At 40.0% G+C, this 144,179-nt stretch overlaps 2 protein-coding genes across 4 annotated transcripts; both read right to left on the bottom strand.

Moving 5' to 3' along the window:
- Positions 1 to 62,682: 62,682 nt before the first annotated feature.
- On the bottom strand, positions 62,683 to 64,476 carry His2Av (Histone H2A variant). The gene is made up of 5 exons (XM_071599222.1): positions 64,389 to 64,476; positions 64,168 to 64,245; positions 63,844 to 63,957; positions 63,333 to 63,462; positions 62,683 to 63,248 (listed from the first exon to the last, which is right to left on the bottom strand). Exons 1-5 carry the CDS (start codon positions 64,389 to 64,391, stop codon positions 63,187 to 63,189), a joined length of 387 nt encoding a protein of 128 aa, XP_071455323.1. The 5' UTR covers positions 64,392 to 64,476; the 3' UTR covers positions 62,683 to 63,186.
- Positions 64,477 to 64,840: 364 nt separating this feature from the next.
- Positions 64,841 to 139,605, bottom strand: SPARC (secreted protein, acidic, cysteine-rich). Of its 3 annotated transcripts, none has more exons than XM_071599416.1 (8): positions 139,453 to 139,605; positions 77,090 to 77,174; positions 76,353 to 76,530; positions 73,536 to 73,651; positions 71,860 to 72,006; positions 70,153 to 70,355; positions 66,877 to 67,024; positions 64,841 to 65,174 (listed from the first exon to the last, which is right to left on the bottom strand). In XM_071599416.1, the coding sequence occupies exons 2-8, from the start codon at positions 77,159 to 77,161 to the stop codon at positions 65,133 to 65,135; spliced, it is 906 nt and encodes a 301-aa protein (XP_071455517.1). In that variant the 5' UTR covers positions 77,162 to 77,174; positions 139,453 to 139,605; the 3' UTR covers positions 64,841 to 65,132. The 3 variants fall into 3 exon arrangements, with proteins under 3 accessions (XP_071455517.1, XP_071455519.1, XP_071455518.1); XM_071599418.1 differs by lacking the exon at positions 139,453 to 139,605 and adding an exon at positions 79,508 to 79,527; XM_071599417.1 differs by lacking the exon at positions 139,453 to 139,605 and adding an exon at positions 77,333 to 77,354.
- Between the last annotated feature and the right edge of the window lie 4,574 nt (positions 139,606 to 144,179).

The raw sequence follows: 144,179 nt of genomic DNA, 5'->3' as shown, positions 1-144,179 counted from the left end.
CAGTACATACCTGTATATTCTTCCCGTGAATCTGGTGAATTGAAAGCGAGACAACATTTACTTATAGATATAATGGAAAATAAGAGATTTTTATTATTATTAGGAATTACTCCCATGTACAAATCACTCGTAAAGTTTAAATTCCAAAGGTTATACTTTGATTTCCCGAGGTAAATGTTTAATTATATAGCACTGAATTCTGCTCACTCCTCACAGGATATATGAAATATAGAATTTTGAAGGTGAACTTTTGGAGACCAATATCTATATTTCTTGATCAAGGTCAATCCACGCATATGGTACACCGGCACCGGTACTTATGTTAACGGAATCTGCACTCCACGTGATTAATATATTCCGCCATTGTATTGTAATGAGGCCATTCGCACTTCACGCTTCCATGCTTAATTCCACTCAACGCTTTATCTCCGCAATCATTTCCTCATACGTGTGGCGCAATTTTCATTCGGTGAGAGCCTTTCTTCCACGCAAACACAACGTAATTAATTAGTAAATGAATGAAATAGACGGCGGATATTAGCCGTGAACCATACGTATTTAAATCCAAGTCATAAGAAGTGCTCTACACGGTTGGGATAGGTTATTCATTGGCTTAGACAGCACACTACTCTAATCCAAACCCATAATAGGACACAAACCCTCCTTAGATCCGTTACCAAATATTTAAAAAGTACGTTTCTTATCCTTGCTTACTTTCTTCTGCCGTTTCTTCTATTCAAAATACGAGGGTAATCCGGAAAGTAGTACCCGTTCGTGCCGCATGAAGTGCTGACGACGCGAGTAGCCGCTGGACGAGGTCAGATAGCTTCAGTGGCTTGTCTGCCTTCTCTGAGCCAAGTTGCGTGACGCTAGCATTGCCTGTGTTGTTTCTTTGATTGTTTACAATGTTTAAAAAAATTGAGAACGCCGCCAGTTGTGAAGTGAGGGCAGTGATTAAATTCCTCGATGCAAGAAACGTTCGCCCATGTGATATTCATCGCCAATTAAAGGAGGTGTATGGAGACAATGTAATGGACGAGTCGTCTGTTCGGCGGTGGTGTCGCAACTTCAACATGGGGAGGGGGAACACACACGACGATGAGCGTTCGGGGAGACCGTCTGTCATTACAGACCAACTGGTGAGCTCAGTTGACGAATTCGTGAGGAACGATCGGCGCGTCACAATTGATGACATCTGTGAGCATTTTCCCAATGTTTCTCGAACAATTGTTCATGAAATTGTTAAACACCATCTGCATTATGCAAAAATTTGTGCAAGATGGGTCCCTCGCGTATCTCAATGAGCTGGCGGCGAAGGACTATGCAGCAGGAATACAGAAACTTGTCACACGTTATGACAAATGCCTTAATTTGCTTGGAGATTATGTTGAGAAGTAGTTTAAAGTATCCTCTTTCAAATAAAATTTTTTATGTTTGTTAATATTTACTTTTGTGTCTTTATTTCACGAACGGGTACTACTTTCCGGATGACCCTCGTATCTATTATTTTCCCTCTTCTACTTCGTTTCCCCAGAATTCTGTCCCCGCATATTACCATCTTTCCTGAAGGGGTCAGGTGGAAGAAGCAACTATAAAGTCTCAATCTGGCGACAATAAAGTTGTTAAATTAATAAATCTTCATATACAATTGCTTCCCTCACTATCTGCTGAATCCAATTGCTCTGCCTTCCAATTTATCCCAACGGCCATCCCTCTCTCTTTTAACCATACCAAAACTTCATCATTAGTTTGCCTTTCCGTCCAGTTTATTTTTTCTATCTTCTGCACGGCCAAATCTAAAAGGCCTCCATCTTTTGCTTGTCCTTCAGCCTCAAAAAGCAAGTTTCCCAGGCACAATAAAGTACACAATTACTCCATATTAAAGTTCTTATTTATATTTTCTTTGCATCTTAACTTACGGCGCCACCCCTACGCAAAGTACTCTTTACCTAACTAAATCTTTCTTTCAATGTTCACAGCACAGCATTCAATAATATATGAGTGTGTGTGTGTGTATATATATATATATATATATATATATATATATATATATATATTATATATATTTTTATTGATACATTCGTAGGCATACATCTACTTCGCAATCCATTCCTGCAAGATTTCTACTTCCACCGCCCGGCCTACGAATATCTCAGTGTAATGGGCGCAGAGGGTTGATGGCAAAGATGCACCACCGTGCACGCGATGCACCAAAACAAACTGACTAATCACCGATTCCGATAGATGAGAGGTGTCGGAGGGATTTGAAATGAAAGCGTTAAATTACAATTACTGTCACGACAGATTAAGTCCTACATCGGGACGCAAACGACAAATCGAACAAGGGCGGCACGTGGCAGAAGCGTGTGTATCGATTAAACGCGGGCGGGCACTAAAACCCCTTAACGAATTGACCCTGCCACCTCCCTCCGTTTTGAAAGAAGGGGAGTTAGGGGGATCATGGGTAATGGAGGTATGCGTGCGGACCGCTATAATGCATTGAAATTCATCAGATTGCGCGGGTGCGGTTGTGTGTCGTTACATCGGTGCTGATCAGTAGCGAGGGAGGTTTACGGCAGTCATTCCAAGAACTAAATTTCACCTGATAGGGTGCAGGGATTCTCCAAACGTTAGCCCCTAAAGATTTACCTTCGAGATGCCTAGGACTACCTTGGTATAGAGAGGATGCCTAGGGAATTTTTTATCGAGTTTTTCGCAGTTACGAACAAGACTGGTTCCAATAAAGCACTCATTTTATATGCTCTGATTTCCGACATTTTCCCGAATAATTCATATGCCGTCATATTATTTCATTTTTCTCGACGTTTCAATTCGAAACCTAGCGACCAATAACGGTAATGGGAATGCCAATACACTGCTGTGTAATTAATTTTGGTCGAAGCATGATATAAAGGTTTACATCGCAAGTCTAATGCTAAAAAAATGCCGCCGTTTTCATCATCTCCAAAGGTAATGTTACCTATTAAAGGTAGCTTTTGGATGGTTCTAAACGTCTATTATGCATTCCTCTGTTTCTATATATATTAATCTTCAGTTCAGTCCTTCTTCAGTTCTTCATACTCGCTACCAGACATCATGCCGATCTGAAAGGTCTCCCTAAGGTTATTGTTTAATCAATTTAGAGGACCGCATGACCAATTGCCGAACTCAAACCGATATTTTCCCAAGTAAAGTGGGAAATTCGAACGCAAAGAAACTTGAAACCTTTATACATAAAGCCCGAGGTTACGTTGCAAGGCGAATATGTATATTTAAAATGCAAAACGAAAATAGGATACTAATTTGTTAAATATTAGTTTTTAAAAAACACTGGGGCATGGCTTTATACTTAAAATAATGTGTTTTTATGCTTTACAATAACAGAGAATATCACATAACTGCGAGCCCGGAGCGAAAGTAAATACGTCATTGATGGAATATATTTCGCGAATACGCGAAACTATTTTAAGTTTCAAACCTAGGGGCATGAGTGAATAGTGTTAGCAGGCAAAATGACCGGTCATCTGGAAGAATAACAAAGCATGCATACCCGTTTGAATTCCTCCAGACAAATTATTGTATCACAAATAAAAGCATGATACAAAAAACAAAAGCTCTGACTCAATGCTTAATTAATTCATAGAGGAAGTTCATATTTGGCGAAATTTTCTGTTGCAAATATTGCTTCATGATAATTTTAATGCCGAGGGCAATGTATTGTAGATGATAGTAGATTTCTAATATCCTTCATGAAAAAAATTACGAGAAATATTTTCTTTTCCCTGAAAATTTTATTTAACCTGAAACAACACAGAAAATTATATTATTATTTCCGGACAATCCATATTTTCGAAGTTACTTTAGAAGTAATTAAATTATCAAACACATGAACAGCCGTGGGTCATTGCATATTACTGAATTAAAGCTATCAATACAACGCAATAATTAGAAAATACCTGGCAGCCAATACGTCAAAAATAAACGCCATAACGATAAATGATCGACATTGTTGTTGTTACTGTTTCATTTCACTCGACCTGACGACCGATTATTCGTTTGTTTTCCCCGAAATAAATTACCAACCCGACAAAAATTTAAAGACATTATGGTCCGGGGAATAATTTTAATTGTTTTCTATGCTTAAATTTGCTGGGATGATAAATTTCCATCCCCTGAGTTTTCGAAAATGCCGAGGATAGAGGAGAAAGTAGCGCCTGTTGGCGTTGATTTCAATCGCCTTGAGCTCCATTTTAATTCTCTTGACTCTTCTGTTTAAATAACGTTTTTGAATGAAATGAGAAATTGAGGGAAACGTTAAATTAACCAAATTTATTATTAGTGGGAAGCGAGTACAGAGATGAATTAAATGACACCGGTAAGTCTTCCGTGGAAAGTAATCACTACACAATGATGAATCCGCCTAAAAAAATATTAACGAAAGCAATGATTAGAGCAAAAAAAATGAATTGTTCCTTTGTACGTTAAATTTACAACTCGGTGATGAAATGCGAAAAGTAAAAAATAAAACTCTCGACACAAATATGAATTTCATGACACGCAAAATATTGAGCGAAATCTTTTCGCACGAAACGTACAGATCGATAAGTTCAGCAATAGTGAATATTAAGCAACTTTGAATATGTAATGTTAAAAAAAAAGATGGCGAACGTGTAAATTTTATGTTCCCATTATAGTCAGCAATTACTACCGCCTTGTGATAGCTTATTTTCTTAAAGCCATTCTTCTGCTTGCGTCCCGATTACTTCAAAAATTTTGATCCAAAACACTTCCGAGACGCTATGCAAAAAATTTTTAAATGAAAAAATCATTTTACTTGACCGGGATTCGAACCCGGATCCTTCGATGTCCGACAGAGATCTTTAGCCAGTTAAGCTACCTCTGACACTCCGATTTTTTTTCTTTCATTTTATTTACTCCTCAATTTTTAAGAGGACGATTTGGTAGCTTAACTGGCTAAAGCACTCGGCCAGGAATCGAGGGATGATTCGGGTTCGAATCCCGGTCAAGGCGAATGATGTTTTGCATTATGAAAATTTTGCAGCGTAATTGGCGGTAGCGAGTGACTCCATTGTAACTTACTGTTGCGGTATCTACCGAATTTTCTCTGAACTCCCGAGATAGATGAACTGTTCATCTATTTTCTATTTTTATTAAATGTTCATAATCGATAGAACATAGAAAACAACGGCGAATTGACAAAATTTCAAAACTTCAAACAGTCAGCTGTCAGTAATCTTACACTCTTCCATGACCATATTTCATTTCTGGTCACATGGTGACACCCGTTCTGCTTTAACGTGTACCAAGTGGCGACAGATTCAATTACGCGTACAATGAACACGATCAATTGCTAATCTCAGTTAAAATATTTGACGTTTCCAAACATTGATAAGGAATCATTAATGCGTTCACTTAAGGAAGGATTTCCATGGCCGTGTTCGTTATTCTATAACTAATTTGGTGGGTGGGTATGACGTAGTTATCTCGTTCAAAATCTCGAATTTTGTGAGAAATTGAGAACGCAGGAATTTTGGCCTTTTTCGCAGTTCTAGAGAAATCCGTCATATAGCGCCAATCGCACGACAATGGTGGGAAAGAGGTTGCAGATTTGGAAATAACGACGGAAAACAATGGAATTACTTTCATACTATTGAAGTGGCGGTGAAAAATCGTCGATAAATAAACGAGAATGTTGACATTATCGCCGAGTTTAAATAATCTTTGGCGGGAAGAAGTAGTCCCTATTTTGGCACGGTGATGATATACTAGGTCATACTTAAAATCTTTTTAAAGTGAAAAGGTCACATGATTATTGAGACCGAAATCATGGCATCCCTTCGCATTTTTCAAGTTTTTTCCCGCAAATTTTAAAAAATTTGCGAGAACATATATAAGGTAAACAAGGTTATTTCCAAACATGAACAAGTTCTTTAAAACTAAATAGACTTCCTTCATCATAAATATAGCGTTTACCCATAGGTCTTCAATATTAATATGACATCCACACCTACATAATACCCCGCAAGCCAGGTGTTAGGTCACCAACCGTAAAAAGGAACAATACCACATGCAAAATCAACATATACACGCAAAACTACACCCAGAGCAGCGCACACACTCATGCAAAAATCCCTTCATCCAACACTCATTCAAACACACATGCCATGAATCAACAAAAAACTGCACCCCAGGATGCAGCACGAAAGCCATCCAAGAACACACAAGCCAGGACGCAACAAGCAAGAATGCGAAACACCACCACCACATGAACATGCACCACAAAAACACTCTACCTCCCGAGGAGACTGTAAAAGGTAGGGAATGCGACCCAACGTTGCAGGTAGCAGGAATTTCCCCAATGAATTACCAATTCAGTACCAACATCATCTCGGAAATTCTAACATGTAACCAAGAAAAACGAAGAAATAGAGAAATAAATGCTTTAGTTCTACGACGGAGGAAGTTTTCACAATACTTGTGAGTATATAGTACTCGTAGTTATGGAGCGCCCGAAACCTACTTTCAAATGAAGTATAGGAATTAATCAAAACGTTCGTTTTCTAAGTCTACACAATAACCAAGAAGCTGATTCAAGAGACATGTGGCAGTTGGTGTTATGGCATCAACCGTTTATGCATAAATATGATCTTACACGAAAATTTTAACGCAAACACACTCTTTATCTCTTCACAAGGAAATACAACTAATCAAACACACATAAAAACCAGGAAAAAATATGAGCAAAAACAAAAAAGGGAGTCAAAGCCGGGAAAGTCGACACAAAATAAACAAAAGAGAGACGACAATGAGCGGAAGAAAAAGGAAGTAAGAATAAATGAAAGGTTTAAAAAAAAAGACGCGTTTCGGAAAGGTGCCATGATGATGAGGGTATAACGGCGGGAAATATCTCCGTGGAAACAGATTACACCTCAATTTCCTGAATTTTTCTTTTCATTTCGAGGACAAAATCAAATAAAAATAATATAAATTTTGGCAATATTATCCACACGCTACTCGTCTGAAATTCAATGCTGCATTTAAAAATTCGCATTTCCCGCATATTACGATAAAATATATATTTACATCCAAACAGCCATATTCAATACATAGGTACTTAGGGATGGTAAATGCTACCGAAATTTTCCATTCCACAGATGACGAGGATCGTAAAATTAGTCCGTATAACATTTCGCTTAACGACTAACGTTAAGATACGTATGAGGCAAAATAACGCGCATAAGGCGAAATAACTTGTTATCTTCAAAAAAATATTTCCTCTTACTCATTACCTTCATCTCCCAAGCACGAAAGACATTTTTTAAGCTTGATTCCCTCCTAGACTGCACGTAATTTCTAGTTTTTAATGCCAGCGGTCATAAAGTTTTCCAGGTAATTAATAATGCCATTTGGACAGATAAATTCTAAGGTTGAGTAAAACGAAAATACGCCTGGAAGCGTTCCACTTCCAACAGTATGGCATTGTGACTCATTCTTGTTTTATATAAAAATATATATGTACCAAACGTCCTCCATTTTATCAACCGTTTAATTCCCCTTGCGCCATTTTATTCAATTAATACTACCAAGCTCATTGTCGCCACGCGTCATTCCCAACAATCTATTGATATTCAAACATAACAAACACAGCTCATATTTCGATCAAAGGTTTCTAAAATGACTTATGCTCGCATGAAATGGTGAAGGAATAAAGAATTGCCGATTTCATGCCCAATGGCACGTAGGGCAAAAAATGTCGACTGACCTTCAAAAATGTGACAAAAATTACCCAAAAAGAGCAGGAGTGCGCACTCGAGCTTGGAAAAAAGACGGACATTTGAAACTAAATGTACTCTTTATTCTTTATCCCAGCCGTTAATTAATATGAGACTCCAAGCTCAGCGCTGCGGATGGAACGAACGCTAATTGCCCGGGGAGATTTTTTTTAAGATTGTCCCCTCTACCTCTGTAAACTGAACTCTCCTCTCATTTCATTTTTTTAAGAAAAAACGGTTGCGAAATTCATTCGCTTTCTAGTTAATATAATATGATAAATTCCTCGAAATTAAGTGCCTTAACGTATTTTTAGCAAAAACAGAGAAGACGTTTTACACTGTCGTATCTTTGTAAATTTCCATTGTCAACATACTATTACGCTGAGGGGAATTAGGATAAAATCTTTACAGATACCTTTTTTGGTATCAACGGTTTCATCACATACCCATGTGACATCTTCAGGTAATTCACGCATGAGATGAAATCGGTCGTATCGCTAATGAATTTGCCGAAATCTACGAGTTTTTTTCTTTCCAATTCCTCAATTTTTGGTAAAACAAAATTGAACCTGATGCCATTAGACGGAAGGTTTAGCTCACCTCAGAAAAATGATAATTTCATGGTGATCTATAATAGAAATAGGGTAAGAGACTGGTTCCATTTGTTTCACTCTATGAGTGAGTTTTAAAATTCTCAATATGGCTACCAGAACCAAAGCTATATGAGGTAACCTGCCTCAAATTTACGCAGTAAATTTGACCTGTATTTAAGCCTACGGTCAACTAGTTGCTTCCATCCTAATTCTTTCAATAGTTTCGGGGACATTGCTACCTTGTTCATAAAAGCTTTTCACAAGCCTAGCCGCGTTACATTCCACTCTTTCTAGTTTCAAAATAAAGTCTACCTCACTGGGATCTCATACACTTGCAGCGTACTATAAAGGTGGGGCCTAACTCACGTGGAATAACAAATCCCCTCGGCCCTTTTATTACAATTCCCAAGTATTCTCTTCAAGAAGTTCAGTTGCAACGAAAATATCCACGATAATAAATTAGTTGATTGGTTGAGCATTGTAAAACCGTCCGAACCCCATGATCAAATTTCCGTCTCATGACAAATAATTCCAGATAGAATGAAAATACATCTAAGGATATCTTTAAGAGAGTTTTAAACCCATTGGAAGTTTTAATGACTCTTCTCGGCTATTAATTTTCTAAGTGATCTTTACCAAAAAAGAGTATACTCACTGGCAAAGAAATAAAACATCCATATCACTCGTACACGTTAATTAGCAAGAATAAATATCCACGTACCCTTCGCACCATTTCCCTGCCGAGGTTGGGAAAGTATAATTAGGCTCAACTTTGGTTAACCCAGGGAATAAGGGAACCAAAATGGATTGAGATAGAGAGGTTAATAAATGAAGAAGTACTTTTACTTCGAAGAGAGGATGAGGATAGAATCTTATAGAGGACATTTATAAGAAGAAGGAAACTGATTGGATACAAACTGAGGCAGAATGGCTTATTTGAAGACATTATTTGACGTAAGCGTGAAGGGGACAGTTAGAGAGAAAGACTTTGAATAAACTAAGAAATATATGCAACGGAAGATATAGTGTTAGAAGCTATGAAGGTTTGAAGAGATTAGCAGGAGACAGATGCACTATATTAATACAGGTGTAAAAGTATGGAGAGATACTGCAAACCAATTATCGGATTCGGAATGGTGAATGGACAACGGGGAGAGAGAGGTTGGCGGCTATTGGATGATTTAAGTGGGTTGAGTTCAATCCGGGAGGTCTGAACGGTTTAAGTACCCAGATGGAAAATGATGTGGTGCATTCATCCATATATGGCAAGGACAGAAGTTAAAGCAGAGGAGGTACATAATATTTTTTTTAATAGCAAGTGGCAACAAAATTTTTCTTTGGCTAGAATGGGAGGGAATTAAGCACGGAAAAGGGTTGGTTAATTGGAATGGGACTTTGGACCAGACCTAAGACAAAGAACTGGAACGGAGTGGGCAGGCGATCGAAAGGAGAAACTCACGCGCAAACCGTATGAATGAAGTCCGACCGAAATAAAAAAAACAAAAGGAGAGAGAAATCCAGACTTGGGACAGGGCGGGAGTCAGATCTGATTAGCGAAAATTTCTACGCGGAGCATTTGAGGGCAAGGAAAAGGAAGCGAGCGAGGGATCTAAAAAAAACCCTTTTAAATAATAAAAATACATAGTAGCGGGTGCCCTTTTACGCACACCGGAAATGAGTTTGAAGGGAAGAAAAAAAAGGATGGAAGTCTTAAAAAAGATCCGGTGAAGAGAGTGATTAGGGAAACCATTTATTTAAAAAGGTCTAAAACCAAAAGAAAAAGAAAAATGCTTTTTTTTAAGGATTAAGACTTCAAAAAAGACAAGGACGACATTATTAAAATTTATATGGGACAAAGGATATGGATGTAAGAGACCGGAAAATTTAGAATTTAACATTTGGTCTGGGTTGTCATCGTAAAGATAAATGTATTCAAAAAAGAATATATTCGATATGTTCTGACTGGGATGTAGAGTGGGGCGATTCGCCTTTGTTAGCTTTTTAACAGAAGAGAAGTGGAAAGCGATGTGGAATAAATCATAAAATTTCAAAAAAAAAGACATATTTTAAAAAATTAAAAAGTACAAATGTGCCGAACATAGAACTAAATTAACATAAACGCTTTCGATTTTTTCAGTACATAAGTTCTTCTGCTGATGAAGGAGGCGTCTCCTGTTCCCGAAACGTCCACTGTCCGTGAGAAACACGACAATTCTTTTCCTAATTCTTTTAGTGCCAATTTAAATAAACTAATAAATCTAATTTCAATACTAAATTATTGTTTCATAAACCAAAACAGGTGGGATATTTAACTATCTTCGAAGTGAATTGGACCAAAATGGTCGAAGTAGTAGGACCATAAGAAGAAAAAGGCGAAGTAGTTTTCACAAGGAGGGAATTGATGAAAGGGACGTTAAGTTAGGAGTTGAAGAAAAGGCTTGTCAAAAATTTGATGCAAAGGATAGCTATGTACGGCGCGGAAACATGGTCAAGATGATAGGCGTAGATTGTAGGTGCTTGAAATTGGAGAATGATGAAAAAGGTGAAAAGAACAGAAAGGAAAACAAACGATAAAGTGCTGGCTATGGTGGGGGAGGAGAGATGATTATTGGGAGAAATCATTAGAGGCAGGAAAAATGGATGCAGCGCATTTTGATTGGCAATGGGATGCTGGAGACTGCGATATAGAGGGGAGAGGCAAATAACTGTATTGCTGTACCATTCTGTAGTCTTTACCCATCCAAAACATACCTTAAACGATAAAATAACAACATCATCCGTTTGACTGTTAAAATACACACATGCATACATCATGGTAAGCATGAAAGCCACCACTGCTAGGGTGTGTGGCAGGAGGTGATTACATACAAGAATGCTTTTGACCCAAAATACCATAGCGCGATCGAACAACGTTATTCTCAACCCTTATCGTTCGTGGGAATAATGACATCCTAAATCCATCTGTTCTGCACTTAATCCATCAACTTCTATTGACACGATCTCTCCTACCGCAGTATGATGGCGAGTCAAATACATTTCCAACATCATCGCTAATGAGACATCCTTCCAATTTATTTAACCTTCGTTCCATTGAATGATTCCCGGCCTATCTACTCTAACATTTTGGATACTCTACTCAGTTTATCATAACAACGTTTTTGAAATCCAGATCCTCTAAGCCGCACGCGATCCAATTCGGCAATCAATTAAACTTCAGGAGGAACTTTTTAAAAATAATAAATCAAATCTCCTACAGGGATAAAGAATACATTTCACTTCTTTATGGGAAACAATTCATAAAGTGCGAAGGGTACGCGTCTAAATAAAATAAAGACATAATTGAGAGAAATATTTGTAGGAATTCTCCGAAAATGGAGAGGTGATGGTTTCTAAAAAATAAATTGAAATGATAAAAATTGAAAACCATTAAAACAAACAAACAATATATATTAAACGGCAAATATTTTCAAAACAATACGACCCAACACCAAACCCCATCTCATGTCGAAAGGATCGACGTCATTAAATCACATTAAAGGATATAAACAAACCTTTAAAAAAATATTTCAACATAAAATTGCTCAAAAAACACTATTGCGAGAGAAAGAGGATCTTGAAAATAAATGAACGACGAAACAGAAAAAAAATGACAATCAAGGAAAATCTCCCGATTTTTTATCGTATTTCATTTTTTTCTGGAGAGCCATTGTCAATCCTTGCGATTGGAAGTGAGTTAATAATTTCCCTTCGTCGTTTTTTTTTAACGTTGAGGATTTGATCGGGATAGTCCCATACATGTCGAAAATTAAGAGAAAGGGAGGATAAAATTCAGTATCGACAGCTGACAGTCAAGACGCGCCGACGCGAAAAACAGATCAATTCGAGAGAAAATAAACAACGGCTTACACACACACGTAAAATATAAACTGCCTCCGTCAAGTTTATGAATGGAATTAAAAACGACGCGTAAATTTTAAACTATGAAATAAATCGTTTTAGAAGCGCAAAGCGTACCTGCGAATCGCTTTCCCTCGACCAAAATGAATTCGAGAGAAATAGCGATTTCTCAACAATGCAAACAAAGTAACATGAATACAAACCTAGAGAAGCTGGTAACCGGGCGAGTGAAACGTCACATATAACACCAATAAAATACTATAATGACAACACCTGAATCTTACTGAGTTGTGACGAGAATTTCTTACCCTAACATACCCTTATGGGCATTCATTAAAAAAGTTTCCTTAAGCTTAGAGAGCGATATTAGCGACAACGCTCCCAAAAAAACAAAAATTGTTTTAGGAACCACTTTCCAAGTTTTCGCAAAATACGCATTTGTTTTTTTATACCATTGCAACATTTTTTACAGTTTAAATGTTTACACCATAGGTCAATATTTAAATATACCTGGATGGATTTAATAGTGAAAACTTTGATGGAAAGTGTATTTTCGTTTTGATCCGAAACGTGGTGTTATTTACGAAATGATAAGCCTAGAATTGAGGATTTGAAGAAGTGGGTTCGGAAAAGAATGGTTAAAATACAATTGTTGTCAATTAATGCTCTAAGCCAAGTTACGGAAAGGTAAATAATTCTTAGGAGTGTTCCAAAGAAGGTTAGCGGAAAAGCGGATTCGGGAAATTTGTATTGGACATGGAATGTTAGAAAAACTGCGACATTGGAGAGAGAATGTTGGGTAAGCGAGATGGGCGGAGAAAAAATATCAGAATGTTGGACGAAATGATAAGTGATTGCGAATAAAGGAACGACAAATAAAATAAGGAAGTGATTGGGGATTTATTTATTTTTTCAATTTAATTAAAATGATTTATTTCGTGCTATGCTATTCTAAAAATAGTATCTTGATCCATCGCAAAACCTAGTATACTATATGAACCATAGACCAGGCCTTATAAAAGAAATCAGAACTCCTATGAGACAATTCATCACAGCACGTGAAGAATAAAGTTACTTTTGCGCCATTATCTTTTTGGATACGACGTCGTAAACACCGTCACTCGATATAAAAAAAAAGAATACGGAGTGAAATCAAAATCGATAAAAGTCACCATTGGAGAGAGTTAAAAAATAGCGCTTCATTTTTTTTCCTCCGGAGGGGCACCAGCTGCAACAAACGGTGCAAGGGATTAAAAAAAAAAAATGAATGAATGAAACATCCCAAATACGCGTATACCGCAATTCTTACGACGCCATCCCATACTCGATTCATCCGCCCTTTACGTCAAAATTGCCAACAAATGTCAGAAAAAAAAGAAGCAATTTATGAAAGCGGGCCCGACTGGATTTTTTCCCTCTCGTGAAAAGCATTAAAGTCATGCATGGAAGTTGGTGGAAGAGGTATAATAGAATTTTCGTCCTATTTTTTGCCCGTTGTTACCAAACGAAAGCATTTTTTGACTCCTCGCAAACACCGGTCAACATTTATGTTTGAAATAATCCGTGTAGCAATGTAGTCCAAAAGTTAATATGCAGAAAGGCTATGTCCCCTTTTTAAAAAAAAAGAACAATAATAGATGAGCAGAGGTATACAGGTTCATATTTTCACAATAAAATAGACATCGGGAAAATCGTAAATTTATGAGAAACCCTGAGGTACCACAGATTAATATAGACAAAAGTAAATACGAGAACGTATAGTAAGGGGAAAAAGAGAGAAAGGCCAAGAATCTACTAAGAGAAGAAGTTAACAAGTTCAATGGTACGGGTCATGAGGTAATGAAGAGATCGTCACGTAAAAACTATGATTAATACCAGGTTGCAATCAAACATTAAGTACGCACCAACATATGACCAGCTGAGGCGTAAGAGTTCTATGTTTAACGCGTGCATTAAGCACAGTAGGGGTGGAGAGGGGCTTGTTGGTAGAAATACAAAGTAGGAAGGAACGACGTTGGTAATCGTGATGGTACGATGGCTTCCCATCGAGAGGACCAGGGTTCGAATCCTGGAGGCGGCAGATAATTTTCAAAGATATCCCGACCCCTACTTAAAGCGCTTTGTGGAGAGCGAGTACGCCATCCGTCGGATGGGACGTAAATTTGTGAACCTTAGGCGCCTTCCGTTAATGCTAATGCCGACGCCAGGTTTCTACTAACTGCGCAAATTAGCTCAGCTGTCGGTCACCTCCCCTTATAACTCCTACCATTACAAATGATTGATACAGTGCGAGCCGACTAGACGAGACGCTTAAGACTATGGTATAGAGGAGAGAAAGTCAGGTTAGTAAAGCAGAGATAAAAAAATTGTAAAGGAAAAAGATAAGCATATTGTACATTATAAAGGGAGAAAGGTAAGTAGGTGGAATTGTACAGAATGTGGTTTAATGTAATATGGACTGCGACGTTTTGTCTCCGATTAGTGTAAGAAATGTAGATATATGCAAATCTTGCATCGAGCAAAACTTAAGGTTAAAAAATGGACGACCGCATTTAAATCAGGCACTCATTATTATTAGGAATATTTTTTACAAATTTATTAAATATTATAATTATATTATTATTTTTTATAAAATACTGTTTATAAATGTTTTGAAAGGACACAACGATGATACAAAGGTACATATCTTTTATGTCCCACCTAAAAAAACATACAACCTACAACACAAAACAAGCCAAAAGACAATAAGTTTACATGGCGTAAACACACACACACAGTTTTTTTTCTTTCGCTGGAAAAGGCGGTAGATTGCCTCCTAACAACATTTCCAAGAGCCAAGCTTTCGCGACCAAATATTTCTTCTTTTGGACTCAAAAATCCATACTTCCTTGTTTATTTACCTCGACTGAAAACTCTCCAAGGCGCGCACACTGGGATGATTCGATATCGAATTAGTTCAAGTTTGGAGCTTTCTTTCCATGACGGCGAGCAGGTTTCGCACTCATTCGTAGATTCGATACGAGATGAACCCATTCGGTGGATTTTCCGAATCGTTGAACTATCGAAATAAAGTTCGGAAGGGATTGCCTAAAGGTCATCCTCTTCCAGTCTCTACACGTCAATATTTACTTGATGGATATGTGCAAATTTTTTATTGATTTGCGTGACTTATACTGGATCGATTAGGTTTGAATTAGACTTAGGTTTAACCATCTTAACAAGCGACACCGATCACATGATGGTTCACCTATTTCCTATCTGGTATTAAAATTCAAATTTTCATCATCAAATACATCTTTACAGTTAAACAGATGGACCTACAAGAAATCTTATTCCGTCACCACTTAAATAACCAGAATGTTTATGCCAAATCTAAACGTTGATGACGTATCTCGTTTCAACAATCAAATGATGGGATTTTGAAACACTCATTTACGCCCTCTTTCAACGAATTACTCAACTATTACGACCATTCAAGCAACAAAGAACGCCACAAACGTCAGAAAAAGGAAACAATTTCCGTAAACAATGCGAAACTCGCATCTATGTTATTTTCATAGATATATCACGATTAACGACGCAAAACTCCATTAGGTTGCAGTCGTTGTAACTAACTCCATTTCCATTAGCTTCTAGGACGATTTTGAAATCTTTACCGGTTTTTCTCGTGTTCAAGAGTAATTTTGCCGCAAACCAACCTAGCAGAAACCATTAATTTTTGAAATGCACATTACATGCAAATTTCTTTTATCGCAATCTCTAGTTTGGTTCGCTTCGTGTTCCTCATTTGGGTGTGCCCGTGAATCGGATACCAGCGGAGCACGTAATGTGCAGGAACGAAGTGAAAGTTATGGGAGCAATTTGAAAGAAATAATTTTAATCCACATTGAAGTGCTTTTATTGACCTTATCAGGTTTTCAAAATATCTCGCGTTACGACAAAGCTAGGGTCGCAAACTAAAACGCACTTAAGTAGGAATCTACGAATACATTTTTTATCCTATTCATGATCAAGCGATATTTCAATTGCCCCCAGGAAACTGCTACCTTAAAAGTTAAGAACAAATAAGGACGAAAAAACTATTAACAATAAACTCAGCATACAAACTTATAGGGAAAGTAACATTAAATCCATGGGGTATGGCAAGACAATGAGTGAGGAACTGGAAATAGGCTAGTAATAGACAAATGAAACTTCGCGATTGATAGCTATCGGACGAAATGTTGCCAATTTTTATGTAATTCCTGTTTCAAAACTTGAACCAATATACCAGCCATTAGTAACAGGAGGTTAAATTTGACAACGATGTGCCCTTTTTACCTCTAGGAATGGTGAGGTTATACTTCAATAATTTTCACTCGAAAAATGCAATGATTATAAAAATCTAACCATTGATTTTTTTTTAATTTTAGGAAATAAATAATCTTAAGAAGAAGAATAAGTATTTGAAAAGGAAATAGATAACGAATGTTGCAAGTGAATGAAGAACAGATTAAAAGAACCATTACATAAGGAAAGCAGGAAGAAGAAGTGTAATACTCAAAAGCATCTAATCATCATTAATGGCGCATTAAGTGTGAACGAACGGTTATAAAAATTAGCTGCAAATCTTAAAGAGCATAGGAGACAAAGAGATTCTTGGTCACTACATCATGTAGCACCTAATGACATTCTGTTCTGATATACAAAGCGAAGAGTTTTTTTAATTTTTTTATAGTTCCGTCCTTCACCATGTGAATAGTTTACACGTAAAAATACATGCAAATTCGATTCATTTAAATGCGGTGTTATTTCCAGCAATGATTCCAAACAGAATTCATCAAAATTAAATATTCACTTATTTTTAAACATTATTTCGTACGGAAGATGCTTAAATAAGATATTTCATTCCATATTTTATCATTTTTTTATTATTAACGCACACACCGAATTTAATCGACAAATTTCCTTTTTTTTAAGAATTTGAAGAAAATACTGAATGGCAGTGCATAAAATATGATCAAGACCGGGAGAGAGGGAAATTCTCCGAGGTAAACAGGGTATAGGAGGAAAGCGAATGAACTTTCTAGAGAGCCTGACGACAGGAAAACATTGAAAAGAAATAATATAGGGCTAATAAAAAGTTCTCATTGCTGAGTGACTTGGAAATTCAGTGCGACAGATATAGGATGGGAATCAATATTAATAAAACAAAGGTTATGCGATTTTCCAGGAAGAAAAAGGATAAGCTTAACATTAAAATAGGAGGGCAAAAAATAGAGTAGGTAGAACAGTTTACGTATATCGGTAGTATTTTGGGCCAACACGGTCAAAGTAGTAGGGGCGTAAGGAGAAGAATTGCGCTAGGCAAAGAGGCTTTCACAAGGAGGAGGGAGTTGATGACAGGGACGTTGAGTAAGGATGTTAAGAAAAGACTCGTAAAAACTTTGATATGGAGCGTAGCTATGTACGGCGCGGAAACGTGGTCATTGCAGCAAGAGGATAGACGTAGACTGGAGGCTTTTGAAATGTGGGTGTGGAGAAGAATAGACAAGGTGAAATGGACAGAGAAGAAGACAAACGAGGAAGTACTTAGTATGGTGGGCGAAGAGAGGGGTTTGTTGGGAGAAATCCTATGGAGGCAGGAAAGGTGGATGAAGGGGGTATTGACCGGCAGCGGGATGTTGAAGACTGTAATTGAGGGGAGAATGTTAGGCAAACGAGGAAAGGGAAGGAATAGGATAGGGATGTTGGTCGGGATGAAGGGAGGAAGGAAGAACAAAGACATGAAGAGGGGCCGGATGCTGGGTTTTGTTTTGTCAGGAGAAACAAAATATTAATTTGGTAGCAGTACCCATTCAAAACCTACCTTGATCGATGGATTACCAAATAATAATCCAAACATGGGGATTATGCGAGCCACAAGATGACCTTAAAAGTTTGCGGGCCTTAGTAAAACAAATGTACTGCAAGCCTTTCGCTTTCTGGAAGCTATTTTCGACTACATATAGAGGCGTACCACGATAGTCAAGAAATTGCTCTAAAACCTCAATCAAATAAATAAATATCCACCGAATATAATGTTCTAATTCTCTCACGACCACGCATGCGCACGGTATTCATTGATTGGTAACCGGATGACCAGGCGCATTGGAATTCGACGATCTAAAAAAATTATTTTAAATTGGGATTTTAAATAAAATGACGAACAATTGAAAGTGGTCGGAAATGAGACTGCGAGACTGAGGCAATTTTTTCGCGCCATTTCAGCCTCCGTTCATCTGAAAATGGTGGACGTGGCGTGTTTCCCACTTCAAGATCAGAGGTAAAGGGACGGCATTTCAATGTGTGTGCGTACACCCCTTTGGTGTGTGTGTGTGTCTGTCTAGGCAATTATCGAGAATAGTAGCCAAGAGAAACCAGCCAGGCAATGCACGGTCGAGACGACCGACAATGCGAAGTCCTCCATTCGGCTAATTTATTGCTCGACAATCGCGCCGATCAACCAGCTAAGGGAAAATGCCGCGTCGAATTGGGTCGCCACGCCGAAACTGCCTCATTTGACCCTCACGTCAATTTAACCTTCTGAAATTACCATGCCCCAAATATAGCACATACATTTAATCGTCCTGTTGTCAAAAACCGCCTATTCCACCCAAAGGCAAAAGCTGCTTCGCATTACTTTTAGCCGATTTGGAAGCTTGAAATATTCAACGTAGCTTCGGAATGTATTAAAACGGGTTCCAACCCCTCTCCCAAAGTTTAAGGGTTTTTCCTTCCCTTTGAAATATCGGACTCACCCCAATGTAGATATTTTTACATAGTTTAGTTGTTTTTGAACGAATGGTAAACTATTTAATAAAATTAATGTAAATTTTACCATGAAGTAGTATTTTGCTAACAGTTTTATCGCATTAAAAGCTACGAAAGCAACTGAAATTATTACTATTAATAGCAATCTGGAAAATAAGATAAATGATAAATATTATCATTCGACTACTTCACATCGACATTACGGTATTCTTTTTACCAAACTGTCCTAATTCGTCAAATTTTTTAATCAAAATATTTTTATGCTACCTTCCTTTCCCGAAATTTTAATGACGCAGCCTGGGTAATCAACCCCCGACCCGTATTCGGGCACCCTTCTTTAAAAGATTAACATTATTTTTAAAAAGTAATATACACGGTGCAGCGCTTTAATCCAGACAAGCACGCGTTTTCTCGAATGAGATTTCCTCGCCGGGTAAGCAGAACCTTCCCCAGGCTCCTTCGAAGCATTATACTTAGCCGCAATATCTTAAGCAGTTGATCTAGGGTACCTGAAGAATTGAACTATTTCTAAATACAATAACGCCTAACGCGAACACTTTCGATTAATAGCGGCTCTTCGATTGTACTCCGCACTTGTACGTAACATCTCGGCCATTTTGAGGTTATAACTATTTACTAGATGCCTATAGCTTTCAAGAACGTCATTCGCGACCTCCAGTGGAACTACGAAATGGCGGGAAATTCAAATTGAAATTTGTCCGGTGACTACCGCCGCACTCTGTATAGTACAAGAATAAAGTAATCCCAAGAGCAAACCATACCGAACGAAAATCTGAATCAGTCAGAAATTAGTCATTTTCCCCTGGCCATATTCACATCACAGCATAAACCTTGATTTTATTGAACAGAAAATTTAATTTTTAAAACAATTTTCTAAGTAGAAACATAATGTGATGTAAAAGCGTCTCTTGATCGGAGAAAATCTGGAACCAACTCCCTGATCTCATCCCTCGTAGGAAGTACACCAATCCCTCTGAATCTAACAAGCCCCGAAACTTTGTTAGTTCCTTCTCCTTTCGTAATTCTGGTTAAGTTCACAGTGAGACACTCATCTTTCTCGTTCATGCATGTGGGAAAACAGAATTTATTTTTGCCCTTACAACTGTCTCCTGAATAAACTCATGTTACTAACTAACTCTTTGCTGCATGTAATTAATCCCTGGTGTTAGTCGCCCGCGAATAATAAACTCCTCCTCCGTATTTCCATGGAGACGCCGTCCTTTGAGAAGTCTAGTTCCGACGAAAAAAAAACAACTGAACCAATTTCCTATCCCAAGCATCCCTTGATTGCTACTCCGGCGATCAAGTGTAAGTACTCGAAGAGGCAAGGGTTGCAGGCGAGCACGGAAACGCTTACTTTAACGGATTCCGACGACGGAAAAGAAAACAAAAGAAGCCCCTTAATTGCGTGCGGTCGGGAAACAAATTGGAAGCCGCGTATCGAAAGTTTCTTTCGAATGAGAAATTTTGAGAAGGACCGACTCGTTTGAGTCGAGGGAAAACTTTTAGCGCCAATTTATCAACTTTAACGAGATCCTCGAGAAATTTCAGAAGTGGTAAGGCATAAATAAAAACGTATGGAACGATATACGTATCTGGGAAAATACTTCACACGGACGAAATGAGGTCAGCGTTGAGGATGTTGGCATGAAGGAATGGAATCACATAAAAGGAAAATTTACAAGTGTGTAGGGAAGGATTTTTTGAATGGTAAAAAGGAAAGGTCAGAGGGGACTTGGTATATGGATGGCAGTTTTGTACTAGGGAGACTCTAGTTCAAAGGTCTACTAGCATTAACGCACTTCGATAGGTGTTCGAATTCATCTTTACTTCAAGGTAATGCATAAAATGGAAACTAATCACCTCGCCCGGACCAAATTGTCGTCATAAGTTTTGCCTTTAATTACCATCACTATTGCAGGAGGACCTGCAAGTAACTCAATATTATAGGCCAAAGACTAGATGTAATCCCATAAAAAAGGTCTCAGATTTTTTAGAAAAGGAAATAAACGTTTATTTGCAATAATTAATACATCATTTTCAAGTTTGATTATTCTTCTATTTTTCTATATAATTACCATTTTGGTGGAATCATTTTTGTAAGAACTAGAGCTGTTTTTTCATGTGACATCAAGGTGCTTTCAGCAAAGAGATGGTATTTCAAAATCTGCCCCAGCACCTGCAAAAATGCATCAACCGAAATGGCGACTTTGTAGAAAAATAGTAGAATATATAAAGTTTTAAAATGAAGCGCAAATCTTTGAAAGTAAACTTTTATTTCTATTTCTAAAGAAATTGGAGACCTTTCTCTTCGGGATACCCTCGTGCTTTCGGAATATAATACGAGCATCAACAAGAAGAAAACTAAAAACCACGTTTGTAGAAAAGAGAGACGCTGAAGACAAACATTACAATCCGAAGAGTGAACCCTTCACCTGTCTGGGATGCAGTTTAACTCGAAGAAGTTAGACCGAAATCAGGCGAAAAATAGTTCATGTTAGGAAGGTGTGATTGAAGATGAGGAAACCAATATATGTACTATAACTACCTGTATGTTCTATATGAACTTCTGAGGTTGCCATTAAGGAGGCAGTTCGTCAAACCCTTCGCATGGAGCATGTAACCCTACGGATCAAATACATGGAACATTTGAAAAGTGGACCAGCGAAGACAAAAAGCCTTTTAAAAGGGGCCTGATTCCATCAGAAACCCACCCCAATCCGGTAGACTACTGAATACATACAATAAATACAAAAAAGTTTCCTTTGGCAAGAAAAATTATTTTTTTATTTAAATTTACCAACCTCTAATTATCGTTTAGTTACTGTAAGATTTTTTATCAAGGGAAAGTTGAGTATCTCTGGGTATTATTAATAGAGTAATTGTGGGGTTTTCTATACACACATCACCGAGTTGGCACCGACACTGGACCAGAGCCGTGGCCCATAATGCTACCAGCTTGCGATAGGTACGATATCAACAGACTGGGCCGTCACTTTGTGTAAATTACGAATATAGGCTAAATATATATATATAAACACAAAGGGGATCGAGATGGTGCGGGGGCTAACGTACTGGCTTCCCACCCTGAGGGCGCGGGTTCAAATCCCGGCGGTGTTGAATATTTTTCAGAGGTATCTCGATCCCTACTTGAGGTGCTTTGTGGAGGGCACTTTGAGTGAGTACGCCGTCCGTCGGATGGGACGTTAAGCCGCGGACCCCTTGGCGCCTTTCGTAAAGAGTAGGCTAATGCCGACGCCGGGTTTCTCTCCACCCTTCATCCTTTCCTGTCCTTCCCCTATGGCGCAAATGACCTTAGCTGCCGGTCGCCTCCCCTCAAAACTACTACTATAAACACAAAACACATTGTGTGCAAGGTGCGAACTGAAAATGCTTGCCGACTAACTCAAAGAGTAAAGAATGTTAAGTGGACCAGCGTTTTTGGACCGCTATCTATGTAAAAAGGTTTGGAGACTACGAGGAACTCAAGAGCGCCGTTGACAGCCGGTTCAATTGCCAGGCGACGAACGTCTAATGCTAAGGGATTTACAGGAACCTGGCGGAGTGTTACCAAAATGGTTCAGAAGTAAAAATTCAGTAAAAATGTGAAGTAGGTTTGTACAAAAACCAAAACCGTCAACAAAAACTTTTTCTGGAGAATACATTTTTTACGACCAAACGGCACTAACTTTAAAAAATAATCCTACTATACTGAAGATTTCACAATTCAAATAAGTTAACTAATAAGCCGTGGTCTTCTTAATATTTCGCTAGCGCCTTTGATTTCAATTCAATTCGGGTTTCTCAAGGAATGGTTCAGGTATGTCCCCACCAATATTGCCCAGTTTCCTTCCGAGAGATTTTATTTGATGCGTCCGGTCGACAGAAGTCGGCATACGATAAACCACCACAAGCAACCTAAGGGGGAACCGAAACATCCCGTCTCCCTGCCGGCCCCGGGCGACAAACATCCACAGAGTCGTCATAATACGTGGATCAATGTGGAGGCCGTATTCAACACGATAAGCGGTTTATCACCCTCACCTCTTAATTTCCAACCTAAGTCCCGGTCCGTAATGTCACCACCCTCCGCATCGGCCCTGTCCAGGGACCAAACGTCGGGGACCGTGAGCAGGATTTGGATGGGGGAAGAGGGTGGGGTTGCGTTGCAGGTGTATGGGATGGATCGGCGAATTTGAAGGGAGACCTCTCTCAGGGATGGGGGAGTATAGGAGGACAGGGTGATACCCCTTTTTAACCCCCCCCCACACACCCCCCTCTGCCACCCCTCTTATCCCGTCCTTACCCACTAAACGATCACCGCCATTGTTATGGTCGTCAGCCGCAGAGTTGACCGAAGGGGTCGAAGTAATTTGCGGCCTCTCTCGCGCCAAATTGACCGTCCGAAAACGAGGTGGGGGGGAGGGGAGGGGAGGGCACTCATACGCCTAATAAGGGCCGTGGCGCGGTTTATGGGAGAAGGAATGGGAAGAGGGCTAAGGGAAGAGGAAGAGAAGAAACACACCCCTTTTGTGTGTGCGCCCGCTTGTTTTTGTACACACCCGAGTATTGAATTTGGTCTCCGTGCCCACCAGCAACAATACGCGGAAAATAAAAAAAACACCATTGTTCCCCCGTACACGGTGACGAAAGTGCGCACATTCAACAAAAACGCACGGCTTTCGTGACCCGAAGCGGAATGGGTCCACGAAATGGGGGTTGACAGGTTACACGAATCCAATGGAAATGGTGCGGAAGAAAAGGGATGGACACACGAGGGGTGTACACAAGAACACAAAAGGTTAAAAAATCTATCATGCTCAAACACACACGCACATTCGCACACAAGAAAAAAATTAAAGGCATAAACCTTGATCTTCACGGTGAAGCACACTGATAACACTACACCCCATCATCAACAATGACTTCACTTGCCTCCGCCCGTCTTGATGGACTCATCAAATGATTGTTGTCTCGCTATTCTCGCGCGCGTAATAAATCTCCGTCAACAATGAATGAAGAACAAAGGAAACCAACAAAGACGCCGAACCAATTAACGGAAACGTACATGACGACGGCGCGTTCATTGTCGGCATTCTCAATTTGGGTCACTCGACTAATAAAGACGTCAATTGTACGTTGGCCGGGATTGTCGTTAGCAGCGGGCGCGTCACGATGTCATCATTTTTGCATTCGCTCACGCCATAGTAGTATAATCAATCCATCAAGAAATGGTCACGTCCAGAAACGGGGGTACGAGGGTGTAGGGATTTACGTACGCGGTCGGAGGCTTTGGGATAAATACAAACTGCAGGTCGTAACAACCAGTGCCCGGTTGTACGATATCCCTTGGTTTGGCTACCAACGGTTCCCTATTATGGTGCAATAATCAATCACCACCGTCCACCCTTCAGTCGCCCGAAAATGAAAGAAACTATTACACCTTCTGCTTCATGATATAGTACCCATGCAGGTTATACTTATTTTTTATATTTGATACTTCAGTACCATGCAAGCCACCTCCAAGGGTGTGTGGCAGAGGGTGAATACGCAACAGACTAATTTTGACCCGAACATTCTCACCCCTACCGCGGTCGGACAATGTTATTCTGATCCCTTATCGTTCGTGGAAAAATAGATATCTTAAATCTATCTAATCTACACTTGATCTGTCTAATTTCATTGACATGATCTCTCATACCGTAGTGCGATGGGGTTAATACTACATTTTCAACATGGTTCAAATCCCGCTCAAAGAAATTTTTTTACGCCTGTCATTGGCTCCATTCCACCTTCACTACCATTCCCGTGCTTGACTTTAGCGTGTTTTCCTATCCATTTCCCAAGGATATGTGAAATCAAAATAAACCACATATCTTTGGTGATGATGCTCCCTTAAGTTTTTTAAATATTTGATGCTTAAGTCTCCAGGCATCGAACTCAGAGCCTTCAGTCAGTAGACCAGCACTTTAATCTCTGGACAATCATACACAACCCATATTAGTGCCATACACAAATCTTTAATTCGAAAAAAGACATTCCCGTTAATTATTATTGCTAACCTACCGTAAAGGGAAAGTAAACAATAATAATAAACAATAATATAAACATTCCTTAGAGCAACATGTTTATTTATCTCTCCTAACGAAACAATCTGAAATCCGATACGAAGTTAACCTCGTGTGACCGACCCAGTGACGTCAGACGACCAAGGGGAAAGGGTATTGTTGCATGCGGTTCGCACACTAATACCTAGCACCCTTCGTAGTCGACTTCAATTGACTTCATTGTTATACAATAGGACTAACGTTTCCATCGCAACGCCCCCCTACGGACGATATCCATAGCTTCAGTTGTCCAATTAAGAGAATATTTCGCCTCCTTCCGCCTTCTTAACTCAATATAGAGAAATAATGACCGCGCAAAGATCACGCCAACTTACAAGGATGAAGTTGTCTAGCTCTAAAAGCGACACCTCCAACCGAATTTCGAAATCAAACCTAACTTTTTTTCGTTTCCCGAGCGAAGAAATACTTCCCAATTCAATTCATTTCTCGGCGGAAAAAGTTATTTCGCCGAGGCTGAAGGGTGCGAAATCGTGCGAAAAAATTGGAAGGAAAAAAAACGGAGAGGCGAAACTTCTTTGGGTCGTTTCGTGAGATCCGCCCTTTCCGTGAGAGGCTTCCATAGGATCTATGGTAGAAACGAAGACGAAGAGACGTATGCTCTTTAACGTTACTCCTCAAAATATTATTTCACCATTTACGCCGGCTGGGAAAAAAATAATAGTCGAACCTAGCCGGAGTACAAGAAATAATCACAGGAGAAGGATTTTTACTTGCTTTATTTTTGTCCTTTATAAAGGTCTAAATAGAATTGGCAGAAAAAACGAAATTCATATTACTACTTGGTAGTCTAAAGTTAACGGGAAGATTTTGTATGGCCACATAGTAGTAGTAGTATTTAGAGGAGGTGACCGACAGCTAAGGTCATTTGCGCCATTGGGGATGGCCAGGAAAGGATGAAGGGTGGAGAGAAACCTGGCGTCGGCATTAGCCTACTCTTTACGAAAGGCGCCAAGGGGTCCCCAGTTTAACGTCCCATCCGACGGACAGCGTACTCACTCAAAGTGCCCTCCACAAAGCACCTCAAGTAGGGATCGAGATACCTCTGATGAATATTCAACACCGCCGGGATTTGAACCCACGCCCTCTGTGTGGGAAGCCAGTACGTTAGCCACCGCAACAATCCCGATCCCTATGGACACATACTTAGCACATATACATTTCTCAGCTTCGTCTAAGAATTCACAACGTCATATCCGACACTAACCAATCTTCAATTCCGGATACCTCCTTCATAATCCCTTCATTCCATCCAACATCCCTATCCTATTCCTGCCCCTTTATCGTTTGTTTAGCATTCTCCCCTCTATCACAGTCTTCAACATCCCATTGTCAATCAAAATCTTCTGAACCAATCTTTCCTCCCTCTTTTTGATTTCTCCCACAAATCCCCTCTCTTCTCCCCTTACACCATGACTAGAACGTCCTCATTTCTTTCCCTTTCAGTCCACTTTCTCCATCTTTTCTCCACACCAACATTTCACAAGCCTACAATCTACGCTTATGATACTGTTTCAATGTTTTGACGAAACTTCTCTTAACATTCTCACTCGAAGTCCATGTCATAAACTCCCTCTTTCCTGTGAAGGCTTCTTTGCCAAACGCAATTCTTCGTCTTAACCCTACCACTTTGACCATTTTAACACCAAACACGTCCGAGTACACTGTTCCATCTGCTCTAATTTGTTGCCTCCTACCCCAATATTTCACTTAGTTCTATCTCACCCGAAAATCTCATAGCCTTTGTTTGGTTTGAATAGACCTTTTAACAACAGGAAGATGAAGGATCCGCTACTTTTAGATATAATCTCTCTGTACCACTATACATTTTTCATGAAGTCAACGCCGTGACCGATCATGAAGTTTCCGTAAAGTGATTCCTTTTTGGACACTGGAAAAACCAGCTGGTCCGTGGACAAGGTTTCTCGCGTTCGTTGTCACGCTACGACTTTCGGCCTGCTTTAAACTGCCACGTACACAAGAATGCAGATTACACCCATAATGCCATGTCAACGCATGTCCGATAGACAATTGACGATGAATTTAGGCATTGGCGTGACACAATACAGGTGGAGGGAACGGATTACAATACCCTATTATTGTACTCTAAACAGCGCAATTTTAAATATTGAAACCGCTATTAATCTATCATTTTCATTGGCGATGAGACACTGAAGACTATTTTATACTCTATATATATGTATGTATGTATATATATATATATATATATATATATATATATATATATATGTATATTTATTTATTTATTATATATATAATTTATTTATTTAGACATAACGCTTCTGTGAAAGTGTCTCAGATGGGAAGAATGATGTATTTGTAAGTTAGCACAAGAGGAGGAAGACAAAAACACAGAAACAGACAAAAAAGAAGAGGAGTTTTCAAATTTTCGGGGGTCCAAGCCCCCCGGCTAGGTAGTAGGTGATGGTAGAGATCACCCAGTACTAAGCTCTATACGGCGTGTGAAAATTCACACATCAAGGTAGGGGGGCCAGTTTCTTTCCCTGGGCCGGTTATGGTTTCCCAGGAAGATCTGGTACCCGAAAAATCACTTTAGCTTGGGTGGAGCTGCTGGGCCCAGAGTGCCTTGACCGGGAATCGAACCCGAGACCCTTCGGTCAGCAGTCCAACAGATATATATATATATATATATATATATATATATGTAATATTTATGTATACGTTAAGCAAACGAGGAAGGTATAGGCATGTTTGACAGAAGTATGCGGCATTGAAGAATATACTGTAGTGTCGGATGTCAGGTTGTGTTTTATTATTAGATGAGTATATGCACCATTGTCGTCAATGCTGTTTTCATCTAAACCCTTTCTCAAACAGAACACCAAGAGTAATAACGGCGTACGTGTATCCAGTGATCTTCCACAGTATCCCCCTCAAGACTCGGCGAATGACGGAATCCAACAGGTGGCACGGAGATCGTGGAAAATTGGACACTGTCGGAATAAAAAATAAACATAACGGCCGGGCGAATCTTGTCATGCGTCCACTAAACTGTACTCTTTTTTTTCTTCCAGTTTTCCCGAATCAATAACGTATTAGGTTCAGAACTCTGATCAGGCATAATTCCAAAAATCTGTTAAGCTTGGTGATGATAAAGCTTTAGTTTTAGACAATCAGCCTGGGGTTTGCAAACATTGCTGAGGACACAGGAGAGCCTGGGCGATAGGTAGGGGATGGGAATCATAGAAACCAAAAGAAATATTATGCAGGTTTCCAAAATGAGAACGGCTAACCGTAACATTAAAATAGGAGGGCAAAAACTGGAGCAGGTAGAACAGGTTACGTATCTCGAAAGTGTTTTGGACCAACACGGTCAAAGTAGAAGGGACATAAGGAGAAGAATTGCTCTAGGCAAAGAGGCTTTCACAAGGAGGAGGGAGTTGATGACAGGGACGTTGAGTAAGGATGTTAAGAAAAGACTCGGAAAAACTTTGATATGGAGCGTAGCTATGTACCGAGCGGAAACGTGGTCATTGAAGCAGGAAGATAGACGTAGACGGGAGGCTTTTGAAATGTGGGTGTGGAAGAATGTGAAGAATGAAGAAGTAAAAATGTGAAGAGTGAAGAAGGTAAAATGTACAGAGAGGAAAACAAAAGAGGAAGTACTTTGTATGGTGGGCGAAAAGAGGTGATGGCTTGGATAAATCCAAAAAAAGCAGGAAAGATGGATTCTGACCGTCAGTGGGGTGTTGGAGACGGTTTTAGAGATGAGAATGTTAGGCAAGCGAGAAAAGGGCAGGAGTAGGATCGGGATGTTGAACTGAATGAAGGGAGGAAGTATACAGGGATGAAATGGAGTTTGTTTTTTTGAGTAGGATGTTGGCTTCTGCTTTCTTATGAGAAACAATAGAACTATTTGCTAGTTTGCGTCTATCCAAAACCTACCGTATTCTATTATATTAAAACTAATAATATACATATATAGTTATCATTACTATTGGTCGTCATGTATGTATTTGCATTTTTAGTTATTATATATATATATATATATATATATAAACACACACTATAAACACAGTAATCAACCCGATATTCGGTTTGGTAGGTGATGGTAGAGTTCACCCAGTACTAAGCCAGACGGCGTGTGAAATTCACACATCAGGGTAGGGGGGGCAGTTCCTTTCCCTATGTATATATATATATATATATATATATATATATATATATATATATACATACCGATGGTACGGAAAAACTCACAAGAGAATAATGGGACGGCGTAATAGAACACAAATAGAATAGCAACATTTAAAAGGACACTCACACGGTAAACAGTTCGAGCTTTCGGCCCTCTCAGAGGCCTTCTTCAAGTTATATATATATATTACTTTAAATACATATATATATTACTAGTTTTATATATATATATATATATATATATATATATATATATATATACATATATATCTGCATGTATATACATGTACAATAAGGTTTACAGTAAACTTTTAAATTGATTTTAATTCCTCACTTTAATTTACGTGAAAAATACGAAAAAATGGCGTATTTTCGAATTCTTTAATGGATTCCACCCAATTTCTTCCTTTTTTCATTTTAACGAGGCCAAAAATATAAAAAAAACACGATATCCATGTCTCATTAATAAAATAGAATACGGGACTTAATCTAGTCGATTTAAAGGATCTGAAATTGAGGAAAGAAGAGAAATTGTTAATATTTTCGTTCTTACAAGAAAACTAATTTTCAATCGTCCGTACTAAACGGGCATTCGCCATCTTAAAAAAATAATATATCAGCAAACAAAATACATTCACACAACGAGATGGAGTAACCTCTTTAAAAGACATTACCCTCTAGGATATTTTATGGAAAGTAAACGTAATTCACTGAACGTTTCAAAAATACCTTTGACCTGTCCTTTATTTTGAAAATATCATGAATAAATCCTTTCAATAATGAAATAACACGTGTCAAGTGCATGATAAATTGATAACTTTTGATATTTTCGGCCATTTTGACACTCATAAAAACAGAAAAAACCTTCAGGTAGTCGTTGTCAAGATGACCGCAAAAAACACGGTTGAATTGAAAAAAAATCAACAAATGTCCCGTTATGGTGACGACCAGTGTTAAAGGTGTCAAATGGGAAGTCGGGGCGTGGGAGAATATATATCTTCCCACTGGCCTACACTGGTTTCCGCAACGAAAGCTCGAATAGATACAACAAAAGGGGAAATGGGCCGTTAAACAAAAGAAGGACTCGATTGCGCTCGTAAATGCCCTCGTGTGTCTTCCATAAAGGATACCGCCTGGGAGTAAAAGATTATTAATTGGCTGCGACAGATCATTCGGCTTCATTAGGGGCAGCGGCTATTACAGAGAGGAGGGGAGTAGGGAACGCTAAAGCTATTAGCGTAAGCCCCCACTCTCCCGGACTTAAGCCTTCAGGGGGCGAAAGGAAGTTCGCAGGTGGCTGAGAGTGGAAATAAAGAGTTTAAAGGAATGCGTCCTTAACTACTTTGTTTGTGCGTGCAGATGAATACGAGGTGCGTGCACATATACACACACAAACATATACATCTATAATTATATATAAATGTATTAATATTTAGGTAGACATATATTTATATACACCAAGATAGCACTAAAGAACAAAAACACGTGTTCATATATATAATGTGCGTGCATGTGTATATATATACACACACATATATATATATAGAAATATATACACACACATATATTTGTAGGGGGCCGGGTTCGATTTCCTGGCAAGCCTCTCTGGGCACCCGCAGCTCCACCAAAGCTATGTGATTTTTCGGGTACCAGATCTTCCTGGGAAACCATAACCGGCACAGGGAAAGGAACTGGCCCCCCTACCCTGATGTGTGAATTTCACACGCCGTCGGGCTTAGTACTGGGTGAACTCTACCATCATCTACCAAATAGACCTTCGGGTGGATGGTATATATATATATATATATATATATATATATATATATATATATATATATATATATATATATATATATATAGAGAGAGAGAGAGAGAGAGAGAGAGAGAGATGGGATTATGGTATGCCATGTCCCTTGGCTAGAGAGGGTCGCAGAGACCACAGAAAATTATAATGGACGCGAGACCCTTAAATGGTTGTTTTTTTTGTTGCATATGCTTAAAGATATTCCACAACATTTTGCAAGGGATGTCCATAGATTTATTTGCGCGTAGGTATGCATGAAAAGGGGACAACGGTCAGATTTAATGGCGGTGTCCAGGGTTTATGAGAAGATAAATGTTTATGTGGCCATTGAGAGAGAGAGAGAGAGAAAGAGTTAGAAGATGCTCATTCTGGAGATAAACCGCGTGGTCTTAAATTTCAACGGCAAATTACGAAGAGAGGGGAAGATATAAATTTTGGCAAAAAACAACCACCGTATTCCAAAAAAAAAAGAATGAAAAAGCAGGACCCCAAAACCACTGTTTGTTAGAACCAGGTTGATCCTGCTCCGTGCGCGTAATCGCAGGACGTGTGGGAAGAAAAAAGAAGAACAAATGAAGGGCGCAATTCATATGGCTTCAGTACTCGCTGCAAATAAACAAAATGACGGTCGGTATTGTTTGGGGTGCGCTCTGTATTACGTTCCGCGTAGACGTTCGGGAGCATTCGGCGACGGTCGAATGCATTCGTGATCGAGGATCCGAAACGAATCGAAGCCACGATATCGCTCGACTCGAAAATTAAACGAAGCGACTCGCATCTCGACCTCCGTGACGTGTCGCGGTCGAAACAAAAGAAGAGAGGAAGAGCGCTGGGATGCTCGATGAATATTCAAGAAGGATTGGAATTTCAGCCGTTTCGGAGATTTAAAATATAGTACGTACCTTCCTAAACTGGTGTGTCCCCTCCTCTTCCCCCATCAACTCCTGCCCCCACCCCCTTTCACTCCCTCCCTCCCTTGCAGCTACGTCACGCGCATAGATAACGAGCAATTCAACGCAAACGGCTGTGATCTATAATTCGAGGGCCCGATAAGGACAAACTGACATTTCCGCAAGAACGACGAATATCCTCTCTCCTCCACCAAGTACGCAAAAGAAATTTATTCGCCTATTTAATACTGCATACCAACTGCGCGGAAATAAATATGGATATTTACACATTGTTTAAACAAAGTTAGATAGACATATAATGGAGAAACATTTAATCCAAGCATGTACTAGTAATTATAAAAGTTTTACAGCACCAAAATTTTATTTATTCCTTAACCCTGGGAATAAAAAATAAATATATTATGTCTTTTTCGACTCACAAAGCAAAGTTATGTAATTATCCGAAAGAGACCTGTTTTCACCTCGCAAAAGGAAATTATGAACGATTCATATTTTTTTAATACTGTAGTAAAAGATCCTATAGTCTTTTTTATGAAGACCCATGCTCAATAGATATTATTTCAATCATACATCTATCAGCGCATATCTCCTTTAATAACTTCGCTGGCAGCAATTCATAAAGCGTAAGTATATTAACTTTAAGAAACAAAATGGAAAGCAGTTAAAAATGTTTGTCATCAATAAAAAAATCGTGGTATATCATTAAATGGAGTGAATAATGTAACAAGAAAAACAAAAGCTATTCTCACTTCATTGTAGTTCAATAAATAGTAGATATTTCTTTATTGTTTAGGCTAGCAAAATGTTTTGGACATTGTTGGATTACGTGCATGAGGGGCATATTGTTGTATTTTGTGCACATCATATATGACAGTTGTTGCATAATTATTGTCAACAATCAAACAACAATAAGAAATAGCTTTGATGGGTAGATTAGCTTTAATGGCAGATAAGTTGTAGGTGTACACATATATATGTACATTAACATGTAAGCTAAATAATGACTTCTTGACACTGATTAGTGGTAATTTCTAAAGAAGATACATACTTTTAAGACGTTTAAGGATTAAGGGAAGCTAAAGAGACTCTTTAAATGTACAACAAAATCATCTTTGAGCATGGGTAATCGCATAGGGTAAGAAAGAAGTTGGGATCCGGAGTTAGAACCCGGAAAGATTCATCCATTTCTTTAGAAATATATATAATAAACTCCCACGTAGAAAATTACAATTGAATTATAAAAAAATGAAAAAAATAACTATAATCTTGATACCGCACCGCATGTAGGCAGACAAATACGTCCCAAACGCAAAATATCTCCAGTAACGGTAAGGGAAGTCATTCAATATGATCAAATTCCATAAATTACCTTTATTAACAGTTTTTTAAAGAGCCAGCACCTAGGTGTTGTTACATATATAATCTACTAGTGGAACGAACCGTAAATAAATACTACAGAAATATTTTATGTATTTATATACGTATACCCTGCAAGCCACCGCCAGGTGTGTTGCAGGGGGTGAATATACACCAGAATAATTTTACCAGAATATCGCTCTAATTCGCGCTGAATATATAAAATTTCAGATCAATATTAGGACCCACTTTTTTCGCCGTAACCACGGGCAGTGCTTTCTCGCAGTTGAGTTTAAAAAGTGAAAATTTACCTCCATTTCCATTGGAGAAAACGTCAATTCCAATTAGACATCATCATACTCGTATAAATACCCAGGAAGAAATAGTACCCCGATAAAAAAGTGACGATTTTATGGATATATAAACTTGTTTAAAAAGATTGAGACACCAAATTTTTATAAAAACATAAATATCGATATAAATTTTTATCTCCGCCATCTTGAACGGAAAACGGCGGAAATAGTCTGACTAGACGAGATAATAAAATCCTCTCGATCCCTCCAAACAAGGTCATACCCATCGAATCCTTCATAAAATATATGCATAAAGGCAGAGATGTATTTCGGAAATCAACGTCTAGGCAGAACGAAATCGGAGAAAAGTAAACAGGAAACGGTAACCAGGCAACGCAAGAGACCGGAAACGCAAAGCGTCATGCGACCGTGGTGTCTTTCCTCATATGATTTTTTCTCTTTTCCCAACGACAAATGTAAGATATCTTCCGGAGTTTAATCCAATTCCGCTTACCCGAAATTTTCTCCATTGTCACAGAGAAAGAAATGGACTCCAGAGCAGGAATTATTTATTTATTTGTGTACCCAGCAAGCCACCGCTAGGGTGTGTGGCAGGGAGTGAATACACACCAGAATAATTCTACCTGAACATGATCCCACCGGGGTCGAACAATGTTATCATCATCCCCTATCGTTCGTGGAAAAAATGATATTTTAAATCTACCACTGCGAAAGAGACATCCTTCCCATTAATGCAAGAGCTTCAATCTGTAATTTAACCTTCGCCCCGACAGTGATTCCTAGCCTAGCTGCCCTAAGATTTTTAGTATACGACTAAGTTTATCATTACAACGTTTTACAAATCTAGCTCCTCTACGCTGCACGCGATCCTATTCGGTAATTAATCCAACTTCGTGAGGATCCCATTTACTTGCAACATATTCTAAATGCCTAATCAACGAAAGATAACATTTTTCTTTGATCTTTTCATCACATTTACGAATTACTCCTCAAATAAATCCTAATTTTTGTTAGCTTGTCCACATATTCCCCGTATGTGTTTCACCCAGGAGAGATCGTGAGTGAGGGTAACGCCTAGGTATTTAATTGAGTCTAAATATTCCATTTCGGTGTTCCCAATGCAGTAGGCGTTCGGGACGGTATTCCTCTTTTACCAAAAATTTACCACTACGAACTTTTTTAAGTTTAATTCTAATTACCAAGTGTCGCACCCGCATTGTATAGCATTAAGGTCATCTGACAAAGCTACTGTGTCCTCAGGATCACGGATATTACGCTAAATTACTGCATCGTCTGTAAATAAACGTATCTAACTAGTGACTACGGAGTCAATGTCGTTAACGTAAATTAGGAATAAAAGAGGTTCGATGACACTTCCCTGGGGAACACCTGGTTAGCCTTTATAAGGAAAAAATTTATTAGGAGCAGCATGGAAAATTTCCCATAGTTACCTCAACCGTGGATACGGATTGGGGAATATGGAATACAGTGATATATTCATTTACTGCTGGAAGGAACGTTGAGTCACGAGTAAGGTGACACTGCGTAATCAATCCACAATCACGATCCCCAATATAGCCACGGTGAAGAAAAACGTGCATCGAAAATACATTTAAATCAGCCTTTTCAACACGCACTGCACTTGGTTTACCCTATGGCACTCCTGAGGGTGCGTCCACGCGATCAGGGTTGAAACGAGTCCCTTAATCCAGGGCCGGATTGGGCACTCGTCCTGAACACGAGAATAACACGCTCCATTCGGAACAAGGGATCTAAGGGCAACTCGCAATTATTACAATTATAAGAAAGGGCTAACTAAGCACTATTACAAATGGACAATGCATATGAAATAAGCTCCTTATCATTCCACAGCAGAACAAAGCAGAATTCGCTCGCAAAGGGCACAGATTACCGCGTACAAATTTCATAAATGGACCTGGGACCCACATGTCCCGTATCCTGGTTGAGTCTACGGTAGGGACTAACCAGGATACGGAAATTTTTTTAAGTCCCACATCGGCCACGATACTTCATTCCGTGACCCAATTTTCAAATCTTAATGAATCATTCACGAAATCATTCCACCTTTGGTCGTTTTTGAAAGGGCCTCCATTTGCATACCAATTGCATTACAAATGAATTTAACGTACGGATCAATGTACCTAGCCCAACGCATAGGTTTTTTAAAGTTACATGAACCTACGCTTAAGAAATTGGTGGCGTGGTAGTCTTGGTATTTTATTTTCAAGATACGTTACACTGTTAATTAGCTGGTAGAGCGCTATCAGCATTTAAGAGTATTCTAATTCTTATGGAGTCACGGATGAGTCCCAGGTTCGAACCCAAGGTGATGTCCTTGGACATCCCTCTCTAAAAATCAATTATGGGCGATATATTCTGGTTACTATGACAACTAGAACCTTCGTGTAAAAAAGAATGGTGATACAGAGAAAGGAATTGATTCCCTTATTTCTTGAATTTCAAATAATCTTAATACTCTTATTTCATCTACTTAAGGGTCCCCAAGATATAGACATCAAACAATATTAAAATCAACTTCCTGGATAGATTGTTAAGGTATAACAATATACGTACTCTGAAATTCACTAATACGCGTACAACAATGATTTATAACAAAAACTGAGAGGGGGGCTTTTAAAGGGGAAAACTTAAAAAAGGAAACATTTTAACGACTGATTTAAAAAAAAGGGGATCTACGACGAAAAAAGATCCAAAAAAACACAGAAAATTAAAAAAACACAAGACCCACATCTTTCCGATCCGCAATACATCAATTTGATCACTCGTGTACATTATATCATTGACCAGGTCAGCGAAATGACGTGAAAGACGAAAAACTAAACACATTCATCAAATAAATAATTGTCTAATGGCATGGGAAGAACTGGAGGTAGGAATGAAAGTAGGCGGGGAATACGTAAAATCATTCAGGTTTGCTGATGACCAAGCTTTAGTTTGTCAGTCAGCCAAGGGGCTGCAAGCATTTCTGAGTGAATTGGAAATGCAGGACAGGTATGGGATGAGAATCAATATTAATAAAACAAAGGTTATGCGATTTTCTATAAAGAAAAAGGCCAAGCTAAACATTAAAGTAGGAGGGCAAAAACTAGAGCAGGTTGAACAGTTTACGTATCTCGGTAGTGTTTTGGACCAACAGGGTCAATGTAGTAGGGACGTAAGGAGAAGAATTGCGCTAGGTAAAGAGGCTTTCACAAGGAGGAGGGAGTTCATGACGGGGACGTAGAGTAAGGATGTTAAGAAAAGTCTCGTCAAAACTTTCAGCTGGAGCGCGTTTTGGTACGGCGCTGAAACATTGTCAATGAAGCAGGATGATACCCTAGATTGGATGTTTCTGAGATATGGGGGTGGAGAAGGATGGAGAAGGTAAAATGGATTGAAAGGAAAATAAACGAGGAAGTGCTGGGCATGAAAAAACAGGAAAGAGATGGAATTGTTAGGAGAAATACTAAGGAGGCAGCAAAGATGGATGCAGAGTGTTTTTGTTGGAAGATGGAATTTTGTAGACTGTAATTTAAAGAGAAGAAGGTTAGGCAACCGAGGAAGGGGTCGGAGTATGATAGGAATGTTGGACGAGATGAAGGGAGGAAATAGGTACTCATAGATGAACTTGTCGAGATTGGGGACTTGTTGTAGAGTAGGATATTAGGTTATATTTTGTTAGGAGATACAGGAAAATCTATCGTTGTTCATTCAGTGCCCATCCAAATCCTTAATCTTAAACGTTAAAGTACCATATGATAATAATAAATAATAAGGCTGCCTAACTTTGAATCCCGTCAATTTCACAAACTAATCAAGTTCCTCACTGTTTACCATTGTTGTCCATGCATTCGACACTCGACTCGAAGATGGATAGATCGATAGAAAAACGTGAAATTCGATACAAATTGGAGTCGGGAAACTACGAACAGTATGCGCACACGGCCATGACAGTAATGGAATGGCCTTTCTTCCAACAAGGCTGGCGGAGGACGTGTAGGGCATTCAATTCTGCAAGGGGAGTAGCAGAAGGATCATGGTTGCACAGAATATGCCAAGTACCTACGCTTAGACCGCTTGGCAGCGTGCTGGCGACAGTGTACCAAAGCACTACAGCCGCCTTCCCCACCCCCCACAGCTTCGTGTCAAGGGCGCCGTGGCCCCTCTGAGTAGATCCCGACCGCCAATAGCCATACGCACATGCCACTCCTAGGCCACGCTAATGCATCTCCGACGGTTGAAGGGATGGCCGCGGGTGGAAGGGTAGGGATTTGGCAGGGTTAAGGGTAGGGTGAGGCGGCGAATACACCTCTCCCCTCTCCCAAGGGGGGGGGTGATGAATAAATCCATGGGATGAGGGGGATTACAGTGAAAAAAAGCCATAGATTCAAATCCCCCCTTCCCTAAAATAACTGACCCGAAAACTCATAAATCATAAGAATTCGGTCAGTAATTAGACTAACCCGGAGAACTCGAAAATGTCCGACTTTGACAATACGCAAGTAATGACGTCAACGCTCCGGTATTGTCGAGCGTCGACAATGGCTAGGTTGGTGACGCCGATACCACGAGAAAACCGTGGAAAGCGAAACTAAAAAGAAAAAAAATCCAACCATTAATAGAAGTCTAAGCATTATTATTTTTAGGCAATCAACCGTTTGGGAAAAATACACGAAAATGGATCCTTCTTCAAATTCCACTCACTTCCTTCCAAAGGAAAAAAAACAGTTATACTAATTAAGTACCCTTGATTACGATTTCAATTCTTGGAGGAAGAATTGAAATCGTACTCCGTCGACAATACCAAAGTAGGGACTCCGATTCTCCAAATTCAGATATTAGAACCCGTTTTTGTTGTGTCATAATTTCTTTGCTCTATTGAGGATAGGTATTGTCGTGCTTTCACTGAGAACTGTCGAATTTTGCCTATAAAAGATCTGGATTAAAATAATGTAACAATGAATTAATGAAAATGGAAAGGGTACTAATATCAGTGTGTGTATATATGTATATACAGGTATCTGTATATACACTTACCATCACTAATTAGTATATATCCTCAGTTTAGATTTTAATTACTGCAAATGTTTCCTTTCCGAGTCTTACTAGGAAAGGTCATCTGCACGATGCATGACGTAGACCCAGTCCCGGTCGACCAACGGTTACAGCATGCCGAAAACCCGCAATCATCGAAAAATCGAAAATGAATTTAAATTTGAACTTCGCAACAATCACAAACGCTAAACATCTATTGTTGTGAACATGATCCAACTGTTCGCTTTTCGTTCATTGTCAGACCAGACCTCCTAGGGGCTCCAAAGCTGAAAACAAAGGGCCCGAGGGGACAATAATTCTCCCCCGTAAAGGTTTAGCGAAGCTATGACAGCCGACAGCAAAAATTCCACCGACGGAAAACTTTATTCGAACATGGGACAATAAGAAAAAAAGATGGATTTCCCTTTCAGGAAGGAGCCGGCCCCACAGCAATCCATTCCCATGGATTTATTATGCGTTCCCGCCAAATTCGACGGCAAAAGTAACTTACCAGAATCCAGAAGGCAAACATTGGGCGTGCGTGGGAATAATACGAGAACATATGTTGGTTGACATTGGGAGGGAAGCATTCGGCATAAATTTTCAGGTAACTGTAGCAAAGTAACGGGTCAGATTTCCTTCCACTACATCAAATATTACTAGCAACAGCCTACGGCTCAAGCAGATTTTCCATGGATCCTTGGTTCAAGCATTGAGGAAACTCCTAAGCTACGCCTGACGATATTACAACTATAGAATTTCCAATTCCAATTGAAAATTTTTCAGCATTTCCTAAGTTCTAGCACCAATAATACAAGCATGCGCACATTATATTTTATTCCCCTCTGCCTTGTTTGCCCCAGCAATATAATCCTATCTCTATCACAATCTTCTAACATTCAATTGCCCTCCCAATATGCACTGCTGCCAACTTTTCCCGAATTTTGAGAATTTCTCCAACAAGCCATTGTCCTTTAGTCAATACTTTCACATTTGTCGATAAATTAATGAGAGTGATTTTTTTCTCGCCCTGATAATGGAAGCCTCAGCCGAAACTCAGCCGGAACTCAACAGTTTCGATTCCTTGGCTAGAGTGCCAGTAAATACCAAATGTCAACGCCAATTTCTCGATTAGAGACTGAAGTTCACGAACAAGAATCTGGAATCATCCAGGCGATGACACCACAACCTCGATATATGTAGCCGATATACTCAACAATCCCGACAGACTTTACAAATGGATACCAAAGACATCCGATTTCAAGGCCTTGTAACATTTCAAATAACACCGGTTTAGAAGAAGAATGGTATGGACAACCCTGAAGTAACATTTACTGCCACTGTTGGACCAATTAAAGGCTTGGTTTACCCCATGCAATTGTTGTCACCTAGGTCGCGAATATTCAATCATTTTCAAGGTGAATTTTAATGACCTTGACAATGCTGATTCGTCGAAAATTTCACAGGAAAAATTAATATATTCGTTTGGGTAAGTCGTAATTAAGTACCAAAGTCTCTTCCGGCAATGTACAAAATGAAGTTTCAAGAAGTGCATGGGAATTTTAATTGAAAGGAAAATATTGGGCAGAAAGTATGCAGACAGAAATCGAGAGGCAACTCGTACGGAAAGCACTAGATTCCAAAGCGGACGCACACACACACCTTACCACCATGAGGGAGTACGGCAGGGGGTGTGAGAACACCTATTCAATTAGACAATCCTTATGGCAACAGGAAATATGCAAATACTTTAATCGCTTCTCCCGAAAAACCATACATTTGTGGAATGTCTTCTTCTTTCGAGCCGTCAGCATTCAGGGCGTGGATGTGCGGTAAAGCGAGCACCAGTTGTTATCCCCGCGGTTGAAGACCACAAGCCACCGGCGGCGGCCTACGTGGTGGGCTTAATGCGACTGCCATGAGGGTGGAAGAGAAACAAGGGGAATTCGGAACTCACTTCCATCGCTTTCCTACTCTCTCTTATTCGAGCCGTTAGTAAATCATACGCGGGGGAAAATCCCAGCGGACCAGAAGGCCGATCTGTTTAGCCTTCCATCGGCCGCAATCCAATCGAATCCATCGAAACGATTGCGCCCGGAGAGATAGTAAACCCTCACGGCCCCGTAAAATAATTAACACAATTATATAAATATATATATTTTTTTTTGTGTATATATGTGTGTTTATATATTATATATATATATATATATATATATATATATATATATAAAATAAAATAGAAAACACATAAAAGGACATCTAATCTCATCGTAGATTGTTTAAGATTTCGGCCTTCTCTGAGGCCTTCTTCAGGTCAGAATATATATATATATATATATATATATATATATATATTTATTTATTTATTTATCCTGAGCAATACTTGAAACCCCTTGGCTGACTGACAAACTAAAGCTTAGTCATCAGCAAATCTAACTGATTTTACGAATTCCCCGCCCACTTTCATTCCTATCTCCAAGTCTTCCCATGCCTCTTTACTCATTTCCTCCATATATACGTTGAACCGGTGATAATAGACAATCCTTATACACATCTACATATATATTTATACAAACACGTCCATACACATATATACATATATATATTTGTAAAGCATCAAGTCGGATTAATTTTTCTCGCTTCCCGAACTCAAATGTGATTGGAGCTCACCCACCACCCTCCCGCCCACAATCCTCGATTTGCCCCAAAGCGTATATTAAAAAAAAAGAGATGAAAAAATGGCGGTCGACGCCATTGCAAGCGCGCGAAAGGGAGACACGGCTCTTGATTGTTGTCATTCCATTTCGGAATCGGGATGTCCGCATTGTTGCCGGGCGTATTACGGCCCATTTTAAATTTCGAAATCGGAGTTTAGAATTGTTTTCCCGCAGGAAAACGGCCGACCTAAATTCCGAGCATGCACTAACTGGTAAACCAAAGTCAACAACATCTCGGTCCGATATTCGCGTGCAATGGATGCACGCATACATAGATAACACCTTCAATTACAAACGTAATCCGAATTCGTTTAAGGATTTCATCTGCGCCGCAAAGAACTACGGGCTATGATTCTCATTAATATAGGAAACCTGCTGTAAATCAATACTGTGATTGCTAAACTCATAATGCACGACTAACTATTTCCTATGCCCACAACCTTGTTCCATCTGCGATTTCCTCACACAACCTAAGTCATTAGATTCCTATTTTGTTTTGAAAATAGTAAAATATTTCAAAATCTCACGTAGAGAGGGCCACTAGAATGACTTTTGTGTTGTTTAAACAGAACAATTTCCGTATGTTTTGCTTTTATAATCATTTTTATCTACAGACTAGATTGCACGAAGGATACATTTATTTATATCTCAGGCCGTAATTACAATTATACGGCGAAAAACATGGTAACTTTGCCGATGGTTGTATAGTAATTGCAATGAGCAGGGAGAAGGTTCGGAGATGGAGGAGATTAAGACGGGAGAAGACGTCTCTATCTAGAAGAAAGAAAAAACCCATCCATGAAGATTGGCACACAAACCGGGGTTTACATAAATGAACCTACCAACGACTACTACTAGCCCCGGAGCCTTGCGCAATTCGAATTTTACAATAATTACGTCATCTTCGAGTTTCTCCGGGTAAAATATAAGGGCCTTCAACGAAATTTCAAATGAATCACAATTTGACATCGTATCGTCAGTGATATGGATAATAAGAGTCAATCAATATGGTGGGATCATAAAGCACCACTTTAACAAAATACAGTGCGCGGCAGCATAACATCCTTTTTTATGAAGCAAAACCCCTTTAAAAAAGGAAGTTAATTTGCCGCACCTAGTACATGGGGAAATAGAAACAGAAAAATCTTTCCTAAACCGCCATTCGAACCACAGGCCTCCAACTTGTCGGTCTGATACCAAACCAATTAAGCAATCCGGGTAACTAGGGGTGTGTGGGTATCGCGATTGGCGTTCTTGAAAGCTACAGGTATCTAGTAAACAGTCATTACCTAAAAATGACCGAGATGTTACTACGTACAAGTGCGGAGTACAATCGAAGAGCCGCTAAAAATCCAAAGTGATCGCGCTGGGCGTTATATTTCGAAATAGTTCGATTCTTCTCGTACCCTAGATCAACTTATTACGATATGGTGACTAATTATAATGCTTCGGAGAAGTCTGGGGAAGGTTTCGCGCTATATACTCGTATATATATATATATATATATATATATATATATATATATATATATATATATATACTTATCTAACTAGTATGCGACCTTGAAAATGTTTCCTCCATTAAGTCAAACTTTTTCATAAAGTCATTGATCGACAAAACTTCGCAAAATATGGGTTCTAAAGACAAATTAGGAAAATCACAAGGAATCCGCGCATTAGACTAGAGCGCAACTTAAGAACAGAACTCGACTGGTCGCGGGTATAGTTTGAATCCGCAAATTAACCAGCAGAAAGCAAAACACCGACCACTTCTCACTAATGGCCAAGATTTCTCAGTCGCCGGCGGAATGCGATCCGAAGTGCGCGTTTCTCCATCGGATGACCTCACCGCGGTTAGCACGTAACGGAGCCCATCCCACCAGGTTCGCAGAAGTGAAACCCATCTGGTGGAAAATTTTCCCAAGTACTCAAAATTCATCATACGCGAAGCTGTTCTCGTACTCATAGTCTCCTCTAAACTCTAGAATACTCTGAGGAGGTAACCGACGACAAAATATAACACGATTTAATCACGAAGGGGGCACTACTCAGGCAAAACCTGCGGAGATGAGGGAACTAAAATCATGAGGCGTTAGGAGGTAAGGAGATGTACACGAATGTGGATATGCAGAGAATATTGATTGGCAATGGAATATTGAAGACTGTGATGAAGGAGAGACCGTTGCACAAACGAGGAAGGGGCAGGAAAAAGAGATGTTAGACGGAATGATAGAAGCATACGGAATTGAAGAGGGGTTTATTTTAGAGTCAGATTACAGATAGTGTTGTTCAAAGAATTAATGGTATGCAGTAGTGTTGAGTTTGCGCCCTTCCGAAACTTACAAAGGTTTGCTGATGACCAAGCTCTGGTTTGTAGTCAGCCAAAGGGTTGCAAGCATTGCTGAGTGAATTATAAACTCAGTGTGACAGATATGGGATGAGAATCAATATTAATAAATTAAAGGTTATGCGATTTTCCAGAAAGAAAAAGGCTAAGCTGAACGTTAAAATAGGAGGGCAAAAACTAGAGCAGGTAGAACAGTTTACGTATCTCGGTAGTGCTTTGTATCAACACGGTCAAAGTAGTAGGGACGTAAGGAGAAGAATTGCGCTAGGAAAAGAGGCTTTCCCGAGCAGGAGGGAGTTGATGAGTTGGACGTTGAGTAAGGATATTAAGAAAAGACTCGTAAAAACTTTGATATGGAGCGTAGCTATGCACCGCGCGGAAACGTGGTCATTGAAGCGGGAGGATAGACGTAGACTGGAGGCTTTTGAAATGTGGGTGTGGAGAAGAATGGAGAAGGTGAAATGGACAGAGATGAAAACAAACGAGGAAGTACTTGGTATGGCGGGCGAAGAGAGGGGTTTGTAGGGAGAAATCCTATGGAGGCAGGAAAATTGGAAGAAGGGGGTATTGACCGGCAGTGGGATGTTGAAGACTGTAATAGAGGGGAGAATGTTAGGCAAACGAGGAAAGGGCAGGAATAAGATAGGGATGTTAGATGGGATGAAGGGAGGAATGTAGTAAGGAAGGATGAAGTACACAGAGATGAAGAGGGACTTTTAGAGTAGAATGCCGTATTGTGTTTTGTTAGAAGATAGTTATTTGGTAATTGGGTCCATCCAAAACCTCCCTTAACCGGTAGATTGCCTAATAAAAATAATATTGTCCCCAGGTCTTTCTTTACGGCCTCTTCCCTTCAATTTTCCCAAATAATGTGTTTATTACCAATCGATTTTGCCTCAAATTGTGCCCAATCCATCTAGTTCTTATACTTCGCAAAATTCTCTCCTTATGGTACACCTTCCCCTTCTGCTCTCCTTTATACTTTCTTGGTCATCACTGAGCCCATTGAATTGGGAGCCCACTCCTTTACGGTGAGAAGACCTAATCAAAAAATCGTTCCCCAAAACAAGAGTGAAAATGCATAAAGAACTATTTTCATCCATCACCTAGCCCAATTCTTCCAAGGTACAGAGAAGAATTTCACGCTACTAATTCTGACTTCTAGAGAGAAGTTTCTTTGAAAAGCAGTCGACGGTTGGTTGTCGACTCGCCTGACCCCTCTTGACCCAGTTGTGCACTCGAACAAGGTGCATTAACGCCTTAGCGACCCCCCCCCCTCCGCCCGCCCGTTCACCATCCGGGATGGGGGCATTAGAGTCAGCAGGCTTGGGCGCCATCTGCCGTGTGTGCTGGCCAATAATCGGGTTGCACTCCCGGAGGGGGGGGCATTAGTTAATATCCTGCGCCCCATTCGCAAAATCTTGGATGACGGGAAGCACGCAGGGGCACTAGTCGATGCCCTGAACAGAGAGAGAGAGACCTAAGGGTTCAATATTGACCACCACCCACACATCACTGCTGCCTGCCAGTTTGAAACACCCGCCAATAATGATGAACTCTCATCGAATGACGGAACACACTCGAGTGCGTTCGGAGTTGACATTACTACCGGAGAAAACGAACAGAATTTTTGGTAAAAAATTAAGGAAAACGTCAGCTCGTATTCCGCCGATAGTTCTTTTCAAAACGTGTAAAGGTAAATCCATAAAGTGCGGTGATGTTCTAGAATAAAATCGTTTTCTTTTTTATGGAATACCCCTGTCCCTTTGTTATATTAATATTTTAGGGAAAGTTATCCAATTCTCGTTTTTTGCGAAAAAAAGGTGCAAAACTTACAGTCGCGCATAACTTATCTATTGTTAACCTATCGACATAATACATTAGCCGCAATAATTTGGGAGGTATAAGTGTTTAAGAGCCCTGACTTTCACTGACTAATTTTACGCTGGAGATAGAAATGGACGCGGCATTTTCCTTTATGTAAATGAACAATTGTTTATACGTTTCTAAGTTTACAGTTCAGGCGTCCTGCTGGTTTATATATATATATATATATATATATATATATATATATATATATATATATATATATGCACGTAGTCAATCCTCAACCAATTTAATTAACACCCTATGGCAACCTTTTTAGCATAAAAGAGGATATATAATACCGTTTATAAATGCATGTTTTGAACAGATTATGTGACAAAAAAGAAACGAATCCTAGGACAGTTCGAACTGAGAAATATTAAAGTAATACTTGCATAAGAAGTAATCACCGATTTCTCAAATATTTGGTCGTCTTACACCCCCTGCCTTACACCCTGGCGTTAGGTCGAAAGGTCAAATTGCCGGGAACCATCATAAATAGGTATTTGACGCTCGTTAAATAAGAATGGAAAAAACTATCCACCTTTCCTAACCTTAATTATAGACCACAATCTTTACTAATCCGACCTATTGCCACGCAGAAATCTAAAATAAAAATGAACAACAGAACTCGTACCTATCCTAAATGCCCAATTGACCTCAATCTCCGCACTACTGCCCTAATAAATGTTTCAGGCGAGAAAATAGAGGTCACCAGAAAGGACTAAGCGGAGCGCGCACACAAAACCGTCGCCAGGGACGCTGCCATCGCTTAATAAGTGAATTATTTAGCGTCAAATTCGCATTTCCCGCGCCCCGAAGGGAGACCAAGCGAACTAACGAACCCAAAATAGCCGATTCACGAGAGAGATACGTACGTGAGCGTTCGGAAAACAATCCAATATCAACGCGACCACTCCCCGCCTGCCGCACACCCTCCCCCCACACAACCCATCCCTCTCCAACGGTCGCCATAGGAACGCGAGAGCAGCGCGCTAAAAGGGGTCCGCCGAGATAATTCGCGCCAACACGTGGCCCGCATGCCCAAAACAAAAGCCACTTAAAAGGGCGGAACGATAGTACCGCGAGAGCTTTTATGCGAGCAAATTTAGAGCGAAACGTCGGGCATTGTTGACGAATTTCCGGTTTACGCAGTGTGCGCGGATTGTGTGAACGCCGCCGTCTCCAGGGCGAAATCACGTAACAATGAAGAAGCCCTTTGAGAATGGATGAATTTTGGTCACTTTAAGTTCAGGGGTACGGAAATTGAGACCAACTGGAGACATAAAAAAAAATTACGCGAGCCGAAGGTTAAAAAAGAAAAAAACTCTTTAGAATGTTTCGGCGCGAGGTAAATGTCGTAAAATTAAATATCGATATTAAGTAAAATATCGAAAGAATTTTCGATCGATCATTAAGCATTTGGAAATGCAAGTCAAAAGCTGCATATTTATATTTCGATAGAATTAAAATATAATTAACATTCATCTGCTGATAGGACACTTTGAATGATGGAAAAACATAGAATACTAACTTTTTTTAAATTTTCAGAAACCCATATTCGACAGATTTCAGGGCATTTCAAGAGGCTAAACTAAAATTTTTTAAATATCAATTGGAAAAAAATGAAATTAGCAATTGGCTTATTTTAAAACAATATTATAGAAGGAAAAAATAAACATCATATTATAAGAAATATGTCAACATCAAAACACTAAGCAAACTAAAATGGATACACTTTCAAAAAATTCCATAGACGGAATATGTTTCGATTTTAAAAAACTCGATAGCCAAAAAAATCAAATAGGCAATCGATAGCTTCTACAACAACCTCTTTTAAAATCAAAGATTATTCAATTTAAAATTTCAGCATTTAAAAATCGGTTTTATTATACATTTATAATTTTTCTATCAACATTTATAATCGGTTTTAGTTTATCACGTGGAAGGAAGAACTTTCAATTTTAATTCTTGATCGGAAAACAAAATCAAATCAATATTAAACTGCTTTTATAACATTTCTAAATAAGAAAAACGTTGTAATTTGAAATCTACATATTATTAAAAATATTATGATAGTAATAAGGTATTCTTCACAAGAGAATGGCGAACTCTAATGAAATAAATTCAAGTTGTGTTTCTTAGCAAAGAGGCCCATCAAGTCTCGATCAAGGAGATTATTCATCCGGAGAAGAAGAACACCGCTGTTGCAAGACGGATAACTTTCGCTCGTTTCCGACGAATGTCGCGGACTAGCACCACGAATGAAAACGAAGAGAAAACAAGTGAGAAAAGAAAGGCGGGCTGGAACGAAATGACGTAAACGACAACTCCCGTCGAAACCGACCAATCACACTCAGTCACGTGATCCATTAATAAAATCCGAGGCCGTCTTCGACGGTTATTCGACCAAGAGAGCGAATTTCAAAATCGGAAACGGAACGAAAAAAAAATATGAAGTCAGGTGCGCACCTATTCGAACGTATCAATTTCGATGATGGAATGATCGAGAGGAAAGCCAAAACAGTTTCGCAATTTGGGGGCAAAATGAAATCCGTAAGAATATTTAATTTGTACAGTATCGTAAGCAACCTAATTTTGCAGAAGGTAAAAACCAACAACCAAATTTTTTTCTCTCAACTGTCGCTCAAATGAATGTAATCATTTCACTGTACCAGAACTTACTGGGAACCACAGTCGGCACAGTCACAAGGGGAAGGAACTGGCTAACTGGCATGATAGGGGAATTTCACGCGTCGTCGGGCTCAGTGCTGGGTGAACTCTATGTACCACCACCTACGAAACGGACCTTAGGGTTGATAAAGCTAACAGTATCAGGCTTAACTTGGTGGAATTCTTTCATGGTGAGGGTGAAAGAAAGAGAAAAAACAACTTTGCACTTCCACACACTTTTTAATATAACACGACCATGGTTTCGATGATGCGCAGCATCGAAACCATGGTCGTGTTATATTAAAAAGTGTGTGGAAGTGCAAAGTTGTTTTTTCTCTTTCTTTCGCCCTCACCCTTAGGGTTGATTACTGTGTTTTTTAATATGTATGTGAAATATGCATAAGGTACATGGAGTTAGCACTAGTACACATAGACAAAAACACAGAAACACACAAAAAAGGAAAAGACACTCACTTGGTTTCTATTCCGGTTTGTGTGTTTCTGTATTTTTGTCTTTGTCCACTATTGCTAACTTCATAAACATTATTATTCACGTCCGAGAGAAAAAGTGTTATATATATATATACGAGGGTCATCCGGAAAGTAGTACCCGTTCGTGCCGCATGAAGTGCTGACGACGCGAGTAGCCGCTGGACGAGGTCAGATAGCTTCAGTGGCTTGTCTGCCTTCTCTGAGCCAAGTTGCGTGACGCTAGCATTGCCTGTGTTGTTTCTGTGATTGTTTACAATGTTTAAAAAAATTGAGAACGCCGCCAGTTGTGAAGTGAGGGCAGTGATTAAATTCCTCAATGCAAGAAACGTTCGCCCATGTGATATTCATCGCCAATTAAAGGAGGTGTATGGAGACAATGTAATGGACGAGTCGTCTGTTCGGCGGTGGTGTCGCAACTTCAACATGGGGAGGGGGAACACACACGACGATGAGCGTTCGGAGAGACCGTCTGTCATTACAGACCAACTGGTGAGCTCAGTTGACGAATTCGTGAGGAACGATCGGCGCGTCACAATTGATGACATCTGTGAGCATTTTCCCAATGTTTCTCGAACAATTGTTCATGAAATTGTTAAACACCATCTGCATTATGCAAAAATTTGTGCAAGATGGGTCCCTCGCGTATCTCAATGAGCTGGCGGCGAAGGACTATGCAGCAGGAATACAGAAACTTGTCACACGTTATGACAAATGCCTTAATTTGCTTGGAGATTATGTTGAGAAGTAGTTTAAAGTATCCTCTTTCAAATAAAATTTTTTATGTTTGTTAATATTTACTTTTGTGTCTTTATTTCACGAACGGGTACTACTTTCCGGATGACCCTCGTGTGTGTGTGTGTGTGTGTGTATATATATATATTTTTTTTAAAGGTAATCTACCGGTTAAGGTAGGTTTTTTTGATGGACACAACTACCAAACAAATATTTTGTGACTACTAACAAAACACAACCCTAAATTCTACTCTACACCAGGTCCCTCTTCATCTCTGAGTACTTTCTTCCTCCCTTCATCCCGTCCAACATCCCTATCCTGTTCCTTCCCTTTCCTCTTTTGCCCAACATTCTACCCTCTATCACAGTCTTCAACATCCCACTGCCGGTCAACACCCCCTTCATCCACTTTTCCTGCCTCCATAGGATTGCTCCCAACAAACCCCTCTCTTCGCCCACCATACCAAGTACTTCCTCATTTGTTTTCTTCTCTGTCCATTTCACCTTCTCCATTCTTCTCCACACCCACATTTCAAAAGCCTCCAATCTACGTCTATCCTCCTGCTTCAATGACCACGTTTCCGCACCGTACATAGCTACGCTCCATATCAAAGTTTTTACGAGTCTTTTCTTAACATCCTTACTCAGAGTCCCCGTCATCAACTCCCTCCTCCTTGTGAAAGCCTCTTTGCCTAGCGCAATTCTTCTCCTTACGTCCCTACTACTTTGACCGTGTTGGTCCAAAACACTACCGAGATACGTAAACTGTTCTACCTGCTCTAGTTTTTGCCCTCTTACTTTAATGTTAAGATTAGCCTTTCTCTTTCTAGAAAATCGCATAACCTTTGTTTTATTAATGTTGATTCTCATCCCATACCTGTCGCACTGAATTTCCAATTCACTAAGCAATGCTTGCAGCCCCTTGGCTGACTGACAAACTAAAGCTTGGTCATCAGCAAACCTAACTGATTTTACGAATCCCCCGCCCACTTTCATTCCTACCTCGAGTTCTTCCCATGCCTCTTTGATCATTTCCTCTGCATACAGGTTGAACAGCAACGGTGATAATGGGCAACCCTGCCTTACACCCCTTCCTAACACTGCCCATCCTGACTCCCCGTTTCCCACCCGCACCTGAGCAGTCTGAGACATGTACAGGTTGCGGATTAGCCTCCTTTCCCTCCAATCTATTCCTATTTTCTGCAATATACTCATTAGTTTTTCCCAATTCACTCTATCAAACGCTTTTTCGAAATCTACGAAACAGGCAAATACCTCCTGGTTGTGTTCTATATTCCTCTCGATTAATAATCTCATTACTGCAATGGCATCACGCGTACCTCTCCCCTTCCTAAACCCAAACTGATCATCCCCTAAGTAATCATTTGCCCTACTCTCTATCCGTTTGTTTATGATCCTGAGAACAACTTTAGCTGCGTGGGATATCAAACTAATTGTCCTATAGTCCTCACATGACGTGGCCTTTACCTTTTTCGGAATCGGAACTAAAACTGCTCTCACAAAGTCTTCCGGCCAGATTCCCTCCTCATAAATGCTACGGATCAGCCCATATAGCCTCTTCCTCCCACATTTTCCTAAACATTTTAAAAGTTCCACGGGAATGTTATCTACCCCCATGGCCTTATTTAGTTTCATCTCCCTTAATGCCCTTTCTATCTCATTGTCTAGTATGCCTGGACCTAAGCTGTCTTCCTCTACGTCATTTTCTTTTTCAATGTCTAACTGTGTTGGTCTGAGTTCTTTACTATACAGTTCTTCTATATACTCCTTCCATCTCTCTTGGATCTTTCCTGCGTCAACTATTACCTTACCCGCTTTATCTCTAACTATTAGCATAGCTCTTCCTTTCTTACTTCCCGATAACGATTTAACTTTGCTGTACAGCGCACCGATTTCGCCCTTCCTCTGGAGACTTTCCATATCCTCGCACTGCGTCTTCCACCATGCGTCTTTTGCCTTATTTGTTGCCCGCCTCAATTTATTGTTCAATTCTTTGTACTTCATTTTGCCTAATTCTGTATTTATATTCTTCCATTTTCGCCGCTCATCCATCTTTGTAATCATCTCATCCGTGATCCATGGTTTCCTAGTCCTTTTAGCGTTAACGGTTCCAATAGTGTCTTTTGCGGCTTTAGACAACCCTTTTTTGATCATTTCCCATTTTTCTTCGATAGTAATAAGCCCTTTACCATCCTCCATTATTTTCTCTACCGCCTGTTTGTATTCCTTCCTTTTCAACCCATTTAATGCTTCTACATTCCATTTTCTAACTCGCCGCCCCTGCCTTATCTTTTTGAAACGTACGCTACATTTCATAACAACTAAATTGTGGTCTGAGTCCGCATCCGCTCCCGGAAAGCTGTGGGAATTTATCACACTATTCCTAAACCTGTGTCTAACCAGGATATAATCTAGCTGATATCTTCCTGAGTCACCTGGCATTTTCCATGTATACCTGCGTCTTTTGTGGTGTCTAAACCAAGTGTTGGTGATGACTAACCCCTGTCTCCTGCAGAACTCAACTGCTTTCTCCCCGCGGTCATTCCTCGTGCCTAAACCGTAGTCGCCCACCTCATCACCATCTCTTCCTTCGCCTACCGTCGCATTCATGTCCCCCATCACTATCAAATGTTTCCCTGCTGGAACACACGCGATCATGTCCTCTAACTGATCGTATATCTTATCGACCTCTTCTTCCTTATGGTTGCTCGGTGGCATGTATACCTGAATAATAACTAAGTTCGTCGGTTCTGCTTTTATCTCCACTAGTAGTATTCTATCCGTTACCTGCTCTATGTTGACTACGCTTCTTCCTACCTCTTCATTTAATACTATGGCAACCCCTCGTTGGCTCTCGTCCCCACCGCTGTATATTATTCTATACTTATCACTCCAGTAATCCCCGCTATCTTTCCATCTCACCTCGCATAGACCTAAAATATCTATATTTCCCCTTTCCATCTCTCGCTTAACATTCTCCAATTTCCCCGTCCTCATCATTGTCCTAACATTCCACGTTCCTATTCTAACTAATTTGGTCTTCTTCTCCTGCGTCTTCTGTCCTGCTGCTGCTGGTTTTCCCCTGCAAGGGTTTCGTGGGATGACGACCGCGGAAGCCTAGCCTCCCCCGCTGCCGGGCACGACACACGGCCGATTGGGCCGAGCCCCGTGGTTGCCAGGACTCAAAATATCTCTATTGTCCATCATATTTTTCTAGGGAATGATAATTGAGGTGGTTTCCCGTTGCCTTCCTCAATAGTGTTTTTAACGTGACACCATCACTTACTGGCCGCCCCACTGGGGTCAGACGCCATTGCAGCCGCCTCACTGAGGAACAGACGCTGCGTGGACTACCTTTCGTCTGGCTCCTAACCTTCGACCTATCTGGCATGGGTGACCCTACCAGGAGCAATTTTTATTACTCCCGCCAGTACAGCTCTAGGGGTCATCGGAACGCACAAGCCCTTCCACCACGTCAAGGTTGTAGTCCGGGGAGGGATATATATATATATATATATATATATATATATATATATATATATATATATATATATGCAAACTTTCAAACAATATAAGAACACATAAAAAGAATACTTCTATTTCTTCCGATGAAGACGAAGCTGAATTCCGTCGAAATGATCAAGAAATAACGTGTGAGTGATTTTTTATGTGTTCTTATATTGTTTGTTGATGCCAAAGTTTGTTATTCAACACTTCCGCGTTACTTCGACGAAATCATATATATATATATATATATATATATATATATATATATATATATATATATATATATATATATATATATATATATATATATACACATTCGAAATATATAATATAATATATTATATATATTCTCTTTATATTATATTATATATAATATATATATTATATTTTTAATATATATGAAATATATATAGCGAGAGAGAGTGTGGGTTTGTTTTAATATTAAAATAACTCGCATCAATATTTCGATGGTCTCAACCACCTTCATCAGAGTAACAGGAGAACATAGCCAATTTAAATTTTCCTTTTCCTACAAACGAACTACCACAAAACAATTTAACCAAGCTTTTGAAACCCTGTACCTCTTACACTTATGCGATCCATTTCGCATCAGAAAGCTGAAGCAACGTTCTCTCCTAACTTACTACACCCCGGGCAAGAGTACGCTTTTCAGGACCGAGAGTAACGTCGGCATAACTCGACATTACGGCAGAGTGAGAGCAAGCAAAAATGTCTTTAATAAATAAATGAACAGTTGTTAAAGGAAGTCATTTGCAAAAAAAGGAATCAAACCTACCGTTTAATAAATAGAATTACTGAAATATGCAAAAGCAACATTAACAAGAGATTGAAATGAGTGAAAAACAACATCGATATGAAAAATGTGTTTTGTCACAGCTGTTTTCGAAGACTTCTTACAGTCGACAGTACGACACATTAAACGCCCACACGGGAGAACACGACCATCGAATGATAATACTGGCTTTGGCCAATCAGGGGGGGGATTACGCAACAATGCGCCGAGGACAACAATCGGAAACGGAACGAAAACAAAACTCTTACCCCGCGGCGCTTTATGCATATCCAAATAAAAAGACTCTTCGGCTAGCTTACTGATGCACGCTGGAGCCGAAATCGAAAGGGGGGTGGAACACTACTCTTTGTCCCCCCCTCCTCCTTTGGCATGGACCTCAAAAGGGGAATGCAAGACCACGCCCACAGAATCCATTCAGAATAGAGGTAGGGCTGTTCGTTAGCATGACCAGACGAATGATACTAGAAGTGACGGAACACGTGAGGACAAGACCGCGCCAAAGTTGGAAGCTAAGTACCCAGAGAACTTCAACCGCACCCATACGGCTTTGAGTCGCAAGTACATAAACCACTTCCCTTCCCCAAAATCCACATATTTTAATGTGAAATAAAATCAAAATATCCGAAGGCACGTATACTAGGAGGAAACAAAGCCATGAACCAAAAAAAACTCTCTTTGCAGTATTGTTTGCTCTGCCTTTTCTGTTTTTAAGATTCCCTCGCCTCTCTCTGTGTGGCTACCTCCTCTACCTGCAGTGTTTGGGCACATTCCTTACCTGTTTCCTTGGGGAGGAGACCGTTGCATGTCCATATGATAGTGGAATTTCGCCTTCTTCCTTTTCAAATGTAGGATTGCACGTTATTGGATAAATTTCTTACGCAATCTTAAGGTGCAATTATTTGTCGGATGATGGTACTCGTATATGTAATTGTATGCGTGTAGAATGAAGGGATTTTTATAAGAATATATACGCCACGGTGGCTATAGTTTTGCATGTATGTGTTGATTTTCCATGTGGTTTTATTCTTTTTACGGGTGGTTACCTAACACCCGTAAAAACCTGCCACACGCTCTTGCGGAGGCTTGCGGGGTATTATGTAGATGAATGTGATTATACCGCCGTCAGTCAACAAATGGACGTTCACGGAGAATCTTAGCAACGCGGGATGGGATTTTCAGTTTTCAAAAGGAATGCTTAAAAAAAATATTCCCTTGACCCCGTGATTACCATTAAAAAATGTGTAATTTTAGGAAAAAAATGTATATCCATAAAAAATTTACCGTGCAAAAATTCACATCAAGAAAAGGGGTAATGTATGCACTAAACTAGGAAGAGTGATAAGGGTCAATAGGCTGGGCATGTTGGACGAAATGAAGATAGGAAGGAAGTATGCGGAATTGAATAGGGGCCTATTTCAGGGTTGAATGTATGTGGTTCATTTACATACCCTGAGTAATACCCTGCAAGCCACCGGGAAGGTGTGTGGCAGGGGGTCTATCCACACCAACCATGCACAGTACACGAATAGACGACGTTACGCTCTATGCATGAGCCTTACTACAGAAAAAAAAACTCATTAAACTATTAAACACTTATCCGAAACAAGAACAGCACTGAGTGTTCTTTCAGGAGAGGCGGGGGAATATATCTTTGCATACTTGTAAAGGATGTGTCCATTCGAAGTATCAACAATCACACACATCTAAATAATACCCCGCAAGCCGCCGCGGGGGAGTATGGCGGGGGGTGGTAGGCCGTAAAATAGAATAAAACCAAATCATGTTACCTCTACGTAAATATTAGTTTGTCCATGCACTCGATAAATGTAAATCACACGAAATAAAGTACAATCATGAAACAATATTCAATAGAAGGATCCGTACATTGATATAATGCTGTAGAAAGTTTAAAAAGACGAGTCTATTAAATAAAAAGAATAAAATGCAAGAAGAAACAAAATGCAAGATATCGACGAATGTATACACTACCAATTCAAACTATCTCCTACACGATTACCATAATATCTATTTTGATCTACATCTAACATCTATTATAAGAATTAATTTTCTATAACATACAGACCGACTACACGTTTTCATATTTTTGAGTGACATATTGTAATTCTACCACTAGAAGAAGAACAGTAGACTCTACATCTCAATTAAAACTAACAGTTCTATTAAGTAGATATCAATTATCAACAGCCATTCTTTATTCCATTGTCTCTCTCAATTTTTTCCGCCATTTGTTCGAATGACTACGGTTGTTAAATAAACTAAGCAGTGTTCATTTCAGTTGACCATTTTCTAAAAATTACAGGAACGACCGTTAGAACACCAGTATGTGGTCTACAGGAAATTCTTCGCAATTCTCAAACAACTGAAATGCGACGGCGTTCATATAAACATTTGTGTATTGTTGCGTTGTTTATAGATACGAGCCAAAATATGGTCTACTCTGATTGGCATGTAGTGAATAGATCCATACGTAATTAACGCGTCTTTATAAGGTGTGCTAAGCGAGGTTACCCGAAGACTTAATCCATAAGGAGAAGATACACTTCCTGTCTTCAAATATGGTATCTTTAAGAAGATGAGTATGTCAATAGTAGCTTGAAGTTTAAGTAACATTTTTGGGATTGAGTCATCCCCTGTTCGTATTAAAACTTTTTGATTTGGTGCTCATCTGCATCTACATATTACCCCGCAAGCCGCTGCAAGGGCGTGTGGCAGGGGGTGCTAGGTCACCACCCGTAAATAGGAGCAAACCACATTAAAAAATCAACGACATGCAAAACTACACCCACAGCGGCGTACACACTCATGCAAAAATCCCTTCATCCTACATTCAACGCTCTGCAACGAACATGCAACACAAAACCCTCCCCCCCCCCCCAAAGGAGACTGTGAAAAGTAGGGAATGGGTAGTAGGGTCCCCCCTACTGGTCAATTCTTCACGTTAATAAAAAAGTATTTTTGTCATCGCACTCACTTTCTTTCTGCAAATTATTATGTACTATTATGGACTGAATAGGACATAAATAAAGAGATTCTATGGACACATTTTCCACCTAGTTCACCTTTTCACGAAACAACTCGGTGTAACGTGAAATGTCAACCCAACGAAGGCAACAAATAAACTTCAAATGGCAATGACGACGACAAAGAAAGTACGGCGGGAAAATCTTATAATACAACCCGGAGAAAGAAATATTTTAATCTTATTGGAATTGATCTTATTTTTCATAAAATAAGACGTCTCCATCCTTCATACTGCAGAGCTCTCAAGGAGGATGACAGGGGCTGATAGATAAACAGTCATCAGGATAATTAGTGACTATTCGTGTTGAATATCATGTAATATTTTTCGATTCGATACGTCGACCGCAGTCCTTCCTACCGTTGAGGAGTGAATGTGACCTATTACGTCAAAACAGCTGCATCGGGGAAACAAATTACCATGGAAAAAACTTGCACTACTAACCCCAGGCAGGACAACGTAATAATAAAAAACCAATATTATGAGAGAACAGTTTTTTCTCGCATATGCTAGCTCCGCATTCAACACATTCCGTTGGTAATAGCACAACAATTTACAAGCGCATATCATTTGGGATCCCCCCGTAGGGACCTTGATTATTCAAATCTAACCAGAAATAATTGAGTAGAGTCAGGCGTGATGTTATGGAATTCCAACATAATAAAGAAAAAATAGCAACGATTTCCGATGTAATACATCGAATAATTTTAGCTCTAAATGGTATTCTATAGAGATACCACACCTTTAAGTTTCGGAAAATTATTTGACAGCCAAAGAGTCTTAGGTAAGGAATATTTAAGAAATTACTGCAGAAAATGCAAAACTCCAAGTAGACAAAACGACACAGAACATTAATTATCTACCTAGCACCATCTGCCACACACCCTTGTGGCGCCTTGTAAGATATTATTTAACCGTTTCAAGTATGTTTTCCATGGACACGGTCTGAACAACGACATACTTATTTGCCTCTCCTGACAACGCAAACTAAAAACCTAAAATTCTTCTCCATATGTCCCTCTTATTTTGGCTAATTTTGGTCCAAAACACTTCGGATATAGGTTAACCGTTCCACCTGCCCTAGGTTTTCACCTCCTATTTTAACGATTTTCTTTTCCATTTCTTAAAAACCTCAGAATCTTTATTTTGTTTACATTGATTCTCACCCAAAACATATTTCACTAATTTTCTAATTCTGTCGGGAATACTGTAAACCATTGGCTGACTGGCTAAATTAAGTTAAATCATCTGGCACCAGACAATTATTAGACATCTTATTTACAACTACGTTCGTCAAAACGCGTGAGCCGCGAAGGGAGGTGTATGGCAGGGAATGTTCCCACGCCGGACTTTTTAAGACGTGGTTGAATAAATAATTTGTCTCGACAGAACTGTACCTTTCTAAAAACCTTTAAACACTTGCTTCCCTCGCATTTGATGAAACATCCACAATAGCTTATCGTATTACATCTACATAATACCCTGCAAGGACGTGTGCTAGGGGGGCAGTAGGTCACCAGTCACCATTTAACCCTTCTACTTCCTCATACACCTGACAACCCGCGATCCGCCCAAAAACCGCGTGGAAAGGAGACGACCGAACACCATTCTTGCAACGCACGAGATGGGTTAGCAGCTATTCTTATGCCTACACAAAGAGGACACGAAAAAACATCAAAAGAGGGCAGGTACAGATGAATTTCGGACACTTATTACCGGGTAGTATTCTACACTTTCGTGTATTACGCCGAAACAAGTAACACGATTATTACCCACCATTACATTAAATACGAAGATTTTTGAACTTAATATATAATTGCTTAATTGACGACATCCACAACGTCACAATGTCTGCTAAATGCGACTCCGTTTGTGATACCATGTTCTTCTACCAGTCTTCGTGTCGACATAACCCTTTCTTTCCACCCTTTTTCAGCTCGCCCCGATTTACACAATAGTCTTTTTGAGTTCCACACCGACAACTAGAGAGTTAAACTTAGCCTTGCATTAAACTGGTATATACTATCACTGCAATTGGTCACAGATAAATATACATATACTTCAAAAGAGGGTCCAGACACGTAGGGAATCCTTTTTCTATTTCTCTCTCACAATCCTAGACCAGGGCTTAACATTAAAGTGCGACAATTCGACCATGCCGTAAGTAAAGAAAGTATAATTTAATTAGCCCAAAAACAGCATAAAGCCAAATACATCTACGTAAATAGGTCACCACACGTAAAAAGGAACAATATACAACATGCAAAATCAACACATATATGCAAAACTATATCCACAGTGGAGTATACACTCATGCAAAAATCCCTTCATCCCACACGCATACAAATACACACACTGTCATCCAACAAACAATTTATACACTGTTTAATTACACTGAACGAGTAACAAAAATACCGAATGATATCAATATAAACTAAACGGATAACAAATAACAATACCCAGCTCCATTAACACTAATAATCACCGATTAAACTAATGGCAGGTGACTTAACACCCCCTGCCAATTTCCCTCTCTGGAACTTTCAGAGTAATACGGGGGTGTCGATTTTGGCCCATACTCCCTGTTTTATGGATATTCAAAATCTCCCTACCACACCAGTGCAGTCTAGTCAAACAATTTCATTCTGTAGCCTTCACTCGCGAACTAAGCGGCTATTCATTTTCCTCGAAGAAGACAACCATATAGTTATCCATTTATGTCCCAAGCCACCCACGTCACTGATAAATGCCGCGGTTGGCGAGGCATGTGTCGCGAAGATAAGCACATTATAAGACTGAAATATGAAATGCAGTCTACGGAGTCTTCAAATCAGTTTATTTACAGAAGTAATTAGTTGAGACGGTTCACATAACTGGCAATGGTTTTCGATGCACGAATGCGAGAGTATTTTTTCTGTATTTTGTAAAGATTACCGTTTGTAAATTTCGTTAATTGTAAAATGTGTTTGTAAATATTACCGCGTTTTACAATACTGAGATCTAAACGCGACCACAGAGGCAAAGTGAAATGAAACTGAAAATTTCGTATTGCATATCAAGTGCAATGGTTCGTTAATTTTAGCTTCACGGCAACGGATTTCTTGCATGTCGACTCTCCGCATGGGCCAACGTAATCTTAAAAGAGAATGAAGTCAAAACACCTCGCCCTGCTAGAAACAAGCTCTCCTCCAAGACGACGAAAGGATCAGAGTGGATGGGAAGGGGGTGGGGATCCATTGTGGAATAACCTTGGAAACTGGGGTCGTAGATCTTCCCCTCCCACAAACTTTTCCGCCTCTCGTAATTTTCCCCAAAATAATTTCAAGAGGTTGGACAGGGTCAAAAGAAATTAGTCCCACGGACGCGCTGGGTTCGCGCGAAGAAGTGCCTTAACCCTCTCACTTTACGAGGAAATATTAAAGTTCGTGGCAAGCGCGTGCATGCGTCAAATGCAAATTTTAACACACTTGGACGGGAAGAGCATATCGACAACCACATGAAATCCGGTAACCTGCCCACATATGACACGAATCGTCATGGAACAGCAAACAATTCTCTTATCAAAGTTTTCACAGTCGAGATGTGATCAATTAAATGAAATTGAAATGCCCCAGGAGGTCCCACCGATCCATAATTAATTAATTACTATCCTGCCGTTACAGAACAGACAGGACAAAGAACACAACCAAAACGACGCCTCGCGCTGTTCTCTTATATTGTTGTTGTTATTTACGTTGCTAAGGGAGAAAAGTGTTGACGGTACGGATCAAAAGGGAAGCTCTTGTTGCAGGAAAGGAATTAAAACGATTATGGAAAATAAATCCTAGAGCACAGCGAAAGATTAATCAACTTTTTCTGTTGCTGGAATTTCCGAAGATTTAAGAATTCCGAAGTTTCTCACGTCCCAACGGTATCCGAAAGGGAAACGCTAGAAGAGGTCATTACTTCGGGATCGGAACGGTTGGGCTATAAGGTCACTCACTTCACTCTCGGCCCGACAAATGAGGGAGGGAGGTCTCTAAAAACACCTTGCGAGGAATTTCCGCCTTTCCAAGACATCCGGTTCCTTAGCCTTGAGAACGATTCACACCCTCACGCACCGACATTGAAGTGGCTTTGACTCGGGCCATTAACCGTTTCTCGAGAAGGCAGAAGTTTCAATCCAACCACGAAGAAGGTAGAACCATGGAATATGATTGCGAGGTAATGGACAAAAGGGGGACACCCGAGGAGAAAAGGCGATGGAATTCCTTTCGCCGCACTACATCTCCACGGAACTATAACGGAGAAAGCATACGACTGAGCGGAAAAGACACCGAAGGAGAGAGGCCGCTGTCACCGGCAAGACTGGTCTCCTCTTCGCCTCCCTCACGCGAGGATTAACAGGTAGACAGGCACAGATTGACTATTATGGCGTAGGGGAGAAAGCCCTATCTCCGAGAATAAATGAAAGTAATACCCATTTAAGGATGGCATAATGAAAAATCTGGCCGACGGAACGGTAACCATCGCCCGTGCGAATGAAGCGGAGCGAAAGAAAGGCCTTGCAACTAGAAAGTAAGAGTCTCACTGCGCGGATTTCACTTCGTGTGACCGCCAAGGTTTCGTAGGCCCTCGGGAAGGATAAAGATATAAAGTGACGTGGCGGGAGTAGAAGCGAAGAAAAACGAAAATACAAAACTTGGAGAGTTTGACCCCAAGCATGTTCACAGAGCATTACGGGATGCTCAAAGAAACACGAAACTTTCATGAAGCATCCCGGCGAAGTGAAAAGTCACTCACCACCCACGCGAAGACATAAACAATTTCACGTGTCATATCCAATCCCGAAAGTTTGAACATAAAATTAGAACTAAAAACAACTTTCGCCGTATAGCATCAAAGGAAAGTTTGAAGTTCTTAGCGGACAATGCTACAGATCAACAACCAAAAAAATTAGTGTCTGAGGAGTTTTTAAAAAAAAAGTTGAAACTCACCTGTTGAGATGACAACGCACCCTCCCCCCGGAGACACGGGAGCAGAGAAGGTTGGATCAACTGTTGAGTGATTTAATTACCATGGACCCGGTTACAAGTTCCGAAGTATTCCTGTGATTAAGGTAACACACTAGGCGCAAGTTTGCGCGAAACCAAAACAAGTAATTTCCCCCACAACACGATTCCTCAGCACAAGACACACGATAATGTAACCAGTGTATGTATATCCCAATGCGCGCAGGACGTCTTTGGCACGAGGCTTCTCCGGAACTTCCGAAGAAGAAACTACCCTCTCGTCTGGCCGCGGGATTCCACCTTGCCCTCCCCTTTCCCCTTCCACCTGACTACTCGCCTTGCACGTTGCCAGTTGAGTTCAGGACGTAGTTCCCCGGCAAGTGCCCCAGAGGACGCAGCGGGTTGAATTCGGAACCAAACAACATTCCTACATCTGATTCTCACAACCGCCGCGCTGGAGTCTTCCGTGAATTTAAGCTAGCCCCCGCCATCTACCGCACAAAGCCAGAAACATTACAGACCCAAGTGTGATACTTACCCACCAGCTGGCGTTATAACCCCACCCCCGTAAGCGTCCTGCCACATTGACAAATTTTAATCGAAATAATTAACGCAAATTCACGGATAACTTAAAACAATCAAATAAACTCAATTACACAAATTATGTTTATTATATCAATGTACGTCCTACATCTAATACTTAAAGACATTTTTCGTGAAATGCATCTAAAATCTAATGTATTTCCAAAACAGAATTAGTCATTCATGCTCTGCAACAATTTGTACTGCATTCATATTGGTCAATACCTTAATATATTAAGTCATACAACACATGCATTCTTTAAAATGAGAACAATCATGAACAAATATTTAGCCAAATATGGTGTGAACAGTAGAAAAAAATAAACACTGGTTACAATGAAAAATTATTTACCGCGAGTAAATGTTTCAATATGAATTGTAATAGAGTCCATTACTTGAGTTTAACAACGAACTATGTCACAACAACACAGCGCCGGATAAAACCCAACAGGACAATAGTCATTGGCATTTGGATGAAACACACCATACTTTGCAGTCTTCACAGCAACTTCAGTGGCAATCAAGAAAATCACAACTGCTCTGATTAAAAACTGTGATCGAAACTTTATGCAGGCTTCTGAGATCCCTTCTTTCCGATGAGAGACTTGTGGATATGAGGGATAACACCTTAAAATGAAATAGTGCTGTTAGTTACCGTTCAAAATAAAATCTCAATATTTGACCAAAATATTAACTTCTTAAAACACTTGCCTCCTCCAGCAATGGTTGCCTTTATAAGGCTGTCCAATTCTTCATCTCCTCTGATTGCAAGCTGAAGATGACGAGGCGTAATACGTTTTACTTTGAGATCTTTGGAAGCATTGCCTGCCAATTCCAGCACCTGTAATAGTAAGGAAATGCTGCATATTAACACTCAATGTCACCAAAAAATACAATGAATATTTACGTAAGTGTTCGATAATTTGTCACAATGCACAACAACCACCGGAAATTTATTAATATCACAAACTCGTACAAATAAAATTGATAAATAGTTCGCGCCATTTTTGAACCAAGGCAAGCCAAGCGGGCTACAACTTCGCCTTATCCTGACGTATTTCATATTGACATCATCGAATATTACACTACAAGCACAAAACTAAACCAACAGTATCCTAGAAAACACTTTGGAAGCAGGAAACTATACCGATAACACCTTATTTCCCCAATAGGCCGGGTAATGTTTCACGAATATCAGCCATTTTGAATACAGTTAACTCACCTCAGCAGTTAAATATTCCAAGATCGCAGCGCTATAAACTGCAGCAGTAGCACCAACTCGTCCGTGACTTGTTGTTCGATTTTTTAGATGTCTGTGTATTCTTCCCACGGGAAACTAGAAACGAATAAAAATACAGTTGATGGTGATCCCACAAGACAAACAAACCAACTACCGTTCTTCGGCAACGAACCAGTTGACAGAGTTAATTTCAAAAAACCCACGATGAACAGCGAAAGAAAATTAATTCACGTAATGCATAAGCTTAGAGCTCAACATACACACAATTTGAAAATAAATTATACGTTATAATCACAGAAAACCAACCTGCAAACCCGCCCTCGCTGAACGGGATACAGCTTTCGCCTTGGCCTTTCCAGAGTCCTTACCCGCTTTTCCTCCTGCCTAAAATTGTCAAAATATAGGGTTAATTTTCGAGCTAGAATCTCCAAACTTCAGGAGTCGACAGATAAGAGACCAAAGTTTAAGATTATGACAAACTTAAGAACCGATGGACATTATTAACCATAATAACTTTGGATTCTTACCATTGTGCAACGACTATCTTGACCAAACAGCTACCAACGCTCTGCGTGCCCGCCAAACAAAACGATTTGATGAAAGTATGAAAGTGATCACGTGACCGCTCTAAGCCAATGAGATTGCACTCCTTTTGAAATGACTAGCGCGGGACGCGCTCCATCTATTGATCAAGCTTACCGTTACTGAGTCACACAAAATGGCGTCTGTGAGGTTCCGTATATAATAGAAAAATATTTTTATAATTTATGTTCTCTTTGATTTTCTATTGTAGGTGCTAGTATTACAAGGGCAACTTCCTAAATTAATTTTCTATTGCTTCAGTTACTGATGATGTTATATGGCCTATAATTACAGTAGTATACTGACTTTTGTTTCCGTTAAACTACACTTTTCTAGCGAACACTCGGGGTCAAAGGAATTTGAAAAAGGTATCCATAGTTTTAATAAGAAAATTCAATTTCATTGGCAGTGTTTATTTCGAATACAAGTACAATTACTGTGAATAGAAAAATTCTACATCACTAATTCATCTCAATCTCGCACATAAGTAGTTAACATCAATTGTTTGAACATTGTGAGTTGGTTAAATACATGAACGCTTGATGGTTGATCACAAAATGATGAGTGCTTTGGCACACATGGAAAATTTCAGATAGCACCAATAAAATTAAAAACATTCATTCAGCTGGACAATGTTAGTGAGCATATACGAAGTACAAGTCAGCGTTGGAATGCTCAGCAACAGTTGCTCAGTCTCCCCGTACGTCGTCACACTTTTCTTCCAAGTCATCCTGGAAAAGAACAAAAATAAGTATTGCAGTCCCAAAACTCCCTATCCTAAGACTATCTTGGAAATCTACCACTGATCCAATATTATTTGACAGTATGCACTTAACTTCTCTTAATATTTTTCAATTATTTTTCCTTTCTGTGAATTAATGCTAAAAGAGTTGTAAAAACTGCGAAGTTACTTATATTCATGAAAACTCACTATAATTTCCCCTGACAATAAGGCATGCAATACACTGACATGAATCTCTTATTCGAATTTTTTTTTTAAATTCACCGACACTCCGCAGTTACAACAGTGTAAGACTCGGATGCTTTGCGTGAGAATAAATTAAGAGTATGACATGGTACCAATGCCTAATGAAATGGTACCAATATCTAAAGCTATAAAATACCTACTTTATGGTACTCAGCCACATATGCAGAGGCATGCGGAAATACATTACCCATAATCGAATGCATACACATATATATGTATTACAAAGGACTTCTGTTCACTCCAAATAAATATGCATAAATAATTGTGACTATAAGTACTGAGGTTCACAGCTTCAACTTCTCAAGCATAACACTACAGACACGTCAATACCCTGACATTTAGCTGCTCAATAACAACAAACCACTGGGGTAGAAATAAACATAGCTTACCTCTAACTAGCATCACAATAGGAACAAGGAAATAATTCTATTCTTTTTAATGGTTACCAATGTTTGTGGATCAGCAGGCATTTCCGAGTCTGAAAATTTAAATTGCATGATTTTTGTTTTCCAAAATTAGTTGCTTAGTCACTCCTGTGACAATTCCCTTTCCAGACACTTATACACATCAATATAATAAACAGGTCAACCTAAGAGTAATTAAAATGTCATAATTTGACAGCAACTGTGAGTTGACAAAATTTGTGAATGAATGGTTTTTAACTACATATCATTGAGAATTATTATGGTGGGATATTATCCTGGTAGATTCAACCACAGGGATGAGAGAGAGATGGACACAGCCAGATTAAATTACTCATTCTTCCCTTGTATGATAGGCAAACATGACAAAATAAATCCCAAGCACCCAAACATATCAACTTGAAGACTTTAAGACCATAATGTAATGATTTAGTCAAACACCAATAATAGCATGAACAGAGGAATGCATGCCCGTAAGTGTTTTCGTATGTTAGCTAAAATATACATTCATATGGGCATATGAACTTAAATTTCCATGGATGTCTGTTGCCCTAGCACTGACTCCCCTGCAACATACCCTTGCGGCATCTTGCAGGGTATGAACGCAGACGATACATACTCACCAGTGAATATTTAAGGTGCAGTCTCCGCAAATATCAACCAAAACCATTTTCCAGACCTGACATTGACTTTTTTTACTATTGTTCTGCAATGCATAATGCTATGCAGCTCTTGAATTCAGACACTACTTCCAGAAAACATTTTATGGATACCCAAGACCTTATCTACAATGCCAGTATCCCAATTATTTTTTTTACAATATTAATTTAAAAAGTAAATTATTTCAAAATTGAATGAAAGTTTCATTTGATATCACAATTCTTGTGTTACCAGCTTATAAAAACACTGGTTAAATTTCTAATCAGATTTGAATTGATTTAATATTGAACGAAAATGGTTTAAATTTGGTCAAATAGCTTCAACATATGGATAAATATAATGAAAATTTGGAACTCTAGTAACCTCTTCCAATTCAAGGCATGACCCCCACTCCTTCAGGGAGATTTTGTGGTTATCATCTGCATCACAAGAATTCAGGAATGGTGCTATGCAGTGTTCCAGCGCCATTAGTGGTGCCCTTATTGGGAAGAGCTCGTGGCGAGAGACAGCCCTGAAAATAAATCACAGGAGAATGTTTCATCCTTGAATTTTAAATACTCTTGTCAATTCATTATTGTTTTCTGTTAATTATCACATTTTTCTTTCAACCATGGTGCTCAAGAGAGCACACTACAATCTTAAAAAAGGAACAAGCTATAAAATTACAACAATTTTTACTGTTGAAATCATATGGGTAACTTAAATCTTGAGAACATGAAGGTCAGCCCTGTCCAATATCTTGAACTTATCAAAAATTAGTCAGAACAGTGATAATTAAAATGACAATTTCTCTGCACTTGATTTCTTCAAACAAACTTCAGCAATTCATTCTTTTAACTCTTTATTATATGCAGCATTTAGCTCTACTGAGATAATCACTTTTTAAGCACAATCCTTTGTTGAACAAGCATTTTCTTAAAATATGTTTTAGACATTTTTTTACTAAAAATTTTATTTCATAGGATACCATCATATAATACTTTCATTCAAACTCAACAAGAAAGACAATGCTATTCTTGGAAATCTTTAATGCAATATGACCAGGGATAAAATTAAGCCTAAGAGTAGGGCTTCTTTATTTCCAGCGATATTATTAATTTCCTTCACCATGGACTCAACTGTACCAGATTGAAGGGTTTTCTCTTCATCATGGCACATAGTACGGTCCTACAAGAAGTAATTTAGTTGAAAATCATCTAAAGAAAAACTTTTGTAGGGTATTTAAGAAGGTGAAGAAGTCGATACTGAGGACCTTAAGTTGAAGACAAAGAAAAGAGAGGTTAAAACTATGACAGGCCTCTCTGAATGTTTAAGACTTACAAAATTGGTCATTGAGTAAAGAAGTTAAATATATAGAGAAGGAGCCTAAAGGATTTGGATGTCTAGAAGAATGAAGAAATTAAAATGTAGCGGAAAGGAAAATGTATGGAAAAGTTCTGGACCATGGCAGGGGAAAAGAACTGGGAGAAATTTTAAGGATCTAAAATTGGATGCCGGTCATAACGAATGGCAGTGTCATAGAGAGGAGAATGTTGGGAAAATGAGGTAGAGGAAGGAAAAGTGCAGTAATTTCAGATGGAATGTTAAGAGTTTATGCAGAGCTGAAACAAGGTGCTATAACATTAGATGCTGTATAAGGTAGGACTAAAAGAGAAAAGTTGCAGCCCCAGAATCCATTATAAACCTACCTTAGACCAGTAGTCTGCTGCTTATAATAATGTGTTGTTCCAATAAAAAAAATTGCTGAATGGGAAGTTTGAGAAATCAAGGAGTTCACTTTCAACTTGCCAACATTTAATATCACCATTAATTTAAATTACAAAAAAAAACTATGAATGGTGGTGCAACCTTCACGTTTGCCATTAATTAAAGGAAAGCCCCAAGAAAATGATAAAAATGGATACAATGGTTAAATGAGTACCAAAACATGAACCATGATACCAGGAAATTCATTTAGTATATTAATTACATCCTTCATAGTTTTTTTAAATTAACTAAAGGCAATCGCGTCTATCAATAGATATGTTTCATCTTTTTCACGGTCACCCAAGTATCTCATTTAAAAAAGTCACCCCAATGTATTTGAATAAATGACAGTTTCCTGTATTTTCAGGACAAATTATGGCAAATCTTTGAAACTTAAAAATATATGTACACCTGATGTCCAGTGATTCAGTAATATATCACCAGTCTTCCTACTCAACAGAAGAACCTTTCTGTTTAATATATTCTTCTTACATTTTTATGATTTGAGCTAATTTGGAGAGGTTAATACTAACTTTCATAGAAGTAAGTGATTGGTCGTTACTCAAATCCAACTATGCTTTCACAAAATGTATTCGTTCCTGTAAATGGTCCACACCCATAGTGAGGATTAGCAAATGCCATAAATAAGTAAATATTTCTGAATCTCTAACATAAATGATCTAAAAATAACCAGAAATCAATACTTAACATCACATCATTACATAGTTCAGCTCTGCAAATTTACCAATTGTTAATAACTAACAATTAGCCTATTGTTATTAACTACAGATTTACCTATTGCTATTGATTAACAGTCAAAATTAGGCTTTTGAGTTAAGACTTCTGACAGAGCAAAAATAAAACCTTACCAAAACCAACTTTCACACTTCATTAAATCCCATTTTGCTTATTTTCATGAAAATATCACTTATATGAGCGCACATACCACTCTTTGGATTTAATGTCACCATCTTCACTAACACGGTCAAATATGAACTACAAAGGAACCCAATTATTATTCCCTCAATTATACCAGTGTCCCAGGCATAATGAAGTCAAAATTTGCTAACATCAAACTGGAGACATGTTACTGCTGAATTTCTGTACCTGCCTCATTGACAATCTTGTCATGTGAACCCTTTTTGAAAGAGATTACATACAGGTACCTTTCTCCCAGATCACCTTAATGCAGTTTACCTTTGCATTTATTGACAACCATGTTTTTCTCTTTTTACATTTTTATTGGTGTGTGCTCAGAGAAAACTGTTGGTTTACACAATTTAGCAGCCTTCATACACTGGGGTATTATTACCATGCCTAATTTTTGAAAAGAGAAGGCAATTATAAGGATATTGCCCTTTGTATCCAGTCATTTATCTTAGCCATTCACTTTGAAGAACCCACCAAAACATAACCAGAAACATAACCTCTTGACATCCTCAACCCGGGTGAAACAGACCATTAATGATGACGTAACCTTTGGGTATGCTTACAGGAAAAGATAAATTGGCCAAAATTCTTCAGGGGAATGGAGGGGGACTCAAATATTGACCTAACAAAAGATCTGATACTTCATAAAGCTTTATCTCAAAGGCATGTCCATAATAAAACCTGAAAATTAGAGTATCCATAATCTCCCTTACTAAAAAGAAGCCCTCCAGTTATGTGCAAGACAAGAACTCTTCAGTACAAGTGTGCACTGAAGGGGGCTATCATCCATCCCATAAGTAGGTACTCAACAGAAATCCATTAATTTAAGCAGAATGGCTGAGAGAACCAGTGCAGAAAATCTTCAGCTTTTTATTTCACTGACGTTGCGTGCTCATTACAATTTCACTGCACTTGGGATGGCACACAGTTTGAAATTACCAGGTAACTCTTTTCAAAACAAACCTGTCATGAGGATGGCCATCCAAGTCACACCATTTCCAGATGGCAGCATTCGTCCAACGTCTTGTGAGGTTTGTCTCTGCCTCACGTTCCATCTTGAAGTAGTACGGGGTGAGTTCCTGCCTATCAGCCAAATCCCTCATGATGTTGAACAGCCAGTCACGCATTCTGCGTGGGAAATCTGCCATCTCCTCAGGTTTGCAAGGCTAACAAATGGATGCACAAGAAGTTGGATTAAGTGCAGAACTAGAAAACTCCACTTATATAGAGATAGATGTGTGTCCAAGAAGAATGACGTATCCTAGGTAGGGGTCAAGGCCCTTCACCTGATCCTACTTTCGAATACATGTGGTCTTTTTATCACAAAATTATCCAATCCAAAATGCATTTGCCTCTGAGTTAGTGTGATTATTTTAAAATTTAGCATGCTTTTCAACATTTCTGCAGGTTAAAAGTAATGAAATGTAATTTTCTGCAGGTTAAAAGTAATGTAATGTATATGTAATTTTCGTTGTAGAGTTATCTTTGACCTAACCTGACCGTTGCCACCAGGAAATTTGCCTAATTGCAACGTAATTGTGTAAATAAATAAATAGAAATCATTTTTGTTCAGTAATAAAAATTTCCCACACCCAGTTTTTGAAGATCCACGACTGAGCCATAAGTTCTTGTTGTTCACCTGATAATGGTCTCTAACCTTGTGAGGACCTTTTTAAGGTGCAAATGAGGGATTTTCAAAGTTTATATAGAAATTGATAAAGGCCGATGGATGCTGCCGATGGTTAAGACCTGCTAAGGATAGCTTAAATCAGGGTATCCTGAAGGTTCAGCATTAAAACCAATTAAGAAAATGAAATGATGGGGCAAAAACAATGATTTTAGAACAAATTTCTGAATAATCACAGGTAATTAGAAGAATTAAAGCAGCATTGTTTTGGATTCCACAGCATAAGGCTTCATTTCATGGAAGTTTGGAATTTATATTTATTATACTTTTACATGGAATGATTCAAGGCACCACATCTAAGAATCAAGTTGTCATAACGAAGAATCAGAATCAATAAGAGTTTCGATTGGTGATTTAAGTCTCAAATATAATTACTTTTACTTAACTTGAAGATGTCACAACATAATGAAGCATATTACAGCAGAAATTATTCATTGAAAAAGTATGATTGCTTCAACAAGAGTGATTACACTCTTGGTACTGAACAAATTTAATTGGATCCAGTCATATTTCCACCAAATCCTTTTCCACTAGCAACATAATATACTGATCCCAACGTTCTACCCAAACCATCACAAGGGGGACATATAATTTGATGTAACATCCATAATACATAATACCATAACTCAAATATGATGTCTCATAATTTAACCATAAAATATGTATTATTAAATTCATAAGTAATATCATATGTGTATATGTATTACATTAGGTGTCATGTATATATATACATTATAAGTTATAACTTTTATGAAAATCTCATATGCACAGGGAGCAGCAACATAATTCCTTTTTTAAAATATATGCCATTATTTAACCCAAAAAAATTTTTTAATGTCTTGTATCGACTTTACTTATTTCATCCTCTTAATTGTACTTTGATTAGGTTATATTCTCTCCTTGTGTTATATTCTCAACCAAACTCCAATAGCAGGTTTTCTGCTGAAAGTTAAGCAAGAAAGAAAGCACCCTGGAAAACTTACCGGCATTTCCCTACACTCGCCGTAATATTCAATGTGGATATGCTTGAATTTCTCTCCCAAGCACCTCTCATCATCTTTGGTACACCAGCAACGCATCTGATAAATTTGGCAGTCAGATCCCCAGGTCTCATTGTGGTTGGAACAAACCTGAAAATAAAACAAAGGAAAAACAAATTTAGTGCGTACAGTTTTGCGTTCTTCATAATAAAATTCCAAATTTAAAAACCAAAAACTCCACATCCCCAGCAACTCAAATCAGTTTCTAGTGGATCTTGCAAGCCTATTAAGCTAATTAATAGATATTAAGCTTGATATAAACATAAGCCTTTTTCCCAAAAGCCTCAGGACCACCCAGAAAAACATTGGATATGCGCACCCAAGTGAAGCATGATTAAAAATAATTCACACCCTCAATGCATAGCTTATGTATTTTATGTGATGTTATTTTTCAACGATGAATTTAATAAGAATTATACTATGTTTTTACGATATGGCCACTGCAATGCTTCTCAAAATATATATTATCTCATCATGAACTTCTTTGCCAAAATAAAGAGCATGAACTTTTGAAAAAGTAACGTCTATCATTTAACAAAACAATCATAAAATGCAACTGTAATTGACTGCATGGCTCATGACAACCACATCTTCAATTAACGATTTCATTCAGCTGTATGAAGTCCTTTTCACACCATCTAAGATAATCTCTCATTTACCTTTGATTCTAATTGTCAATTTGATTTCAAATTGTTACTGAGGGCAAGACTTAGTGGCAGTTCAGACTTTCAATGATAGCCCTTACCCTAGGTTATTTCAAAAGTCACCTGTGTCCAATTAGTGTCATGAAAAGTACATGCTTTTAATAATAAATGGGAATAACCTCGTAAAAACTTCTCTGTTCTATCATCATGCACCATTCTTTGGTTGTTTCAGCACTTCCCAAAATCCCTGTTTAACTACCACAAAAACAAGCACCCAGTTTATGACTACCTTTTAATTTATAATATTTTTAACTAGCATCACCATCTAACTCAATAACAAAATGCTGATCATTATTGCAAAGAAAACATATAACCATATTCACATCACGAGAGGAATGTAAAAGGATGGAACTTCCATTAGCACCTAAATTCTTTTAATTATCAAGTATATGAGTCAATACTTAAAATCTATTTCCATCATAGGTACCAAACGGTAAATATTTGTTGATCATTTAAATTTTACTTAAAACTGCCATATTAATGCAAAGCTGGCTGATTACCAAGCTGTAGAAAGAACCATGCTTAAATGGGATTTGAATTGAAGAATTTAATGTACTTGAATTATATGTTTCTCGTCACAAAGAGACATGAAGCATTTAAAGAGAAATTCTCATATTGATCGCAAAGCAAAATAAACCACTATAGTTTGATATAACTTCTGAAATTCCATTTTATCACAGTAATATTTTAATAAAATAACTTAGTCAACATTTTTCTGTGAAAGTTACCTTCATTAAGAACATCTGTCACATACAGTAAAACTTTTTCTATGGACCAAAAAGTCAGTTTGACTTAAGCATTTCTAAAAAAAATAACCTTTTTAAATGTTTAGAAATATTTTTAATAGAAATTTATTACATTGAGCTGTTATTTTTTTAATACGATTACGTATTTTGTGGTAGAAATAATTTTTACCTTCCTCCTAGGTTCAGTTTCAACTGGGCAATCTGGAATGCAGACGCACTGGGCTTCTCCATTGTCATCCAAATCGCAGATTTGTCCAGCACCACAATGTTTTGTCGAGCAAGGATCTAAATTAATAATATAATAATCAAAATTAGTATAGTCATTGCAAACTTAATTGGGCTTAGATACATTTACATAGACAGCACAAAATATCAAATCAGCATTTACAATACATACATTCAATGAATTCTACTTAACAAAGGTAATGTAATAGTTACTTATGGCTATTAACTTCTTTGTATTATAAGAACTTCCTCCTGTTTACCCCTTACATCATATATTTCTTTTTTTGTTGTAACTTCTGTCTTTTGTAAGCTTCAAAAACTCCATTTTATTTTCCCTCTTAACCAAAATTCTCCCATCTATCACAGTATTCAAGAGACCATCACCTTTCAGCATTTCCTCCATCCATTTTCTCTGTCTCTTTCAGATTTTCCCTTGAAAATCCCACTCCTTGCCACCATATTTCATTATTAACCAACTTATTCCCTCCATTCTCCTACATGCCACGTATGAAAAGTCTCTAAATCTATGCTCATCTTCTTCCCTAACAGTCCAGGATTCAGATCCATGAAGTAGTAAAGGCTTCATATTAAAGTCTTAACTAATATATTCTTTGCATTTTTACTCAACATACATGTCATCAATACTCTTCTGGTAAATACCTCTTTGGCTAACACAATCCTAATATCTCCACCACATTTCCCTCTATAATATATCCCAAATAAATGAATTCCTCCACTTTCTCTGGTTTATTCCATCCTAATTTAATGTTCAACTTAGCTTGATTACTTCTCAATAATAACAACTTTTGTTTTCTTGTGATTAACCCTCATCTGCATATTTCCTATTAAGCAGTGAACAATAACTGCAATCCCTAGGATGTTTGACTCACCATTGCTGGATCAACAGCAAACCTGCCTCAAATCATCCTGTCAACCACATTTATTAATGACTAAAGCCCTTCCCATGACAACATTAACATTTCCAGATCATTTTCGCCTACCCCTATGTCACATGTTAAGTGATGGTCATGTTTAAAAGTAAGTAGGTAATAAGTCAGCCACTATATAAACTCTTTATTCTGTCATGAATATGGGCTACCTAATTTCAAATATGAATTTTTGCTTCCACACTTACTCTGCGTCCTACTTTCCAAATAACTCTCTATTGCCCACCTATCTCTAGTCCTACAAATGACCTAGACTGTCAGTCCAGTTCATCTATAGCCAGTCACTATATCACCACTCGAGACAAAACGTTTCATTTAAGAATGCTTTCATCGACTGAATATCATATGGCATCGTTACTATATCTAGCTACATCAAAGGAAAGACTTCTTGAAAAGGTCATCCTTCCATTTTTGACGGCTAAAAAAATTTACAGCCTGTGAAGAAAAAACTTATCAAACCTAAATTTTCATGAGCCAAGACCCCAGAATTAAGTGATCCCTTAAATGTCAGAGTTCATTTTTTGTGGTCAATGATGTTTGCTCAAATATCTGAAGAAGTCATTATGCCAAGGGGATGAATGAAAAGAAATTTTAATCACTGGATGCACAAACTTGAAAAATAGAGAGATAATATCATCAACAGCATACTCAAAAAAGTAAATCTTTACAAGGTATACAATATTGACTTGATGCTCCTGCTATGAACAAACTAAGTCAACCAAACAACTCCAATCGCCAAAATTGAACATTTTCACTGAATTAAATCCATAGATCAGTTTTCTAGTAATCTAAAACTTCAAGAATAACAGATCCCTCAAATTTTAAATTCTAATAGTATTGATGTTTCACATAGGAACTCAAACCACATATTAGACTAAGGTGATTCTAAGGATAATATTAATTTGACATACTAAGCTTATAAATGTTTCCATGATCTTAAATAATGCATGAATACAATGAGTTTCTAAAAAAAAACCTTTGTCAAATTATAAAAGTTTAATTTGTAATATAATTTTGGAAGAAATCCAAGGATGAGACTTAAGTGTGATTAAGAGAATTGACATAAATAAACTCATAAACAAGAGATCAATGATTCAAACTGCTTAAAAAAACTTGATGAAAACCCTATGATGCAATACAAGTTGGGTGAGCAACAAATTTTGAAGCTCCCATAGCTGTCTATCCAAAGTGATATCTCAGATGGATTACCTCAGATTAAGAGTTGTCCCCACTGATGAAAAAAATTTCCCCTACAACTTTTACCTTATTTTGATGATCTAATTTCAACAGTATAAATTACTTGTGTATTTTCTATTTAATGTTATTTTGGGTACCCAATCGTACGTTTTCTCCAAAATTTTAGGATTGAAATCAAAATGTCATCACTTTTTATTTCTAATCTCTTTCAGAATATGTTATCACCTCCTAATGTAACACACTAGGACTTAAGTATGTAGATATTACAAATTTCATTCAAAAAATATGCTAGTAAGTCAATCTCGATTAGAAATCACTAAAGACTTCATTTATGATTACATTTCATCAAAATTGATAGTTATGCTCCAACCTCACTCAAATCGTTAATGTCACAAGCCCTTACCAAGGAGGAAAATTTTCTTTTCCCCGTTTTATTCTGTCAATTGAAAACATAAGTAGTTACTAAAGTCCAGCCATTTACCATGCAAATAGTTGTATTTATCTCGATTACACCATGGGGAACAAACTTCATTTGAGGTAAGGTAAAAAAAATATGACATCATCCCTTTGAAGGCTGCTAAGAACATAGCCTATGACGTGTTACTTCATAATCGTACCAAGCAAAAGGGCTGGTTCCTCGGGTTCATCTATTTTATGCATCTCTTTGCTTTCCTCTTCACTTGTCTTAGATGCTTTCTCGTCCTCCTCCATAATGGAGTACACATCTTGATCTTCTGCCGAGGATTCAGTGGTGGTGGTGGTCTTATGCTTGTGTCTGAATTTCTTCAGTTTCCTCTGAAACATTTAGAAAACACATTTATAACACCTTATGCGCCATAATTCATTAGTTAGAGAAACTTACGAGAACGCAACCTATATTTTCAAACAGTAACAACAATGGACATTAAAAATAACATTCAACTCATAACTCTGGCCATTACGAAAATAGCCGAACATAATGACGGAAATATGTCTACAACTATCTTATTTTACGAAAACAATTGGCATTCTTATTAATGTTGGGCATATTCAATATATTCATTGAGATTCGTAATCGTTGTTACGCTGACTATATAACCCAAAAGCAACCACACTAAAATAATTACCCACTTAAAGTAATTAATTTGCCCCAGTACACTTAAAATTGAAACAATGTCCCCGTTATTTCACAAAATATCACCAAACAACACCACAGTCTTGGCCCTTAACGTTGTGATTACGAACACGTTCGATATCAACTTTGGCCGTCGTGACCTATACAGTAAGATTAATCCATATATTGTTTCCAAAAGTGTTTTTCTCAATCGGTAAGGCATACCATTTCTACTGTGTTGGAGGCAGATTCCTAACTTACCGGTTTGTCTGCATTGGCGTCAGCCAGCAGGAGGAACAGCAATGCCGCCAAAAGAACCAGATGGACTTTCATTGTGGATGCAGTCCTGAAATTCAGATGAAATATTTCGATTTAGTCATTACAAGGCAATATTTTGTCTTAAATGCGCAAAATGTGCTTTTAGTTTCGTAGATTTCGTTAAGTAAATTCTGTAACACCATCTTCTCCCCCACGAAAGAGAAGTTAACCATTGCTTGACCTCACCTTTTGGTGGCAAAGGAGACGATTGGCGATTACCATTGCTAGAAATCTAGTTTAATTACTCAATCCCCAAAGGCGTGAAAAAGGTAATAGAAATAGCCTCCAGGAACAGCAATTTTCAAACACCACTTGTGCAACCCATCACACATAATGCGACAATCGGACACTCTACTGTTCCTCAACTTTGGCAATCTGCAAAAATTGCGTCTTAAACAAATGGCATCCAAACCATCAAAACCATAACTTAACACCACATCATATGCCATCCTTCACCACCCTACGCAACTTTCGCAATGCCTAATCAGAAAAACGGAACGCTAAGCACGCGAAAACGAAGTTATGCGGGAAATCTGAACGCGGATGATTTAAGCCACGAAAAACCGATAAGGTTCATTCCGTTCTTCGGTAATAAATAACATTTTGGCTTCAACTTTGAGTGCACAATAATATTCTCTACAGTTTTTAATATGTAACGAGTAACTTAGTTTCTCTAAAACAATAATTTTCGACTGAATGTGGGTAAATTGTAAACAGTTTAGAGAATGGGAAATTTCAGAGGGAGGTTCGTCCCATTGAAATAGAAAATTTAGTATTGTTTTTTAAAGCAACCCTTCAAAATTTGTAGACTAATGGACTCTTCAATTAATATTTTAGATATTAGTAATCATCCGTCAGAAATAATTTACGGCAAGCAACAGGAGAATCACGTTATACGCATAAGATAAGAACCACAGAGGATCTTTATCAAGAACACTACATGGAATGAATAAATGGGTGCAGAGGCATTGCTGTATAAGTATAGTGGACGAGAAGTTAGATAACTCAATACTTATACATATAACTCTCACAAATTCATTGAGTTTCAAACGAGATATGGACGCCTTCGTGGTATAAACACGTACAACACAATGCATATCCTTGTTTAAGATTTGCATTTTATTTCAGGATAAGGGTACTTAATTCAATTCATGGACTTAATATTTGAACTACATTTGCGAAAGTAATCTGTGATCTTTTCGAGAATTTTGCAACAGCAATTGCAACTAATTTTTATTTCGATTCAAACGATTTAATGCTTGAAAATGGGTACCAATGGAAGAGGGCGTGTAGTTTGCAGCTGGCACTACTCTTTCTGAACCCGTAAAGTCATGAAATTTCGAATGAATGAGATCGAATTAGTTAATTAATGAATAGATTAAAAATTGATTTTCCGAGCCAACTGCAGAATATTTTAACGACGCATGTGCATTCGTTTAGCAGCGAAAAATAAAAAATTTCCCCTGAGCACGAAAAGATAAAAATCCCAAGGCGATTATTCCTTGCTTCCAGAGATATGCTTGCATCTGGTGATCAGTCATGACCGAGCTACTAGCCGGCCATCCGAGCGATTCACCCCGAAACAAATTATATAATCCATCATTCATTTGGCCGGTTTGCAATCTTGGCGAAGAAATTATCTCATTCCGCATGAGAAGAATACCAGGCCTTGATTTGCGGCGAGTTGTGCCCACACGGAAAGCGAATAAGAAAACATCTGTTAGAAACAGAGGAATAGCGTGGGACGTGAGGTGACGTCAGTTTCGTTTCCTTTTGAGCTTTTGCCGGTTACGCCTGTTGTTTAAACGCAAGATAGCGAGGCGGGGGAGACACTAAGAGAGAGAGAGGGCGACGGAGAAAAGAGTGCATTTCCCATCGCTTTTTTTCCGTGCGCTTACGTCACCCGTACCAACATCTGAGAATCGGAGGGCGAAACCGTTCAAGAGATGTGGATGGATTGACTGGAAGAGCGCCACCTTTGAAAGAGACACGGACGAGATAAACGAAACGATAAGATGCAGTTCCGAGCTGACTCCATTGCTATTTAAAGCTTTTCCAGACGGGAAAATTAAAAAAAACACTCGAAAATCCTCTTTTGTGGAGCAGGAGAAGACGGAATGGAAAAAATATTCGTTTAACGTGGTTGCCAAGTGACCGACGAGGTCGAGATGGGTGTGTGGGCGGGACGAGGGCGGAATGAAGGGGAAAATGCCTCAAGACGGTCGCGGGAGGGATGTTCTTGCACGAATGCGTTTTTATCGTCTTCCGAGGAGGGATTGTTAAGATTGAGAAAAGAAGAGAGGAAGCTCGCTTTAGATACGCTAAGGATTCTGGGGGCAAAACGATCTCTTTTTCACTTACCCAGACGTTCTTTCTCTTCCTTCCTAACAGAACCCAGTCAGCTGGTAGTTCCCTTTACTGCTTCTCTACCTCAGAAAAAAGGTTCCCTCTGCCTCCCCCTCCCAACCTGTCCCCTTTCCACCCTTTCTCTCGCTCTCCCTCCCCCCCCCCCCTCACACTCTTGCTCGTCCGACCATCGCCATCCTACCCCCTCGCTTCTCCAGCTCCAGTAGGCCAGTACAAGGGCCTCCCTTTTACCCTCTTTCCTCCTCTCCCCACACCATCCCATTCCTCTTCCCCCCTGCCGGAACCCACATCCCCGCGGACAAAACCTGTTTTCTTCTTCCATCCTCTTCGTGCTTATAGTGAGGGGGACTCAGCCACCTCGACGCAGAGTCACTTCGGAGTCGAAGAGTGGTTGGGATTTCTGTTCTCCGTTAAAACCAACCTAATACGCACGGATTCCACCCTAGCGTGTGAGTGGAAGGAGCATCATTACATTAGATACTACCGAGAAGGATCCTAAAATGTACCATCCATAATTCCACTTCACCAAGATCGCTAAACGTGCAACTTCGCACCCATTAATATAATTGCGTATGGAAGTTTAAGACGGTAGGCCAACCAATCAGAAGAATCGACCACGTTTTCACCTGATGGTTTGCACCCATCTACATCTACCACCCCCTGCCACACGCCCTTATGGTGGATGACGGGGTATAATTGTGGATGAGACGATCAATATGGATCGATTCATCTACATCTACATAGTACCCCGCAAGCCACCGCAAGTGTGTGGCGGGGGGTGTTAGGTCACCATCCGTATAAGAGAATAAAACCGCATGCAAAACCCACAAATCCATGCCAATCTACACCCACAAAGTCATATATATTCATGTGAAAACATCACCTATAACTTACAAGCCAAGGGGATCGTGATCACCCCCTCCTTTACCTCATGCTTATCAATGATATTAATTGTAAAGTGACCAGCAAAGTCATATTTTTGATTGATTGCTAATGAGTCACGATTTTGGTTGATTGCCATTATTGTTTGGTTTTGAATGTGCGGAGGAAGAGATCTTAAGTAGGGAGATGACGGAGAACGATATGATCTCAGCAAATGACGCAAGAATATTCTCCGCCTTTGCTTTTCCTATGTAGTATTAAGTGAATGACGCAAAGTTATCGCAACAGCCTAAGGTCCGTGAAACCAAAAAAATATTGCTCTCACATATTCATATTATTATCATTTGGTATTTGACGACCATTTGTGGTAAGTTTCTGATGGATATAAGACTAAACGAAAGTACATTTCATAACTTCACCAAATAAGACAACACCTGATATCCAACATCACAATAAACTGCTCTGAAATTATGCTTACTGCCTTCTTCAACTCATTCCGTCCAACATCCCTATCTATCCCTATTACTTCCTCGTTTACCCAACACTCTCCCCTCTGTATTGCTGTCTCCAAACATCCCATTACCAAACAAAATATTTTGTATCCATCTTTCCTGCCTCCTTTTGATTTTTCCCAACAATCCCCTCTCCTCCCCCATTATGTTTACCACTTCTTAGTTCGTATCTCTTTCCGTCAATTTTACTTTTTCATCCCTTCTCCTCACCTACATCTCAAAAAAAAACCTCCAATCCACACCATGTACTCCGACTCGACCCAAGTCATTACCTAGTCATTCTACGAGGGTCATCCGGAAAGTAGTACCCGTTCGTGCCGCATGAAGTGCTGACGACGCGAGTAGCCGCTGGACGAGGTCAGATAGCTTCAGTGGCTTGTCTGCCTTCTCTGAGCCAAGTTGCGTGACGCTAGCATTGCCTGTGTTGTTTCTGTGATTGTTTACAATGTTTAAAAAAATTGAGAACGCCGCCAGTTGTGAAGTGAGGGCAGTGATTAAATTCCTCAATGCAAGAAACGTTCGCCCATGTGATATTCATCGCCAATTAAAGGAGGTGTATGGAGACAATGTAATGGACGAGTCGTCTGTTCGGCGGTGGTGTCGCAACTTCAACATGGGGAGGGGGAACACACACGACGATGAGCGTTCGGAGAGACCGTCTGTCATTACAGACCAACTGGTGAGCTCAGTTGACGAATTCGTGAGGAACGATCGGCGCGTCACAATTGATGACATCTGTGAGCATTTTCCCAATGTTTCTCGAACAATTGTTCATGAAATTGTTAAACACCATCTGCATTATGCAAAAATTTGTGCAAGATGGGTCCCTCGCGTATCTCAATGAGCTGACGGCGAAGGACTATGCAGCAGGAATACAGAAACTTGTCACACGTTATGACAAATGCCTTAATTTGCTTGGAGATTATGTTGAGAAGTAGTTTAAAGTATCCTCTTTCAAATAAAATTTTTTATGTTTGTTAATATTTACTTTTGTGTCTTTATTTCACGAACGGGTACTACTTTCCGGATGACCCTCGTATTAGCACATGCAAGGGAAAACGAATTTGTCATTTGAGGCAATTGACAAACCCGCGAGCGAAATTCGTGGAGAAAAGATGATCACCATTATCAGAGAGATCTCTAAAAACAAAGGAAATACTCTTGTTAGCCTAAAGAAATTCTAGAATTTTAACAAAGAATAATCGAGCATCAAATAAAGAAAAACAGAACTTTTGAAAATGAGTACTTTCTTATGAAAAAGAACGATAAGTAATATAATAGATACCCACCCGTTGACAGGCGCATAAAAGAAAACAAAATGGAAACTTAAGCATATATCCTATAATATTTTTGAATATTACTATTTACAAGGTGCGTTCAGTATATTACAAAGTCTCCATATTTAATAATATTAGTTGCTCATGTTTCCGACTAATTTCATAAATTTTTGTTCAGCGGCTTATTTTTGTTTTATTGAAGTTGTTTTGGCGGTTACCATGGGTAACGATGCGTGTTGATTTGCGGAGGATATATTGTTGCTGAAAGGCCAACGGATTTTATCGACGTATCTTTCCCTTGCAGTTAAAACTCGCGTGATTCAACTAATCTTTTTCAAAGGCTCCAACAGTCGTCGGGTAAGTTCATTCGTGCATCTACCAACACATGGAACCCTACTAGTAAGCACTAGTGTCAGTGGCAGGGGGTGATTAAACACCAGGTATGCAGCATCAAAATTTAAGTTTTTCTTAACTTACAGTTCCATCATATGCACGTGAAATGTTTCAAATAATGTAGATCATGATAACTATGGGCGCATGCACTGAGGTATGTCAGTGGGATGAGTCTCCAAGCATTGGAGAAGAGTTGTTGGTAACAAGAAGTGCAATAACAAATGAAGAATGTGTGTGCCATTCCGCTGGGAGAGGAAAACGTCTCTGATTTTCGCGAGGGCGTGATGAAAATCCTGAAGTGCGGAAGGCGTGACACGCACCCTCGTCAATAGGGTTCCTCGGTGCTTGGTGCACGTCCAAATGGGCGAGGATCTCGGCAGCCTGTCCACCGCGCCTGGAGTCAGAATCGCATCCCAGGGAGGTGGAGGGGGAAGCTGGCAACGGATAGGAAAGTGGCGAAGGGGGTGGAGAAAGAGGGGGAGGTGTGTTTGAGATGAGGAAGTCTGCAGGGAGGAATGGGACGGGGTTGAGGAGGAAAAACGTTGGGGCGTTATCTGAAATGACGCCTTCCTTCCCGTTGCTTATATTCCTCCGCTGGTACGATGCAGGAAGGGAGGATCTTGAACTCTGCCTCCTCACTCCCCACTACTAGGGAAAGGGGGGGGGCGCTATAGTCCCAACCCCCCAGACAGATGATTCACGTCCATAGCTCCACCCCGCAAGGCGCATCGAGGGCCTGTGGCAGAGGGTGTCACCTCGCATCAGGGAAAACCTCAACACACACCACTGTTAGGGTGATATATCCCTTTCAGACATGCATTACATTGCTGTGCACACTTATAAATGTTTATGAACTGGGAGATAGACTACATAATCGCAAAATTTTCAGTGTTACCTGTGTGCATTATCATATTATCAATGCCAATACGATCTGCGATCATGCGCACACTTAATCGACGGCCACACGTAAGGAAAAAATTATTACCAATACATTTTATTCAAACCTTGGATATCTCATATTGGTACCATAGAGCATGTAGCTGTAGTTATCATAATCCACGTAATTTGAATTATTTTACGTAAATGTCGAAAACTAAAAATTGAAAAAAAAATAATTCTCTGATGTTGCATGCCGCGTGTTGAATTGAACCACCCCGCCACACGCCCTTGCGGAGTATTACGTAGATGTAGTAGAAGTAGAATAGTATCGGCCCTTAAGCTTTCCTCACTCGATCTTCCTCTTGGATCATGGCTCGCCCTCTCTCCTCGTGGAGTGGGTTCAGTGTGGGGGTGGAGCACGCCGAGGAGGGTTTGGAGGGGGCGAAGGCGAGGAAGTCAGTTCACAGAAGCTGTCTGCCCCCATGCGGCGTGCCCGGCGGGAGGGGGGAGGGGTTGGAACAGGGAGTGCAGGCGGCCGTGTGGGGATTGAGAGAGGGGCGGGACATGGGGAAGAAAGTGTAGAAGAAATGCTGGCTCGGTGACGGCCGTTGGGAAAGGTTTTTTTTGTGCTGTCGTGACAGAGCGGAGGCTGGTGGAACGGGAATGTTTGAAACGATGGGGACGTAAATTTCAAGGAAAGGGCATGTTCAATTCCCAACTACCGGTTCTCCCTGCCTACCTCTGAGCATGGGAACACCTTCCTAAAATATCAGAATCGGTAGCTACCGGAAGCACAGGTGAAAGCAAAACTAATTGGTTAATATAAACCATTCTAATTTGCATCTAAGCAATTCCATCCTGATAGTACCGGCGTTGGCAGGAGGTGAATCCACACCAGGCATTCACAGGGCCCGCGCCATGGGGGGGAAGTGATAATTAGGCACCAGGCATACATACACAACTGCTAGTTCAAACATCCATTATGGATGTACTATATTAGCTGATGTACGAAAACACTTTTACATATCCACATACATACATGCCTGTGTACATCATGAGATAATTTACTGAATGTTTAAATATGTTCGCGTCAACGATTGTAAAAAAACGCATGGGACCGCTAGCGACTCTCTGGCGGGACATTTCCCTCCCTTCCCCCCCTTAACCATGCAAATGAGTGTCAGGGCAATCGCTCGGGTGTGAAATGAAGAGGGGGGGGTCAACCCCCCAGCCGACGGGGGCAGCTGCCTTTTCATTCAATGCAAAACTGGGAAAAGTTTTGGTCATGTCGCGAAGCTTTGGAAATTCGTCTGAGGAAAGAAAATCAAGGCTTCATCCCATTGGCAATGATCGGGTACATGAAATGAAATAATAGGATCCAGCGACAAAGGTTTTTGCATGGACATAACTACCATATAAATATCTTGTGACTCCTAACAAAACAAAACACAAAATCCAGCATCCTACTCTACATCAGATCCCTCTTCATCTCCGAGTACTTTCTTCCTCCCTTCATCCCGACCAACATCCCTATTCTGTTCCTTCCCTTTCCTCGTTTGCCCAAAATTCTCCCCTCAATTAGTCTTCAACATTCCTCTACCGATCAATACACCCTTCATCCACTTTTCCTGCCTCCATAGGATTTCTCCTAACAAACCCCTCTCTTCGCCCACCATACCAAGTACTTCCTTATTTCTTTTCTTCTCTGTCCATTTCACCTTCTCCATTCTTCTCCACAGCCACATTTTAAAATCCTCCAGTCTACGTCTATCCTCCTGCTTCAATGACCACGTTTCCGCGCCGTACATAGCTACGCTCCATATCAAAGTTTTTACGAGTCTTTTCTTAATACCCTTACTCAACGTCCCTCTCATCAACTCCCTCCTCCTTGTGAAAGCCTCTTTGCCCAGCCCAATTCTTCTCCTTACTTCCCTACTACTTTGACCGTGTTGGTCCAAAACACTCCCGAGATACGTAAACTGTTCTACCCGCTCTATTTTTGCCCTCCTACTTTAACGTTAAGCTTAGCCTTATTCTTTCTGGAAAATTGCCTAGCTTTTGTTTTATTGATATTGATTCTCATCTGTATCTATCGCACTGAATTTCCAATACATCCAGCAATCCATGCAACCCCTTGGCTGACTAACAAACTAAAGCTTGGTCACCAGCAAACCTAACTGGACCGTCAATGGGTAAAAAGGACAACGAAACCATGGCTCACAGATGAGATGATTACAAAGATCTCAATATACGTATCCTATTGAATAATGTTGCATGTCTGCATGTTACACTACCTTCTTTCGTGCAATTAATTTTTTTTAGAGGGTATGTTCAAACTAATATTTATGTAGATGTGTCGTAATTGGGATTGTGCATGCATGGTTGGTGGCCTAACACCCCCCGCCACACGCCCTTGCGGGGTGTCATGCAGATGTATATTTTCTGATCCAACCATTTGTTGCTCTCCAACCAACGGAAGTCAACGTTAGTGCGGCATCACACTTTCCAGTGCAATGACGAGTTATACCCATCCAAACTCTCAAAGCTAAGAATCAATGAATATTGACGACTTTTGATGACTGATCATCAGTATTTATCAATTGATGAGTACGACGGATTTTCGTACAAATGATGGAGAGCGGGATAATAGATGGTAGACCCTTACGCGAATGGATATAAAGATTTTGTCTTTCGCCGTCAACGTAGAAAGGAAGAAAGATGATGAAAGGGAAGAGGCCATTCTTTTTGTCACTCATGCACGCGCCATCGCCGCGGTCCGCTGTGACCGTTGCGTCTTGAGAGGCGTTTCAGGAAGTTCAAAGAGGTTAAGAAAATAAATAAGTCGCCAGACTGCATTTTGCTATCAACGCTGCCCCCCCACCGCCGGGGTTATCGCGCATGACTCGAGTGCTCACGCCGGAATGAAATTTGAAATATATATATATATATATATATATATATATATATATATATATATATATATATATATATATATATATATATATATATATATATATATAGTATATAGCATGGTTGAGAGTAGTATTCATGTCCTGCTCTCAAAATTATCAATCAATGTCGTACAACACTTTGTCCTAGAAAAATCTAAAGTCTACTGGTATCTTAGTCGCTCATTACATTGGTAGTTGAGGCCACAAAGAGAAGTTAATGGAGAAAAATTGACAGTAGAACAAAGAAATACGCAAGAAATCCTTTCCCTCACACACAAGCGGTGACCACCACAGCAGGAAACATCTCGGACCACAGTGGGAACTCCCGGGGAAATTTATAAATACGGAATGCCAATAATCATCCAACTATTCCAATAGTTAATGACCCACCACGAGTCCTCGTCGCGGCTTGCAGTGTGTGGCATTAAGATGAAACTTCATGACTCAAGAAAGTTCCATCTTGACTGCAAGAGAGTTTATGTACCACCCCAGTTAATGCATTAATGACGACTGATGAAATTCATACGACGCCCATCCATGAATATTTCGTAAGAGGATATGAAGTGAATGTACAGTTTTTAAGCACTTTGAAAGGCTAAACGATTTTTAAAAACTATTTTGTGGTAGTTCTGAGGCGCCAATTTTCGAAACTATGCTATTTATGCTGTTTTTTGTAGCACAAATTAATTGATAGCAGTTAAACTTGGCGGGTGGGTGATGTTATGTTTGCTCTATCACAAACCATACGCAATTGCGTACATGTTTAGTTTTTCGTGAGAAAGAAAAGAAAAGGGTAGGCAGTGCCGAAAAGAGTTCTTCATATTCTGTAAATTATCCGATTACTTAAATCAACATATTCATCCATTAATCCCAAATACTATCGGTGTATTCCAAATGCGGACGAACTAAAGCGTAAAAAAAACTCTCCCCTAACCGTTCATTACATTTTCCAACATCCAGTTAGATGAAACCTAGCTTCTTTAAGGATGATCCGCATATTCTTCTGATGTGTATATCCCACGAAAAGTTTGATGTCAGAGGAACACACAAGCATTCGACCGACTCTGATGAGCTTCTTAGGAAAAGCTGACTTGGGTACTGCGCGTCTTTAAGCTGTAAAAAGAAACAAATGAATAAATAATAAGGTTTCGGGTTCTCGCAAGTGGCAATTAAAGTATTCCCTTCCCTCTCCGAGGGTCAGGGTTCGAATCTCAGGGTTAGGAGCATTTTTTCATTGTCATCCCAATCTCTACTCCCATATCTACATGTTCACAATGCACCGAACACCGCCGCAAGGGCGCGTGGCGGGGGGTGTTAGGACAACCACCCGTAAAATTGAGTGCGACTACAAGCAAAAGAAACAAACTACATGTTAATGCAAACCCACACAGACGTATATATTCACGCAAAACTTATTTTAACACGCAAATATGCAAATACACATAGAAGCAAACAATATGCATAGCACAAGCGCCCACCCCGCACTAGATGTGTCTAAACAGCGTTTAATCTAGTACTAGTTAATAATTCGAATTTTTACTATTAATTAAATTTTTTACTATTGTCATTCCAGATCGTCCGATGAAAGAAATAATTGTTATACCTATCTATACTGGAGTCTCCCTTATCTTATCTTTAAGGTCTAATTGGCCCAAATAGTGTGGGGCCATAATAATAATAAAATGGGGAGCAATATACCTCAGGTGAAGCACGCCTTCCGTCGGATGGGACGTTAAATATTACGACCCTTCAGGCGACATTCTTTCAATGTCGTCGACGCCAATGTTTCTCTCCAACCTTCCTTTCCCCATTCCCTGAGTATACTAAATTTACCAAATTACCCACACCTATCCCTGATCTCAGAAATGACCTCCGTCGCCTCCCCGAATAACTTACGGGAATGAATAACGACGCCACCGGATATTCGCCACCTCGCGAGGGGGGGGGCACGCGGCGTGTGCCCCATACGCTGCGGGGGGGCGCCCGCCGCGTGCCGCCGTCACCGGAGTCCTTGCACGGGACGCTTCAGTCAGACGTTTCTCCGCTTTCCTTCGCCGGAAGAGCTACTGACTGCTACGAAACGAAATTTGCTTCGCTGGGGCGTAATTGAACGCGCCGGATGATTACAGCGTCAGCATTCATGCATACGATACATACATACCCGGTGCCCGGTGCAAGCCACCGCTTGGGTGCGTGGCAGGGGGTGATTACACACCAGACTAATTTTGACACAACATACTTTCCCCATCTAGCGGTCGGATTACAGGTATGTTATTCTGATCTCTATTGTTCGCAGGAGAAAATGACATCTTAAATCTATATGTTATACACTTAATATCTCTAACGTTATTGACATGATCTCTCCTGCCGTAATACGATGGGGGTAACAATACATCGCTAAAGAGACATCCTTGGCTCGAGATTGAACAGCTGAGGACGAGATGGAAGGGAGGGAAACATTTCACCAGCAAACGAATCATCGCAACACATTTTTCCTTTTTCATTTCGCTCAAGGATGGAAAACATCTTCCGACTATGGCGACAAATACATTGTACCCGTCCCGTGTACGTACAGAATCGTTTCCCGCACAACCTATGAGTTCCCAGCCACATAAACAAGGGTGCAGCTTGGAGTTGCGGGGGCAGAGAACCGGAAGGGGAGCTTTCTTCATCAACGGCACTTCGGGGCTACCGCTGATGACGAGGAACAGGAATGAAATGCCTCAATCGGGATGAAAATTATAACACCGGGAGTCGTGTATGATCTTGAAAACCACTGCACTAGCACAGTTCTCAACCCGAAGGTCGGTTCGATAGGTGAGGGCGGAGTTCATCTCGTACTAAGCCCAAAGACGTGTGTGAAATTCACACATCAGCAGAAAAATGAAGGGGGTAGTTCATCTCCCAGTGCCATATGCGGTTTCCCAGGGAGATTTTTGATACCCGAAAAATCTCACAGCTCGAGTGAAGCCGAGGGGTGTCACCCGGAATCGAACCCTGGCACTTTGGCCAGTAGTTCCGTGTCCTGCCCACTGTGCTAAAGAGCAGCTCAATAAAAATGCAAATAAAAAGTTATAAAAATGTATACAGATTCAAAGCGAACCATATTCCAATCACAATTTTTTCTCTCATCCAAATTTTATTATTTGTGGCGGGCCAATGAAACCTTTCACAAATTGACAAATTTCACAAATTCAAAATTAATTCTTATTGAACTAGTTGAATACCTTAGTACATAAAAATTGACCGCCACGAGCGCGTCCTAATGTTATGACCATCAAAGGAGACCCTTCCTTAATTTATCACCATCAAGGTAATGCGTCTTAACGATTAACCGATACCTGATCAAATTGACTTGCGTTAAAAAGAACTGCAACTCTTAAAATGCGACAATTGAGCAATGTTTCTTTCAATTACTCAGCCAATTGTCGATTGAATTTCCCAGAAAATAGAAATTAGGGAATGCCATCAGTCTAATCTTGGTCATTTATTGCTGGATTTATCAGGTTTTTTGGGACTCACTTTTTCGACATACGTCACCAAAAACGCAATATTAAGCATTGAAGCTGGAGGGCATAAACTTGAACGGTTTGCCTATTTAGGAAGTGCTTCATAAGGTGGTCAAAGTAGTAGTGATATTAAAAAGAAGAATTGCGCTGGGTTAGAAATATTTCGCAAATACGTGGCAGTTGGTAAAGGGTATCTTAGGTAAAGATATAACGAAGACACTGGTTTAAACAATACAATGGAATGCGGTTTCACGTGCCTCAGAAACTTGGTCGCTGGGGCAGGAGGATAAGTGTAGATTGGGAGACGTTTAAAATGTGGCTTGGGCGAAGGATGGAGAAAATAAATTGGACGGATAGGTAAACCAAAGATTAAGTTCCAAGATAGACAAACGATTAAGTTCCTGGAATGGTGGTGGAATAGAGAAGAAGGCTTTTGGGAGAAATTCGAAGAAGGCAGGCCAAGTGGTAGCAGGATATACTGAGGTAAGCAAAGGGATTCTGAAGGCGGTGATATGCTAAGGTTAGAATTCTGGGAAAGCGAGACGGAGGGAGAAAATAAATGGCATTGCGAATGGAATCAAGTTAGGTAGGAGAAATATTCAGATGTAAAGAACTAGTCATTGTAATATGCAGTCGGAGGAAGGGGTCTAAGAATATTTTGTATTAGGTACGTTAGGGCTTAGGTGTACATATAGAGTGTGGTGTAGTAGGGGATCAATGGATGAACCTACCCTAACCCGATAGACGACTGATAATTGCCCTTTTCGTAGATTTAGGTCAAACGCGTCACCTTCGAAGATTTGGTTCACTTCACACTTGGTTTTCAAGTTAAGAGAAGCAAATGCAAAAGAATACCGTGGCCGCTTTACCTTATCTTCAGATAACCAGCTATGCCTTTGTCCCCCCCTGTCTGGTATGTCTAACCTTGACACTTCTCAAGGAGTTGAACCTGCACCAATTTTACTCTTGCTTTCAGAGAAAAGATAACTCGTCGTTCCCTTAGCAAGCAAGCACTCTGCTTCATGACAGATAGAGCACACGCGCGCCATGTGATCCGTTTCAAAGTCAAAGAACGCAAAATGTCGGAGGGGACGAACACCACTGCAATCTCAACGTCTGTCGACAACGAATGAAACGGTTGGTTAAATGGGACCAAGGCGCTTCATTGTTGCTTACATTGTCGGACCGTTTGTAGTTATTGTTGCGCATGCTAGATCACCTGATTGGATCATTTAGACATAAAATGATTTAAACGATTTCCATAGATATTTGTTTGGCTAACATGCATGAATGCAAGTATCGTACCTTCCTGAGCATATCAATCCCATTAAACACCCACATTCACCCCTATTACATGAAGTAATTCCTCGCCATCGCATTGACAGAAGATGCTCTGTCAGCCATACGAAGGCTCGGTAATAATTAGCTTCCAGAGGGAAGACACCCGCAAATGATTAACCGCCGCCATAACAGTAATCAACCTGAAGGTAGATTTGATAGGCGAGGGTAGAGCTCGCATAGTGTGCTAAGCCCAACGGCGTGTGAAATCCACACAATGTGAAATTAGCAAGGCGATAAGAAGGGTCTTTCCCTGTTTATTTATATTTTATATGCTTAGATTTTTTGCTTATGTTAACAGGTTTCAGTCAATACTTAACGCACACCTAATGTTCAGGTACCTTCGATGTGAGTCACTTATGGATGCTGCCATGAAAAAATATATGATTCATAAAAATATATTAACGATAAAACATATTGAAAAATTCAATTTATGAAACGGTCAAGAATCAAAACATTAAATGATACTATGCAAACACAAATTTCACATTTACAAATGAGAAATGCTAGAGATTTAATGTCTGCCTATTATATACTTCTTGATGATTCAATCGCTAGTGATCTTCCTGCTATAATAGCAAAACTCTTTCTCTTAAATGTCAGTTCCTAATCTCAACCCTACTTTCACCTCATTTTTAGAGCTATCAAAGAGTTTAAGGTTAACATACCTATCTTATTCCTGCCCCTTATTCTGTTGCTAAATATTCTCCCCTCTTATCACATTCCTCAACATCTCATTGCAAATTTAAATGCTCCGCATCCATCTATCCTGCCTACGTCAGGTTTCTCCCAGCAATCCCCTCTCCTCCCATCTTACCAATCCTAGCATTTCCTCGTTTGGTTTCCTTACCGTCCATTTTCAACATCTCGAAAGCCCCCAAATCTGCGCCTATAATCTTGCTTGAATGACCATGGTTCAGCGTCGTAAAAAAACAGGTTCCATAACAAAGTTTTCGCTGATCTTTTCTTTACTCAACATCCCTGCCATCAGCTCATTCCTCATAAAAATCTTCTTTGCCTAAGATAATTCTTCTAATGCGTCTGGTGCATTAACTAACTTGGTTACACATTTTAGCTTTTATAGTATCTTGTGAATGTGCTTTTCTCCATAGTAACTATTCATCCATCCATACATATCATGTAATCCATCCATCTCGCAGATATATAATATATATATAAATATATATACATATATATTTATATATATATAGCGTTGGACTGATGACCGGAGGGACCCGGGTTCGATACCCGGGCAAGGCACCCTGGCCACCTGCAGCTCCGCCCAAGCTATGTGATTTTTCGGGTACCAGATCGTCCTGGGAAACCATAACCGGCACAGCGAAAGAAACTGGCCCCCCTATCCTGATGTGTGAATGTAACACGCCGTCGGGCTTAGTACTGGGTGAACTCAACAATCACCTAACAAACAGACCTTCGGGTTGAATATATATATATATATATATATATATATATATATATATATATATATATATATATATATATATATATATATATATATATATAATATATAAAAATATATGTGGGTCGTGGTAGGCCAGTGGGTAGAGCGTTGGACTGCCGACCAGAGGGTCCCAGGTTCGCTTCCCGGGCAAGGCACTCTGGGCACCTGCAGCTCCACCCAAGCTCAAAGTGATTTTTCGGGTACCAGGTCTTCCTGGGAAACCATAACCGGCACAGGGAAAGGAACTGGCCCCCCCTACCCTGATGTGTGACTTTTCACACGCCGTATAGGGCTTAGTACTGGGTGATCTCTACTATCACCTACTAAACCGACCTTCGGGTTGATTACTGTGTTTATGGTTACTACTGTGTTTATGTGTACTGTGTTTATATATATATATATATATATATATATATATATATATATATATATATATATATATATACATATATACAATCCTATTCAAATTTCCACTGGGTATGTGAAAATTCCTTCTATCAAAAACAGCCTTCGTTGCTTGTAAAACATCCGAGGACAAAAGAATAGACCCCTTTGTTCTATTTCCGCATCGAATTCCATCTGTCTTCCCCATTTCTCTTCATTATTATGTGTTGCGCTATATTGTTTTGTGCCTACCAGTTCTCTCGGGCATTCGCCCGTCCCTCACGAATCCAGAACGTTCCCCCAGATCGTCCTCCATCCTCCCCCCCCCCCCGGCCACGTCGGGGATGGCCGGGGGAGAGAGGACGAAAGGGGGGAGCGGGTGAAAAGGTCACGCGCATTTTTTTAAAGAAGTGTTTGAAGACGAAGGAGTGATATCATCAAAGGAAACGTCCGCCCTGCGGACGCGTCACGTGACCGCGAGATAAAAACCGCTCCAGATTACGGGAGCAAGTTATGGTGGTCTCCCGGAATAAACGCACATACATTTAACAATTGCTCTTCAGAACGCCATCATATGAGCATGCACCCGAAAGCATTACTGTCTCACGATCTATAGAGTGCGCCGCCGGCATTAGCTGTGAATCATATCATGACCGCCAATCGGCTATCGGCGAATGACGGGACGAATGACCTCGTTAGAGGAGATTGGAAAATAAATATTTATAGCTTCACCGACTCATTATGGTTCTCAATTCTAAAACAGGACCTACACAGTCCGAAACATTTAGAAATGTACACTTGAACAGTGTGAACAGTTGACAAATGTCCGCTCCGAAAAAAGACGCAACAGTGCTGCCTGTGCAAGTGGTGTACTCACGTTGTGCATTTTTGTTATCCAATTTTAAGGGAACCTCCTAATACATATATATATATATATATATATATTCAATATATATAGTATATAGATATCTGTGTGTGAATACATGTGTATGTGTATATATATATATATATATATATATATATATATATATATATATACATATATCCACACACACATCGTTTCAAGTTTCATTAGTCAAGTACCGACAATGGTAAAGCGTTGACGCCACGTCCTCGACGAAGCCAAAACGTTCGAGAAGACACAAGAATCGAGAATTACCGGAAAAGTGACGGCACCACATCGGTATAGTCGAGGAATGACACTTTCGAGACCTTTCTCTACGGCACCTCCGGACGAGAGTACACGCATTCGCACCGGAACTTGAATATTTCGTATCGCGACATTCTTTCGCTGATTTTTATTCTAGTTGTGCTTCCCCCTCCCGTGCAAACCACTCCGCCCCCTCCTCATCTCCTTCCGTCGCCAGTAGATAACATGGATCCCTTCCTGTCTCTCGAGATAAAAATAAAAACAGCAGCATGATGGACCTTCCTTCTTTGAGAGGGAGGCCGGCAGACGTCTCATTGCCCTTGGACGCCAAGGAAGGATTACACTTGGATGTAAAACGACGGAAAAATGAATGACACGAGCATACTAACTTCTTTTTCCTCTCATTCTTACAAAGAGACTATTCAATTCGAAATTCGAAATGATGAATCGAATTGATTAGAAATTTCGATTCAAGGATTATATTTTTTCCTCAACGTAATCTCCATCAAAGGCATAGTTAGAAGCACACTTGATGCAAGCAGAACAATTTCGCCGCCTGGGCAATGCTTCGGACCATGATGGTAAAAGTGGTGAGTACTTCAAAAGACGATTCGCGTTGTTCAAAGAAGGTGAGTGAAGGTGCGTTTTTCACAAGGAGGTGGGACGGAATGAAAGTCTAAGCTGAGTAAGGAGGCTAAGAAACGGTTCGTAGAAACTTTGATCTGGAGCGTGGTTTTGTACGGCGCGGAAGCATGATCATCGAAGCAGGATGATAGGCGTAGATAGGAGGCTTCTGAGATGTAGGTGTGGAGAAGGAAGGGATAGTTGACGATAAGTGCTGGATTAGGAATGTTCTACGGAGGCATCGGAAGAAATACCCGGTCTGAGCAGCGCCAAGTTCCCATGATCAATTATTTTAGGGCTCAAAGTTACGAAGAAGAAGAGCTAGATAGACGTGATAGAGGGGGGGGGGTATTCTGGGTGAATAAACTGAAAGGTTTAACTATCCGTACGTTCTCATCCCTTGGCAGGATCACAAACACCATCGTAAAAGTGAAATACGATAAGAATAATCCCAAATGTGTTTATCTTATCCAACGGGAAATAAACAGGTTAAACAGCCTAAATAAGCTCGAAGCTCAAAATTACATTGACGTTATCGGCTCGGCACAAGCGCATTCAAATCGATGATGGATAGGTGGACGGGCACAACTCACTTCCAGAAGGCATGGTCACGGTTATGCAAGGACTCGAAAGAAATATATCGTGAGCGAAGACTTTGGAATGACTTTATAGAAGCTAATTACAGCAATCAGAATAATTAAGGCAATGATTAAGTGGTAAAATTCAGCTGCATTGACGTGTTAAGCTGCTATGCAAATATAACTTCACTTAACAAATATAGGAAATACAATAAAAATTTACAGGGTTCGTCCGGAAAATATATGTACTGATTTTTTCCCGCCGCTCCAGGCGCGCCCAGCACCGCTCTGACGGGCTGCGATTGGAGGGGGGTATGTTGGCAAGCGACGCTGAAAAAGGCAGTCGGCTCTGAGCTGTGGTGTAGTGAAGAGCTCTGTTAACGCGAACCTCCACGCTCGACCCACGTCACGGAACGCGATGCCGAAGCAGCGTTATTCCATCAAATTTGCGGTAAAGCTTGGGAAATCGTCTACCAAAACTGTCGGTATGATTAACCAGGCTTACGGGGAGTCAGCCATGCCCAGAAACATGATCTTTCGGTGGCACAAGATGTTCGTGGAGGGCAGAGAAGAGGTCGACGACGAACCACGGCCTGGACGCCCATCAACGACACTCACCGACGAAAATGTGCGAAAAGTTCGCGATGTACTGAACTCTGATCGTCGTCTTAGTGTCCGGATGATAGCAGAGCAGTGTAATGTGCCAAAAACAATAGTGCACGAGATTATTAGGGAGCAATTACAGATGCGAAAAATTTGTGCAAAGTTGGTGCCGAAAGTGCTCAGTGATGATCAAAGACTCAATCGTTTGGAAATCGCGACACAACTTGCGGATCACTGCAAAGCCCGGACTTGGCACCACCGGACTTCTTTCTGTTCCCGAAGATAAAGAGGAGTTTGAAAGGAACGCGATACGGGACTTAGGACGCCGTCTAAGATGCCGTGACGACGTGTCTTCGAGAGGTTCCCGATGATGCCTTCGCGGGAGCGTTCCAGGAATGGGAACGCCGCTGGAACAAGTGTATCAACTCACAAGGGTCCTATTTTGAGGAATATTAGCTTAAGATATGTAAAAGTGTAATAATTTTTTTTCTTGAGCTCAGTACACTTATTTTCCGGACGAACCCTGTAGATTGGAGGCTTTTGATTTTTACTCAGAGCTGAAGAGGGACCTGATGTAGAGTAGGATGTTGTGTTTTGCTAGGGGCCACAAATTATTTAATTAGTAATTACGTCCATCCAAAACCTACCTTAACCGGTAGATTACCTAATAATAATTATAATAATCACTTCATATCCACATTGTTCCTGCCACGGAAGTCTTTTATCATCTGCCTCTCACAATTAATATTTGGCCTTCTGTCATTCCCCCTCTTCATTTTCGCTTAATTAAGGTCTTCAGTAAACTCCAGGATGGGTCCATTAAGTTACCTTCTGTTTCTTGTAAGTGTCCTGGATAGACTCCTCTCTTCGCCCACTCTTCGAGGTGCTTTTCCATTTTTAAACGTTTTCTCTTTATTATTCTTCTGAAACATCATATTTCTTTAGACTCTAACCTTAATTTTTTGTTCTGCTAATCCGACCGCTGATGTCTCACGACCACCGGAAGGTAAACTCCAAATGAATATTTTTAAAAACCGTTTCCCCACGTCTTGGCAATTATTATTTTTAGATATTTTTGGTTCTTCTTTAAGGAAGTCTTTTAGCCATATTGAAGATAAGTTTGATTTGACTATGTAAAAGAATAACGACGTCCTCACAGTCGCTCTTGCGCGTGCATGTCACTGATTGACATCTGGATGGCTGATGCCGAATTCTTCCTCATTGGGTAATGGTGAAAGCTTCCACTGACTGACGGAACGGGTTGGCGACCGTCGTCAACGCTCCTTCAGTCAACGTTGAAACCCGCTTTCTTCGACAGACTCTGATGACAATTTTTTGTCCTGAGCTCAGTACACTTATTTTCCGGACGAACCCTGTATTATAATTCGGGCCTCTGTCTCAAACCTGTGGGGAGGCTGGCGTCAAAGAATTTAGTGCAATGCTCCTGGAAATAACTTCCAAGCATACACCGGAATTCCTTTAAAATGAAATCCATAATATTGTGGCGCCTTTATGTACAATGAGGAAACTTCTTTTAGAATAAAAACTTAATCGAGCAAACAAGATTCCGTCACATGACCAAAAGTTTAAAGATGGAAAAAAGAAGTCCAAAATTCACTATCAAATAAAGAAAAACAACCACATCACATGCACGATATATTAATTGAAATGCTAACATACATTGTTCCAACAATATAGTTCAACGTATATTGTCCAAAATATATTGTTCAACATACATTGTTCAACATACACTGTTCAACATGCACTGTTCAACATGCACTGTTCAACGTGCAATGCTCAACGTAAAATGCAACGTGCACTGCTCAACGTGCACTGTTCAATCAACGTACAGTGTTCAACATACATCGTTCAACGTACATTGTTCAACGTACATTGTTCAACGTACATTGTTCAACGTACATTGTTCAACATACATTGTTCTAACAATATGATTCAACGTATATTGTCCAAAATATATGTATTGTTCAATACACATTGTTCAACATACATTGTCTGACCTAAACTACCATTTAACAGATTCAGGCGAGATGTAGTGGAAGTTCGTCATTATAAGAAAAACAAATTTGCACTTTTCCACAGATTTATTTGTAACGTACAACGCGTTTCATTTCATCGAACCATCTTCAGGTACAAGACAAGATACCGTCCGCGTAAATTGTAGCTAGGATCACTTCAGAAACTACAGCCATGCAAATGCAAACACCTTGCAAATAGAACACTTTCAAGACTTTTTAAATGCCTATACATCTTATTATGCACGCGGCTATGAGTTTAACTCAGAGTAAATAATGTACCTAATTATAAGATTATAATGGCTGAATCGGGACGAGAAATTGAGGTAAATTGGCGGTAGAATATACCAATGTGCAAGGACTCCATTTTCCCCTCTCACAGCTCGCGATAACAATGGGTACATCACCATTAGACCATTAGAACTTCCACAAAATGAAACGTAAATTTGTAATCAGCAATTATCCCAGGGAATGCTGGCCTAAAATCACCTCCGAAACTCCGAGTGGAAGTGTGGCAGGGGGTGCGCGATGGCAACGATACCCAATCGAACGTAACTCACTTAATCGGACGACCAATTGGAAAATAGAAATATTGAGCAATTTTAATATTTCTATATACACTCTGGTCATAAAATATAATTCAAAGCAAGGAATGAAACACATTGGAAACTTAATCATACCACTCAATCGTGCTCTACAACATTCGTTAGCAACATATTGATATCCACGTCTCCTAACGCGGGGCAGAAGACCGTAATCGCATGCACGCGCCGAACCGTTCGGAATCCAGGCAAGCTCTTGGAGACGAACAAAACAAACCCATCTTCAACTACCCCCCCCCACCCTCTCTCTTTCTCAAGCAAACCATCCTCTCCATGGCAACGAAATTGAAAAAGAAAAAAAAAGTCTCGGAATAAAAAAAAAAGAATCTATAAATCCGCTTAAAGACGGTGTTGGAACGCGACGTCCTTCCTGGATGTTCCATAGGGCAGAAAGGAATTCTCGGACGAGAAGAAAAAATAAATAAAAATAAATAAACAGACGCGCGGAGGAGCTTGATGTCAACGTGGGGCACAGAGGCGTTAGGACGAAAAAAATTGGAACAAATAATAAATTATCAAAGACACGCGGGCCTATGGGAAAGAGGGAGGGGGATGTTCCCGTACCCCCTCACTCCCATCTTACAAAGAAGAGTCGGCTGAATGATGATGCGCGTACATAAAATTTTTTTAATAAAAAAACATGGGGTCGGGACGCGGTGGTCCGGAGGACAATCTCTCGCATGGAGAGGAGAAGGGTTAGGTTGAGGGGGAGGGTAGGGGTTGAGAGTGGGGGAAGGGTAAATGGGGTGGGGATTGGATAAGAGTGGGGGAGTTAAGAGAAGGGAGAGGGTGAGTGGGGATGGGGGTTAGGAGAGAGAGAAAGAGACTGCTGAAAAGGGTTTTGAGAGCAATAGAAAAAAAAGATAGGAAGCGATGGAGGAACGAGGGGAAGGATGCGGGCACAGTTTAGGGGGATGTATGGGGGGGGTGTGAGGGTTTAGGAGGGGGGGGAGTGTGTGAGGATTCTGTGTCAGGCTGCATTTGGCCGCCATCTCGCATGAGCGGATGAATGACGAACGGGATAAACTTCCGCAAACTGGATAGCCAAAAGAAAGCAGCCAAGATCTTTCCCGAAAACAGACTCTCAAACGCCAGGAAGAGACTATAATAACGGGCTTTATACTCGTCTCAAACAAAACAAAGAGTAAACTTCGAACTATTATCTAGATTGTGGGAAAATATCGTCTTTATCTGGGCGAGATTGAGATTCAACAGTCCCTCTTCCCACCAAACTCATTGTCAATGTTGCATACAATAGATAATGTCATTTCAGCAGCTAATTAGCATGAAATAATAAAAATAATATCAATAAAAATCGATTCATACCTGAATTGACGCGAAAATTAACAAAAATTTGAAGAGCGCAATTCGTACCTGAATTAACACGAGAATACACGCCGAATACAATTGAAGAGAGTGAAAATCCTATGAAACAGGAGAATATCTATAACATTTTTGAAATTTTCGCTAAAAATATTTTTCAATGCGAATAATTTCGACGTATCGCAAAGGTTTAAAGTATTTTCAAAACAAAATATTAGTCAAAACTTATGAAAACCATTGAATTTAAACGCAGAGGCTTTTTTTCTGATTCAATAAATCTCTTGGAGATGGGTCACACAACCTTAGGACTAGTAGAACGAAAATACGGCTAAAGAATTAAGCTTTCGTATTTCACTCAAGATTTTGTGTCACTCGCACCACATATAGAATAAATCCGTGTCAAATGCGATTTGTTATACATTTTCACACTCTCTTTTTGGGGTAACCATGGTCATTGCATTGTTGCGCAGGGATTCATTATGATTGAATTTAATTTTGTTTGCAAAGAATGTGGTGCACAAAAAAATGCCCGCAGTAGACACCCAAACTCCCGAATATATTAACTTACATAGCGAAATTTAGTTATCAAGTCAAAATCACCCCCATTCTTGCGCGATGTACATATATAGGAACAGAATTTTTTGAGTGCATGCGTTCAAGTGTTTTGTATATATGGTGTATGAATGGTCGATGCCCTAACACCTCCCGCCACACGCCCATAGCGTGGCTTGCAGGGAATTTTGTAAACGTAGATGTAAGATTAAGTTTCGGATGAACACAAACTGAACACCACTACATTTCCAAGCCTCCCCAAGAAGAGACAATATGATATTACAGATATTCCTTCAATTCTCCATATATATTTCTTGCCTATTTTCATTCAGTTCGACTTACATGTCCTATTCATTTTCATAACTCGTTTACCTAACGTCCTCCCATACATACAGTATAATACCATCTTCAGCATCCTAATTCCTCTCAGCAATTGTTGAAGGGCAACATATGAAATGGGTCTTATACTGGATAAAATACATAGCATGATACTTCGTCAGTATCCACAAGTAGTTCAAATAATTCTAACAGTCCCAGCTTAATTTGGTTCTTTCAAGAGGAATAATTAGTTCTACTTAAATCCATGCTTTTTCACTAACCTCGTGTGTTTTGTTATCATAACCCATAAATTCACCATTCTTTCCGAATGACCTCATTAGTGTTCTGTTAATCTGTTTGTAAGTCTCCCTTTCAATCCCTCGTCCCTCTCCGCGGGGAGAAATTCCTGTTCCCTGCATCGTTGGGTCGCATTCCCTGCCTTTTACAGTCTCTTCGGGGGGTAGAATGTTTTATGGTGCATTTTCATATGTTGGTGGTGTTTCACATTCTTGCTTGTTGTGTCCTGGCTTGCGTGTTGTAGGATGGCTTTCTTGCTGCATCCTGGGGTGAAGTTTTTTGTTGGTTTGCGGTATGTGTTTCCATGAGTGTTGGATGAAGGGATTTTTGCATGGGTGTGTGTGCTGCTGAGGGTGTAATTTTCCACGTTGTTTTTTGCATGTGGTATTGTTCCTTTTAACGCTTGGTGACCTAACACCCCCCGCCACACGCCCTTGCGGCGGCTTGCGGGGTATTATGTAGATGTAGATGTAAGAGTATGCACTTCGGTCGTTCGATTGAGAGGCTCTCAATTCCCGCGTTCGGCGCGTTCAAATCTCCGCGATTTCGGCATTAGCAACAGGAAATAGGACGCATGTAAACTTTGCCAAGAGTTCACTTCCTTCGGCATACAGAATGTTTACTTCATTCTGCATAACATCAACTATGACTCACGACCGCGCTATTTCGGTTCGGTAGAACGATCGCAGACCTTTTCGAAAAGTTTTCACGCCGTTCGCGAGAGAATAATAGAATTTTGGGTTTGGGAAAAGCCAAAATGTTCCGTCATGTTTCGACCTAATCGAAATTGTGTCGAAAGATAACCGTCATTTCTTTTTAAATTGTAAAAAAAAGCCGTCGATTCGAGCGGGTGCAGCGAAAACCAATCGTTGGATTGGACAGGAGTTATCACTTTCGGGGAGATGCATCAGCCAATCAGGAAACAAGCAGCATTTTTTATACATACGCCAAGTGGTAAAAACCAAAGGTTCGTCGTTTATATTTTGTTTTTTTCTTATTGGGAAATCATATTGTTTCGTTATTGCGAAAGGAAGCTCTCCTGATTTGAGCTTATGTTGCACCATGTTATTTAAATGTTGTTAAGGTTATGGAGTTTTTCTTTTTTTAAGGGCATCGAAATCACTTCGTTTCCTCTCTAGATCATTGGAGGGAACAAAGTGTGCGTCCAAAACGCCTACGCAACTCCGCAAAAGATTTTCGGCCATAAAGAGTACCCTTTCTCTTACGTCGACCAATAGGAACTCTCCATCCATTGGTTGATTTTTGTTTGGAACTTACTATGGCGATAAGAAATACGTAGAGTTACCCTCTTTAATCCTCGAAATGAATTACGAATACTTATGGAATGATTCTCTCGCTTCTCGAAGTTTCTCGTAAACTACTAGCTTTTCCTCCGTATCTATTTACCGCGTGGCATGGTTAAATTGTTCAGTATTGCGCTGTAACATTTGGACACCCATGGCAATGGAGTACGGACCGGTATTGCACATTAATGAAGAACTTAAAGCAAATGTTCTCACCGATGTTTTGGGCAACTTAACTACTCGAGAGTTAAGAGATTTAAGTCCTTATGGACTAGATCGAACGAGACCGTTACGCGTAACAAGTTAAATTAAGATCTCAATGTGAACAGAAATTTGCTCCTTCATTTCTGAGACTGAGCCTTTCGCTGAATCCGCAAGGCAGCCGTGAAGCGGATTGCTTAAAAACACACATTTCAATTCGTAACTTCCGCCGCAACTCCGAAAGGGATATTTTTAAAAGGAAGGTTTTTTATTCCCCATCCAAGATGCCAGCCGAAGCTGGAGAGTGATACGTGCGAGGTTGAAATGCAAACTGTTTGGATGCAGAGATAAAATAGTTTGGTCCTTTCCGAAGCCTCAAAGCGCTGGTTCATCAGTTTCGAAGCGATTGCGACAGATAAAATTAAATCAATTTACCAGTTCTCTCAATGACTTAGGTTCTACGGGGACTCAAGGCTGAAAATACTTAATTAAAAAATAGATATAATTTCGAATGCTTACGAAGAACGTTTCAAATCACATTATTATTGATCACAATCACATGTAAAAAACGGGACCTTTTGCAAGCCATGATGCTAAAAAAATTGAGTTGACGACAATAGACGATTCCTTATCATTAAGTCACAGATTATCATTTATTTCTTTCAACAGTAATCTCCTGGTGAAGGTGGTAGATTTTTACATGGGCTAATGGACTGCCACACTTCTAAGACCTATCTGACACCCGCCAATGAATGACCTAGAGCCTTGAACTCCATTCTCCAACTCCTCATACTTACATGTTTCCCTTCATTCCATCTAACATGCATATTCTTATCCTCCCAATGCCCCATATTACCAACACTCTCCCCTCTATATCACAGTGCTGTGCCCTAGAACCCTCGAATAAAATGACGCAAATTATCCTTAAATCTAATTCTGCATATTACGATTACTCATTCTTTACATACTTTCAACCTCCTTCGATTCCCGTCAGAAATATCTATTCACTATTTCTTCCTCTACCTCGCTTTCCCAACATTCTCCCCTCTCTGCATCAGAGTCTTCCATAATCCCATTGGATCTCTTTCCGCAACTCCTGCATCCATTCGTCCCGGTTTCTTCGACTTTCTCCCAACAAACTTCTTCTCTATTCTATTATCATGCTTAGGATTTCGTTCATTTTTTCTTTCCGTCCTTCTCCAGGCCCACATCCCAATGGTCTTCTACTCTACGCTTATCCTCCTGCTTCAACGACCAAGTTTCCGAGACATATATGTTAAAACCACTTCCAATGTTAAAAGTTTTCACTAAACTTCTCGTAACACCTTAATTTTAGGGCATTTTAATCAACTATCCCCTACCAGTAAAAGTATCTTTGATTTAACGCAATCACTCTCTTAAATCTTCCTTCTCCTCCCATCTTCGTCTGAGACACTCTCCAAGTATCGGAAATAGTTCTCAGGCACTCTTTAAATTTCACGATGTGGGATACACCACGAGAGGGGCATCTTTTCTCAACCAGTTTAAAACTCACCAAGTTCGTTACGTCGTCTTTTAATAAATCATCATGAATGGCATTCCTCGGAGCTCCAGAGAGACGTGGGAATTTGCGACGCGGAAGTGCTCGCCCGAGTCATCGAAGGAGACTCTTTGGGTCGGGGGATTGACACCCCTCCCCACAGTACTCCGGCGGAACGGGATAAGAACGACGAGGAAACGACACATGTCGTATTTCTTTGAGACCGAGGAAAAAGAGCTCAGCGCATTAGTTATCCAGCAAAAGGACCCATCGCTGGAGCCGCAGATTAAGTAGCTTTTACAGACCACGGGGAGACTGACCGCTGAGATGTTTGCGAAAAAATGGAACAACACACAGACAGACAATGACGGATACACTCATGGACAGCCATTTGTACAGGGGCGTGCAAGGTCAAATTATCGCTAATGAGAGCTCAAACGGGGTGATATTCTCTCCAGCCATTTCCATGTATTTACCATGCGGTGCACACGTCACCTAGATTGACCAATCGCGGTCCAACTTGGTAATACAGTAATTGCAGATGTAAACAATGTGCAGAAAACTGCGTCAAGCGAAGGTCAACATTTTTTACTTCAACCGAAAAGAAGTTATCAATAAATCTTCCAAATGCATTTTTAGCCTAAGCGGCGTGATGTGATGTCAGGGTAACAAAACTAAAGAAAAACAAATCGAGAAAAAATAGAAGGAATGTTTTTATTGACAGATGTAAGTGCAAAGAAAATCTTCCTTACTGGTTGAACTTGGGAAATGGGAGCCATGTTGAGCGAAACGAGAAAATTAAACTGTGCAAAATCTCTGTTCTGTTCTCACATTCATTTTTATATTCCTGCTTTTTAAATTCGGTAGTCCAGCTAGAAGAGTAAGGTTAACCTCTCCATGTACCCAAGCACTGCAATTCCAATCTTAATGTGTTTTGCATGCATGGCAACAATAACAACTTTCACTTAATTTCAGACAAACAAGATGGCGTGTGTTCAGGAAGGCAATTTTCGACAGGAGGCTTCAGAAAATTGAGAGTAATCATTCGTTCTTAACTTCGTCGTTTCCTTCATGGTTTAAGAACTGCTTCTCAATTGGTAAAACCTTTATTGATTTTGGTTAATGTTTCTCCCAGTTGTACTTAACAATGGAAACGACAGCAACTGTCGTAGTATTACGGAGAAACAAATATGGCGTATTTCGGGACCTGCATGTCATACTATATGCGCACCAACAGAGGACGTTAAGGTGGCTAGACGGAGTGGGATGATCTGCGCACTCGTGAGTCGGTCACTAACCGCGAATCAAAAACCCACCCCTGGCGACCGACGGGGTGTCTGTCTGTCGCGCGTAAACAATCGTGAGTCGCGCAAGACGCTTTCCCACGCCTCAGCGTTGAACGAGACTACACATATGCCTCTCTGCTCCCTCGCGGTTTCTTCTTAAGGATGGGAACGCCACATCATCCCTCTTCTTTTTTCGATGGATTACAGAAGCGGTTTGATGTCCCTCACCCGCGGAAGAGAGAATGTTTATGACTCTTTCCGTCGAATTCCATCTGCATGTTCGCGAAACCCCGCTAGGGGGTGTTAAGGCACCAGTTGTGCATGTGAGCGCACGCTCACCTTACGCAAAAACATGTCTACTGTATTAATGGGATGTGTTGTACTAAATAATTGACTATTGTTTATTTTCAAGTAAAAAATGGGTCTGATTTTTTTTGTTCGCGATTCGGGCGAGGGTCACGTGACGTTGTCAATCTCTTTATTTTTCATCTCCGTGGTCGAATAAACCATTATAGTTTGATGGAACAATAATTCTCTCTTTAATAGCGTAAAAAAACTCTGGTGTTCTGTTTCTTTCTTAAAGTCTAATATGTATATGTAATTATTCAATGTTTAATATAAAGTATGATATAATTTAACTTTCTAATATATAATATACCCAAATGCTCAAAGCTAACAACTTCATTGCAGATAAGAAGAAAGGCGTTTACTATCGCAAGCCTCTAAGACCCATAAGATTGAGTTCTTTCGAGGCATAGAAGGAATAATTATTGCACCAGATTATATTGGTACACGTAGATTCGACCAACGAGATGAATTAAGAGAGACACCGCCAGTGACAGATTCAAGGAAGTACTCGTTCTTTCCTTGCACGATATGCAGTCATGAATAAATCGAACCCAAGAACTTTTATGATTCAATCAAATACTTCATGATGTAAGGTGCATGCATATAGGAATATGAGCATATGTGCACGATTAATTATATATATATATATATATATATATATATATATATGTATATATATATATGTATATATGTATATATATATATATATAAAATTTATATGAAAGTCTCACATATGTGAATAATTATGTATGTAAAGTTAGCACTAACGAACAAAAACACAGGAACACACAAAAAAGAGAAGAAACCCATACGTTTTCGAGTTTTAGGTGGTCAAGCTACTCTTCTTGGAAGAAGGAGAAGGAAAGAATTCCTTGATTAAGGTGGCTTGAGCACCGAAAACTCAAAACTCAATAACTTGTAAGTTTCTTTTCTTTTTTGTGAATTTCTGTTTTTGTTGGCTAGTACTAACTTTATTTACATTATATATATAAATAAATAAACATTATATATAAAAATAAATAAATAAATAAATATATATATATATATATATGTATATATATATCTATATTGTCCCTTAATGCCCTTTCTATCTTATTGTCTAGTATGCCTGGACCTAAGCTGTCTTCCTCTACGTCATTTTCTTTTTCAATGTCTAACTTTGTTGGTCTGAGACCCTTACTATAGAGTTCTTTTATATACTCCTTCCATCTCTCTTGGATCTTTCCTAGTTGACGCAGGAAAGATCCAAGAGAGATGGAAGGAGTATATAGAAGAACTCTATAGTAAGGATCTCAGACCAACAAAGTTAGACATTGAAAAAGAAAATGACGTAGAGGAAGACAGCTTAGGTCCAGGCATACTAGACAATGAGATAGAAAGGGCATTAAGGGAGATGAAACTAAATAAGGCCGTGGGGGTGGATAACATTCCCGTGGAACTTTTAAAATGCTTAGGAAAATGTGGGAGGAAGAGGCTATATGGGCTGATCCGTAGTATTTATGAGGAGGGAATCTGGCCGGAAGACTTTGTGAGATCAGTTTTAGTTCCTATTCCGAAAAAGGTAAAGGCCACGTCATGTGAGGACTATAGGACGATTAGTTTGATATCCCACGCAGCTAAAGTTGTTCTCAGGATCATAAACAAAAGGATAGAGAGTAGGGCAAATGATTACTTAGGGGATGATCAGTTTGGGTTTAGGAAGGGGAGAGGTACGCGTGATGCCATTGCAGTAATGAGATTATTAATCGAGAGGAATATAGAACACAACCAGGAGGTATTTGCCTGTTTCGTAGATTTCGAAAAAGCGTTTGATAGGGTGAATTGGGAAAAACTAATGAGTATATTGCAGAAAATAGGAATAGATTGGAGGGAAAGGAGGCTAATCCGCAACCTGTACATGTCTCAGACTGCTCAGGTGCGGGTGGGAAACGGGGAGTCAGGATGGGCAGTGTTAGGAAGGAGTGTGAGGCAGGGTTGCCCATTATCACCGTTGCTGTTCAACCTGTATGCAGAGGAAATGATTAAAGAGGCATGGGAAGAACTCGAGGTAGGAATGAAAGTGGGCGGGGAATTCGTAAAATCAGTTAGGTTTGCTGATGACCAAGCTTTAGTTTGTCAGTCAGCCAAGGGGCTGCAAGCATTGCTGAGTGAATTGGAAATTCAGTGCGACAGGTATGGGATGAGAATCAATATTAATAAAACAAAGGTTATGCGATTTTCTAGAAAGAATAAGGCTAAGCTAACCATTTAAATAGGAGAGTAAAAACTAGAGCAGGTAGAACAGTTTACGTATCTCGGTAGTATCTTGGACCAACACGGTCAAAGTAGTAGGGACGTAAGGAGAAGAATTGCGCTAGGCAAAGAGGCTTTCTCAAGGAGGAGGGAGTTGATGACGGGGACTTTGAGTAAGGATGTTAAGAAAAGACTCGTAAAAACTTTGATATGGAGCGTAGTTATGTACGGCGCGGAAACGTGGTCATTGAAGCAGGAGGATAGACGTAGATTGGAGGCTTTTGAAATTTGGGTGTGGAGAAGAATGGAGAAGGTGAAATGGACAGAGAAGAAAACAAATGAGGAAGTACTTGGTATGGTGGGCGAAGAGAGGGGTTTGTTGGGAGCAATCCTATGGAGGCAGGAAAAGTGGATGAAGGGGGTGTTGACCGGCAGTGGGATGTTGAAGACTGTGATAGAGGGTAGAATGTTGGGCAAAAGAGGAAAGGGATGGAACAGGATAGGGATGTTGGACGGGATGAAGGGAGGAAGAAAGTACTCAGTGATGAAGAGGGACCTGATATATAGTAGAGTAGGATGATGGATTTTGTGTTTTGTTAGGAGTAATAAAATATTTGTTTGGTAGTTGTGTCCATCCAAAAAACCTACCTTAACCGGTAGATTACCTTAAATATATATATATATATATATATATATATATATATATATATATATATATATATATATATATATGTACATACAGTCTTACTTGAAGAAGGCCTCGGAGAAGGCCGAAAGCTTAAACAATTTACAAAGTGAGTGTCCTTTTAAGTGTTACTATTTTATTTGTGTTCTATTGATCCGTCCAAATATTATTTATATATATATTTATTTATATATATATATATATATATATATATATATATATATATATATATATGTATATAATATTATAGGTAAAGTTTGTTGACCTGTTGTTAAGACCTGATGATGACGTTCAACGTCGAAACCTGGGTCAGGTGTTTTTTAAAATAAAGTGTGTGGAATTACAAAGTCAATTATTTCATTACATTTCAATATATTATGGGTTAAGGGTATAGACGGCACGGCCGTCATCTTCAGATACATAATATTATTGGAAGTATACCTGTGAAGGTAGATTTTGGGTGGACACAAGCTTCCTAACGGTACAGTGACAATTCCCTTGTCTCTCCTAGTAAAACACAACCCAATGAACCACTCTATGTATAAAAAGCCCTCTTCAACTCTTTAGTCTTCCTTCTTTCTTTTATTCCGTCCAATATTCCTATCCCCTTCCTTCCCTTCCTCGCTTGTGTAGAATGACATACAAGGCACAATCACTCAACAAGACACAGGCAATTAAGGAGGTTGCATCGAAACGTCATGTGAATGTCATTTCGATGAAACTTCCCTAATCTAAAGTCCTATCCACTGATCAGTTAGTTTCTCTCGTTCCTTTTCACATTGGCCTCAATACGAATGCATAACCACATGGATATAAAAAAAAGGTCCTCGATAAAAGCCACCCTTTCGTATCAATTTTTTCCTTAATTTTCAAGCCTTCAGCCGCAAAGAGCATCGCTATCCATTTGTAACCGCAGTTCCGGTAATGTGGGTGGCGGTCATTGGCCGACTAATGACATCTCCTGCCCCGATAGCTCAGATATATTTTTTCATAAACGCTTTCTAACTGCTTGTTGAGTGCAAAACCTTTACAATCGGATTGGTGGACAAGAAATTGATGCATGACAGACGACGTGCACGTTTCTCTGTTGCTAGAGAAGAAAGTTGGTATGTCCGCAATGTTTTTCAATTAACAGGCTACGTCATGGCAGCATAAGTTCGTTGCAATATAATCAAAATAGAATGCAAGAATTACTGTCGTATTAATATACCGGGTCATTCATGTCGTCGCAAATACCAGTATATAATTTTTGTTAACTTCTATAAATAAAGAATACAGCATATCGTAGTGATATTTAATTTTTTTTAAATTTCAATAATATGAAGCAGAAAGCTGTTTTAATTTTTGAAATCCTTATAATGGAGGCTCTTCCTTAAGGTCTTAAAGAAGAGCCTCCATTATAAGGATGGCCGATAAACTACACTTAACTTAACAGTGTGTGTGTGTGTGTGTATATATAAAAATTAATATACATACATATATATATATATATATATATATATATATATATATATATATATATATATATGTATATTAATTTTTATATATATACACACACACACACACATACACACACTGTTAAGTTCAGTGTAGTTTATCGGCCATCCTTATAATGGAGGCTCTTCTTTAAGACCTTAAGGAAGAGCCTCCATTATAAGGATTTCCGAAATTAAAACAGCTTTCTGCTATTAATTGAAAGTTTGCCATTCAAACCTTTAGCCGTCCGTCAAAGTAGAATTTGTTGCTTTTGACGGTAAAATTCACGGAGCAATTTTTAGTGGACGCGAAGCACGATCGTTCCTTCAGTGTTTCAATTCGGACCACGTCGCCCGTGAATGAAAACGTAACTATCATCCGGAGGGTTCAGCGTCCATTCTGCTCCAATAGGCCCTCGTCGAAAGACAAGGCGCTTCGGTCAGTTCTAATTAGAAAGCGTGGGGATGGCAAGGGGTTCTGGCGGTGGGGAAGGGTTCGGATGGGCGATGTGAGGGGGGAGTGGGAGGGACGGGCTCCCACACGCGTATGAAAGAGCTGTTGCAGGTCTGCTGAGAGAGGCACTCCCTAAGATGACACACACTTCTTTCTTAATCCGGCCCTCAAACACTCTATATGAGAGTGCATTAAACTATTTATATAGTAACTAACAATTCGGAAAAACTTATAAATTTTTCATGATGTATGCCTGCTGTGTAATCATCCGCTGCCACACACCTTGGCGGTGGCTAGCAGGGGGCCATGTAGATGTAGCTAAGGCGATTTCTGGCAACCGCACTATTTCGAGCTACAACACTACTTCGATCATGGTGCCTAGGGCAAACAATATAATTTCGGGCAGCAAAGCCATTTGGAACCAAACAATGTTCTTCCCATGGCACACTATCGAACATTGATGCTATTTAAAGCAGAAAACAAGTTTTTTTTAGAAGCAAAACAATATTTTCGATTTTAACAGCTGAAAACAATGGTCGAAGGAATAATCCATCGCTCAGAATAATCGAAGCGGTTATATCTTCCAATTTATTTCCATATGAGGAAAGCTAATATGCATGATAGATTTCAGCCATGTTTAGTCCCTTAGAAACTTATATCTTCGTCCTAAAAACCTCTGAAGAAATAACTCTACTTTACGCTATAGTCTCCTTAAGCTGTTTATGCTTTTTAATCCTTCGTTCATGCTCTTAAAATCGCCGTTTCTCTTCTCTCCTCAACTTCAATCATTAAATTACGCGGAGAGGGTAAAGAAGTGAGAACTCCTTCCTCTCCTAGTCTCTTTGTACCTTTGAAGGAATCACAATTTTCATGCTAAAAATATACCGTCCCCTCCTGCAACCTCGTAAAAGACGCATCCGAACGTCGATTGCCAGCATGAATCTGCTGAAAGTCATTTGGATCATGGTCTATTGTTGCGTGATAGACTTACGGGGTTCATGCTGTTAAATAGGGAGAATAACTGACTCGGGGTAATTTCTGGGGCGTTCAAAATCATGGTGATTCTTCCAAAGAAACTGCGGTAGATGCCGCAACAGTAACTTTTAACTGAGTCATCCACTACTGTGCATTTCAATGCAACAATTTCAGAGTGTAAAAATCATTCGCCTGCACTGGGATTGGAACCAGAATCACTCAAGGTCCGGTCGAGTGCTTTAGCCAGTTAAGCTATCGAGTTGTCCTCTTAAACTCTGATATTTTGGGAGCTTTAAAAGGAACAAGTTGTTGTGACGAAATACCGTACATAACAATATCACAGACATTCGTAGACTTGCGCGACGCGCCACAGTCCACGAGGTTAAAGCCAACTTTTCACAGGACGCCTCGATAGCTGAACTGGCGAAAGCACTCGACCGGACATTGAGGGGTCGGGATTCGAATCCCGGTCAAGGCGAATAATATTTACTCTCTGGAATTGTTGCGTTGATAGGGTGATTATTTTTCTCCTACGCTCACCGGTTTCCAGGGAGTGGATGTTTGTTTAAAGTGGTACAAAGCGTGTGGGGGGGGGGGGGGGAAGGAGTTTTTCAATTTTACGCAGGTAGGCAAAGGGATTAGGATAGGGTGTTGGAGTTACGAAGGAAAGACTCTGGAACTTTCTATCCAGTACACTGGCGACATTTCGCCCACACGGCCTAGAATAATCCCGAATTCAAGTAATGCAAAAAATTGGAATTTATCGAGGTGTTTTTTTTCAGTCATGCATCAGTGTCGTGTTAGGTCGGGCCCAGAAATGTGACAGCAGCTTATTTTTGTTTAGTTTCTGGGCCATTAGAAATCAACCTTGACACGAAGAATACTGCAGGTGACACCTAGGTAATGACATCCGGTTTTGACTGAAGAAGGCGACTTTGGCCAGAATCTTTCCTGGATAGTCTTGACGGGCGAAAATAGTTTGGAATATACAAGTTACATTCCTCCTCAACTCAATTCATGGCTGCCGTCTTGACGTCCCACGCCATGCGCCCTTGGACCAGGTGGTGGAGTTTCGTTTACATAAAGGTTTAAAACTAATGTTTTGCGAATTTTCCGTCCTGCATAAGCAGAGTGAACTGGTAAAAAGTGATTGCGTTGGATGCGAAACCGCCATTTTTAATTGGTTTATTTATTTTTACCTAGTCATTGCAATAACTACAAATAGTATAATAATCGTAATATGTACCAAGGATGTCAAATGAATGGTTTCCAGACGCTAACTTTCCAAGTGCCCTTTCGGTGGATCGCAGGGTGCCATTTGTACGTGAATGTAATTGAGTGAAAGTAGAATAGCTGGTGCCCTAACACCCCCAGCCACACGTCCTTACGACGCCTTTGAGGGGTGGTGTGCAAATGTAGATGATGGCCGCCGGAAACCGTCTCGAGAGTGACGGGAAGTGCCCGAACTAAAAAGTGCATCACACAGGCTCCAACCGCCCACGAATGCACTTTCACAATCGAGCTCCCTGCTCCATCGTCTCCCTCACGCCCACGCCCGCCTCACCCCCCCCCCCCTCTCCCAACATCTCTTCCCACCCACGCCTTCTCCCGGCTCAGTTTATATAACACAAGCCTTCGGGAGGCTGGGATATGGGGAAAGATCTTTTTGAACGGACGTCCGCCATTCGGACGAGATGGTGACTGCATTCCGTGGATCGGATTGCCATATGCACGCCCAGGATGCGGGGGAGTATTCTCGGGAAGAGGATGTCCGTGAAAAAGAGAGAAAGATTGCCCATATACCTAACGACCCTCCCCACGATCAACAAAACCAGCCGAATGACATGCCGGCCAGACTTGCTATAATAATAATGGTAGTCAAACTCGTTAGGCAGCTCGTTAGTAGCACCCGTGGAACTACAATGCGAAGAAACTCGACAAACCAATAGCACCAGAATAAAAAAATTCAGTAATTCGATAAGAATTAGTCTTTAGTACATCGGCAACGAAAATTATCGCATGTCGACGAATTTCCCTCACCATTGACGTCATCTGGTAACAAGACGTATAGAAAGAGGTTTTAATTGGACGCTGCCTATATATAAATTACGAGCGAGGTATTTAACGCGTTGGAAAGTCTTTAGGAAAGATTATTAGCAATAGTCTACCGGATTAAGGGAGGTTTTTGGGTGAATTACACATAACTGTACTCGTAAACCATGATTAACAAGACGCAAAATCCCCTTAGACCCCATTCTAAGTATTAAAATAACTCATTCTTTAACTCTGCATAATCGCATGGAACATTGATTTATTTCATTCTACCTCCCTCAATTACATCCAAAACGTCTATTCTTTTCCTCCTTATGCTTGGATTTCCCAGTATTCTCTCCAGTAATACCGTCATCAGGATCACATTGCCTCTCTCAATATATATCCTTAACCCCCTTGGTCTTGCCTCCGAATATTTCCCAACGGCCGTATCAACACGCGTTCCCTCTCCATGCTAGACCTTAATCGTTTGATTCATTTCCCGTCCATTTTATTTCATCTATTCTTCTCCACACTCAAATTTCAAAGGCCTCCAATCTATACTTATTCTCTCGCCTCAAAGACCATGTTTCCGAGTAACATAACATTACACTGTAGGTAAAGTTTTTCACTACTCTTTTATTAACATCCTTGCTATACGTTTCTGTTATCAATTATCTCTTCCTTGAGAAATATTATTTTCCTAATATTCTTCCTATTACGCTAATACTTTAAGGCATCATTTGTCCTTCGCAAAAGTTGCCACCATATCAGAAGGACGCATCATGTAAGATAATACGAAAATCTCGAAATAATAAAGATAACTAACGCTAATTATCGCCCTAATTACCCAATTACCCATTAGCATGGTGACCTGATACCGCTTTTCCACACCCCCTCGTTGCGGCTTGCTGGGTCATTTTCCCAGCCTCGATATAATACATTGGGTGACATTTTACAAGGAGCTCATGAAATCAAAGAAATATTCACGAAAGGGAAACCATGAATTATGTAGGGAACAGGTCAGATAAGGTGGAAGATACCAAGACAATAACATTTTTGAGAGATAAAATGCAGAACAAATGGATTTAAGATGTCATTTTTCTCATGAACGGTAAAGGAGCAGAGCGATTTTATCCGACCGCGCTAGGAGCAGTTTTATTCTTTCATTATAAGTAGCCTAGTATGTTGTAATTATCTCATCTAATCGTAGTTAATCTTCATTCAAGTCGTTAACATCTTCTCTCTTAAGCTTAGAGAAGTATCTCTCAGTTATACACCACGGTGGCTATCAAAATGCACATAATATGAATTATTAAAAAAAATATATTGTAATTAAAAATTAAGAAAAACTTAATTTTTGATGCTGTATATATAGAAGTGTATGAATAAAATGGCGGATTGAGTAATAAAAATGGGTAACCGAGGTGTCACGTGGTGCAATGGCGGATAGTTCGACGTATTGTACCATTCACTCAACAATGCCTTTTTCCAACAATTGAGATCCCTCAGTTCAGTTTTAACATATTTGGAATATTATAGTTCTTCGTTCCGAGACACGCAACTCCCCATTTAGTATGCAATGGTCAATTTCCGTCTACAAAGAAGACAAGTGATGGGACATCTGACAGTTGACTGCCATTTTGCGACTTGCGAGTAACAGAATCCATTGGTTCTCGTTAGGAGAGCACATCAATCCTATCTGGAGAAAGTTTTGAGACACCAAACTCGGCGATATCGAATGACAAAGAGCATCCTTCGTGACTGACAAAAGTCACGACGCATATTGACAAGCGGTGAACCGAGACGAAATATCGCAACGATTCGCATCGGCGAGCGAACTAATAAATGGCGCCCGAATGTCACGTGCTTGGAGACGAAGATAACGGAGAGTCATGGACCAAACGGACAGCAGGTTTGGGATTCATAAAAAGGCTAGGAGTACGTACTGAAAGCAAATATTCCACAATAGACAAGTACTTTAGGTGTACAGAGAGGGATATAGGGAAGAGAGTAGCGTCAAGTTCTAATCATTCTTATGAATGAAGAACTTATGAATGAAATTATAATCTGTACGCTAATGTGTGCCGGTTTTGCCTATGCTAGACACTAATGATATAAAAACATCCTTCACTGGCTTTATAAATATTCAATAACCTTGGAATTATCATTTACTTAAATTCACTACTATCTATTCCATTTATTTCCATGCAAAATGCCACTTATTTGATACTTGTATCTTCTTCCTACTGCCTTGATTTCCCAAGTTTCTCCCTTGTACCATATCTGTCTTCAGCATCCAATTGCCTCTCTCTCAATACCTCCTGCATCCACGCATCCTGCGTTCTTCGAACTTCTCCGAATGACCGTCTCTATTCTCTTACCCTATCTAGATCTTCTTTGCCTATTTCTCTGTATCAAATTTTTTTCGTTCTTCTCCGTACTCACATTTCAAAATTCTCCATTATACACTTATCCTCCAACCTCAGCAAACATGTTTCAGACCCATACAAAACCACACTCCACTGACTAATCTTTTCTTAATATCTTTAAATATTAATGCCACCATACAAAGCCAATCTTTTGAATACCAACCGAATAATTGAAGGCTTAACGTTTTGGAAACTTTCCAAATTGGAAAGAGAAAAAATTCACAGTGTGAATAAAAATAGCAAGGTAATGGGACTACTGGGATTAATATTTACTTACTTTTATTTATTCATTTATGTACCCTGCAAGCCACCGCTAGGATGTGTGGCAGGGGGTGAATAAACACCAATATAATGTTTACCCGAATATGACCCTACTGTGGTCGGGAAATGTTATTATGATCCCCTATCTTTCGTGGAAAAAATGGCATAGATTTAACTACCTGTTCTAAACTTAATCTCTCGAATATTCATTAAACGCCCTGAATGTTCCTTTACCCAAGCCATGATCATCGTTCATAAGATCCCATGATAATCGTACTCACATTGAAGAATGAATTAGGGATAAGGGTACGTGGCATTTATTAATACTTCCAGTGCAAAGGACTGGACTCACCTGAGACGCTCTGAAGAAAGCTCTGTCTGTGTTATTAGACTCGAAGCCAGAAGTCCGGATGTGGCGTCACAAAGAACGCATTTCATCATGGCCTAACAAAAGAGTGTAAATATTGTAAATCAAACACGCCCCGCAAATACAAAACCAGCAACGCCCACTTTCCGCAGCGGAAGTCTCCGACGGCGCCGTCGGCCTTCCGAGCGCGACTCATGACATCCTGCGAGAGATTATTATTCAGGAATTTTAGCCGTCGAAATAAATGCACATTTTACGCGAATTCCACATAACAACAAAGTTCGCACCTTCGATTCAACAGGGGTAATTGATTTCTCCACCCCCAACTAGCAATCTGAGATAAGTAAAAGTTGCGGATTAGACTCCTTTCTCTCCAATCTATTCCTGTTTTCTGCAATATACTCATTAGTTTTAAACTTCCATCGCCAAACAAAACTATTGTATGTAACCTCCTTTCCCATCACCTTTGGATCTCTTCCAACATTCGCATTTATTTTACTGCGTTAGATAAACCTTAGCAATATGACAGAGATGGCGTATTTGATCGATCAAAAAACTACTTTAACCGGTTGATTACCCTTAATCACGATCGATATCGGCTGATTTCGATTATTAAATAGCCTTGTGAGTATCATTATTGTCGATTTATCGATAAATCGATCAAAGCCTACGACAAGTTTCTCACCACCATTCTCCCCCTGTTATACCCTAAAAATCCTATCGATACTAAATTACCCACCTATCCCCATTATGGTCCTAGTTGATTTCATCTTTTGGTCACCTCCCTACCAATAATGGAGGGTAATATGGTCTATCCGTTGGATTGTTCGACTGTGGTGCTGTATATCACATTCTGCCAGTTGAGAAGATGCCTTCGAAGCCAAAGCCTCGCGTTATATTTTCATTTAAGTAAAGAAAAACATCAAATAAAAGAGTTCAGAGAAAGTTGGAGAAAAATTGAAACGGCGAGTAAGATTGTCGAAGCTGTCTGGAAGAAGTCCCTTAATCCGAGAGAGCACTTCGAGAAAAAGAAGTGGGATGTTCAGAATTACCAATGGTTCGACGAACTGCAGGGGAAGTTTTGAGATATGACTGACTAAGAATTGGAGGCACGAATGACGCAGTAAGCCTGCAAGCAAGTCAAATGGATTAATTTACTAAAAAATACTAAAATTTGAAGCCCCAGTCAAATAATTCCCTTAAGGATGGAAGCTTATGAGTAAATTGCATAGAGTAACGTCCCAACACTAAGTGCGTCGTGGGTTTTTTTGTAATATAACAAGCTGCTAAATCTGAAAGTGCACTTCGAAGTTGCTGACCAAAAAAATAATGACTCACAGCTATGGTAATTGGAAAAGAATGGACAACAACTTAAATATCTCTCCATTTCGTTTATCCAACATAATTACGTCAATTTGATATAACTACTACACAGCAGTGAAAATGGATGGTGTTTTGAACACAATTTACAGAATATAATCTAATTCATATCCACAATTAGAGAAACAAACTGATTACAATGGTTTATTAATCTTTTCCTCCGAAAATCCACCCTCATCCACAGTCTCTCGACATTCAATTGCCTCTCAATATGCCCCGTATTCACATTTACTGCCTAATTGGAATTTATTCCAACAATCATCTCTCCTCCCATACCATAGATAGCATTTTTTATTGCTTATTTTTTTTTCATCCATGTCATCATGTCAATTCTTCCCCACACCCACATTTCAAAATCATCCCATCTACGCCTATCCTCTTGCCACAACGACCAAGTTCTCGAGTCATATAAAAACATGGCACTAAATACCTACCGATTTTAATAAAGACGCATTTCCATAGTCGTAAGGATAGAGTGACACAAAAAATCTGCGTTGTCTTGCAAAAATTATGCATTATTTCATTGATTTAAGTTTGATTAGGCTAATAGTATCAAAGCCATCGTAGTAATTTATCAAAACCATCTTAGTAATTTATCAAAGCCATTAAAAATTTAACTCTAGTCCTTCTGAAAAGTCATAAAAAGTGAGATACAATGTTCTTTTCCGTGAGGCGACAAGTGCTTTCGTTGCTTCCGACAACAAAAGGCGGACATTGTTACAAAAGATGGCGATCTCGCTTTAACACCTCCGTTTTCAGTCAACCGCTTTAAGTATTCAATGGCGGCGTAGTTCCCGTTAGAATAACAAAAAAAAAGAATATTTGACTGAGGGATAAAATTTTAAAGTGTACTAGACCGAGTGCGCGCAAACGATACAGTTCGCGGATAGCGCTTTGACGCATGACCCTTAAGAGCCGGAGAGAGGTCAAGAGGGAAGGGGATAAACAGGGCGCTTTGAGGTCAACCGATACTTCCATTTAAAACACTCCCCACAACCAACCAAACCTCCTCCCAGGGGGTGTGAAAGTTGTACTTGAGTGGATGGGAGAATGTCGCACCACTGATGGAAGGGCAACGGGGCATATTATCTCCCCCGACAAAACCACTTCCTCCCTGCTATCGGGAAAGAGAACTGCAACAACCACCCCACAGTCATCCACACTCCTAGCCTACCCCCCCCCCCCAACTCCCTCCCACCCTCCAGCATCGACGTACATCCCCTCCTCGCCCTTGTATCATTTCCCGCCGCTTCCCACTCGAGACAACTATCCCACACCACGGCCGCCCACGCGGGAAAACATGGCGGGCGGGCGACAATGCCCCGCGCTCACACGTGCTCAAGCCAACATGGCGACTCATTCAACAATAATAATCGCACTTCAACGGATATCCTCCCTCTTTTACATTCCGCAGAGTAAAGTAGTAGTTTTTAGGGGAGGCGACCGACAACTGAGGTCATTTGCGCCATAGGGGATGGACAGGAAAGGATGAAGGGTGGAGAGAAACCCGGCGTCGGCATTAGCCTACTCTTTACGAAAGGCGCCAAGGGGTCCGCAGTTTAACGTCCCATCCGACGGACGGCGTACTCACCCAAAGTGCCCTCCACAAAGCACCTCAAGTAGGGATCGAGATACCTCTGAAAAATATTCAACACCGCCGGGATTTGAACCCGCGCCCTCTGGGTGGGAAGCCAGTACGTTAGCCCCCGCACCATCTCGATCCCCTCCGCAGAGTAAAGAAACCAAGTAAAACTCTTCTCGTCTTCCCTCCCTTAACTCCTTCATCATTCTCCTTCGAATTGACTGCCTTCCGAGGAGCGCGTTTTTTTTTCAGTTTGTGTGGCCCGTTTTACATTCTCCAGCGTAGGTTGGGAATTTCGGTCTGGAAGAGAAGGACGAGGGATCTGAGGAATTCAACGTTCAACCCACTCCCTTAGTCTTCCTAACTCAGTTGACCGAACCAATCCCTGAAGTGACGTGGGAAATCTCAACCAAGGAAATTTGGTCAACTCTGAACGCCCCGAAGAGCACATGTAACGAAATTAGTTGTGGGTCGCAATGTGTATGCCTACACTGATATCACTTTGAAACCATACAATTAACAATAACTTCGAAGATAGTGAAGCCATTTACAAGAAATATGAACAGTATTTCTTAAAAATATCACAAAATAAGAAATTCCACGAGTTATATATTTAATACGACTTAAGTTTAGCATACCGCAGCATCATCAGGTGATGATCCTGTCATAAGCGAAACCTGGGTAGTAATAAATATTTAACTAGTGGAATTTCTCCATTTGTGATGTTTCGTTCCCAAGCCATATCCCCTGAATCTTCAGAACATTTCTTACTATAATCAAACCAAAAGAAAACTATCTACATTACTGATGAAGAACGAATGGAAAAACAAAGATGATAATTGATTATAACTAAAGATTTATAAAAATTTAATTTTTGATGTTGTATGCTTAGTGTTAGTGCCTTAGCGGTGATGGATTGCAAGTTACCATACTAGAAATAGAAAGAAATGCAAACATGAACTGATGCATGCATTAAACAATTTGTACATGCACGGCTGGTGCCCTTCCATTCCCGTCACACTCCCTTAGGACGAATTTCAGGGTTTTGTGTGGATGTGGATAGCCGTTATAATGATTCAGAAGAGAGTGTTGAGGGGAAACGGGCCAAGAGAAAGTCAACGCTTTCTCTATATCCAGCCAAAGTTTTATTAGGACAATCAAGAAAAAATGAATAAATATGGATACAATAAAGGGAAAAATAGAATTTAACACGGAACTGGAGAGAATTAATTGTCGCAGTTACCAATCCCCTCGATGAATAACTTATAAATAACATTTAAGATATGCTAGAAAACGAGCTTAAAATCCATTCCTCAGTGGCTTATCGTAATCGGATAATTTTTACAGCAATTTATCTATCGTTATGCATAACTACATGCCACCGCTAGGGTGTGTGGCAGGGAATGATAACACACCAGATTAGCAACCTCAAAAATTAAGTTTTTATCGATTTTCAGTCTCAATATACACGTAAAATATTTTAAATTATGTAAATCATGACAACTACAGGAACATGCACTGTAGTATCTAATTTACGTATACTTCTCTCTGTGAGGAGGTGTTAGCAACATCAAGGACATTGGAGTAAAGGTTAGATGAAATAATGACAGCATACTAGGTTACCTCTAAGGTATTACCTAAGTAATAGTAAGAAAAAAATAAAAATACTTCCCCCCCCCCCATAGCGTGGTCGGATAGTATTATTACGATCCCTTATAGTTCTTGGGAAAAATGACATCTTAAATCTATCTGTTCTACACTTAATCTCTTTAATTTTATTGACATGATCTCTCATATCGTAGAGCGATGGGGTATAATAATACATTTTCAACATCACTGCTAAAGAGACGCCCTTATAACTTATGTAAAAGATTTAATCTGTAATTTAAACTAAAAGCAATGAAGGTTTCCTATCCTAGTTCCCTTAATAATCTTCATCGCCACTCAGTTTATCATAACATCGTACATATAGCCAATACACAATTTAGGAAGGATATGAATGCAATAGCTACGTCATGTCCAGTGTTGGTACCACTGCGGCCGCCAAGTGTTAACTAACATCCTACAGGCGTTCCTCAGCAACCGAAATTCAATTCAAATGCGAATAAAGCGTAGGATAATATATTTTTTTTAACTTCGTTACTCATGTCTCGTTCACCCACTCATCTTCAATCCCCTTAGCTTTCTTTTTTCGTGGTCCAGAAAACCGCGACAGACAGAGCACCGCTGCGATACACCGACCTCGACGATTCGAAATAGGACGATTTAAAAAAAAGGGGGAAAAAAATACAAGGGCACTGTCTTCTGGTTTCATTGCTCATGTCTCCATAAATGCCAAGTAACAATACAAACAAATACAAGTAACAATTGATAGATTTCGCGCGCCACGATGTCGAATTTGATAACTCTCACTCATCGAACGGTATTGTTTGCGTGGTCAGACATTTTCTCTAAAATATTCACAAAATTGATGATCGCCTCTTGTTAAAGATCAATTTGTTAGGGATACACTTTGAACAGAAACTGACGTGGGCAAAATAAGTACGGCACGCCATCGCCATGGCCCGTCACAGGGGTTTCCTCATTTCCTCTCTCCTTAACCCCCGGTTCGCGCATCACGCTGCAGAACAAGATCACGATGGACGAAGCATTTATTCGCCCCCGCCTGCTGTACGGCTGTGAATTAATAGGCAACGCAACACTCGCGCCCTCAGAAAACGCTTAAAGACAGTCCAATATAAAACATTGCGCTACCTCACGTTCAAATCACGACTCGTACAGAAGACCGAAATCCGAAACGCACACATAATTCCAAAAATTCACGCATTTATCAAGGCCCAAGCTGAACGCCTTCCCTCAAAGGTCCTTTCCACGCAACACGCTTACAGGAATCATATGGAACTACTCCATCCACAAGAAACGGCTCTAAAACAGACGGCCAAAAGAAATTTCATTCCGGTACCCAAACCGAATGTTCGTTCGAAGGTTTCCGCGGCGATGAGTAGGTGATTTCCACATTTTTCGGGCTGCGTCCGCGTATGTCGTTTAAAAGTACAACAGTTTCGCCAGCTATCCTGCTGGCGTCCTCAGGTCAAGGATGAAAAGAAGCTTGTTGTCCCGTCTTATATAGGAAAAATCCGGCGCCAATACCGGGAAATTTCTTGGCCAATCAGGGAACGTCCTCATATTTGCGCGGGATTATTCGTTTCCACGCACTGTGGAGTGGATATCCATCCTCTCTGTTAAAATTTTTTGGCCTTTTAACGATTTCAATGGCCTCTCTGATTATTCTCTGGAAGTATTTTCCTTCTTTCGCTATTATTTTAGCGTCGTCGAAGAGAATAGAGTGTCCAGGTTCACTCCAGGCGTGCTCAGCGATGGCCGATGCTCTAAACTGTTTGGCCTTGGTTGCCCTCTGGTGTTCACTCATGCGTGTTTTCAGCGCTCTGCACGTTTCACCGATGTACCATTTGCCACAGGAGCATGGCACTTGGTACACGCCTTCTGATATTAACGGTGAAATTCCATCCTTGGGTCCGGGTAGGGTGTCAGCTATCTTGGTGACGCAGTTGAATCTGGTCACCACATCATGTTTCCTTAAAGCCCTCGCGATTCTTTCCGAAGTCCCTGCGATGAATGGGATGGTGACGTAAGCCTTCGGACGTGGTCTGGAGTCTTCCTCTCTGTCAGGAACAGCGGTGGTTTGTCTCTTCTTTTCTTCCTTCTCGGCCCTTTTTTGGATCATATGAGCGCTGTATCCATTCCTTTGCAGGGCATTTGTCAAGTGTTTCTTCTCGTTGGCAATAGAATCGGAGTCACATATTTTATATGCTCGGTTGACAAGTGTGTCTACCAGTGAGGTCTTCTGACTGGGATGGTGGTGCGATGCAGCATTAATTCTTGCAGATGCAGCAAACCGAATTCTTTCCTATCTCTTTTGATAGTATTAGTGTGGGATTTATCAACATCGACGGGGGAAAAATATGCATAAATCATAAAAAGAAAATAAAAAATTACAAAAGTTAAAAAGAGATTAGAAAAATACATCATCATCATCAGTATTTCAATCCTAGGATTGGTTTACTTCAGCCCTCCATTCTACTCTACATTCTGCCAATGCCCTAAATCCTTGATACCTTCTCTGTTTTACGTCTTTCTTAATTTTTTAGTTCTTAAGTTTTACGTCTTCCTCGTGTAATCTTCCTTTCTGAATTAAATGTAAATAAGAAAGAAAAAATATACATAAAACTAAATAAATAAAAAATATTAACAGATAATTAAAGAAAAAATATTACAGAAATATTAAAAGATTGAAAAATACTATTTAAAAAAATTTTCATGCATTTATGTATACTAAAAAAAATTAATAAAACAATCCTCGACTCGGCATATTTTTATTTTATAGTACATCAATTGTTATCTCGTAAGATGATCCCGTCCTCGTGGGAATTCCGGGCACTTGAGCACCCTAGTTTATAGTAGAATTTAGTAGGTAACCCTAACATTCATTAAATACTTCTTCCTAGGATCAATCGCAATTTTCTGCTCACTAAAAGCCTGTCATTCTCTTTCGCCTTCCCTTACACTGGAAAGGTACACTGGTCAATACACCTCTCCGTCATATTGTCCCCGAGTACATCGGCCACAAACGCTGACAAGGTGAAATCTCTTGACACCGGAGCAGCACTTCAAATTTAAGGGTTTTAAAACCCTGTTATTTGAGGGCTGGCTGGAAACCGGTGCCTACTGCTTGTGGCATTATGATCAAACGGCCCATGCTCTATTCTAATTGAGGGCAATGAAAAGAAGGGGTTGCGCTAGACAAGGAGATTGACAGATGAGAATGGCCAGTAGATGAAAAATTAAAAAAAAAAGATCCATTTCTACCGCTATTTTGACGTGTAAATGACTTCACAAATTTTTTCAGTTGTAGAACTCACAACGCGGGATTCTTCGGGGTTTTTTATTTCAGATCAGGAGAATAGGTGCGTATTTTTACAATTTATAGGCACATAGGGACATTAATCTCACCTAAGGCTCTTAGACAACATCGCAGAGAAAGATATTAACACGTTTTCTCTGGACGTCCACGCCTTGAAACAAGCTACTGGAAGTCTTCCTCTTAAGACTCCATTGCTCTCTCCTTATTTGGACTTTGAATGCATAGGTCGAGTTCTTTAATTAACAGCGGGCGGATGACTCAAGGGACTGACAAATATGGCATGCGTTTATTTCGCGTCTTGCGCCGAGTTGGAGAGGCAGCGACTAAGATAAACGGGGGCGTTATGTAACATAAACCAGACGCCATTACGGCTGGAACTAGAAGGGGTGAAATGTTAAAAAATTCTCTCCAGTGTTAGAAACATGTAACGTGGCAACAATCGGACAAGATCGAACCAAATTTTCATTCTTGCACTCACATCAGAGTTTTAGAATTTAAGAAAAAATGTTTCGATTTATTACAGGATTACAATGACGTCGTAGTACTACTTTAATTTGAAATGCAAATACGGCGGAAGGCGGTGATGCGGTACACGGACAGTTTTATGCGGATTCCGAGAAAAGAGGGAATATTTCATATTGCTAACTGAAGACACTTTTTAACGGTAGATACCTTTCGCAAGTTTTCATTTTTTTGTGCGTAGTTACGTGGTCTAAAAAGTCTTTAAAGAGTCGCGTTTTTTTTCGGTAAATTTTCCAGCTGTCACTCCGAAAAATCCATGACAATTCATTGCAATGAATAATTTTTAAATACACTCATAAATTAAAAATCTTTTGGACTAAGTGCTTCTCTGTAGTGACCAATCGTAAACCATCACTAAAATTGAATAAGAAGAAAAAAAGAAAAAACATTTTTGTACGGAGAAAATAAAGAATACGATGTCATTAGATTGAATAAAAAAAATAATTTTCCCAAAAGGGTTGCGAGAAAAAAAATGCCCTTCAGTAGGGGTACAAAGGTGAGTGATTCGGGGCAATTAAAAAAATCAGAAAACATTGTATTTTTTAACGGTTGGGGCAAAAAAAAGGCCCAAGGCATAGGAATCAAATTTAGACCACCTTATCCATTTTTGAGCCGGTCGAAAAGCCTTTCAGGGGAGTAATATCCATGAACCAAAATGGCTGATAACATGGAATATTTCAACTTAAAAAAAATTTTCCGATCCAATGGTTCCGATAAATTTTTAATTTGAAATAAATTATTTTTATCAAACTGGGCTCTTCCTCTTGAATGAAATGTATAGTTTTTCCTCTGTCCTGAGGAGGACCTCATTCGTACGATTGAAAAATTCTCCGCATACCATTCCTAATTAAGTATATATTCTTCTCAGCTCTAATTAATGCCACGAGCAAAAGCAATCCTGCGGCGTGTGTTTCTGTGTGAGGGTTTTTTTTTTATTTTCCTTCGCAACTTTCCCAGATTGGAGCAGATGTCCGCTGAATGAAATTCTTCCGCATCGGATGACAGAGCGTCCTCATGTAACCGCAGAACAGCCGAATGGGACACGAAGCCAACAATTGCGTCAGTGGGACAATTAAGCGACGGTGACGTCGCCCCCGGCGCGCCACGTGGGCAGCTAGGATCACTCGGCTGTAAGAAGAAGAAACGCGGGTCGGAGGAGGAGGGAGTGTGCGTGCGCTGAGCACCAATGGAGCCGCCACCCCTACGCTTGGTCACTCCCAAGCGGGATAGGGTTATTCCCACGGCACGCTACGGCGGGCGGACGGTTGAGGGAAATCGGGTGGCAAATCCACACACGACCACGCATCTTCAATGGAGGTCAGCTAAGAAAGTTTCAACGCATTAAGACGCAGACTTGGCTTTCGTTCGCAAAACGTTTTGTTGGTCCATAGCACCTTGAGATAAGTTGCTTGGGTGTGTGGCAGGGGGTGATTCCGCTCCAAGCGCGGCATATGAACATAATTATCAGGAGCAGTCTATCCGGTAGGAGTTGATTTTCTTTCAACACAGACTCTACGAACTGCTCTACTGCTAACTACGCAAAATATCCTTCAATTAACTATAATGGGAGACGACCGGCAGCTAAGGTCATTTGCGCCGTTCATTTCGTGTGGGTAGGGTGTTCAGGGAATGGAGGACGGGTGGAGAGAAAAACCCGACCTAGGAATCACCCATTTGATGGACGGCGAGTGTGATCTCCACACGGGACCCCATGTTGGGTTCGGGTGACAAATGAAAAATCCTGTCACCTTCGAGATTCGAACCTTAGTACTTCGGTGTGGGAAACCAGTACATGAGCCAATTTACCATCCGAATCCCCACCTCTAAACCTACATTATATACAAGTACTTATTACAATAACTCATTCTTTAAATCTTTATACTTTATTCCTCCCTTAATTACATCCAGAAGTAATATTTTGGCTGGAATTAAGGGCGGTGGAAATTAAATATAGAGTTAAAGAGGAAGTTGCTGTAATTGTAGACACTTTGCTTCGTATTTTTACATGTCAGTGACGAAGGGAGATTACGTATGATTCAAACGATGTAATAAAAATATAGAGAACTTCTGCATGTACCACGGTATCTACGTATGGTACGGTATTCTGATCACTTTATTTATCACGGCGGGACGTGGTATTCCAGTGAGTAGAGCTCTGGGATATTGACCTGAGGGTCCGGGTTCGATTCCAGGATGACGCATGTGGGCACCCTCAGCAGTGGTTGTGTTGATTTTCCGGCTACCAGATCTCCCTGGGAAACCACAGGGAATAAGGAACACGCTGGTACCCCTTATTACCCTGATGTGCGAATTTCACACGCCGTTGGGTTCAGTGTTGGGTGAACTCCAACCATTCACCCATCAAACCGACCTCCAACTGTGGTTTTGTGGTTGTCCTCCGTGAGAAAAATGAAAAATTAAACCTGTCGTTCCCACAGTTAGATTCTCTCATCTTATTTTCATGATCTCACCTATTGTAGTAGGACGGGACTAAATAAATTCCTTCTCCTAATCCTTCATTAAATAAAAAAATAAACTTACTCCGTTTTATGTAAAGGGATATGATTTATTACAATTTAAAATTCAATCGGTTCCCCGAGTGATTTTCAAACTGTTTATTCTGGCTATGTACGAGGGTAAGTCAATAAACAACTCGCAAAATTGGATAGAGGTAATGATAATTAAAGCGGCTTCATGAAATTTGTTTCATTATTCTAAATATTTACCCCATACATTCAGACACTTATCCCATCTCTTTACAAGATCTTGATAGCTGGCAGGAAGGAAGTCTTTTGTTTGTTGTCGCAGCCAACGGGTAACCTCTACGGCATCATCATTTTTAAAACGTCGACCACCCAAATGATTTCTCAGGTGCCCGAAAAGATTAAAAACACTGGGGACTAAGTCGGGACTGTACGGTGAATGCCACAAGCATTCCCAATAAAATATTCGTAAAAGCTCCTGGGTTTGTTTGCGAAACGTTTGCGACTTATTTATTGACATACCCTCATAATTCCACTACCATGTTTATAAATGGTATAGTCGAGCTCCTCTTACATTCACATATGTTATAATGCAGCAAAGAAACCAACTTCTTGATGATCCCATACACAGCAGCAATACATTCTAATGCGAGGCTTAACGAGTGAAAGGTAACATCTCGTCTTTATAATCTCACGTCAAATTACCCAGGAATACTTTTTCCCGATAGTGAGAGAGAGAGAGTTGGAATGACTTGAGCTCATAAAATTTACCGTCGACCCAAATAATAGATTCATAACAAGCGCGCGAGTAATTAATTCTTGAAATGCATCCGCCTTAATGTTACGAGTAGATGGACATGCAAAAATTGTTCCAGAGTCTACAAAAATGCATCGATTTAAATTAACATTATGTGGAAAAATAGAAGGATATTTAAGCTGTAAAATAATGTACTAAATATTGAAAATTAACGTTTCTTTCCATTTCTAAAAAAAAACTTGGAAGACTTTTGAGAATATCCTCTTGGCTAACAGGTTTTCGATTCACTCAAAGATCTCTCTAAGAGAAAACTTATACGTGCGAAAAATATGCGGGCATGCTTAAAGAAAATTACCAAAATGATTTATATCCATGCAAGGGCATCGGCGTAGGTCCGATCTATTTATCTATCCTCTATTCGTGAATACTTGTCTTAATTTGGGCGACTTTGAGCTCTTTCGTGGATAAGACCCGAGAGAGTTTCGACCTAAAGGATTTATAACCCAATATATCCTGAAACCATCCCCATTAATTGCATTTTCAACCATTGCAAGTTTGCAAAAATGCCCATTCCACGCTAATTTTCCCATAATCCTTCTTTGAGCGAGATGTTTAAGATCTGCTCTTATGGATATACACACATTTTTAAAACTGTTAATACTACACTATACATGATACCTTGTAAGCCAATGTTGGGGTGTGTGGAAGGGGTTGATTACACACCAGACTACTTTTGACACAAAATACTTTTCCCCTCTAGCGCAGACGCACAACGCGTTATTCTGGTCTCTTAACATTCGTGGTAAAAATGACACCTTTAATCTATTTGTCCTGCGATTAGTCTCTCTAATATTATTTACATGATCTCTCGTACCGTAGATAGAGCCATGAGTAGGTACCATACTAGAGAGACTAAAAAACTATGCTATTTTATTTATTTTTATTTATTTATACCCTGTAAGTCACCGCCAGGGTGTGTGGCAGGGGGTGAATACACACCAGAATAATTTTTACCGAACATGACCCTACCGGGCTTGAACAATGTTATTATGATCCCCTATCGTTCGTGGAAAATATGGCATCTTAAATCTATCTGTTCTATGCTTAATCTCTCTAATATTATTTACATGATCTCTCCTACCGTATTACGATGGGAATAATAATAAATTTTCAACATCATCGCTAAAGAGTTAATGCAAACTCTTTGCAATTTATACAAGAGTTTTAAATTGTAATTTAACCTTCGCGCGGTGAGTGATTCCCAACCTAGCTCCACCTTGATGCGCCTTGCTGACTGACATTTCCGTGACCGGATCGGGTTTCTTTCTCCTAAAACGCTTCAAAAAGTACACGAATTAGACGCCCTTTTAAATTGGACCAAACATGTCCTCCCGTTTCTAAAGTCAACGGTACGTATTCGTGCTATTCCCAAGTATGTCGATTAAGAGATAATCGTTACCGAGATCACTCACGACATAAAATCACTAGATCATTAGGAACTAATGCATGCGCAGGAGATGGGAAATCTAGCAGTTTTGTGGTCACGCGCGTTAATTTTCAGTTTGCATAGCAATTTCCAATCCTCAATTAGACTTGACGACACGCTTAATGTAATCTCTAACTCTCATAGTTGCGTCACAGTAAGTTTAAGGACGTGAGGAACATCGAAAAGGAATTGAAAAGGTCAGTGTTAAATCACTCTTAAAAATAAACAGTAACTTCGGTGAGCTTGGGGTTTGGGTTTCTCACTCTTTCGTTTTCTCGACAATCGTCTCTGAATGATTTCAATAACCAAATCCCAAAGCCCATCACCACCGCGAATCCTGCATTATTGCGATTTCCGGTGCGTGGTCTAATTTTTGTTTCATTCCTTCTCTCTCAACCCCCCTATCTCAATGGCGCGGACGGATACAACAACTTCGGCCATCGGAGAAACTGCGTTCCGTCCTATCCCTTTTCCTTATATATGTTTCTGTATATATGAGTATATATATATATATATATATATATATATGTATATATATATATATATATATATATATATATATGTATATATATATATATATATATATATATATATATGTATGTATGTATATATGTATATATATGTATATATATATGTGTGTGTATATATATATATATATATATATATATATATATATATATATATATATATATATATACCTACCTTCGAAATGGAACGCTCTTAGGCGACGCACAAATACGAGTATATAAAAACACAGATGTAGATTTTTAGAATATAGAGACACAAAGAAAGGACACTCATAATATGTTATCAGAAGATTCAGAAGATTCTGAAGACGACAGCCAAGCCGTCGAAACGTCAAATAACATATTGTGAGTGTCCTTTCTTTGTGTCTCTATATTCTAAAAATCTACATCTGTTTTTATATATATAATCACACACACACACACTCTTTTATTTCTCAAGATGTCACTTGATGATGCTGCCTTACGATGAAACCATGGTCGTGCAAAATGAAATTTCTAGTGGAATCTACCAAGTTAGTCTTCCCTCATTTAACACGCAATGTGTTTCACCCAACTCTTCAATCACTCTCACGAAGGACAGACATCGAAGCCGATGCAAAATGATCTTCAGGATTCTGTGTCCTGACCCGAGGGCAATCTTTTTTTTTCTCTCTCTCTCTCTTAAAAGGGTTTGGCAAAATGAACCTCCCCGCCCATTCGCCCGCGCAAATATTGCGGCACTCGCGCTTCTTCTTTATCGCGCACGAGTCGCTGCCACCGATGGCGCGGGGAGTTGAGAGCCCCGGCGGCGGCGGGGCGAGAAATAGGCGAGAGTTGAGTGCACTCCCGTATCTGTGCAAGTGCATGCAAGATGGCGAAGTAAAATTGTACAACGGGTCGTGTCGGAGGGCGAGAGGCCTGCGAGGCTCACCAGTGCGGCCAACTGCATTAAGGAGCCGCGAGAAATGAAAGCAAGGAAACGGCGAAGTGGGCCGTTTGGACTGGCAAAACCGCTGGGACTAAACCACAAGAAAAGGAAATAATAAGTAGCGTGGTTCTCAAAAAAATGACAGAGGGAAATATAAACAAAGAAAGAGGACTGTTGACAACAAAAGCCATTCGGAAAGGACAACAGTTGAACCTATAATAAACGACATTGACACTGTTTAATCACCAAAGCGTAATTATATTTGTATATATGAAACCTAACAGTTGATTAATAAAATTCGCATTGTTGGATCCAAATAGCACTTTCATCAGCAACAAGGGCTGGCAGAAAACAATAATTGAATTTTGTCACAATGTAATGAATGTCATTTGGCGAATTAGCGAAATACTTTGGATAACTGTTTCAGTGGAAGGTGATGTAAAACTTTACTGATGAAAACAACTTACTAATTGCGTAATCACTTACTAATTACATATAACTTTGAATAATAGGAAAAAATCTTGTTTTTAAAAGAACAGAATAATTTAGTGCACTGTTAAGATTAAGTGTAGAACTAATAGATTTAAGATGCTATTTTTTCCACGAACGATAAGGGATCTTAAGAACATTGTCCGACCGCGGCAGGGTAATGCTCGGGTAAAATTATTCTGGTGAGTATTCACCCCTTGCCACACACCCTAGGCTTGCAGGGTACATAGATAAATAAAAATAAATAAGAAAGGCGAGGAGGAGTAAGAGCGTGAAAAAACAAGATAAATATCATAGAGTAGATTTGGATGCTTTGAAGGACATTTCCTTTTAAATGCGTAAGGTTTTACGTTACATAGTTTACATGGCGTAACTGGCGATGCCCATTCTCTTTGGAAATCCCATACCTCATAGTTACAAGTCAACAAAACATCTTTATCATCAGAATAATACTCCATCGTGGAAAGTTAGTCAACACATTTATGAAAACGTAGCACTAAGAAAACAAATAGCTATCTTGAATAAAAAACTTCTTCCAATCGATTAAAAGTTTTTCTTTTTTCAACTGGTCAATATGGCGCAAGGTCATAAAAATGTCATTTTTTCATTTTAGCGATCTGGAAAAAAATATCGAAAAGCCCAAATTGAGGACGCGGAAATGAAATATCTAGTGATAGTATGAATACGTGATTTGTCGCGTCGGAAAACCCTAGTTACCCATGTAGCTTTACCCCGGTATTTTTACAAGGGAGAGGGAAGAAATCTTATTCTTCAAAAGTTCAAAAGGCACATATTTGCAGTACGAAAGTTAAAGTAATCTAGGAAATACATCGTAGAAATTTGAACTTGCTGACTGAGGAACGCCTCCCTTAGGATATTCTACTGGGGTATGGAATCCTTACGAGACCGATTTGAATGCTGTATTATATGTAGATCGTGTTGAGTACAAGTGGCGCTATTATCTCTGAAGCGATACAATGGTCAATTTAGCAGCGTGACAAGATTACGTGATAGGAAAACTAGGTTAAGAATCACTCGCGGGGCGAAGGTTAAATAGAATAAAGTGGCAGGAGATCTATTCTGTGAAGATGTTCATAATATGCGCCATAGACTTAAAGAAACCACGATACGACTGAACAAGAAATTAAAATTCGGAGACTTAATGCTACATTACAGAACTGACCGCTTTAAATGTAATTTTTCCTAAGAATTATTATAGATGTACAGAGTAATTCCCCACGAAGACCCTCAAGATTATGGCTTTTTTGTAAATACCTATTCATTCCTAGTTTCATAGCTACTGTTGTACGCATACCCCTTATTTTATTGCTAATATTATCAGAAACTCGCCTCGCATTCATATATATTAGTATTCTCAACCTAAAATACCCCAAAGCATGCATCCACTGCCATTTGCAAAACAATTATTTTACATCGTTCGAGTTATTTACCTCATCCGTTAATCACAAGTATTTCAGCTACATTTCATTTTCATGCTGAATGCCTGTTACGGAATCACACCCTGCCACAATTCGTATTGATGTCGCATGAAATGGAACCATCTAGATGTCGATAGATCCAATAGAGATGCGGACATGATAAAATTCTTGGAGGAGGTGGCAGCTGAAGTGACAAGAAATCAATTTAAAGCCAGAGAATGTTCAGGGATAAGCGATATCTGCGTTAGAAATCAGAAAATTAACTTTCTAAAAATGGACGTCAGTCACATTAAGTCCCAGCTTCGTCGATATTCCGAGCAAATGATCCTCGATCACTTAATCGGAAATCATTCCTCGTAGATACTTAATTTATTAACAGTAATTGGGTGATGTCATAACCGTGCGGATTTTTGGCTTCAAGGTCATTGTTACGCTCAAAATCTCAGCAATTAAACCTCCGATAGACGTCCATTGTCGTCTGTCAAAGGCAAACAATGGGTCTAATCAAGAAAAATTTATATGACCGAGAATGATTGCTGTCGGTGAAACGAAGCCTAGCCTGTCTCTCTTGTGACCATGCAATATTTCGGGAGGCTTGGCGCTTAGCGACGTAGAGGTCACGCTCTGATCCGCAGTTTCAACTGTCGTCAAGCATTAAGGCAAGATTGATGATTGTAAGGGCTGCTGGCTCCAAGTCACTCGCTTCAACGCAATCCTTCTGGCAAGTACAGATTGATTTGAAGAAGTAAGCATTTCATGGGTACTTACATTCCAGGGACGATCATATTTTAAAAGTTTTTTCACATCGGAGACCGACCAAAATACGGCGATTCCACGAGCAACGGGTTGTGTTGAATTTCATCGTCACTTAATCGAAGACATTAGTTCAAATGGTTGGGAAGGAATGAGAGAACATACGCTTCCACTTAAAAATTAATCTTCCACATAAAACAAAACGCCATAGATCTCAAGTTGGTCGTTGCAATAAGATGGTGGGCGTAATTTGGAGGTTTTTGACATGTGGGTGTGGAGAAGGATGGAAAGGGCGAAGTGGACGAACAGGAAAACAAACAAGGAAGTGCTATACACACAGTGGGGGAGGAGAGGGGGTTTCCTGGGAGAAATCCAAAGAAGGCAGGAAAGATGGGTGCAGTGAATTTAGATTGGCTATGGGATGTTGAAGAATTTGATAGAGAACTAGGCAACTGGGAAACTAGGAACTAGGAAACTAGGAACTAGGAAAACAGGAACTAGAAAACTAGGAACTAGGAAACTAGGAACTAGGAAACTAGGAACTAGGAAACTAGGAACTAGGAAACTAGGAAGTAGTAACTAGGAACTGGGAAACTAGGCAATAGAGCCAGCGGTAAGAATAGGATACGGATGTCGGTCGGAATGAAGGGAGGAAGGCAGTATACATGAAGATGAAGAAGGGTTTAGTGTAGTGTTGGATGTGCGGTTATGTTTCGTAAGTAGAGGCAAGGAAATATAGGGGTGTAAAGTTTATGCCCAAACACGGCCTACCTTGATCGGGAATTTTTTACCAGATAATAAAAATCTAATCCGTTTGCTGGCTTCCTTATGACCAAGAATTCAAATACCAGTGCTCTGTATGCATAAAATTGGCAGGTGCAACTTTCCTGATGAAGGGTCTTTGTCCAACTGGAATTATAAGAACAGACTTTTGGTTTTTCGTGGCCATATTCAAATATATCGTACTTCGACGAGAGAAGAAACACTAGAGGCCTCGTTTATTTGACTCTGATCAGTAAATTTCTCGTCTAAATCTTACTAATTCCCCTTAAAATTTTTCTAAAGTGATCAAAAGAAAAATACATAGATGTATGTAGATAGATGTCTTTTTTTTAATACAATTTTTTTTTTCTGCCTGAATATATTCTGGAGACTATATTTAATCCGTACACGCCCGACAAATTCGACAACAAATGTTGAGTTTCTCTGCACATGCTTAATCTTCGTCGCTAAAACAACGCGCCTCGTATGAATGACTATGACGCAGTCCTTTCATTCGAGTGCGCTGGACCCTGCGCGAGTGGGTGTCCACTTTCTAGTTCGCACGGTGCCCTAAATGAATTCGCAGACACTCCATGCGGATCTCTAAATTAGTTCGGCAGACGGCAGATCGATTGAAATGACACAATACGACGAGTCCTCCCAATTCGTAATTTTAAAGGGAACGCGATAGTGCAAGGGTTTCAAGGATTACTCGAAAAAAAAAGGGGCGACCTACTTCGTTTTACGCACACCTCCCTCCCCTTCCCGTTTACGATTTTCCTTCGAAACACGAATCCTTAAGAGGAATAACAACATAAGACAGTGTGAACTCGATTAAATACTTATGCGTTACCCTCACTCACGACCTCTCCTGAGCGAAACATACACGGGGAATAGGTGAAAAAAAGTTAAAACAAAATTGGATTTATTAGAAGAGTACTGAGTAAAATTGATGAAAAAGTCAACTAGCAATGTTATCTTTCGCCAGTTATGCTCCATTTAGAATACGCTGCAAGTATATGGGATCCTCACGAAGTTGGATTAATGGTCGCATTAGATCGCGTGCAGCGTAGATGAGCTATATTTGTAAAACCTTGTTATGATAAACTTAGTAGCGTACCCAAAATATTAAAGTAGCTAGGCAGGGAACCACTCACGGAGCGAAAGTTAAATTATAGATTTAAGTTCTGGCATAAATTGTAAAGATGTCTCTTTAGCAATGATGTTGAAAACGTATTATTAATCCCATTCCTCGCATTAAAAAACACGCGCAACAATGGACAATCCGAGTGCATATCCGACATCTTGTTGAAAAAGCGATCGCAAGAATGATCTGCATCAGGTAACTCGGTACAACAATGTCACGTGCTACAACTATGAGCTGCCAGAGGTTATGGCGCGGAAGTGGACATCTCTCAAAAGCGGACATCTCCTCACAACATCTGACATTACTCCTTAGTTTCCGCAATTACTTTGATCTGTACAAAATACAAACCCTACCACAAGGGCAAACCAAAAGTCTCGAATCCCACGCATATACATGGAGAGATGCTTGTGTCTCTCCAAGGGTTCAATAGTCCGGTCGGATGTTCCAATATAACGTTGGGGATGGGCTGAATAGCCACTGTCTGCGTCCAAGAATTAATCCCACATAACTAGATGCAGCAACCTGACGTCATTCATTCAATTTCCAAAGGAAAGAGACCTCAAATAATAATCGGATAATGCAAATAATTATTTCTTCGAGCTTTAGTTAATAACGAGTCAATCCATGGGAGGGTAGGTGACCTCTTGGAGAGGATGCACGTGAACGTTGGACGGATCCACGAGGAATATCACCCCACGAATAATACTCGGGTCAAACTAAGACGTTCACAATGACGTGGCATGCAATAAAATGTTTTCCCGTAAGGGGATTCGGTCAGGAACCGACAAAGAACGCCTGAACCGCTTTAAAGACCTCCAGAGCGAAACAGACCCTGCTAACGGGAAGGGAACACGTGGGGCAGCGGCCCCACCCTTCACGCGTTATGGGGCGAAGGTGATCGGTGAACAATATTTCACAACTTTGACGAACATCTTTCACTATATTCGAAGGAGAGGTACGGAAATGTTCCAACACTCACGTCTGTGTTCAACCCGGAGATTGGTTTAGCGGTTGTGTGGTAGACTCTATAGTCTCAATCTCGTCCCAAAATAAAGATGATTATCCATCCATCTATAAGCGGGCACATAATTCCCCGTTGATACCGAAACCCAGAAAGACGTGCGGTAGGTAGGTAAACCTAAAATTGACAGGGTGAACTGAGACTGTTCCCATCCCTAAACAGTTTCCTAGGGAGTGCAGTTACAAACCCTGGAAATAACAAAATACCTAGGTTATGTTCAAATAAAGTAGATAATGATAAACAGAAGTTTATTCACAACTGAATCTAAGTGAGATAGACCTCTCATAGCATACGTGAGAAGCTGTTAGTAACATGGAGAGGAGTTAAAAAAAAATTAGATAAAACATTTACAGAATTCTGGTTTAATTAGAATTTAAAAATTGATAGTGTACCCCTTTAGGGCGATCGGATACAAATTAGACTTCATCTCTTTGATTTTATTTGCATGACCTCTCGTACCGAAGTACGATGGTGCTAATAATACATTTTCAACGTCATCGCTAAAGTGTACTCCTTCCAATTTATGCAAGAGATTTAATCAGAAATTTAACCTTCGCTCCGTAAGTGATTCTCAACCTAGTTCCTCTAATAAACTCGATACGCCACTCAGTTTACGCATCATGACAATGTTTTACAGATCTGTCTCCTCTAGGCTGCACTCTATCAAATTAGACCGGGGTGTCCAGAAGCATCCAGCAGGGGAAAACGCCCCTCTATGTAGATCCCACTGAGTGAGTGGCATTGTGTACCCCCCCAGGTTAAAGTGAACAGCTGAAATGTGTTGCAAATCCCATAGTAGATGATCCATACTAATACTGTCTGTAATTAACAGTGCATTATTGTTTACAAATGAAATCAGTATTTTTCATGACATAATAAACCGTTTAAGAGGTAGGTTTTGTATGTACAGAGACTGAACACCGCTACATTCATTTGCTTCGTAAGACCACCGAACTCCAGATACTACAGTAAACCATTCTTTAATTCCGCATTCTTCCTTCATTCCGTCCAGCATCCCCATCCTACTCCTGCCCCTTGCTTAGCCAGCCTAACCATCCCTTCTCTATCGCAGTCTTCAACATCTCGTCCTCAATCAAGATGCCATGCATCCAAATTTGCTGACTGCTGTAGAGTCGTTACAACAATCCTTTCGATTGATATTCTATGATTCAAAAATTATCACCAAATGACGTCTTTTAATTAATATATTTTTGATCCTCCGATAAATCTTAATTTAATAGATTAGTTCACTAAAATTAAACCATCTTGGGTGGATAACAACTTAAACAGGGGATGATAACGAAATGTTGGCGCGCCTTTCAATCCAGCAGAAACAACAAACAATAGGTATCAACAGCATGAATAGTCCCCAGGAAGGAAATGTTCCCCCCTTCCCTTCTAGCCGATACCATGACCCACCCCCAAAAAACAAACCAACGTTCAATTCGATAAGAAAATAATTTAGGGTCGAAATTGAATTCATTCCCTGAGCACGTGCGTTGACGGTTGGTTCTCTATCCCTTCCCGTCTGCACCCGAAAACCCTCACGCGACGAGAATTTAAAGGGAAGCCAGCTGCCAAAACAGACCGATGTACGTACTTCGAAAACCAGTCTCCTCTCCTTCAAGCGCACAATGTTCGGTGGCGACATTAGGAAGCATGATGAAAGGAAAACTTGACGAAAATAAAAAAATGTCCATAAAGACTGCCAAGCTATTCGTAGTGACTTTCAGGGTCAAGTTGTAAGATTTCGTAGTCTTAAGAGGTACAGGGTTAATGTACATATAAGATAAGCGGTGGATACTTCCACTTCTACACTGGAAGGTTGATATATGTACAGGAATTTGACGCAATTCCTTCATGGCAACCCACTGTAATTTCCCCTTTGTTACCCACGTTTTAAGATTGAAAAGATGCATATTTTGTTTCTTTACTACCACCGTTTAGATGGGACATACTCTTGTTCTAGTTTTGGGGAAAGCGCTCTTTTTTTTGGTCACGAAAATATTAGTTTCAGATTTCTGAGGAAATTATCGAATTATGGGGATCCGAACACATTTTCATCATTTTTCATGATGTTTTCTCGCCACTTATGCTTCGGTGTGTGTGTGGATTTATTGACAGCTTGTGGAAAACCGATAACTGTAGCGTTAATTATTGATCTGAGCCAGATGTAATTTCAACGCCTGTATAATCTACTAAATGTTCCCTTTCGGGGCGATCGAAAATTTAAAATGCAGCTTTTTTATGCCAATGTGGGAGACTTTAACCCATTCCGCTAATTCGTACCGCGCTGGCCTATCCCACGCACCCTTCTTCCGCAGTGGAAATTTCGACGACTCTCCGTGGACGCACATTGGAAACTACTGTCGCAAACTGCATTCCCAACTGATTTGCACCCGCAAAGTCCCGAATGAATATCTCCGAGATCACTCTCGCGAAGCTGGAGAGAAAAGAAACCATCTGTTTTCGTACGACTCGGGGGAAACTGTTTTGTGTACTCACCCCAAAGGGAGACGAACAGGATGGTTAAGTCGCTCTCCTACGGAGCACCACGGACACCCAAGTGGTGCGGGGGTTATGGAGGATGACTGGAAGAACCACGAAGTTGCACCGGGCGTGACCACGAGATCTCCTCTCGTCCGAAGACTGCTGAAGCCTCCAGCGAACCGCCTTTCGGATCGACCCCGCCTTCCCCCTCCCCCTCTCAACCCCACGGCCACCTCCTTACGCCCCCCAGCACCCCCTTCCCTCCAGCCCACACTCCTCCTCATTCATCCTTCAACACCAACCCCTTCCCTCCGACGTTCCCAACAATTCCGTTTCCCCCCCCTTCTCCTTAACACGTCGCGCGCCACCCACTCCACTCCACTCCTCCCCCACCCTCCCCTTTAAAGCCATCCACCCCTCCATCCTCCGCCCCTTCTTCCACTTCCCTCCCAACTTCTCCGACAAAGTCTCTCCCTCCCTTCTCCGAGCTCACCAGACTTCCAACTCGCTATGCTCGGCATCCACTGAGGCGCGTGGGCCGCGAGTCGAAGCGTCCGATGAGGAGACCGTATCTCTGAAAGGGGCAGGGCCGTAAAATGGCCATATTGTTGTTATCAGGGGTGGTGGACCTGCAGATGAAGAAATCCACGCCATTTGGAAATAATATTATTGAGTAGTCTACCAGGGAACGCGGTAGTCCATGGAGTAGAGTGCTAGGAGAGGCGACTGGAGAGGTTATCTTCCGGGTGAAGCCTCTGGGGACCGTAAAAACTTCACCTAAGCCGTGTGGTTTTCGGGTATCAGATCTTCCTGGGAAACCACACAGGGAAAGGAACTGTGCCCCTTAGCCTGATGTGTGAATTACACACGAACTTAGTACTATGTGAGCAATGTGTGATCATCTGTCATACCAGCCTACACGTTGATAACTGCGGTTGATAGTAGTGGTCTACGGTTAAAGATGAGCATTGGATGAACACACCCATTTAACATCCCTGCATTACTTAGCCTCTCCTAGCAAGACACAACCTGATATCCGACGCATACAATAAACCCTCCGTCAGTTCAGCGTACAAGCATGTTTTTCCTTCCTCCCTTCTTTATGTACAACATCCCCACCCACCCCTTCTTCACTCGCCTAATGTCCTCCTCTCTATAATCCATTCTTCAGCATCCCATCCCAAATCAAATTGCTCTGCATGCACTTTCCAACTTCCTTTGGATTTCTCCCAATAGGTGGGTGATTGGGAATAGGTAGGGTGTTCGGGGAAGCGTGGAGAGAAACCCGGCGTCACCATTATTCTACTCAAATTACGAAAGGCGCCAAGGAGTAACACAATTTATGGTCCAATACAGACGGACGGCGGACTTTTGCTCTCCACACAGCACCCAAGGTAGGGATCGGAATGTGACTGAAAAATTCTATCGCCACCGATATTCAAATCCGAGATCCATATAGATATAGATAGAGGTCTTTATCAGGGCGAAATTGAGACCAAATGATCCCTTCTTCCATTTGCATATTCATCATATACATATTATAATCGTCATAAAATTTATAAGTACATCCATTCACAACACTTATACACGTGCAAACACTTGAATATTACATAAAGACAGTCAGACATACATTACGCACAAATTAGCATATCTTAACAAATATATACATCCATGCATGCATTGATATCTAAATTAATATTCACCTACACATACAAACATACAAAAAGTTAAGAACAGTTGAGAAAGAAAACGATAAAATAGGGAAAGTCTAAGCAAAAAATGAGGTTTGTGGAAAAAGCTAGAGAGAGCGTGGCATTGCTCACCTAGTAAAAACCCACACAGGAAAACACCACGAAGAGAAGGGGGCTGTGAATAACTAGCGAAAACCCTATTCATTAGAAGAAAGATACGCACACATTTCACGATTATTTGACATAGTCCACATATTATCATGTCACAAAAACATAAACACCAGTCACACATGAAAAATAATGAGAATCATAACATTAAAACTAGAGATAATGATATTGAGGCGAATACGAGGTCTGTTCAAAAAGTATCGCCACTTTTGTGTTTTTCATAAAATTATTTATTTATTCATGAATATCTATTTTGTCCCCTTCAAAGTAATCCCAATTAGAAATTATACACTTGTGACAACGTTTTTTTCAATCCTCGAGGCACTTCAAAAAATCATTTTTTGTGATCTTGTTCAGCCCCTCCTTCAATGCAGCCTTTATCTCGTTAATTGTAGCGTGGCGTCGTCCTTTCATGGGACTCTTCATTTTCGGGAACAAGAAAACGTCACCGGGGGCCAGATCTAGGGAATACGGTGGCTGCGGCATCATTAGTGTGTTGTTTTTGGCCAAAAATTCGCGCACAAGTAACATTGTGTGAGCAGGGGAGTTTTCATGGTGCAAAAGCCACTTTTTGTTCTTCCACAAATCCGGGCGTTTATGGCGGATTGCTTCGCGCAAATTGCGCATATCACGCAGATAATATTCCTTATTTACCGTTCTACCCTGTGGCAAGAACTCATGATGCACCAAGCCCCTGCAATCGAAGAAAACTGTTAGCAAAACTTTCACATTCGACCGAACTTTCCGCACTTTTCTCGGTCTTGGCTCGTGCTGCAGCTTCCATTAGGATGAGTGAGCTTTAGTTTCCACGTAATTACCATAAACCCATGATTCGTCACTAGTTATGACCCACTGGAGCAAATTTGGGTCGTCGCGAACAGAGTCATTAGCAATGTTAATGCGTTGCTGTTTTTGGTCGAAATTGCGCACGAATTGAGGCACGAATTTCGCGGCGACCCGTGCCATGCCCAAATCATCGGTAAAAATCGAATTGCACAAGCCAGTCTATATGTTTAGGTCCTTAACGACTTCTCTAACGGTGATTTGACGATTGGCCAATACTATTTTCTTCACTTCATCAATGTTTTCGTCTGCTGTTGACGTGTTCCGGCGTCCGGCACGTTCATCGTCCTTCACATCTTCTCGGCCACCTGAGAACATTTTGTACCACCAATAAACGTTGCTTCGGTCCAATGTAGCTCCTCCATATGTCACAGATAACATTCGGAATGTGCCCGCGCACTTAATTTCGTGTTTCGCACAAAATTTGATAGATTCTTTGATCCATTTTTTGGAACAGGCAAAAATCGAAGACAAGGCAAAACACGTCCAAGCAAAACAGCTGTCAACAATTAACTGAACATTCAACATGGCCGAACTTTTCGGCGTGAGTGAGAGACATAAGTACCAACATAACGCCACAAAAAAATCGAAAATCAAATATACGTAACCCGCGAAAATGCAAAATTCGCGATACTTTTTGAACAGACCTCGTATATACACAGCTTGAGATGACAAAAGATACTGTAGAAAAGGTGACCTGCATAGCCGCAGAGTGAAAGGAGAAATAGGTACAACTTGTATTCTGGTTAAGTTTAGTATCTGAGGAACATGAACGTAGGAAGGGCTCTCTTAATGTTGTTGGGGATGGAGAGTTTTTTATGTAATCTGGGAGGAGGACCTAGACGTGGGAAGCAAGGATACTAACCACCGTAACGATCCGAACACTCGGCCGCAGACCCGGTCGGTATCAACGTGGTTGATAGTCAAATGCGCTTATATGCAGACGACTGGAGTGGTTTTCAGAGATGCCCGTCGTCCTGAGGATGAAATAGCTTTGGCAGATGGCCTCAATCCTATGCAGCATTGGTACCACACTTCGCAATTATTATTAAACTTTAAAAAATGCTTAGTGATGAATTTTTGGAAAAAGAGCAATTCCCACCCGAACGCTTACTGCATCGGGAACACCGAAATGGAAAAAAGTTGGACTCGATTAAATACCTTGGAGTTACCCTCACTCACGATCTCTCCTGGGTGAAACACATACGGGGAATATATGGACAAGCTAACAAAAAATTAGGATTTATTAGAAGAGTGCTTGGTAAATGGGATGAAAAGATCAAAGAGAAATGTTATCTGTCGCCGGTTAGGCCTCATTTACAAGGATATGCTGCAAGTATATGGGATCCTCACAAAGTTGGATTAATTGCCCAAAATGGATCGCGTGCAGCGTAGAGGAGCTAGATTTGTTAACTAACGTTGTTATGATAAACTTTTGATAGTTTGGAGGTCTTTGGCATGCTTGTACAGCGAAGTACGAAGAAAATAGAACGGACGAAAGGCAAAACAAATGATGAACGGCTGTTAAAAGAAATTCATAGAATGCCGGGCAAATGGATGCAGGATATACACGTACTTCAGAGGCAGTGGGAAGCTCTGAAGACGGTGATAGAGGGAAGATTTTCGTGAAAGTGAGGTGGAAGGAAGAAAAGAATAGGAAAGAATTTCGACCGTTATTATGGTAGGTAGAAGGTATGCAGAGCTAAAGAATTAGAAACTTTATGAACTGTATTATGTAAGAGGTCTAAGTATATTTTGCATCATGTTGGTTTAGGGCTTAGGGACCCATTAGGGTGAAGTCTGAAGATTCCATCACAAACTTACCCTAAGAAGGTAAACTACAGGTAATGATATTTATTCCAATAGATGGAGTGTTGATTTTCCAAGTTGTCCTAGTGCCTCCTTATGATAAATGCCTCAATTTGAATGGGGACTATGTAGAAAACTCTTTTGAGAATTTGCCTCTCAAATGTACGCAATAAAACTTTGTCTGGTCACTAGGTCAATATTTTATTTCAAAACGTAAGTTAGTATCTGGAT

The sequence above is a fragment of the Hetaerina americana genome, unplaced genomic scaffold (genome assembly GCF_022747635.1).
Source record: "Hetaerina americana unplaced genomic scaffold, ioHetAmer1.1.p SCAF_11, whole genome shotgun sequence".
NCBI classification, from domain to species: Eukaryota; Metazoa; Arthropoda; class Insecta; order Odonata; family Calopterygidae; genus Hetaerina; species Hetaerina americana.
This window is presented reverse-complemented; position numbering and strand designations above follow the sequence as displayed.

Bases quoted from the DNA above. Each gene is read 5' to 3' on its own strand.
- His2Av (XM_071599222.1), bottom strand. The intron at 63,958-64,167 runs GTTGGTTTTCTG...ATTCGTTTCTAG, and splicing joins CAGCGAGGGCGGGTTTGCAG to TTTCCCGTGGGAAGAATACA. The intron at 63,249-63,332 runs GCAAGTGTTTTA...TTTCATTTTAAG, and splicing joins GGCAACCATTGCTGGAGGAG to GTGTTATCCCTCATATCCAC.
- SPARC (XM_071599416.1), bottom strand. From the start codon at position 77,161: ATGAAAGTCCATCTGGTTCTTTTGGCGGCATTGCTGTTCCTCCTGCTG. The intron at 70,356-71,859 runs GTAAGTTTTCCA...TCCATTTGTTAG, and splicing joins GCGAGTGTAGGGAAATGCCG to CCTTGCAAACCTGAGGAGAT. The intron at 65,175-66,876 runs GTTACTAGAGTT...GTTCTTTTCCAG, and splicing joins CATGCCTTGAATTGGAAGAG to GATGACTTGGAAGAAAAGTG.